The sequence below is a fragment of the Eutrigla gurnardus genome (assembly GCF_963514095.1).
Source record: "Eutrigla gurnardus genome assembly, chromosome: 4".
Lineage (NCBI taxonomy): Eukaryota > Metazoa > Chordata > Actinopteri > Perciformes > Triglidae > Eutrigla > Eutrigla gurnardus.
In genome coordinates this window covers 14,052,881-14,197,059 of record NC_139918.1, presented here as the reverse complement: position 1 = coordinate 14,197,059, position 144,179 = coordinate 14,052,881, and the positions used below count along the sequence as shown (strand labels likewise).

At 41.7% G+C, this 144,179-nt stretch overlaps 1 protein-coding gene across 2 annotated transcripts; it reads left to right on the top strand.

Annotated features, from left to right (window-relative positions):
• Window positions 1–41,635: 41,635 nt before the first annotated feature.
• Window positions 41,636–141,868, top strand: LOC311012214 (contactin-associated protein-like 4). Of its 2 annotated transcripts, XM_084007580.1 has the most exons (24): window positions 41,636–41,898; window positions 64,481–64,591; window positions 75,569–75,762; window positions 78,783–78,930; window positions 82,125–82,331; window positions 89,267–89,439; window positions 89,522–89,650; window positions 91,208–91,475; window positions 91,654–91,797; window positions 93,414–93,585; window positions 104,417–104,523; window positions 106,542–106,661; window positions 107,502–107,702; window positions 111,500–111,662; window positions 112,776–112,903; window positions 113,436–113,606; window positions 116,274–116,492; window positions 123,933–124,172; window positions 127,460–127,684; window positions 129,267–129,400; window positions 131,405–131,492; window positions 136,282–136,500; window positions 138,121–138,192; window positions 139,462–141,868. In XM_084007580.1, the coding sequence occupies exons 1-24, from the start codon at window positions 41,787–41,789 to the stop codon at window positions 139,656–139,658; spliced, it is 3,942 nt and encodes a 1,313-aa protein (XP_083863706.1). In that variant the 5' UTR covers window positions 41,636–41,786; the 3' UTR covers window positions 139,659–141,868. The 2 variants fall into 2 exon arrangements, with proteins under 2 accessions (XP_083863706.1, XP_083863707.1); XM_084007581.1 differs by lacking the exon at window positions 138,121–138,192.
• The last annotated feature ends 2,311 nt before the right edge of the window (window positions 141,869–144,179 follow it).

Sequence of the window (144,179 nt, the reverse complement as noted above, 5' to 3'; positions counted from 1 at the left end):
CTCCACAATATTAACTGACGTTAAAACAGTCAACTAACTTTAGCTATTTATTGATTAGCAATTAGCGAATCATGTAACGTTATCCTAATGCTAAAAAGCCAGGTGTCTATCTGTAACAGATAAATAATTCCATGTAACGTTACCTCTGTCTTTTTCTCGTTTCTCCTCCTCTTCTTTTCTTTTTTTTCTTCCCTGGGCACCGGACAGTTTTGGCCGTTTTGACATCTTGTGTTGATTTTTTGATGTGGTGATGACGTCCAAAAATAATCATGATAGGCTACGGGAAGGGAGAGGGCGCACTGTGCATGGGAGGGCTGGAGGGGGGGGGGGGGGGGGGGTTTGTAATGTTGTTACAAATATTATTTCTATTAAATAGGCTTTGCTTTGCATTTTAATTAACGTGGGATTATTTCTTGTACCAACTTTTTTTTTTTTTTTTTTTTACCATTTGTGGCACCCCCCGATGGACGGCGCCCTTAGCATTTGCCTATACGGCCTATGCCACGGGCCGGCCCTGTCCACCACGACAATGGGTTGCCGTCGGTGGGTAGTGGGGTCTCACTCTCGTACAACAGCATATCTTGCTGTAGCATAGCTCCAATTGCCAAAGTACTATCTGCACCTTCTGGCTCACGGATGGCAACAAAAAGGGAGGCCGCACCGATCAATGCTTCAAAAGTCATTTATTAACCTCAAAGTGTGTCAATAACAATTTAAGTTATGAAGTGTGTAAGTAGCACTATCAGTCATGTTAGCAGTGTGTGGATGAATGAAAATAATGGTGTAAGCATGTTGAATAGTGCAGCAAACCAAACAAAGGAAGCAGGCTGATGGTGGTGCAGTAGGCCTGGTTGAGAGAGACTTAACTCCCAGCTGGGCAGGCCTTTTATGCTTTCTTGAAGTATCCTCCTACAGAAGGGCGGGTACGGCACAAGCAACCCTCCCTCTACCGGTCGTCACAACAAACATTCCCAAAGAGGTCCCCCATAGCACTGAGAGTGGTTTTCTCCTGGGGAGGTGGTGTCCCCGTTGCCATGGCTGCGCCCTCCTCAGCTTCCTCCTCCATAAGCACTGTCAGTTCTGCTTTTACCTTTCCATGTACCTCCTGCTGTTGGTCTCATTCCAAATGAATCAACCTATGGAAACACGGGTCAAGGTAGCTAGCAGGATTAAGCAGCATGAATGAGCTTTTCTCATGACTATCACTTCTCAAAGTTGGTCGATATTTTGGTTTTCATTTCACTGATTGCTGCCGGGCCAGTGGATGGCTGGAGATGTGACAAACGCACATACTTCAGGAGGAGAATGGCTGATGCTGTTGGGAATCGGTAGGTTGATAATTTATGTGTATTAGTGATCCTTACAATCCAACTTTAGGCTATAATGCCAATATCACCAGGTTATTCTAATTTCTATGACTCACCTGCTCCATAAGGGTCCACTTGCTGGCATAGTTCTTCTCCAAGATGACCGCTGCTACCGGAGCTTGTTGGTGGCTGCCTGACACACCATGAGCTTAGCAGGTTTCACTCAAAGCAGCTTCTGCTTAGATTCCAAGAGGTAGGTGTCGGTAGTTGATTTATTGAAATGCAGTGCTGTGGCCTTTAGTCCGCTGACTGGAGTTTTGATAGCTCACACTGCCAGCCCTTTCCTCACATCCAGGTTAATCGCGTGCACAATGCACAGGACATTGACGGCCTGCAGGTGCCTCTCTATGGTGTTAATATAATTAGCCGCGTTGATGAAGAGCACTGACTGACAACTCACGTTGTTCTCTCCGAGTATGTTGCCAATGCGTTTTCGGCGGTGTGGCTTTTCTGAGCTTCGGTCGTTTTGAGAATATCTTTCAGTTCCCATTCCTCATCTATAAAATATTGCTACATAACATTAAAACAAAATCTAACATTGGTAGGAATTGTAACAGTCAGGTAGCTTTTTAGACACAGATTCTCAGCAAAACCAGTTTATTCACTTTGTTTCCCTCCGTGTGGTCTCGTGGGAAGTATGTTGTTTGAAGACATGCACCGCACAGCTTCCAGTCGTATGTAATGAATGTTCAGCCTCAGATAAGCAAAAAACAAGACTTTTTGTGTTGAATCTTGTCGCGGCATTCAGAGTACAGCCGTGGAATGGCCGTGTTGGAAATATATTTGTGGTTGGGTATCTCGTACTGTGGATCAACTATTTTGAGCATTCTTTTAAAACCCTCATTTTCCACGTTTTTTTATGGGAATCATATCCTTGGCCAAGTAAAATATCACTGCATCAGTTACCTCTTTGTAGTGCTTACTTGTCCTGTCATACGGAGTGCCTTTCTCAAATGCATTTGTTAGAGTTGTTTGATTTGGCCTTGTAGCCTCTGGCTGCGTGGTTGTAGCTGCTCACGTGGCATCCCCTCACTGTTTGACTGTCAACATACTGTTTCGGGTGCTTTCTTTTGAGGTGGATTTTTTTTTGCAGATAACTGTTAACTGATAACTGCGCCGTGTTGGTTTTGGAAAATCCAAACCAGTTCCATATTATAGACGTTAAATTATTTTTCCTCCTCCGTGTTGTCAAACATGCCGTTAAGTTGCCAAATAAAAAGGGGGAGGGGATTAAATCCAAGGCACTACCTACTGTTTGCTATTATTGGTTTATCATAGAATTTCAACTGATTGCATGTACACTGTAGCACGATACTAACGATATCTCTGCAAAGGCAGATTGCAGACATTTTATCGTCATATCGCAAACCCCTAGTAGCAACCTGTCAATCACAAGGTAGACCCGCTCTAAAGCATTCCCTGCTTTATCGTCTATTTGACATAATTTACTCAATGAATGTTATGCTGTATTAAAGAAAACATGAAACTATTATTTCACACCATAGACTCATGTTTACAATGTTTACTGAGGTAATAAAGTCACAAGTAGTATAATTTTCTCATAGATGTCGCTCCAATCTAACTCATATTCACATATGTAACCCTTACACCAAATGTAAAAAAAAAAAAAAAAAAAAAGACCTGGGCAATTTAGCCCTGACTTTGTCTAAACTTAAGAGCACTCTTTGGTTTAACGTTCTCAATATCCTGGTGTAAATCCAAAAACAACTCCAGCCGCTTCAGTATCAGTGACTCCCGACCTGATCCCGTCCGCAGCATCGCAAGCAGCAAGAGCCACACTGGCGTCGAAACACCTGCCAACCCGCTGAAGCTCCTCCCAACCAGCGTCTCCTCCTACGTCCGAGCAGGCGTGTCCAGGCAACTCCTGTCTCTGCTCTGGTGCCGACCGCTAAGCTAACTCAGGCTAGCTAGCTTGTTGAACTGGTTTGGCTTTCTGGTCATATAAACAGTTGTAGGCCGTCAAACGTTCCACTCGTACACACTCGCACACACAAATGATTGATCATGTCTATAATGCTTGGATTGAATTGAATGAATGAAAGAGCCAATGTTTGTCAGAATAAAGTAATGTAACGGCACCTTTAGGTCAAACAGTGTAACAAAGCAATGGATGCATAAGACCGTACATATTCAGCCTCCTCTTCAACCCTTTATGTATTCATCCATTTTTAATGCAGTGTGCTTTAATCATTAGTTTATTAGAAAGTCCTGCTCTCTAAATGGCTTCCTTTTTGTGTGCTCAGGCATACTGTGTAGGGCAGAGCTGTTTGACATTAAGCCACTCGGAGCGAGGATTATAATTAGTCCTCGGGACTGTTGGAGAAGTCTCAGTAAAGCAGAAGCAAGGCTTCACTTCAATGTCTAAGCATGAATACTTTGATTCATCTCAGTCTTTGTTATTATGATATGTAGGCATAGGTATAACTAATGACATCAATAACACTGACTTACCTATAGCTATAGTGTATGAATTATTAATGAAATATGGCATCCTGGAGGAGCTTGACCTTCTGTGAACCTGATTGGGCTGCAGGTTATGTGGTAACAAGGACACTAGCAGAACCAAGAACTAGAGAAAGACCAGTCAGGAAGGAGCTGTAGCCACCGCATCAAAACCAGTCCCTTTTTGGTCGTTGTCTTGCTTTTGCCTCTCCATTGCACCTGTTTTATTTCCACCAAAGCAGGCAAAATTGATCAACAATCACTTCTGCTTCCTAAATGGAAAAAATGGTCTCCCTGAAGTTTAGCAGACCTGGTGTTATACTGTGATGATTAAGTGTTCCCTTCATTTTTGTGGAGCAGTGTATTATGACACACTTATAACTGCTGCAGACACACCTGCCTCTCACTACCTATAACCTAATAATGACTGTCATGTGGAAAACTCAGCAACAACTAATGAGACATCTATGTGATTAACTATTCAATAATAAACAGCCACTTTACACATGAAGGGAAAACAAACTTGTTGTGAATGTCTGGCTCTCTAAGGACTCTTTATCTGGTGCAGCTGAATGCTGATGGAAAACAAAACAAAAAAAAATCCTCACAAGCGTCAGCCGGCTTTATTTCAAATTCTCCCAAACACAAGTCCAAGGTCATTTCATCACAGCAACAACAACAGGAGGCCTTTCTGTCCAGTGGGAATTGGACTTCGGTGCCTGCAGCTTGTTGGTGTAGATGGCCGTCCTTGGCTAAACTCTGAAAAAAGAATATGTTTTTCAACTCAAGACAGACACTTGATATTAATAGTGCTCTGGTGTCGCTTTGATAACCAAGAAACATTCTGAACAAAAAAGTCAATGCATTTTAGGAACTTCAGTTGTAGTCCAAAGCAGTTAATCCTTTATAAGCTACAATAAATGAAACATAGTCTGTGGCACCGGAGGACAGAGAGACAAGTGTAACAACATGCCATAGGCTGGTGCCATTTACTGCAGGGCGAAATCATTTACCATTTAAGTAATAATTGTACATTTTTATGTAAGTGTATAACACCTGGAAACTGTAATCAAGAGTAAATTGCTCCATGTCATATTTTGTGATCAGAAAATTTTGAAACCCCAGTAATCTGGCACTCCCAACTACTGGAGACTTGCAGACTTGTGTTCATCGAAGTGCTGCTAATTACAGCTGATCCTTTAATCTAAATTGGGTCAAGCCCAAAATTGTAGTTACATGTGGATTTGTTTTGGGACAGGGAATCTATTGGGATTTTCACAGCATTATAGGCTTTCAAAGCAATTAACCTGTGCTGTCTGTTACGTTACAAACAACCGACATTGATATTCATTCTCTGGAGAAGTCGGTGAGAATTGGGCATCTTCTCTCTCTTTGTTTTTGACTTCTTTATCAGCATTAATTGTGCTCATGTTAGTCTAAGTACATCTAATGTCAACATGTTATTTTATGCCTGTAAAATGAGTGGTAGCCATCTGATCCACCTGTGGCCATCATTGAGACTGAAATCAACGTCTCTCCATTACATGATTTATAACCATCAATTTAATTGTTAACAGACCATTGTATCCTGCCCTAAAGGTCATATTGATAACATTTTTGTGTAAACGAATAATTAAAAAAAAATACATCCACAGAGCTTTTAGAGTGGTGCAGAATCAAAAGTATCACGTCTTGTGAAAAAAAAAATTTGATTGGGAATTACTCATTTAAAAAAAAATTGTCGGCCCATAATTAATGTTTTGTTTACCTCTGTGTAGATTTGTGACGTGTGGCTGGGGGTTTTAGCAAGGCTCGTGAGTAGAATAACAACTTTGGTATCACGTGGTATCTCAGCGTAGTCAGGGGTCAAGAGTCTTTGCATAGAAAAAAACTAACGGAAAAATGTCTGAGTTTGACGGTAAGGGGGTGGCATTTCGGTACTCGCTAAGTGACAAAAGGAGGAGCAAGACAAGAGTGAACATTGCTTTAGCGTTTGATCGTCAGAGTCAGCTGAAGGAGTTTCAACGACTGTAAAGCCACACTGAGGTGGCTACTATTCTTCTTCACCAGTAAGATATCGTTAAAGCTAGCTTTTGGCTAACACGAACACTGGCAACCCATTGGAGCGCATGCGCTTCGAGCAACAGCTGTGTTGTGACGTGAATGCAATGTAAGGGGGGGAGTGCGAGTGCGTCATCTAGTGGCTAGATGTTATCATTGTTGTCAATAGCACCTTTAATAGAAAACAGTGAAAAAAACAAGGGTGACACATAGTAGGGTTTTATAAAAAAAAATTATAATTGATACTTAAAATGAATATCGGATTTGATACTAACTTGCAAAATGATCAATACTTTTGCCGTCAACAGTGCCATCTCCGCCTCCTCCAGTTAACGGACAGCTTCACCCAGCAGCACTACAGCTGACAGCTCTACAGCTCCAACCCACATTAGCAGCTGAACACATGCATGCTAGTTAACGTTAACGACACTGAGCAGACTGAACACAGCTAGCGCTACTGCTGGAGGGCCTTCGCTACCAGTTTTAATAGAACATTACATAGCAAAAGTGACGTTTGGATGTATTTAGCATACGAGGCGAACGACCAGGGAAAGGCTATGGATGTCAACAAGCCGATATGCTAACAATGCGAAAGTGGTGGTGACAAAATCGAGTAGCACAACAGACGTGGTTAATCATTAAAAAGACCGACACCCTGGTCTTTATGGGGAACCTCAAGAGTCAGTAAAGCTCCCATTTCAACAACATTGACAAATTAAACTGTTAAGACTGTTATTATTAAGCTAGCAGCTATTGCTAATAATAAAACAGTAACAGTAACGTTAATGGCAGCTTTACAATAAGAGACGTTCATTTAACAGGATAATACAATAACGTGTGTCTGAAAAGTCGACAGAAACAGTGGCAGCCTGCTCTACCAACTCTATTTGATCTGATATGGTGTCAAGTCACCAGAGACATGGAGACTGTAGCTGAATACATAAGCATGGACCAGATTCACACTGTCCCTGGCTTCCTACAACTTCACCAACTGAATCCAAGGTTCTTTCCTTCACTAAATAATTTAATGTAAAGAAAACCCTGAGCTATACAACACAATAAACAAACAATCAGAGAATTACAAAATATTTGTAATATTTAAACCCTAAAGTTATTTATTACTGTTTCCTATTGTGTTCACTTTGTCAGACAAGTGTTGTTATTAGGGGTGTGACGAGATCTCGTACCACGAGATTTGTGAGCTATAGCTGAGGTTTTACAGACAGCTGTTACTGACTGGGGCTGTATCCGAAACCGCATACTATACTGCTAGTACGTACTGATTTGGCCAAAATGTAGTATGCAGTATGCAGTATGCAAACAAAAGCAAAATCTGCAGTATGCGAAAAGTTCCCGGATGTCGTACTGATTCGGAGAATATTTCCAGTATGCATCCGACCAGTCTACTCTGCCTACTGTTTCCCACAATGCAATGCGCTGGAGCCTGGATAAATCGAGTAATGACGGAGCAAGAGAGCGTTTCCAGGGGAATACAAAGCGGAGCTGGGACGAAAAAAAAAAAACCGCCGAGCAGTACGGCGTTTATATTTGTTATATTTGTTTGCATAAGTACAGTGCATAGGCTACTTGATTATTGTGACGAAAGCTATATAGGTACAATAGAAATCCAGGCTGTTGTACATATGAAATGAAAAAAAGTACTCTGTTAATTCAAACTTTTTTTTATTAATATTTGGTGATTTCTGTACATGCAGAGCTCCCGAGACAGCGCTATATACTGTATACTGTCCACTACAAACAGCGGTTAAGATAACTGGCTTGCTGTCTCCCCTGGGACGACGACGCATGTTGGCCGGCGGAACACCTCTGGAGACGGGCAGCTGCCTCTGAGACGACCCGCTCCTTCCGGAGCTTCACTTCTCCGAAAACATCGAGGCAAATTACTAAACAGCTGTCATTTGGGTAAACTAACCGCACATTGGGGATCTAAACGGTTACTTTCTCGCATGAAAAAATATAAAAATGTAATAAAGTGACATAATAACAGCGCTACAGCGGGAAATAAAACAGCTTTGCGCCTGTTTTACAACTACTGCTGCCGGTCGCCACGAAATGCATTCTGGGAACCTTGCATACTGCATACTGCGGTGTGAACGGCGTCTGTCTGCTGAAGTAGCATACTGAATCCCACATTCAGTACGCAGTATACAGTACTAACGCAGTATGTAGTAGGCAGTACGGTAGTATGCGGTTTCAAATACAGAGCTTAAAAAACCCAACCACGGCATCGCTTATTGTTACCGACAATGCGCGTAATATGGACGTGGCCGTGCGCGACGCGGGATTGAAGTCGCACATCTGTTTTGCGCACACTATAAATCTTGCAACCCAAGCTGGCTTCGGTGTTCCCCGTGTCGCTCGTTTACTCGGGCGGGTGAGACGTGTGACTGCTTTTTTTCATCGTAGTTCAGCGGCTACCGCGGTGAAAATGTCCAAGCAGAAACGGCTACAATTACATCACACAAGTTAATGACGGGCACGTTGGATATGCTGGCTCGTTACCTTGAGTAGCAAGCTGCCATAGCAGCATCACCAGCCCAGAGATAAGACAAAACTCCCGAAGCATTGATACACTTGACAGCTGCGATGTCAGAGATGCTGAAGATGCTGTAGTTGCAGCATGTTGTTCATGACATACTTGGTCAGGCTCCGTTTGCACTATTTGAACTCTGTATTGACAAAGTAGAACTTTGATTTGGTTTTGCACATATTTACACTTTAATTTAATTTATTTTATTTTAACTTTTATAAATTTTAGTTTTAGTTTAAATTTGTGAAAGAAGAAGTTTATTAAAAGATCATGCTTACATGATGCATGTAAAGAGTTATAATAAAATATTTCAAAATGCATGTGCAACTCTGTTAAATTAAAGTCTGTCGGTCCAGTCATATATTTTGTCATTGTAGTTGCAAATGTCATTGCAAATCTTTAGCAATCAACGTCCCGCTGCACTTGTTCTGTTCTTGTTTGTTCTTGTTCTGCACCGGTAGAATCGGCTTGTTGGAAGGCATCAACCAGAGACGACTGTTTTTTAACTGACGGGCTTGGGCTTCCAACAAGAGAACCGTGGTTACTAATGTATAGTGCCGAATCATCCCACACTGGTGTACTCAAATGATGAAGATGAAGAGTGGTCCAGTGATCGTAGTCCAGCTCCTTGGAGTAAGTAGGTATATCATTCGCTGGGGCTCGCCACTCCCTCGTCAAGGAGAACTCAATCCAGAGTCTACGCATTTTCCACGGAATCTCAAAAACCTAGCCAAGATGCTGCCAAAGGTAGTTAACTCTGGCACATGGGTCCCTAATAACTTCTTTCACATCATGTGTATGTCTGCTCAAAGTTAACTCCGTGTTGATAAGAGTTTAACGACTACTACTTTTATGATTTAACTTGTTTTTTCAACATACTCTGCGTACTCTGAACACTTGTATCGCCGCTCTGACTCAAACACAGACAAACTTGCACCTAAAGGGGATGTGACTTGCATCCCTTCTTCCTATCGGAAGTTGGCATCGTCTGATTAACTAATACAAATTTGTTTAGACAAAATCCCTCTGATTGACAGCTTCAGCGAAAGGGGAAATAATGACAAATTGTGATATTTAAAGGAATAATACCAGAAATTAAATAATATATCAGGGCCCAATTATCTACTGGGTTACACTTGCTTTAATCTGGCAATGCTTGCATCCTTTTACTTGTTCATAGATTTTCTTCTATGTATATCATCTGCTCTGGTAGTGGATTTGCACATTTGTCACAAGGACAGAAGCTGCCAAAATGAAGATTTTTTTTATTTCCCCAAATGTATGTGGGGTATTGCGTGTGGGGAAAATAAAAAGGGGTGTGTTCTTACATGTGTGTTTCTATGCCTGCTGGGTGTTTGGTGATGTCTTCCTGAGTAGGACTGCTTTCTGTCATCATGAAGTTCAGCCTTGTGCAGTTTCACCACTGTGAGCATCTTTATTGTTCTGATTCCACCTCAGTTTTTATCTGTCCTATTACTTCCTGATCTAAGGTTATAGATGGGTGATTCAAGTCCGTTCCATAGTTGTTTATAGCTTCACTAGAAAACCACAATGATCCTACATTGCTTAGTTGTCGATTCTGCTCTGTTTCCATGGTAACCATGTAAGGTCATGTGCCAGGACCTTTTCTTCTTCCTTTCTGCGGTGCTGTTCTGTGGCTGGTTGTCATGTTCCTGCTGTGGATACCTTCACTGGGACCAATGCAAAATTACAATGATTGCAGTTTTGTGTTCTTGCATTCAAGAACCTAAAGCAGGTCCAGTTGACAAAGATTTCAAGGATTAACATCACCTGGATAACTGAGAACTTTCACAGACATCTGAGTTATTCCATACAGAGGTTACAGTTGATAACAGCTGAGTTGAAGTGTTGCCCTTTGGTTCCACCTCAGGTCAACAACATTGGCTCTGTCAGCACTGTTACCATTGTTTGCACTGTTTGTGCTGTTAGCACCGAGTCAAGGATCAAGGATTGTTATCATTATGCAACTTGGGCATGCACAACAATATGCAGTTGTAGCACATTTAGTGCACAAGATAAACATGATATAAACAGAACAATCGTGCTTTACTGTAGTGCAATTTTCAAATTTGCATCAGCAGCAATGTCAACAGCAGCAACAAAATAATTTTCTGGGCAGATAACATGGCCACTATCTTGACATATACTACTCCCAAAAAGTTAGGGATATTTGGCTTTCGGGTGAAATTTATGGAAAATGTAAAGAGTTCACGCTACAGTGATATTATATCATGAAAGTAAGGCATTTAAGTAGTAGCATGCAATGGTGATTTCCTCATTTCAAACAATTTATTGAAACAAAAGTCAGCAGGAGTAGTGGTTACACCACATTAAAAAATATCAATGTCTCAATTTGTCATGTGACCAAAGGATGTCCACTTCTCTGCCTTTCTGGGACTCTTCCTGTCTCTCTGTGTCTCCGTAGCAACCTGCTGATGGCACTGTGACACTCTAAGCTCAGTGGCCACTTCCCTCTGACAACATCCTGTTTAAAGCCTCACAATGGTGAGGTACTGTTGATCACTTGTTAGGCATCGTCTTGGTCTCATAATGTCAAAATGTGAACAGCATGATGAAGAGGACTGTTTAAATACCAATTCTAATTGAACCAGGACATTGATTGGTCAATTCAAGGATCAAGCACCTGTTGTGATTGTTGCTGTTCAGCTCCTTGTTAGAGAACAGCAAGTTGTGCAAAAAGTACTGAAACATTGAACAGTTGGACATGTGCATTCAAAAGTTTAGAGAAGGTCAAATTTAGTTCACAGGTAAAGGTTATAGTGCATTTTAGGTTCATCCTGAAATTTCACCTGAAAGGTGAATACCACTAACGTTTTGTGAGTAGTGTATGTACCATGTTGGATGAGTATGCACCAAGCATCGCTGATGTACACAGAGTCCACATTCTCTCGACCCAGCACGGAGTCCTGCTTTCTGTCCTGCGGTTTGCCTGGAAAATGTTATTTTCTCCAAAATAAATGCTTTCCATACAAAGGTTATGTCCCTGAAAAAGGAAAAAACATAATTTTACAACTAAACAACATGTGTAATACTTTTTGTACAGACTCTAATGACTAGTTAGTATGGAAGTATTTTCCCCATCGATGACTGCGATCGACAAAAGAACAGCTAGTAAGACTCCTAGTGGCAGTTGACTGAGGGGGGTTTGTTCCCTACTGGGAATCTTTTCCAAAATGAATACACAGACTGAAGAGAAATTTGATGGATGAAAGCGTCCTCTGAACAGTGTTTTGTTGGGGCTGGGAAAAACAAAACTTCTTTATTCTCCTTTGGCAGCATTGTTGTACTCAATTTACCCCCTAAGGAGATTTAAAACATGAAAAAAAATAATTAAGGCATGCAGAAAAGTGAGAGGAGGGTAAGCAGAGAATGGTGAAATTAAGGAAATGAGAGCAGAAGACAAAAGGGCAGATGCTGGAGGGGAGGAGTGCACTGCAGGAGGTGAGGAGCAGAGCAGAAGAAGCATGTTGACTCCAGCCGTCTCATTATAAAGGTCATTAGCGGTTCCTCTCCTCTGGCGGCTGATTAATAACATCATTTAGATCAAAAGGCCATTTAAACTCAAGACCTCTGAATTATAGTCTAGAGAAAATAAGGTCATCACAGAGAGGCAGAGAAGATATACGGCAGCTCTCCTAGTGGAATGAACACAACTTTGTGCTCTTGAATGAAACACGTCTAATACCAGTCAGTCTGCAGCTACATTATTTAAAATTTGGTAGGTGTTGAATCAATTGAAGCCTTTGTTAAACAAAAAATCGGACTCAAAGGCCTTTATATGGACTTTCCACCTCTTTTAAGCCTACACCACCTTTACCCCTGCCCTCAGAAAATACTCTCTGACTAAAGTTTAAACTAAAGTTTAAACTGGAAAACTGGATTTGTTCCACTGAACTTAGAATGTTACTTTTCCTTTTGAAGTTTGGCATACAGATCGTTTCATTAACAATCTGATGCTATCCAGGTAACGCCACACAGAACTACTGGTGCTCTGAATTGAATCGGCAACTGCAGAGAGCCTGCAGAGACGGGAGCTCTCCTCCTCCCCATTTACAATATCACCAGCCAGCGTGCTGCTGGCGTCCTGCTGCGCTGATCTGAGACAGAGATGAAGGCAGAACAGGAGAGTGAAATATGGAAAGAGTGAGGAAAAAAAGGGCTGACTTAGACAGAAGAGAGACAGAAATACAGTGTGTTACGGCAACCGGAGTGAAACGATTCTTCTTTTATTAACACTGACGTTTCAGCTCTGCTTTTACTCCTCCTCTGAGACTTGCACCAGTCCCTGTGCTCCGTTTAACGCCTCGACAGTTATGAAATCATTAATTAAACCTGCATCAAATCTACTCCCACAGAGCTGTGTGTGTGTGTGTGTGTGTGTGTGGTCGGGGGTCTGTAGGCAGCTACCCTCCTGCTTTTCAAATGCAAATATGGAGAAGAGAAGTTATCATGTTGTTCTGCAGCGTTAACTTCTCCACAGGGGAAATGTTGCTACTAAATTAAACAGAACCAGGATCCCTCATCGGCATGAGAGCAAAAACAAAAACAATGATTGATTAAAATTACCTGCCGGGAATGAAGTTCATTATCTTGTATTATTGTGCTAAACTGTGGAGGACAGTTTGAAGATTTTATTTTCACAATTGCATTGTCATGGATATGAGTGAGAGCTCGTCTTGACTTCAGGGAGGCAGGTTGTCATCAATAGTAGAAGTCAGCTTGTGCTTGTGAACCTTTTCTGTGGCCTGTTTTTGATGAGTTGGCTATCAGCACAAGTTGTTGATTGTATTGTAAGGGAGAAAACAGGTAGCAATGGTTTGGATTAAAAACATAATCTATAATACAAATGCAACACAAATGCATGCATTTTCTTCTTGTTTTGAGGTTTTCTTCTAAAGAAAATGTACTCTACATGTTCCTGCTGGTCACTGATCCCGGTCAGAAATCCTAAGAAGGATGCAGTAGGGACCAGAGCATTGTTGTAGCATCAAAGGAGTATACTTACAAGCAAAATTGGTTCACATAGTGACAGATGGGTACGGTCTAGGGTTGCTAGCTGTGAGCTGTCTGCTCTGCTGCATTTCCTGGGCCCGCTCTCACTCACTGCCAGGTTGGCGACGGCCAGAGCCAGCCACTTTGACTTTCACGACGCCTCTTCAGAAACGTACGTTTTCTCACCTCCTACCCTAAACTGGTTGGGTCTTGGAAAAAATCATCAAGGTTATAATGCAGAGAAAGTCACCTGTAGTTAGAAACGTGAGGGCTTGACTGAAGCAGAGCTGCTGTACTTTTCAAGAGAGAACTTCTGTTCAGAAATCAGAGAGTCATGCAACGTGAGCAAACTGTGGTTTAATATGAGAGGGAGTCAAGTGATAACAACTTGATATGGCAGAGAGAAGGCTAAAGCGTGCGTACATATCTACCTGCCAGGAGATGATGATTGAAGAGAAAATCTCCCCAATCAAAGACTCTTGCAATAGAATCTCAAGGAGATACTCGAAGCATCTTCATAGTGAATCTGACAAACGGCAGATTTTTGTTCCTAAACTGTAATCAAAGCTCGCTTTGGAAACCGACACAGAGGCTCCTCTGTCTCTGAAAACTGATTCTGAATGTTAAACTTTCTCAAAAACACAGCAGCAACTCTTCAATAAGGGAGGAAATAATTGACAACCAGGAACAGATTCATGTCTCCTGTTTCAGTTAAATCAATGAATTGCAACATGAAGAAAGTTTACGAAAAAGGAATAGATTAAGCAGCAAGCTGTGACAAAATGTGCGTCTTTAATCTGTTAGTGCCTTCTTATCACTATGGACACATTTTATTGTCTGTCATCATCCAATTAACTATTTTCCCCGATTCAATTTTATTTTTTTCCCAAATTTCATCTTTTCCAATTAAATGTTTCTAAAATATGTGTTTTACAAATCTAAGAGCATTTTTTCCCATCAGATGTTGTCTAATCATGTGGTAGATGAATACAAATTCAAAAAATCAATAAGAACATACGACAAATGTACTGAAGAATCATTCTAGTAGTTCTAATTCCCTGTCATTCAGAGACCATGCAAATGAGCATCAATATGTATGTGTATGTGCAATCACACGTCCAAACGCCGTCTTTTCTACGTCGTTGTACGTCCAATGTCCGTCCCCTGAAGGTGCAGAACGTGACGCCAGATGACGTCTTTTTCCCGACGTCTACCAAACTTCCAACATTGATGGGATTGAAGGGCTAATTGTGGTCCAAAAGTCGTTATGGATGCCTTTTCTACATCAAATGTAAACTAATTTTAGACATTGTTTTTATATTGCTTCATGGCTATGTGCACTACTGTAATACCAAGCTACTGATTATGTTCATAACAGCAGCAATTAGGCTCTCTGGGCTCTCTAGCCCGTGGAAATGCAAACAGGTTCTCAGAAGGTTCGCTAGTTGAACCAAATACAAATCTTACCAAACTTGGTTAAAAGACAATTAAATAGATGAAAATGTTACAGACTACAACGTCAATCATGTTGATGGCAACAGTGTTGATATTTGTCATGAATAAAAATACATTCATAATGTCAGTGTCACCTGCACCTGTTTAAGATGTCCACATGATGTCCAAAAAAGTTACCTATCATGACGTCCAAATGTTGCTTATTGACGTTCAAGTGGGGTCATGATTAGACGTCCGAATAGCGGACCTAGTTTGCACGTTGTGTAGATGGACAGAATTGGTCTTGGACTGACGGACGCAATAAAGACATGATCTGCACGTCCAGCTGACGTCCTATGTTTAGTGGGATAGGGCCATAGCTGCAGTAAGTCTGGGGCCAAGTTACAATAAACCAACAAAGATACAGATACAACAAGTAAGAAATACAACATTACATTACATTAATGACTTTCACCGTAAAACCCTAAAGCAGGTGCTTTGGAAAATATAAACACAAAAATAAATCTAGAAACAAGCAAATAAATAAATGACCCTATAAAAAATGATGAAATGCGTTCCCTCTAAATATATTTTAAAAACATAAAATAAAATAATCTAGGCACAGAAGACTATGAGATTTAGTTGAAAGATGAGAAATCAACTCCCATGCTCAAATATTGATTACAATTAATTTGAGGTTATTGTCCTTCCCACTGAGTCAGTCTGGTGTCCAGTCTGGTGTCCAGACTGGCTCAGATCTCTTTCTTTCTGTTCTTTCAAACCAACACAATGATTGCCTTGCCCGTGGGCTGATCGGCCGCTCATCGGAGGATTAAATTACTTAGATTTGACCTTGATAAATGTGAGAGATAGCGACGACATGTCTTTGTGCAACGTTCCCTGAGGTGCTCCATTCACCATCTGAACACAGAGCCCCAGTGTCCCGCCTGCACACTCTTTTAGCTCCACACCTGGGAGGCTGATGTGTCAGACAAAAACAGCCTTTATTCCCCTCCTTCAGTCTCCTCTCTTTCTCTGTGGCTCTCTCATTCTGCCCGTGCTGGAATCCGTTACATGAAAGTCGGCTGGATATTCTGAATATCTCTTTGTTCCCTCTCACTGTCTGTTTCCTCCTCCTACCTTGCTCACTGTCTTCGATCACATCTTTTTTTGCCTCTTTGCTTGCTCCCTCTGTGGAAATCCATTACTGTACCTGTCAGCAGAATGTCTCTGTCATGGCTGCGAGGTCAGTTATATCGTGATGGAAACTGTAGCAGGAGGAGTTTTTCACTGCCAGGCATCTACAGTACCAAAAATATCCATCATTCACACATGTAGACCAGAAAAAACAACGTATCATGTTGTCTTCTGTCTAAGGTACCTGTATGAGCCATTTCTGTGTCTGGGGGTGTGTGTGTCTGTATGGGGCCAGTAGGCGTGCTCAGTGCACCAGGAAGGGGGGTTACATAGGTGGGTACTAGTGTTTCCGGGTTCAGGTGTGTTGCTAGTCGGAAGAGCAAACAGTTTTCGACCGCTCTGCTCCGCCACGCTACAGCAGGCGAGTCTGTTTGGGTGAATGGTGCATTATGGACTTTGTTAACACTGGTAACGATGTTGCGCATCGTTATGGTGAGAAGAAATAAAGAAGCATTGCAAAGTAACCAATCAGGAAGTCGTCTGTCTCCTTCAGTGGCCGGCAAGCACGTCGGTCTAAGTAAACCCGTTCTAGCAGCCCCTCAGTGGCTTTAAGCTTTAGGTTTAGCCTCTACAGTACCAATATATGTGCACTTACTTATAATGATTGTTTTCATTTTCATTTTAGAGAATGAAATAAAGTGATTTTGGGTTGTATTACGCTGATTGGTGGAGTTCTTGTAATGGAAAAATCTGGTTTATTAAGAACGAAAAAAATTGACGTGTTCTGACGTGTTCTTAAACCGCAGAAATATTCTTTGTTCTTCCAATCGGACTCCCACTATAGTGACAGAATGCAGGAAGTGTGTGAATCCACTTCCTGTATTCTCTCCCTCTTGCTCTCTTTACCTGCCTTCCTCTCTAGGTGTGGAGCAGCTGAAGCTAATTAGATGGGCAGGTATAAGAGGGGCCCTGAGAGAATTTTGCTTTGTAGAGAGCCTGCACAGCACTGGGGTTTGGGTAGTTTGGGTTGGAGATTACCGGTAGTCTATATCTGTTTTTTTTTCAGTTTTGTAATTTTCTATTTTGATAGTTTAGGGGTGGAGAGCTTGAGTTGGTATCTACTCCATCTTTTCTGTTCGGCTGCAATCTCCAAATCCTTTAGTTTCTCTGATTTGTACTTTGAGTATGTTTCTGTATACCTTGTTTTTCAGGACAAAAGAGTCTGGCACCCATATGGTTCGGTCTCCACTTGAGCTTTTTTTATTGTTTAGGTGTAAAATTTCTCAAAATAGCAGTGAAACCAATTAAAGTTCTATGAACACGTCAACACTACAACACATTCAGTTTCAGCGCCAAAACAGCCTCCCCAATTAACACACTTTCCTTTACTGACTTCAAAAGTTATTGTCTTTCTTTTGTCACAATTTGGACAAGAATATTTTAGGAAGGTCAAGGCAAAAAAAGGATGTTTGCAAGGCTTTGACTTGGGGAAATTCAGTAAACAGGATGTGATGACAACCTACCGGGACCCGACCTCTGATATCAGGAAATTCCTATGAGGTTAGGCATTAAAAACACAACACACACACAAATCATTAAACCCTTATTAGCTGCGCCGCTAAAAGCTGTACACATCAATAGCAGGTCTGGGCTTCATGCCATACAGCCTCTGTAATGCTGCGACACACTGGCTGATTTACAGCAGGAATTCACCTTTCAGAAGAACCAAACCACCAGCCTGAAGATGTGAGGAGGCAAAGCGGCCAAAAATGAGATAATTGTTGTGCGTTAGCGAGGGCTCAGAGAGGACATTGATCGGAGTCGAGGCGTTGCTAATTCTTTCAGGTACGAAGTAGTTTTGGTTCGCTGTGATCTCAGGATTTTTATGATGTGCTTCATTCGTATTCCAGACGAGGAGCTCAGACTGTGTCAAATGGGTGATAATTACACCGAGCTGAAAGGGTCGCACTTATAGAGCCAATGTGATGAGACTGGGCCCAGTCCAGCACTGCTGATGGGGATAATGGTTGAACCAACAGCCCCCAATCCTCTGCTCTCTGTCATTACAGTCTTTAATTGGCTGGTTTCAAATGAAGCTGTGAGCTTATCACCTCTTTGACTCTATGAAGTTCATCAGATGTAATGTGGAGGATCATTGTTTTATTGACCCTCCCCCCAACACTGATTGTCAATCTCAAGCGGATTGATGTGTTTGTCTGCTTGAGATCTGCTAACATTAGCATACTTAGCTTATGACCTATACATGTACAGCAACATCACTTCCACGGTCAAGGGATAGCAGATCATTAGCTGGCTACATATAGCAACATATTTTGAGGGGTAGCTTAAATTTCTTGGTCTCGTCTGGTCAGTAGTTTAGTGGTTAATGTTGGCTACTATAAGCAAAGTTGAGGAGTTTAGTTTTTTTTGTGTAGGATTGTTTCTTGTTGCAGGCCTGGCAACTTCACAAACTGCAAACAACCTTGTTTCAAACTACTTGTGGGTATATTTTTATATTTTGTTACCTTACCATAATTATGAATTTAGAGCTTTACAAACTTTAGAAGTTGTTAATTCACTCTCTTCACAACTCAACTTGGCACCATGCATATTTCCACGCTTAAGAGGCCCTGGGTTTATAAGAGGTCAGAGTTTATTTCAAAATCACGTATATGAGTTTTTAATGAGTGTAAACAGCATTCATTTAATCACAGTTAAGATTCCCAACTGCTGAATGTCAACATAAGAGTGTCAGTTTTCATTTAAATATGTATTCATTATATACAAAAGCTTGTGATCTAGTGTGAGAGTTTTTTCTCTCTTCCCTTTGTCAGGTCAGGTCCCTAATTAATTCTACCATGAATAAAAGGGGATATTAATCATCTAATTAGTCTTGGCAGAACATAAATGATGGTAACTATGAATAAATGACCTGCTGAATCACGGTTGCTTTTTAACACCTTTTTGAGGAGAATTAAAAGGTATTTGCAGGTCGCAGCATTAGCGACAGAAAGAGGGATAGCATCGAGGGACGACATAAAAGAAGATCAGTTACTCTCGTTTATGCTCTCCTCAGTTTGCCATATTACCACATTATTTGCCTCCCTTGCCCTAAAGGAGAAATAATCCATTAACCCTTTGAACCTGCCGTCACTGAAGCAAAAACTCCCCTCTGATTCAGTAGAGTCATTAGCGTCTCCATTAATTCTCCACACTCAGCGTTTCGGCTCCGAGACAACTATTCAAACAGCCCGTGGACTAAACAAGCATGTCTTCGGTCACTGAGTAGAAGCTCTACAGTGGAGAAATCACTTCTTCCTAATATTCAGCGGGGAGAGAAAGTCACAATTCAAATCAATCTGTGCAGTTCAAATATTACCAGACTGAACCAGCAGATGATTGGCGACATTTTGATGGCGTGATTGCTTGACCTTTCGTGCTGATACGAAATGAGCTGGTTAACTGACTCTGTGTCAGTCTGAGCGTTAGTGCGTCCATGTCAGTGCATACCGAACAGTACAAATGAAAATGGAGGTGTTGATGTTTGAAGAGCACCATGTTCCACGGCCTTGAGCACCGTAATGATGGCAGTAGAGGCCGTAGAGGGTGTCACCATGCCCTAACAGCAAGCTTAGTGTAATGTCACGGAACACGTAGGCCCACCAATCAGCTGTGCGCTTGATCACACAGGCATGTCGTTTTGTGTAAAAAAACATTTTTTTACAAAAAAAAGTACCTGTAAAAAAATGCCTACTGATTGTTTTAATGTAACAGGCATCATTTCTATTTAATTTAATATAACTTGAATTTGTTGTTCTTGAAGTGACTGAGAATTGAATACAAACATTTTTATATGTGCAAGTTTAGCATGAATAAATGCTACAATTTGCCTTTTGTGTCGTTACGTTACTGCAAACAATTGATATAGTTTTTTCAAATATAAGTTTTTGTCATGGATGCATAGATATAGATAGAATAGTATAGTATCTATAGTATATATATATTGTTTTTGTCATGGAAGCAGACTGCTGCATGGAAATGTCCTCACCTCAAGGCTTTGTTGGTGGATGCAATCACTCGTAGCTTCCCTCCCTCTGCCCATCTGTCTCTCTTGTGGTCAGTAATAGATGTTTAAATGGGAGGAGAAATAGTTTGCTCAGATCGGCCCCCGCTGCTGTCAGCAGGAGATCGTGGAGAGGTAACAAGTATCAGCTGTGATGGGAAGGAGTCCTGCAGGAAAAAATGACCAATGTGGACAAGAAGAAAGAGAGAGCGCTGATGAGAGACAGACAGATGAAGAGACAGACAGAAAGAGGACGGCATAGCTATGCTAAGAGGAAAAGAGGCAGAGGAGGAAGTTACATATTGGAAGGAGAACCTTAATTCATGTAGCGCTGCCTCAGGCTACCCTCTCCATTTAGATTAAGAGTTTGTGATGTGCAGGAAATTATATTATTACCAAGCGGTGGTGTGAAGCAAGTTATTAGACATGAATTATTGTCCAAATGTATATTTGGGCGATATCCTTTTTATAGTTTGGGCCCTGAAACCAGCAGCACTCCAGTATTTTATCAAAATGAATCCAACAAACCTGCAATACAAAACCCTCAGAGCGGTCAGATTTCAGTGCTCTCTGATCCCACTTTTACTTTTAAAAGGGCACTTTTCATATTTGGCATGTCTGTTTTCTAACAGTGAAGAGCTTTGTCAGGTCTGAGAAAATGATTCAAGAGTGTACAAATTGTTAACAGGCCTGAGGTACATTGGTTACATTATGGCGAGTGTTGGTTCCAGTCATTTTGAGTCTGACCCACACGAGGGAATCCGACACCGCGCTTGTGTTGCAAGGTGTTGCATCATTAGCCGTGTTACCATCACATATTTGTATGCGCATTTTGAAATATTGCATTAGACAAGCTATATTGCTATGTCAAAATTTGATCAAACTTCCTTAATAGCGCGGTGGTTTCTACATTTGTCGAAAAAAAGAGTTGAAGCTCTATCTGGATTATGGAACTGTGTTTGCCGAATAACTTCTGACATGGCATGACATTAAACTTGCATGACGGATCGGTGGTGTAGTGGTTAGCACTGAGGTTCAGAGGGGTTAGGGTCTGAAAGCCTGTCTCTGTGTGTCAGCCCCGTGATAGGCTGGCAACATGTCTAGATGGACCCTGCCTTCGCCAAAATGCCAGGATCGGCTCGAGCCCCCCCTTTCCACAACCCTGAATAGGATAAGTGGCTATGGATGATGGATGGGTCTCAGATATTCCCATTTAAGACTTTCTCTCATAGATGGGTCAATTGCAATGACGTATAAATGTTAGATGACCAACGTGACATCTTCAGTTTCTGGCATTAGAGTGCATTCAAATTTCTGTTTACGATCTCTAAAAAACAAACTTAATCACAGATTAGTTCAGCGTAACATCAATTAAAGTACATATCAGTTAATTTATGACTTATATGTACTTATATAAGTTAATTTGCATTAAAATCAGTTTCAGTTTGTAAATGTGTGTAAATATAACTTACAACTGTTGTTTCTGGGCTCTCTTCCTCAATGATCGGTGTGAAGTTTGATTGATAAATGAATCCGCTGAGACAGGCTGGGTGGAATTGATAGAGCAACCTTTATTGAAACAGAATTCTCAAGCCTGCATCAGACCAGGTTGGCCAACACCTAGTTTCTCCAAATTCGGGCAAAGTTCCAAATGAACTTATGCCTGCTCTACCTGGAAAACCTACTGAGCATTCGAATAGGAAATCCACACGAAAACCACCCTCACTTTCTGCATGCGCGTGCCTTTTTGAAGTCCTTTCGCCTGGACCTACCTACTTCTCCTTATTGGTCATCTTGGATGGATTTAGAGTCCATCCATCCAACAAGGGATCGAGGAGCCTCCAGACCATCCTAATAGGCTGGGATAGTTTACCTTCTATACGTTATCTAAATCTTCTGCTGTCACCCTTGGGACCTACAAGCCTAAAGCTAGGAAGACCATCTATCTGTACTATATGGAAATGTATACATTAAGTAAGCTCTGACCCTCTTGCCATTGGGGCAGAACTGGTTCAGCACCTAATAGGGCCTAAACATCCTGTAGCCAGCTTTAACGCACACACAGGGCTGATTTATGACTAAGGCAGCCTGCAGATAGTTTAACCTAAACAATTCACATGCCTTACAACTTCATGCAGAGAAACAATCATTCCTTGGTAAATCATATCTCAGAATGTGTAAATGAACAGATACCTCACAACAAATTATAAATATGAGACTTATCAGCTGATCACTGGTCATGATCGATTGGCGGCCAATCAAAAATCCAAAATTCAGGCGAGTGGAGGATTAAAACTCGACTGTGACTGCAGACTTGTAACATCAGACCTGGTTTTCAGGTGTCTGGCTGAGATTTTCTACCTGAACCTTAGAAAGTTGACTTGTTTGTCTCGTCCAAAACCAAATCCATCACTGTTGTCAATGTTGTTCAATAATCCATAGATGTTCAATCAGTCCTAATAGCAGGTTTAAGCTGCTGACCTTCTCACACCACTGAGGCGATTTCTGTCTTTTAGCAGCGTTTTGTTCCAGATGAGAGCAGCTGTCAGTCACAGCTGACGGGTCAGAGATGCTCAGAGGTCGTTAGGACTCTGAAGCCTCCCATTGTGAAGCTCAGGGTCTAATATCACGCCTCACATCACTCCGCTGGGATCCCCAGCTGGATACGAACCCCAAACATCATTCTAACAGTCGGATTGGTTTTCATATAGGCAAGCTGTGAAGTCAGTGTGGAGTCAGAAACCAACAAAATAAAAATAAATGTGTTGATGCTGGGTGGACCTTGGCGTGTGCCAGTTTGTTACAAATGATGGAAAGAAATGCACTTGATTCTGAAAGCATGTAAGCGATAAACAAACTAGGATGTGCAAAGGTTTTGGGCATTGTGAGAAGAGTCAGACAGGAGGTGCTTTTCCTGCCTTGCTGTGGTAGTTCAATCTCTGCCTCCCTCTGGCTTCTTTCCTTTGGCCTGCCATCCACTTTTTCCGCTCCTAGTGACACTTTCAGTGGAGAGTTTCATTTACATAGTTCATCCTATCAATGTCTTATTTACAGAGTTTCTTACAAATTAGTCCAGGCAGTAAAACCTTAGTGTCGATGACGATGGACTCCTGAGTTTGAAGTTAGAATTTTAACAATGCAAACAAAAACGTCCAACCAAAACCGGGAACGAGGAAACTCCTGCAGCATTTGTTGCAGATAAATCTCCAAAGCAGCGCCGCTGTCGTGTTAAACAGCTCAGATGGCAGCTTCAGGATCTCATCTGCCTTTTCATCTCTCTAGATGTCAGACTCGTTCTTCTTGCTCAAACTCTTCTGAATCTCCTTTGCGGGATCTCCTCAAAGTGTCTTTCGACAGGCTTTTAGTAACGGCGCCGAGGTTTTAGATGGCATTTGGCAACATGTTGCATTTCAGAGAGAAGAGCAACATCAGTCGGCACATAAAGAATGTGACCCTCGGGTTCTGCAGTGTAGGATCATAAGAGAACTTCTGTACCTCCAGGTGGTACAGTGTGTTTGTGACACAGGAGATGTTTGTGAGTGAGGTTTGCAATTTACAGATGCTGCAACATTTGAAATATTACTTTGCCTTCCTAGTTTGGCTTGTAATTTACAGCTGCAGCTAGTAAGTACAGTGACAATATAAACTGTGTCAGCCTGTATGCTACATAGCATTGATTTCACTGTCTGGATCTTCACGCCTTGACCCAGTGGACTTTTCCAGATGTTAGCATTTGCATTTTAATTACAGTAATATCGTAATAGATAGAAACAGTGGCTAAAATCATGAAAATATGCCCACATTATAGAAAACAGGTTTAACCCTTGAATGCTCAAATGTCTTATTAAAATGAATCTGGTTGTGAAGGCTCACACTGTGGCTGCTCCTAAAGGGGTTAGTGCAGATGCTGCATTACCACCAGTTACTGTCTATCAAACCTGGAGAGTATTCATTGAAAGGGGAGCAATGACACTGAAGGCTTTCCTCGATGGAAAAGATGTTTTCGATCTTCTCCCATCTGGCATCAGCAAGAATTTGAGCGACAGATGTTTCATCCAATCAGCCGCCAAGTATTTATTTCAAAGTGCCCTTTTCCAAGCAGCTTCCAGTGATGCTTCTCAGATGGTTCTGTGTAACAAACCATCTGGCAGGTCAGGTTACAGAGGAGCTGCCAACCGGCAAATACAACACCAAATTCCCCTGAAAAGTTAGAGGTACATTTGCATACAAACATATACAAACATATACAATTCATGGCACTGTTTATGATCTATAATTAGAAGAGGCATACGATGCATTTGTATTGCACCTAAACCCCCTTTTTATTTGACTTAATTGACCTCAATTACATTTTTACAAGTGACTTTGACTATATTGTTCACCTATCATTAGCGTTTCAGCTGTTTTTTCAGTTTAGGAGTCTGAAAACCTGATTTACACCACTTGTTTTATACATCTCCAAAACTTATGAAAAGTAGAACTTATACACACCTCTACATTGATCATGTAGTTTCACAATTTTGATCTACTGCTCTTTGTTCTTTATTGCTAGCTTTATTATAAACTGGGAAGTTTTTAGTTTTTGACTGATGGTCACACAAGCAAAATGATAATTTCATTTTTATCTTTTGGAAATTTTGATGGCAATTTTTGGCTGTTTTTTGATAAACTAACTGAAGAAAGTAATCAGTATTTTAATCAATTATGACAATATTATTACTGCACTGCATTGGGATGTGTGTGTGTGTGCATGACAAACTGCATCCTTGGTGTTAACATTTCCCCTGCTTCTCTGTCTGAACCTGGACATTCTTTTGTTTCATCATGTTGTTCACTGATCTGTGGTCAGTCCTCTCCTGTACTATCCTCAGAATCACTTCTGGTGTCAAGGTTTGCGGCAGGTGAAGAACCGAAACACAGATGAAGAAGTAGTGATGCTCAATGATTCAATAGGAGAAAAAAAGGCCTACAGTACAGGCAGCAGACGGCTGATGGTCTACAGTTCTGAGTGACAACACCACAGCAGCTACAGCGCATTCACCCAGGAATGCCTGCTTGCACGCGGCTCCCAACATGGAGATGTTTGAGCCGGCGGCTAGCAGCTAGCCGTGCTAACCTAAAAGGGAACTGGAGGGTGAGTGCTAGCTCCTGCGACAGCGCATAACGGTGATTAGCTAGCCACACACACATTGTCCATTCACATGATGGGCATTGAATTAAGTACTCCATTGGTTTCAGTATCATATTTGTATTGACCTAGTCCTTCAGATACGTCAGGTCAATGAAATAATGTCACTCAATCTGTCGCTCAGTGAGTCTGTCAGGTGCTCAGCTTTAGGTTTCCCACTAACAGACTTACTGTAATCCAGCTTTTGGCAGAAATGCTCCCTGACAACAAAAACCCAACCGAAAGATATGTAATTCCTGTACAAGCTTCAGGCTTTATCCTGAAGATCAATCTTCATGTGTGCCTTCTTGAAATACCTTGTACCCCGCCTCGTCACCAACTGGGCTGAGGGTAATAATAATTACAGCAGTACATTTCACTCTGCTTCTATTAACCTCAGTCCGCTCCCCGTCACATTTAACAGCAGGTAAACTCTCCTGTTATGTCCCACTGTCCTCAGTGAAATGACTGCAGCATCTGGTTCTGTTGAAAATATCTACAGGCAATGCCGCTTCACTGACTCCATCTCAGCCTTTATATCTGTCTGAATGTGTCACAGTAAACAAGATGGTTGTTTGATCCTTTATTCACTTGAAAAGACAGAGATAATCTGCAGAAACAACATGATAGTTTTCACAGCTTGTTCTCGGATCCATAGAGGTCAATTATCACGGGCAGAAAACAATGTTCGTACTAAAACTAAATGAGTGAGACTTTCTGTTTGTGGCAGTTAAAACTCAATTCAGGATCTTATTTTTGTTCATACCAGGAGAAATAAACGGAAAATCACATAGCGAGTTCAACTTTTGGATCAACGCAACATTTCCTCCATTTACAGGACACCCTGTCACCACATCTCACTCCCTGATCGGAGATACAGCCATTGCATATCCCTCGTGAACGTGGACGGCTTAAGGAACTCTAATGTCTCTTATCTTAAAAGAATTGTTTGCAGTTCTGAGGCTGTTTGGGTGTCAAGGAGATAAACCAAACACAGCTTCATAGGTTCAGATAATTCACACTGGTTTCAAGTATGTTTTTGCTCCTGTCTGACACTGTGTGAATAAATCTCATCTGAGTAAAGTGTATTCAAACAGTTCGGCCCAAGACTTTCTGAATAAATTGAAAAACCATTTAGGAGAAAGAGAAAAATCCCTTGTAAAGTTAGATCTTTCGCTAGTAGCTACTGTTGTTTCTATTATGACCGTGGGTGGTTACTTAAAGAGGTAGGGGGTAGACCATCACCTGCGATGATAACAGTTAAATTATTGTTTTCCTTTCTTTTTATGTTTCCGAGTAACACAAGACCCAACCTGGTTAGGGGTTGATTGTTTTTCCCCCTAAACTGAACCCTCACCCTTCAAATCAAAGGGATTATCACAATAGTGTCACCTTTCCATATTCATGTACACGCTGCATTTTCGTATGTTGCAGTTAAAGATGAACTGAAAGTATGATCCAGACATGCTGACTTATTGTCAGTGCCATGTGAAGAGTCCTAGAACCAGAGTTGGTGGTCCTCCATGGCGGTCTTGGTTAATCAGGCCTGACATATGTTCTTCCTCCGTGCCATAAAGCTCTATTGTTGTCCCAAAACTATTCAAAACACATTAGTGAGCCAGATTCTGGCACTGGTTCATGTGTTCATTCATTATTACCACACACACACACACACACACACACACACACACACACACACACACACACACACACACACACACACTGGAGTTCAGCTATTAAAGATATTGCTGAGCCTTATTTAAAAGTTTGAACGTGGGTAATAAACAATAAAAACAGGCTACAAACTTTCCCTTAAGACAGTTTGTCTGTGGACTGCAGAGTTGTTGAGGAGCTTTCTCACGAATTTGAGAATATACCAGGGACTATATGCTGCCAAAATGCTTCTGGTAAAGCACAGACACATTTCCCTGGAAACCATGTCTTATTAAGTTACTCCTAGGGCTTTAGAGATTTTGGTCAGGTCAAACTTGACATCAAGCTCCACATCCATTGTCTTTTCTACATTTCCCATCTCCTGCCCAGTTCCTTCCAGTACATCCCTCGAGTCACCAGTAGCCTCATCCTAGAACAGTTCATCAAATATCCCCTTCAGTTAGGCCTCCGGCTGTATCCACACTGAATAGCCCCATCTGGATAACCTGTTTTTGATCTTTCTAGTGTTTCTCTTGTGTTCAGCTCCAGACTTTTTAAATGTAATATCATTTAACAAGGTGGTCCTCGCGTTTTTGATTTTTCTAGATGGTCTTGGAGTGACAGTGACAACCGAGATATGGCTGTTGTACTGGTTACAGAGAAGGTTCAGGTTAACTAACAGTCACGGATCCGAGGGTGCTGCTGGTGGTTCCCAGGCTCATCCTCCACTGCAGGCTGCCCCTGCAGTCATCCAGCTGGTTTGATAAAACAGTTTTGTCACTCTGCTCCCTCATTATCCAGCTGCTCTGCTCCCCTCAGTTTGTCTCTTTCTCCTCTTTATTTCAAGTATTTCAGAATAGCTGGTGTCAACTGATGAGATTTTGGAAGGAAATGAAACTGCATTTAAATGAATGCCTCCAGAATAATTCATCTTCCCCTGACTGTGCTGGCTGACCAGCCATCCGACTATCTGGCTTATTTTCTGTCTTCCTGCCTGTCTGCACACCAAGTTAGCCAGCCAATGTTCTGGGAGCCATTTGGACACATTTAATCTTCTGTTTGACCTCAGTACCAATACTGAGGACAAAACTGCAAATTGGCAACAGTGACCTAAATGAGCAAACCAATGTACATTCAATAACATCCCATTACAACAAAAAAATCTGCCCTAAATAGATCCATATTGTACTCCTGTGCATAAGTTATTTATGAACTTCGTGACTCATTTACTGACCAACATTGAGCTGATGATTTGGGCTCAGACAAATACCCTCTCATCAACAATTTAAAAGGTTCTAAATACGAGGTTGGGCTATTTCTGTTGCCTGCCAACGGCTGTCAACATGGCCACGGGAGCCGTGGCTCCCAGCTTACAGTGCTAACGGTGCAAACAGTGCAAACAATGGCAAAAGTAATGATGGGACAGTGTTTACCGGAGGGTGTCCACAACGCTTCTAGTGACGGTTTTATCAGCTGTAACCCACATGAGAGTAGACAGAGCCGTGGCTTTGAACTAACCAATGGGACACACAGAAATGCACTAAAAGCATGCACGGCTGGCCCCACTGTGTCAACGAAGCAGGGAAAAGCTCATAACACACACAGAGGGAGAAAAACTGAATTCTCTGCTCAGGTACATTACTCCACTATATCTTTACAAATTGTTGTTTGCTTATATATTCATGCTCTGAATATCAAATTTACCACATTTTAATGAAGGAGCGGAGTAGGAATGCTATTTTCAGCTTTAATGAAAGTCATTGTACTCTATTCCTTTGCAGACTGTCCTCCTCGAGAAAACGACCACATAGGTCGTGTGTCAAGCACCGAATTACGACCATATGTTACGTTTCAAAATAGCGCGCCCTCTAGCGGTCAAGTAAATATCGACACTCCGGTGTCTCAGACGATCGCCCCCCCCACACGTCGACCTAAACCTACCCCGATTCCACGACATCTTCCCCCCCACCCCCCCATCCCCCCCCCCGCGCGCCCCCGCGCGCCCCCCGCGCTACCCCCCCCCCCCGCGCGCCCCCCGTCAATCACCCCCCCCCCCCCGCGCGCCCCCGCGCTACCCCCCCCCCCCCTAAACCTACCCCCCCCCCCCCCCCCCCCCCGCGCGCCCCCCGCGCTACCCCCCCCGCGCGTGCATCATCGGCAGAGACCGCCTCCACACGTCGACCTAACCCTAACCTTAACCACTACTATCGTTGCGGAAGAATCTCCGCAATACGCTCCCAGAGGTCGTATTCGAGTGCATGGACCAACGACAACTGTGGTCGTATGAGTTGGAGGACTTGTTGTTCCTTTGATAAGGCATTATAATGCTGGATCCATTTACACTCTTTCTATCTACAGCACTTTGATTGACAAGGTTATTAATTTCCTCTCGGCGCCTTTCAAAAGTTAAATGTGATACTCAGGTCAGAGCGTTAAGCTTGCTGGCCTTCCATTCGATGAACGCCTGCTTAGAGCAGCTACGTATAAAGTAGTAAATGGTTTATTTTCATATTATCTTACTGTAGCAAATGGTAGTTATGTGTGTCACTGTCTGAGTCCAGTACAGTAGATATATCACTGCCTGTTAATACAGACTTTTTGTTGTGGCAAAATCAAACAATTTGTGTTTCTATTATTCTCACTTTTCATTTGTGCCTTCAAATAATACAAATGCACTTGATACAGAGGAAACAAGAGTTTGCCAATAATACATTATTTCCTTTGAATCTTTTATTTTGATGTCTATTGTTCGGTAGAGTCGGTAAAGCAGAGCTGCTGCTTGTTGGTGTGTGTGTGTTAATTCCTGGCAGAGAGTGAACCGACCAGACTCTGCTGCCAGTCTGATGAGCTTTGTACCAAAACAACAAAACCTGCGTTGCCCTGAAAGGGAAACCAATAGGATTATTGAAGCTGCTGTCTGTAGTTGTCCAACACCAGTGTTCCAAGGATAAAAGAGAGGAAAAGTTCTACTCGGCTCACTTTTAATTCCATTTGGATCTGCATTCTTATCTGGCCTGGTTTCATAAATCCAGGATTATAAAACACCTTCACGCTCTTTTAAACCGTTATTGAATCAGACCCCTAAACATATTTATAGCATCAGGAAGGAGGAGCACCAAGGTGAGGGAAGGTCAGATGAGACAACTCCGTCCCACACAGAGTTTTGGTTCACCTCCATCCAGAAAGCTGAGCCTCAGCAGAAGGGGCTCAGTGCCTTGCTAAAAGGCTCAAACAGCAATTTGCCTTTTTTTCTTATCTAAATCTTTCTCCTGTTACAGTCAATACAATAACAGGCAAGTGTAAGTCACATGCAGCATCGAGCTGTATGTTTTTAGATTAATTTATGTAAATTAATCTTGTGTTTAGCTGTCTACCCACGTATCCAATAGAAAAGCATTTATGTCATGAAAGGACAGATAAATACACCTTTATCATGTCTGTGTCAGACCAGAGGAGACAGTCGGCAAGTAAACATTGATTATGTGAGAGTCTGACACTGGGTACAGACACACCAGGGACATTCTTACAATACCGACCTCCAAATATACCGATTTTACTTTACCAGGGGACGGCAGTGTGACTGCAGACAGACATGAACCTGTCGGCTTAACAAAACCTAATTTCTCTCCTCTGTAAGATCAGATGCAGAGCAGCTCACCTCCTCGTCCACCCAGCAGAGTCAGGAAATGCCTCTCTGAGGAAACATGCTGCTGTCTTAATCATCTGAATAGCAGCTTGCAGGCATTTCACACCATCTGTCAGGTAAGGATTAAACAACACAGAACTGTCCGTACTTGAGGCTCTCTATTTCTAACAATTCTTCCTTTTTACACAAAACCTGCAAGAAAAAATAAAGAATCTAGCTCACAGCAGGCTTTTTGTGCACTTTTCAGATTTTTTTTTCTTCCAGTCATTAATTCTTAGAGAAGTTCATTAAAACCTAGACGGCCAAGGTAATTATATAAGTCGTTAAAGTGAATGGCTGGTAGGTGTTTTTCGTCGATCCCTGATTAATATTACATATTCTTAGATATCTTTTTTCCAATAGACAGATTAATCAGCGATTGTCAGAGGATTGATGTCAGAAGGACATAAAGATAATTTGATTCATTCATTTTCAACATATAATGAAATGTTTTTGTGTCTCGGATGATTTCGCAGTCTATTAGTATAAGTCTGATTACATGGTGTGGACGATTCCAATTAGCTGTACATGAATCCAGCAGATTCATTCATTTTATTTTTGCCACAAGTGAACACACCTGTGACACATTATGTGGACTGATCGTATCTTAAACCCTTGTGGGTTCCGACTCCAGCTCGGTGGTTTTCAGGTAGTTTAGTGAAACCAACGCCTTAAAGGGGATATGTCAAGCCCACTTTCTGGTGCATACTTTTATTTTGTGTTCTTATTAGAACATGTTTACATGCTTTAATGTTCAAAACACACATTAACCTACTCCTACTGTCCGTCTGAATACACCCGTATTCATCCTCTGTCTCTTTATGCCCCCATTTTGAAAAAGCCCACTCTGCTCTGATTGGCTGGCAGGAAAACTATGGATGACCTTTTCAGGTCGTGTGTAAACATACCCAGATGGGGGGTATATTTATGCATATTTATACATATGAAGTCACATAAACCATCATATATATGTGCCAGATTTGGCCACACTAATTTTCATCTGCAGTCACTGGCAGGTTGATTGCCTTAAAAACATACAAGAGCACAGAAGCAGATGTTCCTTAGGTCTGTGCTCTGGTTTATGAGTGTTTAAATATTCTATGGAACCTGCATGAACTTACTATAGGAGGGGAGCCAAATGTGTAGTTTGTGGAATAGTAGCCACAGATACCAACATATATATGTGCACAAACACGGGGAGCTTTAATGTCCAGTGCTTTCTTTCAATGTGGCTACAAGTGCATTTTAACATTCTTGGCTGTCTAGAAGTCAAAAGAGAGAGCAGATAAAATACAACAAAGTTCAATAGCGGAGACTTTTCTCGTTGTCAAAGCTGACAACCTTCTAACTGTGTATTCATCACAGTGAGATGAATAGATACTGTGCGGCAGCTCACTTTTTAACTCTCATATCTCATGAAAGGAATTGTTGTTATTAAAGGATATGTTGCAATTTTTCAAGCAAAACTTCTGTTGTGACTCCAGAGGTTTACTTGGTTGAATACAGAAGCTATCTTTTATTTTCTTCAGTTGCTTTTAAGAACGTGTTTTACATTTTTAAAAGAGTTCACCAACGATTTGGCATTGCACTTCTACAATATTGTTAAAGACTGAAGCAGGGGAACCAGATCTTTTTTTCAAAACCTGGGTAATTTAGGCCACATTACCCACAGTGCAACTCTACCCACTGACAGTTTGTTTGGACATGCAGGTGTGAACCTCAAACAGATGAGGAGGTCTGGTCAGCTCAGTTCTCTCCCATTCTTTCTAACCAAATTTAAATGTCTCTGCAGGCCTTTATTACTGACAGCAGTAATGGAAAGCTAAATTAAAGAGTCACAAAACTGGAAACGGGCAGAATGTCATTTTTTATTAAATGTGTTGGCAGCCAACAGCGTGACTCTGATCACTGAATCCCAGCAGGAAATGTTCTGCGCTGCTCTGCCAAAATATAATGTGTTACATGAATAAATTAATCAACTCTACTTAAAACTGAAAATAGTGAAGATACATGGAAAAAACAGCAAAGGTGGTATCAAAATGTAAATATGTTCAAATATGTCTTATGTTTAATATGGAGAGAAACCGGCTTCAATTGATCTCAGTCTGTGAAAACGGGATAGACTTCACGTTAATTAAAAATGTTAGTGGTATTTATCTATAATTCACATTTTTTTGTTACATTAAGTCTTCCTGATGGGTCCAGTGATGTTTTTCAAATCAGCTTTAAGTATCAAAGACAATAATGCTTTACATTGCATGGCTTGTGAGAGAACCTCTCCTCTACCTTGATGTGTTACTGATGAGACTGCAGGGCAAAGCCATTACCTCTGAAGGCCATAAACGTGTGTGTGTGTGTGTGTGTGTGTGTGTGTGTGTGTGTTATGGATGCATGTATGTATTGATTATACCATATATACAAAATATGGCTGCATTGATAGAAACCTCTGAAGCATACTCAAATTTGATAAACCAATAACATGTTTGTGTGTGTGTGTGTGTGTGTGTGTGTGTGTGAGAGAGAGAGAGAGAGAGAGAGAGAGAGAGAGAGAGAGAGAGAGAGAGAGAGAGAGAGAGAGAGAGAGAGAGAGAGAGAGAGAGAGAGAGAGGTAGAGAGAGAGAGAGAAAGATATTGCCATCTTTGGCTTAATATCAGGTTGTTTCATTTGAAAAAAAAGACTGATATAATGTAACAGAAGTATTTGGTGACTCTTCAATATATTACTGATTGGATTAAGATGACTCAGCATGCATATATAGCTGATTTACTTTGAGGTCTTTCTAGAAAGCAAAGTAAAAATTCAATTCACGCTGCAAAACGTATTCCTCTTTGGCTAAAATGTGACTTTAATTAACAGTGGACAGAAGGTCAACCCTCTTATTTCAAGTCGTCGTAGCCTCAATGCATGCATCAGTGTCCATTACACAGAAGAGTCGACATCTCTCTGAAACGGGTTGATTTCTCTGTCTCTTTTCTGGCTCCGAGCAGCTTGATCTCTGCTCTGCTCTCAAAGAAACTCTGAGTGCCTTTTCTGTTTCAGCCAACTGGCCGGCCGCTCGGCCAGCAGGCCTCCAACAGCCTGCAGCTGCTGCTGTGAATATAAAGCAGAGTCGGATCGCATCGATCTCCATCCCGCTCCGTCTGGTTTTCAACAAACAGTAAATACGAGCACGGACTCGGGGAACGATTCGCATCATGTCGGAGACACTTTGAGCCTGCGATGCTTCAGTTCACTCCATTATCTGCTAATAACTTGTCTACTGACGTCTCACTGTGGCTTTGACCTGCTACAATACATACTGATGGACGATCGCACCACAGAGACATTTAGAGCCCGGTCTCATCTGAAATTGGAACAATTTTCCAGGTGAGCTAACCACTAACAAGCCTGCAAGATCAGTACATGCTAGCTTTAGTCAGCGGTAACAGCTCTCACAGCTGTGGTCCTTTCAGTTTACTCTCCTCTTGTGTTGATTTTACATAATTTCATTCAATGAATCCATTCATAGGGGGGGAAGCATGCTAACTCTCAGGAAGAACGTTAGCTTAGTTGCTAAGAGGACTGTCTGTGAACCATTCTCCTTTGGTGCAGCGTTTATACTAAGATGTAATAGCTTCCTTCATTTGGACTCCGGTTCTGTTTCCTCAAAGGTTGCTTCCTGTGTTCTGGTTCAAAGTTCACCAAATCTAACCAATTGTGGCATTTCCATTAAAAAAAATTTTGTTTTGCAAATGAAACGTACACTACAATCTCCTTCCTTGCTGTTTACACGCTCAATACAGTTTTTATCATTTAGAAACAAACATGACAGATTAGAGTATTGGCAACAGGATTAGAGACCACATTGAGAAGCTTTCATTTCTTATCAATAGACATCCAGAGAATCACGTGTAATTACAAACCTGAGTCAATGTTGTAATTGTGTATGAAAAATATGTTGCTCAGATTTGCTGTGTGAAAAGTGACTACAAACAAAATGGAGATGCTCTAAAGTAGAGATTACAGATGCAACCAGGATGAATTTATCCACACTCATAGTATCACTGACTTAGATCAGTTTATTCCCATTCAAACCTCTCTCTGCCTCCCTCCCTCCCCCTCAGCTCATTCTCATGCTGCTCTTCTTTCGGTTTTTCAAACGTCCATTCAGTGTCTGTCTGGCCGTTTCGGAAGTTGCCATGGCAAAAGGAGAAACCCTCCATTGTTTGATGTGGTACAGAAGCGACGCGCTGCCTCTCCACAGGGATCACAGTTTCCAGATATAATGACAGCTTTGACCGGCTAAGTTGGCGTTTTAATGGTGACGGACCCTTTGGGAGTCGATGGCTGAACGAGTGCTCAATCAAACAAAGGCTTGTTTTTATGGAAGTATATTGAGGGCAAAAAAGTTGAGTGTGCACACAAATAACATTACAATCCCCTGAATGCAGATTGTCACCTGGAAGTGCAGGGTCATATTGTTCTTTCCTCTACTCACACCCACTTATTTACCCAGAAAAAGTCACAACACATCACCACAAACCACAGGTCGTCACTTTTACATTTCTGTTTGTTAATTTAACAAATATAACGGAATGTGTTATTTAGTGAGTTTGAAGTCAACTCAGTGAATGCAAGTTTCAGGGATTGGACCCGCATGCAGATGAAGCAGGCAGACAGGATCAGCTCACTTTAACTGGCACATACAGATGGGCAGGTAAAGTTGCAGAGTGACAGAAGAGACCAAAAGGAAAACAATTGGCAAGAAAGCAGCTAGTGATGCACTGATTAAACCCTTTTTGGGTTATTGCCAATACAGAGTAATGATGAGTTCTGAATAATACCATTAAAGTGCCTAAATTACTTTGAAAACACCTTTTATTTTCAATCAAAAAAACAATGCATGGAGTGCTACTTGGGTGAAGAAAAAGGTGTCCCTCTGGTGCTCCTCAGTTTGGGGATCCAAGTAGAACTTTGAAGAAAAAAATATCTGAGGCACTCAAGAAGGTAAATGATAAAAAGCCTTTATTGGTACATGGCTAATCTAATAAAAACATGCCAACGCGTTTCAGCCTAAAAGGCCTTCATCTTTTATCTTCATTGAATGTCCCTGACTAACAAATTAAATCCCCAAATGATGCTGTTGCTGACATTTAAACATTCAAGGTTGTGTTTTTTAGATAGCTTAGTTTGCAATAGGGATGCTAATAATTAACCGTCCTACCGGCAATTATTTTGACCAATTAATGCTAGCAGTGAAATATTAAAAATAAAAAGCTGAACAAAACCCAGAGGACCAGCTTTTCAGCTAGTCCACCTTAAGTGAGTCTTGGCTGTAATTGTTGCTGACCCCTTTCACATTAATCAACAGGAACTTAAACTGTACACACACTGCACTGCTGCGTTCACAGCGCCAACGTGATGTCGGGCTTGCAATACGCTGGCAGAAACCCTGACACAGTGTAGCAGACACAACTGACGACCTTGCAGCAAATCTTTTGGATGTGGGGGAACTTGCTGGGAACGTGGCTGCAAATGCCCCCAACGGTGAACACAGTGGTATTGGGTGTAGTGGCATTGGAGTAATTTTCAAGTATGAGCACATGATCGGTCTCTAAAAGCAGCATACCCCGAGCAACTTTGATGGTCTGGCAACAGATTAATGGAACCTGGCCGGTAAATGAACTGAGAGGCTGATGAGGGGATGTGAGGCAGGTGGGGAAAGGCCAGGCTGCTCCAGAGCAGACGAGGGAAGTGGGAACAGGTGTAGATGAGTCCTTCAGTGATGGGGAAAGGAGGGGGCAAGTCCGAGGGCAACTGGTGGATGGATGTAAAATGACAATGAGGGGGGCCTGGGGGACGTGGCTGGAGAGGAAGGGCAGAGAGACAAACTGTGAGGAGTTTGAACTTATGACTGCTTACTGAGCTACCACATTCTGGCTCCAGCTTCACATCGAAGAGCGACTTTTTATGCATCCGCTAATCTGATGAGGCAGATGTTGTCGTCTGACAGCCAGTTGTTTCGCATTCCCTAGGGATTGGCTGAGCCCTTTCACTTCTTACCATGAGGAATATTACCCCACATGCTCTCACTGGTGGAAAAGGACACGCTTTTGGTTTGGCTTCCTCCTGCTGCCAAAATCTGATGGTGTTGCACCATCCAACAACATCCAGCTTTGACTGGCTTATGTGGGAGATAACATCTCCTTCCAACTAACGCCAGTCTGCACTGGTGAAGGAAGGAGGCTGGGAGCAACTTCCCAGTGTACCGATGAAAGACTGCTTGGCCACAATCTACTCCCCCTCTCAGCTAAATGCTATATTAACACTCTTCCTTCAGCTTGTGGAATGAAAAGTTATGGTCACATTTTTGTAAAAGCACAGTGGGTTTCATTCAAGTGTTTTCACACCTGAATGTGTGAAACAAGGGTTGTGTTTTTGTTACGATCATTTGCAGTATTCCAAATGTATAACAGGTAACAGAATAAATATAATCATATACAGACTGAATGGTGAGTTCACATAATTGCACATAGGAAATATGAAAACGTGGTACACATTGATATTGATATTGCACACAAATTAGTTTTTGTCAGTTTTTGGTACAGTGTGTGCAGTCTAATTACCATATACACATCCACCAAGCTGTCCCCCAAAGGAGCCCAACAACTCTTAGAACATAACCGGAAACGAACCGAACCATGGTTCAGTTTAATCCAGACCGAGATCGCCTCTTTTCTTAGGACCAAGGTTCGGCTGTTTGGTCCAGGGCAGGTGTCACACCTGTCATTTTCATTCAGATCAAATTCCAAAGTCAGAAATTCAGACCAAGTGAAAGAGCCCCGGGAGAAGCACATTTCTCTATTTACTGAAACAAATTGCTTTCCCCACTGTGGCCCAGTTTCACTCATGGACTGCCAAGAATGTGGACCGAACCTTTATGACGCAGCAACAACTAATATTCTCTCAACAAAACCAAAATCCAAAAATCCTTGTAGTGCCACGGTCCTCTTTCTACGGACGAAATGTTGTTTTAAAAACTACAAAACGCTGAAACCGAGATGTCGGCTGGTTGAAAGCATCAGACATCTATCCATTGCTCCATTTCATGCTTTTGGATTTTGGGCATTTCCATTTTCCATTTCGGCTTATCTTTAACTTTCCCGCTGTGTGTATGTATGTGTGTGTGTGTGTGTGTTTTTTGGGACTGCCAGGAAATATTATTACATTTCAAACCTCTCCTGCAACCAGAAGCCTGCTGGTTCCTCTCGGTGTGTTTTTACCTATATCATGTTCACATAGTTTTTCAGCCTCTCACCCGTCTGATTTGAACATTAAGCAGCCAGCTGGTTTCTCTGTGTGCGGTGTGTCTGCAGGCCACCGAGGTGTGTGATGCTCATGTTGAGTGTATGCGTTAGTGCACGGTGTGATCCCTTGTTCCTCACAGAGCCTGGCTTCATTGTTATCTGATTCCCCTGCTGTGTTTGCTCTCAACAGGTTTTTTTATCATCTGATTCCCCTGCTGGCTATACTCAGTAGGTTTTCATTATCAGATTCCCCCGCTGACTCTCTCTGCACGTCTTCCCCTCTTCCTCTCTGTTTTCAGGCCTTTTTTTCTGACCATCCAATGAATGCAACCAAAAGCTTCTCCCTCATAAATGCATTCATTACTGTTTGGTGCTGGACCTGATCTGTTGAACACGATGCCATATCCTCGTCCCCAGGCGCTTCTGTGTTACACAAATCCTTCTGAAACTCCTGCTGCGTATTGATTCCTCGTTGCTTTTGAGCCACCTGTTGTAATTATAACCGCATTCATTCTTGACTTCTAAGGCCAGGAGCCAACTTTCAATTCAAATCGCATACATGCACATATTGACAGATTTTCTGTGGAAAAAAAGAGGCAACACAAAATGTGTTTAGTATCATGAAGCCATGGCAGAAGATTATCTGGTAGTTATTTCAAAATAGGCTCATTAGATTCCTTGCCATCCTATGAGCCATGAGAGACTGCATTCTCTCCGTACTCAAACCTCAAACTTTTAGCTTTATTCTGAGCTATTTGGAACTTAGACAGCTCTTTTTGGTTGCATCTGAACAGACTGCTGAGCAGCAATCAAGGAGAGATAAAACTAGTTCCTTTGTAACTAGCAGTCTAGAGACGGAGGTATAAGGCTTGTCCATGTCGCGCTTTTCCCCCACAGTGACAGCATCTTTTTTAGTGCGTATGCAGCCGCCTAGCAACAGAAAAAGAGCCAGAAAACTCGGTTTGTATTTACAAAATACAATTTAGTTGCTTAGTTGACAGTAATTCTCAGTTAAATTAATGCTCATATGAATCAACACATCTAAGCTTTTTGTTGGAAAATATCCCAACTTTTCAGAAGATGTGGGGTTTGCATATTATGTGTGTTTTGTTTCTTGTTGGGAAGCACTTTTGTTTATTGACATTGTTAATAAAGGTGCTAAAATCCATCAATCCATTATCAATCACCGCTGTTCAGGGTCACGGGGGCACTAACATCCATCCTGTATGCTGCATAGGCAACCTGACACAGTGCACTTGATGAGTAATACATCATTTGTAGATAAGAATAAAGACCAGGAGGTATTTTGAGCAATACTCCATGCTTCAACAATGAAATAGGACCAATTAAGGGTATAAGAAAAAAAAAATCGGATACCCTAAATTAGTCTGTGCTTTAGTTTATTTGGTATAACAGTTAAATACTACATTCAATTACTTTATGATGATAATTACCTGCTTTTATTCTGAATGTCGGATGCATACTGCAGAAGTCTTGACTTTAAATTGTCTCCGAAATCATGCACTCAATTAAGCAATCATTGCGTGTTTTTAATCCGAGAACATGGATTGCCACACCATAATCATTGTCTTTAACGTGGTCCCCTGGGGTAAATTGCTGTTTAGTTGTCTTCGTTATTCATTTTATTTTGAATGAAGTGATGAGTAATCAGTAATTTATTGTTGTAAATCGCTGGAAACAAAAATCAAGAATGCTGGCAGCGGTGTGGATGTCTGGAACAAGGAAACTGTGCCAAAAATAAGCCGACAGCCCTCATTGTGTCAGTTCCTAAAAGCATTGCATCATTCATAGTCACTGAAATGCTTGCGATACAGTATGTTCAGGTCCAGGTATCAAGTTAAAAGCACTTTTTCACATTCTCCGAATGGATAACAGAGAAAACTTTAAAATGTTTGGATAGTTCATTGATGGTTTATTGAGATTCAACTAGAAGAACTAAAGATAATATCTTCTTGTCTTCCTCACTGGTTTCCTCCACACGTTTTTGCTTCCATATTGGCAACTGATGTTCCTCCGAAATGTATCTGGATGAGAAAGGCAGACGGAATGAGAGAAATATTAGTATACGAGAGTAAAATAAAATAAGAGGTAGCACATGAATAGCAGCATCGCTTATTTTCTCCAAAATCCGGTGTTTGTATGTGATTTGTCCTGTGAAGCAGACTCAAATGAGCTGAAGGGATTGTAAAGCTTTCTAATTCTATTGATCATCACTGAATGATAGTTACACGGATGACGTTCAAAAATGCACAACAACCATTTCTATCGACTCCTCTGGCTCCAAAGTGGGCCATTAAACTAGCTTAATAGCAGCACAGGTAATTATTGTCATTGTCTACTTACACCCCGGGTTACCAGGACGTTCTCCCATCATGTCCAGTAACTCGATTTCTTTCACCCTGATGCACAGCTCACATATTTCTTCTGCCTCGCTCCATGAGGCTGGACCTGGATCCACAGCTGTCGCACTGAAGACTTCCAGAGGTCGGTAATCAGGCGGCGCCAAGCAGCCCGGCGGCGTTACAACTGCTTTTTCTTCAACCTGCTGCATGGTCGAGCTGTTTTGACCAGCGGCGTATTTGTAGTCCAAAGAGTCCTTAGCGGAACTGATGGTCTGAGAGTTAAGCTGCGGTGGTTTCAGGTCAAAAGGAGCCCAGATATTCTTGTTTTCCGATGTATTGTCATGGATAGATGGGAAATAACTGATAGCAGCCATGTTGCTCACTGAGTGCATCATTTTTGTTTATTGTCAAAGTGGAGGGCATCATTAAGAGTTCTAGAACCAGCAAGAAGCCATGGCATGAATCTGCATAAAGAGTCTGCATGTTAATAAGGAATTATAATATCCATGGTGTTTGATGTTTTGGCAAAAGATGAAGAACCTTAGCACATCCCCTAGTCAATAGTTTGCACACCCCTGTACAAAATGACACAGCTGTCCAGATGTAAGATGATTTCTTACTGGATAGTGATATTCGGTTGCACTTTATCCCGACAAATGTACTTATTGTCAGCTTTGGATGTAAATGTAATGTATTTTATTATCTTCTATTTGTTTCAGTTTGATCATTCTGCACAAAAACACCAAGACAAATGTCTTGAATGTGCAAACCTGGGCAATTAAACTGTTTTTGATTCCTGAAACTTGATACATGCTGTTTGACACCAATGTTCCGCTTTCACAAAACATTATATGTATATAAATTCCCGATTTATTCAAAACTGTATGAATACCCCATGTATGCAGACATACATTTACAAAAGATAAATCGTTTATGACTAAGGTGGTTTGTGGAAGTTCTGTAATGACTTGATGCTACAGCGACTTCCTGTTTTCAGGCTAGTTTGGTCCTGATTGGACAGCGCTAAAGACGTTTCAACCGATTTTCTCATCCCTAAAGTCACTAGCCTGCGATTTAGTCGGCCTAAACCACTACCTAACGTTAGGTAGTAGTTAGTTATTAACAACTATATTCAAACTTGGCAATGGAATGGAAGTAAATACAAAGTAAGGCTTTAGTCATAACTACACGGTGCGAATGTGTGCTAGCTAATAGTGTAACATTAGCAGTCTGTCTGGTTGGATGTCAGCTATGTGGCGCAATACGTGGTGACCAACAGCTGCTTGTTTGTCAGCAGCAGTCGGAGGACCGGAGGACCCAGAAAGCTCCTTTATTAACCACGGGGACTGAAGGGGAAGAGGAGGGGGCGCGCTGAAGTTGGAGCTCTGACCACATAGTAAAACCACCTCTCTCTCTCTCACACACTCACACTCTCACTCTCTCTAGCCGGGTTTGAGGAGATCTCTCTGGGAGCTGGAGGGAGGTTGGCCGTCTCTCTCCTCCAGCAGCCGCCGGGCTTCTATGCAGCTTCCCGCCGCCTTCATCATCATGGATTTTGGGACTAAAAGAGTCGCCGGGATTATCGCTCAGGTCGCCCTGCTTCTCTCCAGCGCGTATGGGACAACCGGAGAAGGTAAGCGGGCTGTGCGCTTCTTCACTTTCCCCGGAGGAGACGGAGCGAGTCCGGGCAGCGCAGACCCAGAGGGCGGCTTTAAACGGGCGGTTCATCGCCCTGTCACAACAATATGAAACCTCTGATTTCTGATTTCAGCCGTTGCTCCTATATAGGTACTCTATAAAGCTGGAAAAAGTGCAAAGATGTGGGATGCAGGGTTGCGCACAGCAAGCGCTCCGTTGTTTAAAACATGAGAGTTGTGGCGTTTTTACGTGAATAACTGTTTAATTTTTGAGCGTTTTAAAACGCTCAAAAATTAAACAAATTTGAGGTCGGGATCAGTTTTAACAATTCATTCTCGCTGTAACGTTTACGCAGAACGCGCCTTCTGCTTATCTCCAACTTTTATTCAACGTCCTTATAGCTTGTTGGATTGATTTGACTCTTATTCCCGCACGTGTTTACCGAGTCTCCTGCTGGCTGCGACCGTAACTCCTGAAAAGCTGTCAGAGAGGCTCTAACCAAAGCAGGTGTTTGCTCCACGCAGCTGCACGTTTGGCAGTAAAAGGTCTGTGTCTGTTTGCAGAGAGGAACACTGTCGCCGCTATAAAAAGCCAGTTCAGCCAGTGTGCATCAAACTGGGTTATCTGTTTTCTTTCTGGTTAATTTGGTGCTCAGAGCTGCATGATGAGCATCCTGGGACCGAGCCACGTCTGTGCACGACGTGCGTGTGTGCGCGCGTGTGCGTGCGCGCATGTGAGAAATAGGATGCATGCGGATTGTGGAGGTGGGTTTGGGACTGAGGGTTGCTGGTTTGATTCCGTAATGGAGGAAGATCTGTTTTCTTCCCTTAAGTAGCATTGAGTCATGATTTACATCAACATCAGGCAGTTTGCAGGTCTAAGGCTGTGTCAGTGTGTGATTATGAAGTGGGGCGTTGCTATTATTCCTCCCTGCCTAAGAAATGAGAAGAAAGAGGGAAAAGGCGGGAATCCAGAGCAGAAATGGGATGAATGTAGGAGACAGAGGGCAGTGATGTTTCCCTCTATGTAATCAAGATAAATGGCAGAAAAAAGTCCATCCCTCCACCCTTTTGTGCCCCTTCTCTTCAACACAGTGATCTCTTTTCCGTCTCCTTTTTCTCATTTTTATATTAACCTTGTTTGCCTGTTTCTTTCCTTTGCTGTCAACGATAATGTGACTTGTGCAGAACGCTATTATCGTCTTCCTCTTCACGACCCCGCTTCTCATCTGCTTCTGCGTCTTTCTTTTTCCTTCTCTCGTCTCTCCTCACGCCCACCATGTGTTGCCGTTTCACCTCTTAAACCCCGCCGTACAGTCGCTGTGCAGTCGAACTAAAACCTGCATACCGTATAGTTTTCAATTCTTGTGGTGGAGAATGTGTCACGTTGAATTCGGAAGAACCAAAGGAATGTCAGTATTCCACCCAGGATATTATACCCAAATAATTATGCAAAAGAAGTGTTTTGGGTCCGATCTTTCTTCTGCAGTTTAATGTACCCACAGCTGACTGTAAGCTAGTGAGACATTGAGAGAGGCAGATTGCAGCATCCTCTACAGTTGGACAGATGAAGGAAGGAAAGAGGAGATAGAGTACTGTATATGAACACAACATGTTGGGTTGGAGTATTGGTCATCATCTGTTGTTCCCAGGTTCTTTTTGCTGCATGAAAGAAGCATCTACAGTCTCATCAAAGTATCTGTTTCTCTATATCTTCCCTCTGGCTGTTTCTCCTCTGCTGTTTCTGAATCAGATGTGCTGCAAACTTTCAGCCCTCTCTCCGGGCTCGTTTCTCTCTGTTGTTTTCCGTCAGCTCCCGACACTTTTCTCTCCCTTTTCTTTTCATAGCTAGCTATACCTATCTTTCTCTTTCTTCTCTTCCACCTGGATGTCTGCCCTCCTGCTGCTGTGTCGCTCTTACCTTCCTCCTCCTTCCTTTCTAGTCACTGTACCTATATATATATTTTTTCTCCCTGTTTCATGTCCATATCCCGTAATCTTTCTCTGCGTGTATTCTCTCCCCTGCTGCTCACTTCAGTGTTACACTGTACTTTCATCTGAAGGTGTTTGCATTTGGTTTCAGCTGATGGGGTTTGGGAATATTTGGTGACACCGGTACAACTTTAAGCTGCCAGTATTTAACATCTTTCCATCTTTTGTGTCTGTAGATCAAACCAAGGTAAGAAATGTCTTGTTACTTAGGGACAGTTTATATAAAGGTGTTACATTTGAAATTTAGAGCAGTGGTCGACCAATATGGGTTTTTCAATGGCCGATTCCGACATTTAGAGAGCAGGGCGGCCGATGGCCGATCTATAATGCCGATATGTTTTACTTTGCATTGCGTTGTGTTGTGCATGTGATAAATAGAGAACCTTGTTTGTTTTTTTGCATGTGATAAAATACAACAATTTAATTAATAACAACAACAACACAGAATTGCTATAGGGGGCGGGACCCACTGGTGCTACAGACCTATTACAGATCAGTGGTGGGACCTCACTTCAGACTCGAGGTGTAAGCAGAGCTGGACCGGTCCTTTTTAGAATAAAAATGTCCGCTAGCTGCTCCACTGGCTCCGCTCGCCTCTGCAGGCTGCCGGCGCCGCTCCGCGGGACGTGCACTCCGCTGGGGTAGGACCTCACTTCAGGCTAACTTCAGTTGGGCCGGCGGCGAGTAGAGCGGATTCTCCATTTACTACAAGACGACTCGCAGCACCGGAAGTTCACGGGCTCCGCAAGGCTGCCTACAGATGTGTCTGCAGACATTTTTTGTTTATCGGCCTGGTGAGCGCTATGACATTGGCCGATGCCAATCATCTCAAAATGCCATTAATCAGCCTGGTTAAAAGGGCAACCGATTGATAGGCCAACTAATTAATTGGTCGACCACTAATTAGTATAGCAGCAAACAACTATTTGCTGTGTAAAGATGTCGGCCTGAGCAGAGAACAAAGTCGCTCTCCCTCTGTGTGAATGTGGTAATATGAGTTTCTCTGTGCTTTGTTTATGAAGCTGGCGGATCCTGTAGGTTAGTTCATATGTCTCCCACTGTGTGTGCCCCACCATCTAGCTAATGGCTGCTGCTTTGCGCGAGGCTCATATAGCGGTTACAGTGATAACATCCTCCTGAGCCATGGGTCGTTATGAAACCCGCTGTGTGGAGGCAATCCCCCAATCAAAGATATGCTCTGAATTTGGAATTCAGCATCTTTAAAGGCCTTTTGCCCCCCCTGGAGGTGTTTGAACTTACCCTGTCTCATTACACCTTGGCCCGGTTTGCAGGTGGGTGGCGCTTCATGAGCTCACCTGCATTTCTGTACCAGCAAGAATAATAGAGATGTAATTATCCAAGCCCAGCATGTTCAACAAAAATAACAGGAGACTCTGGATGACAAACACTGTAAATGCCCACAGTGTCCTGAGAAGTGGTCTGATCTGCCAATTTCACTTTGGTATTATTGACTATTTGAGCAAATAGTAAATATGTATTTGATAGATAATGAATCTTTAATAAAAAAAAGGAAACAGAATCATGGATCTGACCAGAAAAGGGAAGAACTTTCAGTATTTTTTGGTCGAGGGCTGCATGTCTCCTTTCCTGATGTGCTAATAAATCTGCACATAAGGGAGCTGATGTGTGCGGTCTCCTCTTCTTGCTTTTCCTGTCTACAATTTTTGAGGCCAGCACCTTTTATACTGGATGTGCGCGACCGTTGTCTACTCCTTTCGAGACATTTGCATGTTGTTTGTTTAATACTTTTATACTTACACAACAACTGATTTTGTCACTGCATTTTACAATCTTACCATTCCTCCGGAGAGTAAGTAATCAGCAAGTAATTAGCTTACCCGATGCATAGGTTCTCATGATGCTTTGTTAGGATGTGAGGAGTAAGTCCAGTCCATTATTTGTCCGTGGCGTCTATAACGAAGCGTTTTAGGTTCTGATGCTCAGATGGAAACTCTTTTAATTTAGTTGAAAAATGAAACAGATTAACATTTGGTAAGGTTTAGGCATAAACATGACTTCAACATACTTAGTTTAGGTTGGGGACCTTCGCGTCTTGGATACAATAATTTAACACATATGTACACAGGTTAAGATTTGCCCTAAGTATCAGTTTTAGATTGATTCAGTTCTTGTTGCAATCAGTTTTCTCTGCTGTATCTCTTCTTATGTATTCTCTATAGTTTTGGATGTCTTGTTTTTTGCCTTTAGCATTCTCTCTCACTCTCTCCTTCTCCCTGTCTATCTCTTAATCTCGCCCAGCATGACCCAGCAGCACACTCATCATGCTCAGTCCATAAACCACAGCAGCATATTAAGTTAGGATTGCAGAGGTGGAGGGTTCCCGGCCGCGGGTCTCAGACTCCATGTCTCCCTTCGCCGCTGCCGACAGCTCACCGCTCATTATGGAGCTGGTACTAAACGAAAACAAAGTGGAAATACATATTTTAACAGCCAGATGGTGCCCTGATGACTTGTTAGCCGGATCAGCGAATGAGTGAGTCACTGATGAGATTTGTGGAAGTCTATGTGTAAAAGAAGCGACCCCGCAGGGCCATAAAGTCACTCTGTGTTTAATCGCCTTCCAATATCACAGCATGAAAGAGTCTCTGTGTGTTCAGCAGCTCAGAGACCGGCAGCCAAATGACTAACATGTAACCAAAAATGTGTCTTTGAGCTGCCAGATTCACTGTTTTACTCATGTGTGCTGCAGGTTAGTTTAAGTGTTCAAGGAAAAAGGTGAGTGGATCGTTCCACGTCTTTGCTCTGAGGAAAATACAGAATGACTCCTCAAAAGGTTTGAAATGGCTATCTGCAACTGTGTCTTGTGGTTTTAGTTGTTTTGTGTTGGTTTATCATTAATATTTCACAGACTGCATAGTAAGTGGCTAACATAAACGATGTAACGTTAAATAATAACGTGGTTGTGCAGCTACATGTCAGGTTGGCCATTAATCATATTGGTTTGATCCCCAGCGTCTCTTGTCCAAACGTGACCTTGAACCTTAACATGCTCCCAATGAAATTAATGATATATTTCTCTCAGGTTGAGAATTCATTGTAAAACTTAATTTACAATTGTTGGAGAGCTCAAACAATGTCCTTCTGTGGATTTGTCCTGTTCAGTTTTGTCTGTGGCACCAGAGGCTTCACACTTGTCAGTCTGCTGAAGTGATGCAGGTTCAGGGTTCGCCAAGTTTACTTTAAGACCTTTTCAAAAGCACTAAGAATGCAATTTAACACCTGTTTCAGATCAGGCAGGTATAGAAGTATGATGGAAAACCAGTAGGCAGGATATGGACTAGAATGCTTTATTATTAGTTCACTTTTTCAGTACTTCCCAGCAGCTTATTATAATAATTCCTGATGTAATTCATTAAATGAATGCAACCTGGACCTGGCTAAGCAGTAGAAAGGGATAGATGGATTAAGCAATTCGATTGAAGTAAAGACAATGAAATTTAGTTAATTTTATAATGAGGTAATGAGCTTCTTGTTTTTTAAAGATAGTGACAGACACAGACCACCATCACAACAATCGCACCTTTAGCTTATTGGTGTATAATGACTAACATCCCACAATCAGATGCTCTGACGTTTTATAACAAACATTTATGCCGACAGCCAGCAAGAGAAAGTAACTTTGAAAAGTACATTTAGAGTGTTTCATACCTTCTGAGGCCTTCTAAAATCAATTTGAAGACTTTTCTGCAGATACCCCAGCGTACATGCTGCCAACAGTTTAGAGATAAATAAATGTTTGTTTAATACAGCTACTCTTAATGTATATTTAAAATATTTTAATGGAGACAGTGGAAGATTTCATATTGTATATTTCAAATAAATGAATGAAAATGAGTGAAAAACAGCGGAAGTGTTTAATGGACCTTCCCTGATAACAATAATAGCATTAGAGGTTTCTTTCATTGCTTCTTTCTGTAGTGTTTATTGCTCCTCTGTTCCAGCTCTAATTGCGCCCTCTGAAAGTTTTGTTGTCTCATAACTTATTTTGTTCTGATTTATTCCACAGTTCCTCCAAGCACTGCAGTACTTTGTATTTATGTCTGTATTAATTACCAGATTTAATTAGCAGCGTTGGTGATTTTCCTCAGATGCCTTCAGAATCCGCCTAATTCTTTGATTACTTTGCTTTCGTCGCTTTGGATTTTATCTGCTTCTGAATACGATGCTATGTTCCAAACACGCTGGCCTTGAGCCTGATGTGAGAAGACAATAATACTGTGATTGTAAGCATTGTCAAGAGGCAGAACGCTTTTATTCTTGATCTTTTCATTTTCATGTTGATCAGGAAAGAACCTGAAATAGACCAAATGTCATACTATCAGTTGTAATGCTCTATATGACCCGGAAAAGTAAACAAGACCATCAACCAGAAGATTGGCTATTTCCATATAGTTGTTCTGTAATGTAATTGTAATGCTTTTCATCGGTGCCACTGGGTCGGATCCCCAGAAACTCATTCAGCTCAGACTCCAGCAGGAGCAACTAGCCCACCACAGACTGACCCAGATCTGGCTTTCCTGCCGCCTTTGACCTGCTCCCGTCTGGAGGTGGAGAAGCACCAATTGCCGACTTCCACTAGGACTAGACTCCCTTTAGAAAACCTCTCATTTAACTGCAGCAGGGTCTGACTGTCTACTCCGCACAGTCCTGGTTCTGCCTCCCTTTCCTCCAGTAGGCCCAGCCACACAACCTGGGCCTCCAGCAGCGTGGTGTGTTTGCTCTCAGTGGGGATCGGTGGAGCAGCAGGCAAAGTGAAGGCGAAGCTGGGTCTGTCTGTGTTGGGCTGGTCACCGACGGGGGTTCCACTGGAGGGAGAGTTACAAGAGTTTCTGGAGAACCTGCCTGACATATAACGTTTCTTCTGATTCCGTGGAGAATCCGACCTGATGATGGGCATTTAGAATAACTCTATAGAAATGGCCAGTCTTCTCGCTGAAGGGTCTTGTTTACATTTTATGTCATGTAGAGACAAAAATATAGACCTGAGACTGTTTCCTAACAAGTTCTAAGATCCATGTTGTAACTCTCAACCGGTGCCGAGAGGAAGTGTGGGAAGACCAACAAGGTAAAAAAAAACCAAGGTATAACGCTCAAATCAGTCCTCTCAAAGAATGCATAATTTGTGTGTGTGTGTGTGTGTGTGTGTGTGTGTGTGTGTGTGTCTATGTGTCTGTGTTTGTGTGTGTTAACTATATGTTGCAAACCTCACTGCAGTTTAAAGTCATTAACACAAATTGTCCAATAGCCTTTAAATTAAATTCCGAAGATTAAAAAAAAAGTAATCCAACAGCAAAGTTCAAGAAGTACATCTCTAAGTCTAAAGTCACTTACACTTAACTACACATTTCCCAGAATGCCTCTCAAGATCTTTTCAGCATATTGTTCTCTGGTGTGCAGTATGTGTAAGTAGATGGAGTGATTGTGATGAAGTAATGAGCTTCCAGTAGAGGAAAGGTAAGATCGTAGCGAGTGAAAGAATAATGTCACAATGTGCTGTTAGTTGTTCATATTATAATAAGGCTTTATAAAGTCGCTCCTATTGGTGTAAAGTGGGTCTCCTACATCTGCTCTGATGAATGTCTGTGTGTGGATGTTGAACATTGAAGCAAAATTAAGAATCTTGAAAGCTAGCAGCTAACAGTGCTGACAAAGCTCATATTAGAGTTAACAAGTGGGGCCCGCTCACATGCGCTAACATGCACTTTCTATATATTCAGAGCATTAATATAGCAGCAAACAACTAGCTGCGTAAACAAAGCACAAAGAAGATCGGATTACAACACACACAGAGGGAGAGTGACTTAATTCTCTGCTCAGGTAGAGATTACTCTTCTGTATCTTTACATACTGTAGCTAATGTTTGTTTGTTTCTACATTAATGCTCTCTGAATATCTTATGGAGAGCGTTTAACTATAAGTGTTGATGTTTTTGCCTACTGAATCATCTTTCTCTAAATCCCCTACACATTTGGCCATATACTGCCATTGTATTTTGCAATGTTTTGAGGTTTTTGTTGACACATTTGATAAGTTATTACGAGTAGATATGTAATCTGTAACCTTACGTTTTTGTATGCATAGACATGGAGCAACATAGTAACTTATTCTAAGTTGTGTTTCTGTCCACCTGATCAATCTTAGTCCAATATGACTCTTTTATATCTCCGTATTTGGTCTCCACCATCTTCTGAGGAAAACATCTGGATTCGGATCTGCTAAATGCTAAACATAGCGGAGAGATACTGCAAAATCAAGTCTTAATTCTCTGTGGATCGTCGGCACAAACTATTTTCACATTACGCATGAGGTTATTTGTACTATTGTTAATGTAAAATGATTACTTAATGCAGCTTTGAGTCCTGTTCTATTTCTCACTTCAGTCCTGCATGTTATGCACCAAACTAGATCCTGGAGGAAACAGAATGAAACACCCAGGAAACAGTCGATTCAGTTCATTGATTTTCACAGCGATGCCTGTTTTTTCCACAGCCGTTATCATGCTCTAAATTTTTATTAGAATTTAACAACGAGGTTACGTTTACCCATGTAAGCTTTGTGAGCACCCTAGGGAGGATTTCATGAAACAGAAGTAGAAACTTAAGTCGTTATTGACAGAGGAGGATTCAGGTTGATCGATAAAGAGAAGATTTGTGTGCTCCCCTTGAAAATGAAGGCGAAAGAGCAGACGAGAGGAAATAAAACGTTAATGTTCCATGTGGGGGAAATGGGTCAGTACAGCTGGGAAAAGCAAAACAACACACTAAAAATCTAAAAATGTCACAAATCCCCCAAATATTTCACTCTGAAGTAAGACATTAGTTGTCAGAGAACGGGAAGGACTGTGGATTGTTTGCAGCTTGCCTGCCTGACTAGATAAGTGCAAGGTCAATTATAATTATTCAGCTGAATTGAGGCTGAATCAATTCTTAACAGATTAACAATCACCTCTTCCAAGCAGACAGAGGGAAGATAAATAGACATTTTACAACATTTGAGAATGTAAATTACAGTTAAGGGTTTGGATTGAGAGGACAGATGAATGAAAAGTATTGGCATCAGAAGCTGCAGAGGGACAAATTAAAACCTTATCGCCTTTGTGGGGGGAAAAAAAAATTGTACCCAGAGGAGAATCTGCCATTTAAAAGCCATAACCAAAAACAAACGCAACACCCTGAAACCAATAAGTCGTCCTTCAGCCATTTATTTCCAAAGAGCCCACCTATAGAGCATCATTCACTTAATAATCGTCCATGCTGACTTTTCTCTCCACACTTCATTTGTTTCCAGAGCCTGGGGCAAGGTCTGGCTGAAGTTGTTTATCAGAATGAAATGAAGGAGCTAAACTACGTCCTGAGAGGTTTGATATTTGTGTTTCTTCACTCACAATAATTCAGCATCTGAGCAGCAAGGCCTGAATCCCGTCTGTAAGAGGAGCTGCTTTTCTTCCCTATTGAATAGCGAAGCTGTATATATTCCGTTTATCTGCTGCAATGCGCATATCAGGTGTGACAAATCAAATCTAAACAGCCAAATGTGAAGCCTTTCCCCTAAACAACTTAAGAGAGAGAAAGATGCTGCATTAAAGGGTCGGCATTTGGTCGCTACATCGTTACAGACCCTACAGAACCCTACAGAAACGCTGAACAAAACACACAATTTTGCGTTATAAGTTTTGTATTATATGCTTAATCTTCCTTTTCGGTGTCTTAAACTGAATATAGAAATGGGTTTCTGTAAGCTCAGCTCAGCTAACTTTACATAATTTCTGTAATACGTATTGTCCTTGGTAGATTCTCTGTAGAAGACCTCCAAACTGTCTTCCTCTCCTAGCTCGGCTCTTGGACAGCAAACAGTGTTGTTTTGGTGCAACGAGTAGTTTCACATGATGACAGGTGATAGTCAGGTACCTGTCTGCTGCTCTGGACGTCCAGCTGCAAGGCTGACGACTTCAGTGGAGTTGCAACGCCATGTTTCAAACGTGAATACATATAAGGATAACCACATTTTCAACAACGCTGGAGAAATTGACGGTAACTTGACTGAAACTTTCTTCTCCAGTGAGGTTTGATAGCGTTTTTGGGTGATGTCTGGTGAAATGGTTTCTGAGCTTTGTGGTATTTTCCACAACATATGACCTCTAGTTTGCACATCCTGTAAATGGCTTTGTGTTTGTCCAGCTCTGCTCTGACCTCGAACCTTTTAAATCCCAAACCAGATGTCTGCTCCAGGCCTGCAGGTGCTGTCAGTGGAGCAGCTTCTGTCATGTTTTAGTTCCCCGTCGCTCGCCGGCAGATCTCCTTGTGCGGTCATGCCAGAGTAACACAGAGGATACAGTAATTGGTATAAAAAGATTGATCCAAGGAGTTTATGAATCAATATCGGATCTTTTAAATGAAGATTGATATGAATCCAGAAATTGTTTGGTTTAAACCCCGCCCTATAGATTTATGTGGTAGCGTTTCACCAGCCACGATAACAACTGAAGTTGATTAAATTTAAAGGAACAAAAATACGGTTTGAAGAGGCTGTTGTCTGATTTACATGCTCTCTTGTTTTCCAGTATCAGTACTATTTTATTTACTTATGACCAAAGACAAAAGATAAAATAAACAGTTATACACACAGTGGAGAAATTTACAAACATCACTTGGTTTAATTTTGGTGTTTATTATATTCACGTAGAAACAAGATACATTTGGCATGTTTGGCTCAATCAAATAATATCCTTTAATATACATGCCTGTAATAGAAATCAATTACAGTTTAAAGAGCAATTAAATTTGAGTCAGAAAAAATGATTTCCCCAGTCATCATCTTTAACTATACTTTCTTTTTTATTCTCTCAGCCGCCTTGAGGTGTTTATCTCTCCGCTTAGCTGATTTCGAGCCACTGGAGTGAGTGCTATAATCATAGCCTAATGATAAGATAATCTCAAGAACACTAAATGACTTTTAATCCTAGCCTAATGACAGATAATACCGCTACGCTCCTGCATATCTTCGCCCTCTTCCCAGGTTGTTTGAATGCTTGACTCACAGCTTCCCCGTGAGTCTCGTCTGAAAGTCAAATTTAAAAAGCAGTTTGTCAGTCGGAGCCAGGTGACATGCATTCATATGCAGGCAGCGCATGCCCCGCTGCACTGTGATTAAACTTGATGAGGGCTGACATGATGGACAGGTAATCACATTTTCTCTCCCTTGAACTTGGTGATCAGTGCCTCGGCTAATTAGGCTTTAAGATCTGCATGGTTTGGTTATTTACATGCTCGGTGTTGAAGGACGGTTTGATTATTCAGCTGCTGCAGACTGAGGAGGGATTTAATACAAGTTACAGTAAATTATTGAGATGCCGGAGGCTGAATGGGAAATTCATGGGTGTTATTACTCACCCATTGAAGACTTTTCGTTGCCTTTAGAAAGAGTTGGTTATTTAAACTGTGGAGGCTCAAGGGAAATATTAGGTGTGCTTGATGAAATCCCTCAAGCTCATGAATTATCCCTCGTGTGTTCCAGGATTAATCCGGTAAAGAAAACGCCGAGGATGGAGAGTGTGAACCACAGCTTATTTCAGGTGTGGGCTTGTCTCGTGGGAATAAATTGCTTTTCAGTGAACTGCTCGTTTGCACAGAGAAGAACAAAGCCATTGCGATCTGGTGTTTAGTGAACTTCCCGGCAAACCTCCCGGTCCTTCATGATTCATGGGAGGCTTGCGTCAGCGAGAGCCATGAGGAAGAAGAGAAGTAGCTGACGATAAATGCCCTTCATATTTCTTCTTAAGTGTCATTTATGAAAATGTGTGCAGGCAAAATGGAGCCATCAACGGGACCTGATGAAGTCAAGGTTACAGAACGGATGTGGAGCCACCTGTCATGAATCTGGATTTATTAACCCAGGAACAGGTAGCTAAGCAAGGAGCCGACAGACGACTGCAGTCCATCCATTTGATATTGGGACCTGCTGGACTGTATTTGTTGAAGGCCGTACCCAGAAGGAGTCTGTCTCCCCAAAAAATGAAGCCATTTATCAAATAGAGCTGGCGTCACTGAAGATGGCTTGCCTCAAATATCAGCTTTCATCTGCTGAGGTCATGATACTCCGTCACCCCGAGACAGAAGACTCAAACAACAAATGGATTTTACACTTCCAACTCTATTTGCACCAGCAGATGCATTAGTTACGACTGTCGTAATTGGATATTTTACTGGGGACATTAAACTTACCAACTGTAACTGCATTAGTTACCAAGGTCACTGTGCTCCTTCAGCCTCTGGTGCAGGAGGGATTAGCCTTTCATGAGACGGACTGTCCATACCATGGACTGGAAGGTCTTTGCTGCAGTTGGTGCAAACACAGCATATTATTCCAAAGGATCAATGAGGAGCTAGAAGTTCACATCTGGGTGGTGCTAGAGAAAAGCTTTGCTGTGAAATTATTAATGTCAGGATGTATCCTCTGAGGATATAGATATCATGCACATCTGTGCACAAAGTTGAACATCTACCTCATTAAAAAAACAATAATTAATTAATGCATATACTATCAATACTCTATCTTTAGTTTGCTCAACCATTTCAAAACCCAATAACAAGGTTATTCACGTGAAGCTAATTAAAAGCTACAAATAATAAAATAATTATGGTTATATGATAAAAAAAAGTTTACCAGTGAGATTAAAACAAGCGATTGAAAAGCCGTCACTGACGTCTTTATACGGTTTCCATTTGGAGGCATCTGCACTGCACATGTGATAGTTGGTCCACATGTCAGACTGTCTCTCCTGGAAGACAACATTGGGTGTGATTGCAGAAAATGACAGAAATAGTTGTATGAAGAATGAAAAGCTTCCGAACTTCAAAGCCTTGGCTCTTTCTCTCCCCGACACACCTGACCAATCACTGCATGAAGGAGGTGTCATATTGCTCCGGAAAGCAATCTTCGCCTCCACATTTCCTCTGGATTAAGTCAGTCATATTGAGTTAGTTGTCCCCGCTACACACTGCTGATGCAGATCACAGTGTAGCGCCCTCTCTGTTATGTATTTATGTGAAGCCGGTTGGCACAGCGCTGCAGACTGCTGCTCTGCGGCGACTGCTGATGAGAAGATGCAGCGCCGGTCAGTTTGTATTAGAGGGGAGGACAGCGCTGAGTCAGTGGCCATTAAAGAAGGAAGCTGGCTGAATTTGAACATGACGAGACAGAGTTTAATCTGAGCTAAGGTGAAAACAAGGAGGACGAGCAATATAAAGTATGAGGGGATAAAGTTTAGGGGTCAGAGTCTGGTAGTAGTATTCCCTCTGTGTTTCTCACAACCGCAGTGACATTTTCTATCGCCTCTCCCATTTTATCCCTCAGTAGCTCTGCTGTGTGGGTGTGTATGGGTCACCGTCTACTTTCTGGATGCACCACCTCACATCTCACAAGTCGCGTACACGGAGAGAGAGGGAGGGGAAGAACACGAGGAGAGGTACATGGAAGAAGATAGAGTAGAAAGAACACAAGAGGAAGAGGAGGGATGAGGAAGAGCAGCTAATGGTTTCCCTGTCTGTTTCCCTGCTGTGACATTCTCAACTGCTTCCCCGCTGGCTTTTAAAGGAGTGTGTGTGTACACGTTGGGCCCAGAGAGTCCTGCCTTTCTGCATGACTGCACTGGTATAAATATGAATGAACGTTTAAGGAACAGCTTCACACTATGGGTTGGATCTGTCAGGTTTATCAAAGCCTACTACCTTTAAACAATTACCATGGAACCGTATAAAGAAACCTGGAATACATCTGTTCACTTGAGTTTAAACCTGCACTAGTCATTGTCTATTTATTTATTAGCAATGGATCAAATGATGACGTGTAATGTGAAAGAGGTGACCACGGTGAACTCTTCTTCTTCTGCAGAAAAGTACACATTTTTAACGAACATTCATTCATTCATTCAGTATGGTAAAACTATTTTTCACTTTAAACCCTAAGGTTGCACACAGCCCACATTATTTCTCCATTAGTTAACTTGCCAACTAACTCGCCACACATTTCACACATTTTATACATTGATGTATTTATTTGCCAGTTAAATTGATTTTTGTCTTCAAAGAATAATCTATTCATGAACAAAGGGCCTCGTCATCAGATGGTTAATGCATTCATGAATTGATACTTTCCTTTCTATGAGAATGGGTTGATTCAAAGTTTGTTTGTTTTTATCTTGTTACATGATAAGTACAGCCATGAGCAAATAACTCTAACTGTAGTTCCCCATTATTCACGTTTTTACCCATAGGATGTTTTCATCTTGAATATTCACTGACTTTTGCAGCCATGGTCTCCACCCATCAACCCACAGAATCTTGATTCTCTTCTGGACTCCCAGAGCAGTCAGCAGTCAGTCAGTATAACAATGATAGGCCTGTTTAATTGTTATTTTCATTTCTAGGAACAAGAGACAGATTCGCAAGAGACATCTTCTAAAACATCTTAGAACGCACCAGAATGCGGGAAATTGCATCTTAATTCCAAAATTTTCGGGGGGAGGACCCCAGGCCCCCTGCCTAAACTGGACCCCCCCCACATATCAAATGCTGCTGACGCTCCTGGTCACACCACCTCAGCAGTCCCATGTGAGGGTTTTCCGCCTGTCCTTGCACATCCGACATTTTTCGCAGTATATGCTGTAGATATAGGTTTTTGATACACCACCCCCTACAATTTTGGAGAATATTGGTTTACAGATTAGAATAAAAAAAACAAACAATTAGTTTAGGAGGTAGAGCAGATGGCTGGCAACCGCAAGATTGCCGGTTCGATCCCCGGCTCCTCCTAGCTGAGTGCCTGGTGTCCCTGAGCAAGACACCTCACCCCAATTGCTCCTGACGAGCTGGCTGTCGCCCTGAGTGGTTGACTCCGCCGTCGGTGTGTGAATGTGTGAATGAATGGGTGAATGTCAGTCATTCCTGTAAAGCGCTTTGGACAAAAGCGCTATATAAATGAGGCCATTTAAAGGACATAAACACCTTTTGTGGGGGCACCGGATAGCTCAGTTGGTAGAGAACCTTGACAGTCTGTCAAGGCCGTTTACCCCCAGTTACACTGTGAAGGTTTATAGTTCAGTGTGAAAGTGCTGCATCAACCCTTGTTTCCCCCAACTTCCAGAAAGGACAGAAACTCATCTTCTTGGTACGTAGAAGAATACCCAGTCGTCTTTCTGTTCCCAGCCTGAGGAGAAGCTGAGCTCGGAGTGTTTGATAGGCAGGAGAAGATGGAGAACATCAAATTATCTGCATAGAAGTACTTTAAAGAGCACTTATCTTCTAATGTCTCCTGAGGGAGGACGGCAAGTTAAACCTAAAGATGCTGTGACTGCGGCTGATGTTGTAGTTTAGTGAAAGTGTAAAGAGGCTGCACACACACACACACACACACACGCACACACACACAGACACACACACACGCTCCATAGACGCCTTTGGTCACGACATCCAATTTCTCTCCTTTGGAGCTGATATAAAATGTGTGTTATTGCAGTGCCAGTGCAGTGAGGTCTCCATAGACCAGCTGTTCTAGTGAAGGTGTAAAAGGGTTGTCTGGGGTGTGATCTTCATCGCTCGGCGGTTCCAGTGGCTGCAGCTGGCCTCAAGTTTCTGGGAACACGTTGTTTCCCCTCACCTTATAAGATTCCTGCCTCTTCTTGCCCACAACCGTGGTTTTAAGATTAGTGATGTGTCTCCAAAGTCTTTAAATAAATGAGCTAAAGAATCGAGTATTGCCTTGTGTTGATAAAATTTGGCCAGCCACTGCAGTTTAGACTAAGTAGATACAATGTAGATATAAGGCCGGGTGTTGCTGCTGAGTATCTGTTCTTTGGTTTGCTGAGTGTAAGATTTAAAGGTACATTAGAGCTACAATGGTTTTCTTCGTAACCCACTGCAGGGCCTAATGATGGGTCAAAACATCATTTATCACAAGCTTCCATTCCGGCTGTACTTTTTCCACAGTATTGGAGTTGAAGGTTATCATATCGTGTGCTTTCGCTTCTCTACGGTACTGAAAACATGACGAGGTGAAACCTATATATGGCTGGACTGGGTGTGGTCAATGTGCTTAATTGCAGATCATCACCCTAACCTTGTCAGGGACTGGGGTAGGAGCACGTGAGGTATATCGTCTCGTGTACCAGAACACACTCACAGGGCCCTACTCTGAAGTCTGAAACGCGAAGCAAGTTCACTTCCTATCTTACCGCTGTGCGTATCTGCGGAAAAGCAGTGAAATGCTTGCGTTGGTGTTGAAAGTGCAATGCTCTGGGTGCAAGATAGGACCCACAGTGTTGTGAACAGGTAACTCAAATAGCAGACAATACTGTATCTAGGCCTCATGCCACAATATGACATTATATTGATGTAGTGCTTAACTGTACTTTTGATTGTCCTTTATAAATTCATAAATTACCATTATGTTGCCCCGACACACATTTGCAGAAACATAGTTTGTAGTAGTCGCACCTCTGCTGGTGCAAGGCATAGTTTTCAATTTTACAAAACCCCAGTGTCCAATTCGGTTTTTCATTTTTTGAACTAAATGAGATTTGCCGAGGTGCTCGGATGATGTGAATATCCCTGTGTCATGTAATTTTTTGAATGACAGAACAAAATTGCATTTTGTGCCAAACGCTTTTTTCTCCCTCCTCTGGAGACTTGTTGCTCTACTGCTCTCTATTAAGAGACATTTACAGGCAAATATATTCAAAGTATTTACTTAGTGCAGCCTGTGATTTAGTAGATATTTTATTATACCTATGTCCTCCTGGAGCCATTAGTGAGAGTGATGTAGCCTGCAGCCGTCCCTCTGAATCTGCATAATTCTGCCACTGTAAAACACAACTTCAGCAGTGTTTGTATTGCACCCTGATTAAAGTCTTCTTCCTCAGCAGCTTGTTTCAACTCTCTTGCCTGCATTTATGTGAGCTGAATCTAGCAGTTTAAAGATGAAGAGCTTTTAAATGTTGCCGTTCTGTTGCTCGTCGCTGGTTTTGATCACATAATTTGGTTGATGTCTGTATCCCCCGCAGCCATCCACATCGCTACCCGCCGTTAAAAACCCTCAGTGAGGAGGAGGTTTGTCCCATTCTTTCCCGGGCAGTGGTACACTGGCACAGAGTGGTGTATGCATGAGGATGCTCTTTGGATAAATATGCATGGACTGCATTTTTGCAGAATGTGCTTTATGTAATGAGCTTATTATTTTATATTTTGTGAGATGGCTATTGGTTGAAGGCCAAGAATCGACATTATGTAGGAGTGTGTTTGATGGCTGGACGAGGAACTGGAAATGAGGAACGAATATTCCTGTTGTTGGCAGCGAGGAGTGGAAAGTGCTCAGCTTCTCAGTCTGGAAGCTGTCAGACTCAGCGACTGGCAGGGAAATTATTCAAAGCATTGTAGGATGAATAGAAAACACAACTCCTTTATTTCCAGGTTTATGATAATGCGTGGTATATCCTGACACTGAGTGTGATCGTTTCTGCTTCTTATTCAGTGAGATTTCATGTAGGATGGGCAGTAATGTGGTGTTTCCATTTGAATGAGATGTAAGGGTGGAGAAACATCTAAAAAGTAGACCAACACGTCCTCCCACTTGTTCTTATGCCGTAAACAGCTGAACAGGCTGCTTCTCAGTGTATTCTAAAGAGATCAGTATGATCTTCTTTCTCTTCTGCCGCCCCTCGTGGTCCGAGTCTAGTTCATTATGCTATAGAAAGTACTTGGTTGAGGTAAAAGAAAGATTTCCTTCTTGAGAGAAAACAGGACAAAAACCATCATCTGCAGGCTTAAAATCACACCAGTTGTGTATCCGATCCTCTGATGTAAAACCTTTTGCAATAGTATAAAACAATCTCAATATACCCTCACTTCTGTGACAGTATTATTCATATGAACAGGACAAAATACATTGTTTTCTTTATTCATAGTTGAGAAGAGTTTTCCACCACAATTTGAAGATGACTTTTCAGTGGGGAACCTCTATCACATCTGGCACATCTGTTTCATTAAATATCACTATCAACCATAAAGTTTTATATATTATGTGTTATCCGTATTGCCACTATTGTGTTTATAATTCCCTAGAAATGATAGCACATCGGCACTCGAGCAGCACGTCTGAACCGACCAAAGACGCCGTATCTCTCCACGCCATGAGAGTGAGAAAAGCTTCAGTGCTATCACGTTGAAGGAAAAAGAAAATAATGCAAAGTATCTCTCTAGTTCTGTTTTTAATGCTCCCTTTGTTTGCACGAGCAGGCTTGAACCCTTCGGGTCTCACTGGAGGTAGAAGTTGTGTGGATTAATAAAATGAGCATTGATGTTTTCTGCTTGAGGATGATTGTTAGGTCTCTGAAGCAAAAACAACCGTCGCTGGAGCCTCGTTACCCTGCTTTCTGCTACATGCCCTGAATGGCTGAACAAGGCGGCTCGGCTCACACCGAGAAGCACTGAACTCTGGGTTTGTGGGGCTTACAGAGTTCTGAAGTGCAGGACCTGCCGTTTGTTGAGGTGATGGATGGAGCTCATCCGTATTCAGGGTCTCCATCTCCCTCAGGGACTCTGTGGGCACTTTGTTATTCAGAAAAAAAGTAAAGAAGTGGACAATACAGGTGAATGAGCTGTGGCCTCCCTCTCTGCCATGCCAGAGCTGACTGAAGGCCTCCAACCTCCAGAGATTTTTAAAGAAGAAATTTGTTTTGAGGCTTCTAACTTTGAACGGCTGTCAAACTCACCATTTGTCAATTCAGCAAAATTATAAACTTGTGTATGAATCAATTGGCCAGAGGTTGAGTGATGGGTGTCCAGGAGGATATTTGATTGAAAGGAAAAGATATTTCCCATCACTCAAATGTCAACATAATAATAATACTTCTTTTTTGTTGTTGTTTTTTCACCGAGGCTGAAACTTTTCATACATTTTTTCAATTCAGGAGCAATAACACACGAGTCATCCCCAATAAGCTTTTCTTAAGTTGAAAAAAGAGGCATATTATAAATGTTGCTCATCAACTTGCTTGGCAGTGCTTTTTAAAATGATTATTACATCGTCAGTTGTGGGGAATTGTGTTTAGTGCTGCTGTTAATCTGGATGCCTAAAATGTAAATGCCAGGTGGAGAACTGTTTCCTCTAAGTCACCATGGCTTTGACATTGAGGCTGACAGAAAAAGAAAGGTGTGTTTGTTTTCCAGTTTGCGGTGCGGATGAAGATGCGGAGGTTTAATATTCAGGGAGTCTCTCTGTCCAACACAGCCAGGGTCAGTGTTGAGGTTCAGTGGCTGCAGAGTCCAGCAGGTATTCAACATTTAGCTCCGTTTCCCTGTGAGCCGTCTGTGTTTGTGCTCCACTGGTCACAATGTCAGGGACGTCGGCTCTTAAATGCCAAAGCTCAGCTGAGTGAAAGCGTCCCGGCGTTTTTAAACTGCTCCTCTCTCTCTGTCTCTCTCTCTCTCTCTCTCTCTCTCTCTCTCTCTCTCTCTCTCTCTCTCTCTCTCTCTCTCTCTCTCTCTCTGTCTCTGTCTCTCTCTCTCTCTGTCAGGTGAGTGTTTCCTCAGCGAGGCTCTCAACACACATTATCTCCTGAGAGATTACAGCGCTCGCCATTGGAGAGCCGTCACACTCATTTCACCTCTTCAGACGACTGTAATTCACCTGCTTTTCACGCTGAGGCCCCCCCCCCCCCAACATAACCACCACCACCCACAGTAACAAGTGTCTGTCAGGTCAAAGCCTGCAGGAATAAAGACTATCAGGAGAAGCAGAGGACAAAAGAGCTGGAGGCATTCTGATGACAGTTTTAGCTGGCCTGCATTTAAAACCGTGGAATTACGTGGAAAATATCTATGCGACTCAATACCACTGTTTTACTAATGATAGAAAAATTATAGAATGACTATAAATAGCCACTGTGAAGCTTGGTCGGTGTTATATGACTGTAGATCATAAAAGAGAATTTACTCAGAGCTACAGTGTCACTGAGGCAAAGATGGAGGCTTCCTGATGTCTTCAAGCAGCTGGACTGTAAAACTCTTCATAAACTAATGTAAAACTTTTCATGTTAGATTTCTTCTTCTGATTTTCTTGTCTCCTTGAGAGCAACGGAAAGATAGCTAACTTGTTAATATGTTTTTAGCTCTGCCTTTATTCTCTATCAAATAATGTATTAATATAAACATTTTCACTGAAAATAGTTGTCTGGAAACGGGGCTGATGACAGTGGTGGGAATAAAAATAACGGCTCTCACTGGTAACTGGTGAGCTAGCTTGCTATCATGGACCAAAAAAAAGATTAGGCATTAATCGCATCAGGGGAGGAGAGGAAACCTTTTGGGAAAGTGTTCTTCTCAATTATCTCAAGTACCCCTCTCGACAGATTCACAAAATGAATCGTCAATATATACTTCAATACATTCAGGAAATGTAACACATCATCACATGGTTAGAGTAGCCTTTCTATTTCAGTGTTTATGTTCTTCATTGTCATACTGACCTGACAACAGTCCTGCTGCCATTTTGGCAGTAATTGTGAATTTCAGACAGTGTCTAGACTATTCTAATTTAGGATTTCTAACTTGGGAAATCTATAAATTAGACCGGTTCTTTAAGATAAGAAATCTTAAACTTCATCCCAAACTGAGATAAGATAGGATGACAGATTTACGTTTCTTTAATTAGACCCCTGGTCTCTGCAGGGAACCTACTCTTCTCTAATGAGCGAGTGCACTCCTTTTGTTCTTGACTTCCTTGAACACCATTTTACCAAAGTATCACAGCTCAGAACTAATGCTGTTGTGACAACCGTCTGACTCAAACATGGGCCGACAAATGGAGTGTTGTTCCTCTTTTAAAGAGTGAAATCATCAAGCGGTGGTGGATATGGAGAGGCAGATGAAGACCTTGTGCTGTTGTTGAGGTGAAGTGCTGGACACTACTGTTGAGATATCAAAGCTAGAGCCTCGTTGTGGGCGGGGATCAGACCGGAGCGTGAATCATAGTAATCGGCTCTTATCTCAGCGGCGGAGAACAACATCCATTAAGAGGCTTTAGTCGAAGGCAGCGTTAGTTTGGAGCAGTTCAGAGCTTGAGGGTAAAGCTGTGAATATGTATGATGTTCATGAAGCTCTGTATATATTTCTTATAAAACAACCACTTATTTCTAGTGTGTCTTCTACTGTTTTGTATAACGTTTCTCCGTGTTTGTGTGGCGGTTGTAACAAATGAAAGAAAAAGCTGCACTAATCATTTTAAACCCAAATTAATGTATAGGCCCTTGATGTATGCCCAATTAACATTCATTGTTGCATCATGTTTCATGTAAGATGTTTTTATCCATAAACAATTCAAGTGTGAAACGTGAGGCTTTGTCCTGTCAACACTCATTGGTCTTCATCAGGATCATCCTTTAATGAGTCCTTCAGCCACATTATTACACTGTTCATTCATTTCATATGGTGCCATTACAGCTGAAAGACCCATTTCCACCCATTAGACCTGCTTCTCATTGGCTGGACTCCACTCTGCCACTCATGTGTTAATATCCACAGACCGGAACGGTGACGAAGCCGCTTGATTTTCATTTAAAAGCATGTGCTTCTTTGTGTATTACATTATCGTATGAAGTCCTTTTGAAGTTGAAAGCAATGCTGTGTTTCTTTGGTGCTGATGATTTCCATCTCTCAGCATCAGTGAACTCCCGTCCTGTTTTTAACAATTCAAATGTTTTTCACTCAGAGATGGAGAACAGTAATAATAAGCTCCAGCTGCGTGTGATATTGTGATGTCCTCAGCGGGTCTTTTACTGCTGACCTCTGCTCTCCGCTGTGTTTTTCGCTCCGGCAAAGAGTTTCTTTCCCTCCACCTTTATGGTTTGGACCCATGATAATGTCTGGTGCTAAGGAAGGAGATGTTACCGTATCAACCTGCTGTTATGAACCTCTGAGCGACTGCAGCATAATGTCAAACACCTGATTTCACTCAGCTGACATTAAACTTGCAGCTCAGTGATTAAACTCAAATTTTCCTCATCCACTAAATGTGATGCTCCTGCCTCGTTGTTTCTGGTTTTCTGCATTTTTGAACGCTGAATCACTCAGGATGCGCGTCGTCGTACTCCAGCATCAACCATCTCAACTATCCTGATTAAAGTTCGCTGCTGTGAAATGTGGGCTATTGTGGAAAAGCTTTTGTTAAAGGCGGCTTGTTTGAAGGTCAACCTTTAAAGGTTGTTAAAGGCTACACTTTAAAACACTTAAACTGAGTGCTAATTGACTCTTTGGAACGCTCAGAACAGAGATGAATAGTGTGAATGTGATTTGACTAATAACGCATGCTTTAGTTTCGTCTCCTACAGCCACGCGCTACTCACTTTAAGTCTAACGTGATGATCTTTGGCCCCGTGAGTCACTGTTGTTTTGGGTCGTTTAAGCACAAACAATGTGCTTAGATTAAGCACAGTAAATTACATATGGGAAGACATGACTAACCATGCGTTTCTTCCGCTTTGTGATTGGTTGACAGAGGTGTGTGACAGCGCGCTCGTGTCCAATCTGCCGCCTTCGTCCTTCAGAAGCTCGTCCCAGCTGTCCAGCAGTCACGCGCCGGGCTTCGCCAAACTCAACAGGAGAGACGGTAAGTTATTATTTTATTATTATTTTTGGTGAATTAGGGAATAAAGTTCTCGTTCAATCCAGTGAAATGTCAGGTTGGGTCTAACGGAGACGATAGAGAGGAAGTAGCGAGCTCACTGACGAGTGCTCAGCTGAGAAAAGAAGTGTTTCAGCTGAGGACACAAAACATGACAAACAGGAACGGTTTTACCAGATTCACAAAAGCAGAGGATCAACATTTTGTCTGAGAGACCAAAAGCAAGAACAAGCAGCTGCTTTGCCCCATCTTTATTCTCTGTTGATGTGGTTTCTATTGAAGGATAAATTTAACTGTTTGTTCGCGCCGACACAGAACCTCAGCTGAGTCCTGGATGCTGATGTGAGGTTTTGACAAAGCGAAGATGGTGGTTTGTTGTGGAGTTTTCTGCAGGGAATTAGCTTCACTGCTGTATCCTGACATCAAAGCCCAGAATCAGCAGGGAGGGGGAGACGGATTTAATCTGGATCTGAATGATTTCCGACATCTTGGAAACTAAAGGAAGCAGAGCCTGCTGAACACAACGCGGTCCTCAGTGTGTTTGATGGTCGAAACTGCTGCAAAATGCTGCTTTGATTTTTGGTTATAGTGACAAGGCTCTATACTGTGGTACTAGTACATATCTGGATCAGCTTCAAACTGCAACTGAAGAGTCTGATTCACCTGAATCATGCTAAATGTCATATCGTATATAATTATACAAGATATCAGTTAGGGTTGTTCGATTTTGCCCGAAAAATAAAATCCAGATTTTCTTTTCTCAAAATCCGATTTTCGATTACGATTACGATTATTTTGTGAAATGACAAAAGGCAAAGAAATTATTTCAAATATGCTGTTTTTTATTGAACATTTTGCAAATAATTTCTCCATTGGGATATGAGTGCAAACTTTGCTCTTATTAAACAAAAAATCCCTCAAGGGATTAATATAAAGAACAATTAATGAACTTTTTCCATCCGGCTTTGCTCCATGTTATCTTCTTATAGACCTCTTGTAAACAAAAAAAACAAAAAACAATTCCTTTGGGATTAAGAGAAAAACCTCACTTTCACATCTATCTTAAGGTGTGTCCATTAAACAAAAATGAATGAATAAAGTGCAGAACTTTAACTTTACTAAAAAATTGATTTAATGATTTTACGTTTTTAACATCGTCCTAACTAAATAATTGCGATTACGATTTAAAATCGATTAATTGAACAGGCCTGATATCAGTGCAACGTTCCAACATTGCAATTGGGAAGAAGCGAATGTTGCACTGATTGCACTTTAGGTAAGCGTTTCCCAAACTTTCCCAAATGACAAACCATTATGAACCAGTTCACAACAGGCCTTATCTATACTGAGTCAAATTTGTACGTAACTATGGAAGAAATTTGATGACCTCAATAAAAATATGTTGCGACCCCAACTGTGTTTCCAAAAGCATTGCATGACGATTAACCACTGCAAAATGGCTGAACAAACAACTAGTGACATTCAGCTGTTTTCCTAATCCAACACTGGCATGTAGACGATAAGGAAAGCTGCATGTGTCACATTTCCTCCTCGGCAACATTCACAGTGCAGGAGAGCAACTCCAGCTGTTCGCCGAGGAAATCAATGAATAATGAACATCTCCAACTCATTTCCATCTCATGCTGCTGCTGCTAACACTCTGCTGCTTCTGCTTGTTCTCTGAGGAGCAGCCTGGATCTCAATTCAATTACCCACTAAGTGAACTGAGATTATCAGTTTTGGAAAACTACCTGCACAGTCAGTCAGCATAATTCAGAGTCATCTAGGTAATTAGGGAATATATCATGTTTGAAGAGGGATGTACCAATAAATCATGGAACCGCATCCCACCTACATTTATGTAGCATATGTATCTTGAATATTATGTAAATGTAATAAATTGGCTTCCAAACAAGACGTGGGTCCTGTAGCAGGGTTTTGTGAATGTTGGACCGTCTGTGTACGTCTATGTTAAATGATTTAAACAAGAACAACCATGCTAGCAGCTCTACCAGGCTGTACTTAGGCATAGCGGAACTTTGGGTGAAATGCTGCGTCAGCAAACATTAGACACCTGCTAAAAGCTGCTTTTCAGCAGGTGGCATTTTTATAATGTTCATCATTTAGCATTTGCTCATTTAGAAAAAAAAGCACAGCTAAGCCAAAGTATTGGAGAAGGGATGCGCTGATTTTGCCAAAAACATGTAAGAGTTTGAATTTGGTTCACATTGCATTATTATGCAGCAGCGGCCAAAAACATGTTTTAATATGAGACTGATCAACTGGAAAACCCAGACGGTTTTGATAACCTGCTAATCGATCAGTGCATCTCCATATTGGACACATTTTGACCTGATGATGGTGTTATATGACGAGTTAAAGGGTCAGCTTATAAAAATACTTTTTTTTTTAAACATTGCAGCTCTGCCAAAGGGAAACAACCACCTCAGGTAACCTGTTTTCACACAGACACTTTATAAAACCCAGTAGCCATCTCTCTGCACTCAGACCAGAGCACCTGACATTGACCTGGTGAAGCTGATCACAGCGGAGGCCTGATGGCTCTGCGTCTGACACCAGAAGTGGATAAAAAGCTCTGATAGTCTATTGATTGGAGACGAATGGCCTTTTACCAGGAACCCGAGGAGGAATGGACTATTCCCCTTCTCACCTTGTATCTTTTTTCTCCCTCCTTTGCCTCCCACCCTCCTTTGTTCCCACCCTCCCACCCTTTTCTCATGTTTCATTTCTTTTTTCCATCCCTCTTGCTTTTCTCCACATCTTCTCTTGTTTAATCTGAATTGTGCCTGTCCATCTATGTGCCGTACAGTCTGTGTTCTGCCGTAATCATTAGTTTCACTCCGCCTGCCGTCACATTTCCATTTTCATCGGGACAAACTCATTTAGCCAGCTCTGTCTTCCTGCCAAAATGTTAATAGCAGTCTTCATATTTGAACCTTTTCTTTCTTCAGCAGGACGCTGACAGTTAGCGTGACACCACTGCAATTATGCCGGAATGGACTGGAAAATGATTATTGTGCCACAGTAATCTCTTTCCCAAAGAATGAGATTTGAAGGTGGAATTAAACTTTAATTGGAGCCTGTGAATTTGGACTTGACTGTGTAACAACGACCACATAAATTGGTGCTGACCTCCATATTTTGTTGTCCTCCGTGGCTTCTTAAGACATTCCTTTAGTTTAAACTCTGCCACAGTAACACTTATATCTCTCCACTTTTTATGACAGCAATGTTTCTTTAGTTGTTCTCTTCTGGTAGCACAACGAATACAATAAAACACCCAAATTCACTCTCCTGAACATCAATCTTGTGACAGAAAAACAGCCTTGGTTTCCGTACATCACTAAAGTACTCGGTCAATGTCCTTGAGCTTTCGATTGTATCCCGCCGTCCTCATCAGATTAAATTTGTCACAGATTTGTACATGTTTAAAAGTTTACATGTAGGTTTAAAAGATGAGATTGAAAGTTGATTCTCGACCTTAGAAAACGTCTCGTTAAGACGAGCTGGTGGACATAATGGACCTTGTGACAGCTGAAGAGACAGATACTTCCATCAGGTGTGGGTTGAGACCAAAACTTGACTTAAAAGGTTTTATCATATCAAGTTGATAATATGTCAATGTTGTGTTTACAGGTTGTTTATTCTGGACAACATCTACTAATAATAGTACAACATTCTGTCTTGGATCCAACTAGATTTTAAATTGAAATATTAGATTATCCCACTAACGTTGAAGTGATAACTCTGCCTTTAACCAATACATTAAAACACACACATGTCAATGTCATATTGAATCTGATGAGCAAAAAAAAAAAAAGTTTTCTCTAAATGGACGGAATATTAGTGTGTGCAATCTATTTTGGGACTTGCCTCTTGTCTGTTCTACATCGGTTAAATATATAAAGACATCAAAAAACGTTATCTTGAAACAAGTTTCAAATCGATGATGCAAATTGTACTTGACTGTATGAAAGATCAAGGATAAGAAAACAAATCAAATCATCCTAAAATAAGATTTAAAAGTGCCCTTTTGCAATGTGGCATTTAAAAAATGTAAATCTCTCCTGCTTCACCTGCAGAGAACCTGCAGTGTTTTTCCAGCCTGCTGCTGCTGCTGCTGCTGCTGCTGCTGCTGCTGCTGCTGCTGCTGCTGCTGTCAGTTCAGCATTGAGCCCATTAGCTTCCTGTTGGACTCTCTGTCAGACTGACATGTTATCAGGCTGCTGAAATTACCTTCCAGACTTTGTATTCTCATGCAAATGGACAGCGCTTATTCTGGACCTGGCACTTACAACGGTCTGCCTGTATCATGCCTTTCCAGCTGCCTTTGCATCGCTGTAAGCCGCCTGTCTCTCTGTCCTACTTCCTGTCTGCCTCTTCATTTCTATTCTGAATCACTGTCCCTCTACCTGTCTCTCTCTTTCTGGTGAAATATCAGTTTACGTTGATGATAAAGCAGTCATTTGTTAAGTTACAGTGGAGTGTGGCCATGCTCAGTCATGCTGTCTGGGCTCGCTGTACTTGGCTGACTGCACCTCATATTATGTTGCAATTAACCCAGACGACTACATCCACATGCGGCCGGCTAATTGTGAAAACATATTGTCCTATTTGTTTTGTCCACCCGTCCTCACTAAGCCTCACTAAGCCTCATTAGTCATAAAAATGCTCTCCAAAACGCATTGCTGTGCAGACAGTGACATTACGATATTATAATTCTTATTAGAACGTAGACTCTCAGTCAAAATGTTGCCAGCATACTGTAGCACCACCCAATATACACCCGATGAGACGTCTCAGCAGCCCCAGTATTTTAAAAATACTTATGTAGGTGTACAGAGGCATCAAGTTAACATATAATGGCTTTTAGTGCAGAGCCTTTAAGATTTAATGGCTTTAGTGCAGACGTAGTCTCATAATTCTTTCTCTGGCATCTTTGCTGTCATGGTTGTTGCAGATCAATGTGCCGTATCTGAAGGAGACTCTTTTTAGGAGTGAGATGCTGGTGAAGTGGACGCATGACCCACTGCACTGTTGTGTCTTTGTTTCAGCTTAGTTTAAGTTATTTTAGCTTCTGATGTAACAATTATTTAAAGGTGAACGCTACTGGCCGTTTTACCAGACAGTTGTGGTAAAAATGAGCTGAATCGGAAGGCTCTTGATTAACCAGTCCATCTGCGTTCCGACCCTCAGCTAAAGTCATGAGCACTGGGTAGTGACTACAAGAAGGAGATCGGAGGTTGGCCGGGCTCAGACTTTGGAGGGAACTTGGAGTAGAGCCTCTGCTCCTTCACGTTCAAAGGGGCCAGTTTAGGTGGTTCACGCTTCAGATCCAGGATGCCTCCAGGACGCCTCCCTTTAGAGCTGTTCCAGGCACGTCCAACTGGGGGGAGGCCCCAGGGTTGACCCAGAATACACGGGAGGGACTATATATGTAGCCTGGAGGAGCTGGAAAGCCCTGCTGGGGAGAGGGACGTCTGAATGCCGTTCTTATCCCCAGATAAGCGGAGGGAAATAGATGGATGAGCTCCTTTCTCTCAAAGCCAAAAACATCTCAAACTTGTGTGATGTCCTGAAATCTGGAGCTGCTCCATAGACAATGATATAGATTGGTTTAGTTTGTACACTCAGAACTTTCCCCTGGATGCTCTCACACTTATGCTCAATGTCATCGCACATTTGAGTTAGTACTCTAGTTTTGGGATTTGGAAGAGAATGTTTTAAACCATGAAATAAAATTCATGACTTTGGAAAATGGGCTTAGTCTCCCTTTAACAGTGTTTTTGTATTTGTTTGGATGTAGTTTAAGCTATATCTCAGACTTCTTGATCGTTTTCATTGACGAGTTGGAGTATTTGTGAGAAAAATCTGCCTAATTATTCCTCCAGAATGACTGATGCAGTACTGATAAGCATGTAAGTAGATACAGGAACTCTTTATGACACAAAGTCGAACAAGACATCAAACGTCGTACATAAAGTGGCATGTGTCTCTGTTGATGTGGTTTTACATTTCCACTGGGACCGTCTCACAATTCCCAGAGCCTCTGTTTGGCCGTCACACTCCTGACCTCCATTATTCTGTGCTTTTGTCGATGGGTGGTTAGATCTGGCTCCTTGACAGACACCGAGGCAGAGAAACCATGGCGATCTCTTTGATTTAACGTGACAGCTGTGGCACAAAGACCATCAGCCATCAGTTCACCTCAATTACATTAGTTTCAGTTATACTGTCAGGGTGGACACAGTAAATCTTTGTAACGCCACTCTGTCTCGGAGCTGTTTCCCTCCGATTCCTTCTTTTCCTTCTCCAGTCGGATCTTCATGTGTAAAGGTCAGAGTGTCTGCTTTGTTCTGTTCTCCTGTCACTGGACACGTCTGTTAGTCAAGCACTTATAAGCTTTGGCCTTTAGCTTTTAGCTATAAAGATCAGACTCCAGCCACCAGACCTACACTGATCTTTTTACTGCTGAGCTTTGCCTGCCTACCACCACACATTGTTGTTATATAACCATGTGAAACTATCTATCAGGTCAACGCATGGGTGAAGATTACAGGCCGAACTTAATGTCATCCCAAAGTGGCAATTTCAAGAAACAATTTAAGAAAAACTGTGTGTGAGAAGAGTTGATGTTGTGTGCAGCGCCAGACTCATCAAAAGTGACTGAGTGGATCATCCAAAGGCTTCAATGTTGAGAGCATAAATCTGCTTTTATATCAACCTTTTGGTATCTGTACATTTCAATGTCAGATTGACCATAATTTCATATTTTTGTGATGAGTGATGAGCAAAAACATGAAGATTCAACCTCTGGGGAACAAGAACACCAACACATATATACATATATATGTAGTGGAAATCTGTACAGTCATTTTCAAGATGCTTTTTCATAAAACAAAGCGTTGGTCTAAGTGGAATTTCCACCTAATGTCACTAGTTGAAAGGTCAGCAAGTCATTAAAGTCATCTTAAATTATTCTCATTGTGAATATTAACAGCTTGTAGCAAGTTGTTTTGTAGATAAACAAAGAGTCGGATGGACTGCAAGGCAAATTCAAACCTGTTTATATGTGGATGTAGCATCTGAATTGATTTTGTATTTAATATTTACTACTATTGATTGTTGGTTGCAAGTTGCTCTATTCGCCCTCTGGGACATTAAAGCTTTGCACCGCTGTTTTTAGAACAATCTACTATTGAAGAGACAAACAGACAATGGCCACACAGCTAGCAATACAGGGGAGACTAAATCAGCACTTCTGCTGGGTAATAACTTCAAAATTCAAGTTGATACCTATATTTAGCACTGACTGCATGTCAGCAGCATGGTTATACACCAATCTGGCTGACATGGTGCATTCGGAATAAAAACATTGCTGGGTTTATGTTTTTTTCACACATTCTGCAATGTTGGCTGTGGTTTTCTCCTTCCTGATCTCAGAGGTTTTTCTCGGGCACGTCCTGCCAGATCTCAAGAAGACATGATTGCAAACTGTGATCGACTGTGTTTCAGCTTCAGTCTGGTCACCTAATCTGAAGAAGTGATCATATGCTAAGATATAATGTGTTTGATCCTGCTTTAGGGTGCAAAATAAGCTTCTTGTTTTTGAGGATTCTCCTACAAATATGGATAGTAGAGGTAGCTTTCCTTCAGAACCATTATATCTAAATCCAAGTTAACACATACAAGCGTTGCCACGCATCCTGGAAACCTGGAAAGCAATTTCCCAATTATTGAAAATACAAAATAACAAATCAAATGTCCTGGTAAATGTGTTGCAACATTCTTCTATTTCCCATTTAACTACTAGTCTATCTATCAGAGCTCCCCAGATTCCATCACATTGCCAACTGAAAGGGCTGAGTAATGTCTAGGATGATATTAACGTTAAACGTTAAATTAGTTTCTGGATGAGAGTATGTTGTTTAAAGCAACACTTAAGAACTTTTCCTCTTTGGTCCCCCTACAGGTTGGAAGCGGAATTGTCCATTACTGCCGTCGTAAATAATTTAGCCTACCATCGCACGCACGTTATTTGTTTGTATGCAGAACCGGCTCTGGAAACGATGAACGATTGGAACGATGTCCAGTGACAAGGTAGAGTAGCTAACGTCTTAGCTAAGATTAGCTTACATGAGCCATAGCGATAGTTACATATATATTAGCACAATAGCTAACGCCTTAGCTAACATGAGCCAATAAAATAATCGACAATGTATTATACACAGATGCACACTGTTGGAAAAAAAATGATTACCGGTATTATTTACAAGTCCAGCAGCAACAAAGCCGAGTCACCATCCGTCTTGCATTTTGTAGCCTCCTTCAGCTCTCGCCAACGAGTGTGAGCCGGTCCGATATTCACTCTCGTTCGAGCTCTTTCTTCTTCTGTCATGCTCCCGTTTTCTTTTCTTCGCCTCATCGGACATTATACTCCTCCTTTTCTTTGCAGGCTCTGCCATGACGCCAATTTAAAAACTACCTAGCTGCAAGGTATCTTCCACGCACCTGCCAGGTGTTCTCCCACTGATCTCTACGCAGAGCCTCCACCTACCGGCTTTTGTAACGCTTGCCGTAAAGCAGGTCAAATTCGTAGTCTCATTAGAACTACAAAACCGCTACCCGACCAGGCAAAGTTACATAGTGCGGTTACAGCCAATAGAGGGCCGCAGAGCGAATGCTGAAGTGCCGTTCATCAGTTTTGAGGTGATGAACCACTGAAACTATTTTGTAAACATTATTTTAAGGCACTAAATACTCTTTAGTGTTGCTTTAAGTTGTTTAAACACTGTAAAGTCATGTCACATGGTAGCACATATAGGTTAGATGACATTTCAACTAAAACTCTGAATAATCTAAGTTAAATTATCCTTCAAATGTAAATATTAGCCACTGCTTGCTGGTAACTGTGGATGGTTTTATTATTCTATGAACAAAGGGACATTGTAGAGTATGGCTCGATCCCTGTTTGGTGTAGCAGCTCGATCACCACTGAAAATGTTAAATCCTAGAAAGTGATCTCTGGAAATGAGTGGAAATGTTTGTAAGTAACAGCTTGGACACAGTATTTGCTTGATGCTTTTGGGAGGAAGCGGACTCTCTCTTAAAGTCAAGTGGCATTTAAGCAGCTTTCAGTGTGTTTATGCTTCGTTAGGCTTCCTGACATGCGTGCATTCCAACCCGTTCTCACTGCCAAGCGTCGTATAATGCTGCTTGGTCAGTGCTTGGCGTCTGACACTGATGCTCATTTAGCATGCGAGTGTTTGTGTGTGACGCATCCACCCGAGGCAATATGGGCAGAGCAACTGACGTAGCATGAAGACTGTTAACAGGAATGGTTAGTGTCGAGTCATGTGAGTCGTTCATCAACCACGCTCTTTTCCTAAACCTAACCAAGCAGTTTTGTTGCCTAAACCTATCTTGCTGTGAAGCATTGGTTTATTGTGTAAAGACACTCTCCAAGTCACAAGCGTGTTTTGACACGCTGTGACTGACACTTGCAAAAGTGACGCTGGAGGGGTGTGAAGAGCGAAGCCTTGCAGCTCTGACCAAGCTGCATTATTTGACGCATTGAGTGAGAACGTGTTGTGTATTCATGTGTGTGTGTGTGTGTGTGTGTGTGTGTGTGCGCTCAGTGGGACGCTGGTCAGCAGCCTCCTTCACAATCTGCCCATATGGTGTTTAAGCTGTGAGTCGTCGTTTTGGCCTGGCAGAGTATTTTCCAATGTGCGCACACACACGCGCGCACACACACACACACACACACACACACACACTTCTGCACAGTATTTGAAGTGTCTTTATTGTGCAGCAGCCCATTCGATCAAACCACAGTTTATCTGTACAAGCAGGCTTGTGTCAACGCCATGCCCAAATTTACACTTGCAATGTGTGCAGTGTGTGTGTGTGTGTGTGTGTGTGTGTGTGGTTTCACACAAATGCACGCACACACAATCTCACAGCATAACACATTCTGCATTGTATGCATCAGTAAGCAGCCTTAATGCGATGTTAGTATATTACATCTAGAAGGGGTTATGAAATAGTGCACATTTCTTCCACTCTAATTGGTCACCTTTTTTGTGGGAAAACATCTCAACCTGCTGAACCAGAGCACAACCGCTAACAACACAGTCTGTTTATTGATGACAATTGAGGGAGGATACGAATTGTAAAACAGGGGTGCCGTAAAACTGATTAGTTCTTTGCACCACTTTATTGTTTATGATATCAGCTTCTATTTCTGTTCTGCTTTAGTTGTCATGAGCCAACAGCAGGCCAACTCAGTGACCTGCTAACTAAGTGGGTCTCAAAGTGTTCCATTATTGAAGCCAAGCCTGATGTTGCCTAACATCCACACAAACAGCTTGTTCATTAAACTCAGGCATTTGACTGTTAGGAGGTATCAGCTGATACACAGAGCCAAGCCATCCGTTAAGACAAAGGATGCAGAATTAGCATTATTATTGCGAGATGACTTTTGGATGAATATGTTCATTCATATTTATTTGGGGCACAGATGAGTTTACATTTCTGCAGCTCTGAAGCTTTGACAAGTGACACATCAAATGCTGATTTTATGTTTTCATTTCACAAATGAAAATGCTAGATTGTTTCTTAGATGGATATGAAAAGAAACACATTTGTGATGCCCCTGTGGAAAAACATTGCGAAAGATGAGTGATTTAAATCCATCTGAAAAGTTAGGAGTTGTATCCCATTATATCTTCAATATAGATTTAAATGTTTTTGCTGTGGCTCAATCAATTTTCTTCATCCGCCTCTCGAAACGGGAAATGTGTGATTTTGGTTCAGGATGAAAGGTCAAGCGATGCAATTCCCTTTTCAGCATCTACCAAAGCTTATTTCATCTCCTCCCAGTGAAATGGAAATGTAATCACGCACTTACATGCTGGTTGTCTCCTGCTCTCCCTGCAGGAGCTGGAGGCTGGTCTCCCCTCACCTCAGACAGGTATCAGTGGCTGGAGGTGGACCTGGGCGAGCGGACCAAGATCACAGCCGTCGCTACTCAGGGCCGCTACGGCAGCTCCGATTGGCTGTCGTCGTACCTGCTGATGTTCAGCGACACGGGCCACAACTGGAAACAGTACAGGCAGGAGGACAGTATCGGGGTGAGTCCGTGTGAACATACATAACTAATTTCCATCCCTTCAATCAAACACCTTCATTGTCTGGCTACGTTTTTATTCTTTGACCTTGTATTGACTCTATTCCCCCTCAGGGATCAATAAACATCATCATATGTCGTTTTGTGTAATTCATATAAGTGAAGAAGTGCGGAGCGCAGCTATGTGGCTCCATCTACCCAGAAAAGATAAACTGAGTCATCATGAGTTTATCTCTTCATTTATAATGGATGAACCGATGCTGAAGCTCTGCTGACTCTGCACACCTGTTGACAAAACACTTTAGCTGCTGCTCACAAACCGAGAGGCAGTCGAGTGGCAAGACTTTGTTTTATTCATTGATTTTGGTCTGCTACTCAGTGTCATCTTTCTCCCTGTGTTTTAGATAACAGCTTATCCTTCTCTACGTGTCGAGTGGTGCCATTACTTTTGGTGGGAAGCTTTACTCGTAGTCATTTCATGATTATTGTAAAGTGATGTAAAGACTAGATTCATAAATATACTCTGTATATAATGTATTAATTATAGAACTGTCAACATATTTAATGCATGTGTTAAAGGGGCTGTATGCCACATCGGGAGTATTTCTATATGACTCAACAGCTCTTGACATGGTGATAGCTGAGCCGGCTGTTAACAGTGCTAACAGTGCAAATCACAGCACTACAGTGCTGATACAGCTAACCTCCTGAGGGGGAACTGCAGGGTGGAGGAACGCGAGGCCATCGCCGGTCTGGACGGTGTTATCTAACTAGTCTGCTCACCTGCAGGCCTGACACTTGGAGAACACCTGTTGACATTTTCACTATTACAGGCGGACACAGTAAGATTTGTAAACCTGCCTGTTTCCCCCCAGTGAAAAGCTTTCAGTTTGAGCTCTGTGCTTTATCTCACATTATCAATCTGGACTTACACCTCCTCCTTATAGACCCATTTGAATGTTCGTAAACAATGATGACATGCACGCAGTTTGGCATGAAGTATAGGGAGTGCAACAGCTTGTCAAGTTTGTAACGGCATTAACCACGAAAGAATGGTCACACACATACATGTATTTGGTGAAGTGTAATATAAATCACTACATAATCCGTGGCCATGTAAGGAAACGTGAAATACCACGACACAGACTCAGAGATCTGACTGTGCATCAACACGTTTAACAGCTTGCAGTCAGTGTGTTTCGGTTTAACGGGTGACCGTGTTGACTTGTGACATGAACGGAACAGCCACTCGTTACAGACAAAACAAACAGATATATTAATGCTGTCTATAGAGTCTATAGACTTAACTATCCAGTGTTTTCTAATGGTGTTTCTACATCAGTTGGTAATCTTTTTTCACCACTGATCACGAGGAGCAACATGGCAGAAACCTGGCACAACGCGAGCCATGGAAGTGGAAAAAGCTCAGCTGGTCTCTAGAGCTGATGAATGAAGAGCCGGTCAGATGGACAGCAGAGGCAGTGAGGCGTCACCTCCTGGTAGACACACAGCTCTTCTTCAGGGTGTTTTCATCGTACAAGTTGTTGGTGATGCTACTGTGGTGATGCTACATGGTCCGTGATGCAGCCACAGGAATACTAAGTGGTTTTATCGTGTTTGTGTAGAAAACACAGTGATGCATCCTGTCAACGCACTGAGCCAGTTGAGTTTCTTACCTGCATGCTCCCAGTGAGCCACATACCAAAGCAAATGGTGCAACAAATATGGAAAATGTATAATATTCCCCTGCTATTTGCATGGACACTCATCCCGGATGAAGCCACATGTGTTACAGTGGTGCAGAGAGGAGCTTTTGATTAGAAGTAAAGCCGAGGCAATTTCCTCACATGGAGGAAATCCTGCTAATCTCTGCGCTGAGGATCGTCTCCGAGAGAGCAGAGAACGACTCCTCGCAGCTTAAAAACATGTTGATCTGACACTCTACATAAACTGAGCACAATCCCAGTCACATTTCAAAGTGCTTCATTTCAACTTCTGTGTATTAGCCGGTCGAGCTTACGGAGTCTGTAAGAGGAGAAAGTTAATGGCAGAGCTCTTGGATCAACTTCGACTGGAGTTCTGCTTTTAGCTCAGAGGCCTGAAGATCAGTGGAGGAAATATCCTGTTTTCGTTTTTCCTCTTCTTTTCTTCCCCCACAGAAGCCTGTGGGTGCTTGAGAATATAGCAATCCATCTTTTCTGTATAGTCTCTCTTCTCTTTATTACTTTGTTTCCTCCTGGCTGGAGGGCTTGGGATGAGGACACAAGTGGTGATCTTTTTCACTTTTCCTCGTTCTTCTCAAATTTCCTCTCTCCCTTCTTTTTCCTCTTCTAATATACTGGCACTGCTGTTTGTCTCCCTCTTATTGGTACGATGTGATTTTTCTTCCCCTTTCATTTGCCTCTGATACCATCGTCTTCATTCTTGTCCTCTTTGTGTCTTTCTTCCTTTCTCCCATTCACAGTTAATCTCCCTCATCATGTCTGCCTCACTTTCTCTGCTCAAAGGCAGCTGTTGAAGTATTTGCGTCGTCTTTCTAACTTCCTCGGTGTTATGTATCGAGTTAAATAGGCTGCTGGTTGGTAATGTAACAGCTTACACACAGAAAATGTTTTAATGAAGCATTCATGGAAGGCCTTTTCTGCAAGTAAAAGACAAAATAAAGGAGAAAAGTTACCAATGCCACACAAAAAAGGATCGTCATGGTAACATTTCTAGTCATAATTATGAGTGAAAAAATCTAAATGGTGAGTTAAAAATAAAAGATTGTGAGATAAAAATGATCAAAAGTATGAGATGTCAAAGTAAGATTAAAGCTTGTGTATTATGAGATAAAATAGAGAAATAAAATGTCATTGAATAGATTGCAAACAAAGCCTTTGTTAAAGCTCATAATTCTACATCTCGCTAAATGGGATATGAATCAAACAAAGCAGCGGTTGGTTTGACATTGTATTGTATTTATTTTAAACAGGTAGCAATTATGTAAATCTGGAAGTCCTCATTGTGTCTGTGTGTTTTCAGTCTTTTCCAGGTAATAGTAATGCAGACAGTGTGGTCCAGTACAAACTGCAGCAGCCGGCGATCGCTCGTTTCCTCCGCCTCATTCCCCTGGACTGGAACCCCAGCGGGAGGATCGGACTCCGGCTGGAGACCTACGGATGTCCTTACAGTAAGGCACCGCCTTTATTTACTCTCTAGAGACGTCGCCTAGCTGGAGAACCTCTGGACGCTGGTGGCACTGGTTTCATTTAAATGACCTGCTGGGTTTGTTTACTTGTTTACTAGTTTTGTTTGCCTGGAGAAGTTAACAACAACAAATGTCCACAACCGAGTAGTCAGTGAGGATCAACATCCCGCCGATCAATATGTAACACATGTAATTGGGTTCAAAAGAACCGCTCAGCACACATTCACTGATTCTTCTTTGTGTCTTCACCCGCAGATACAAAGAACAACAAATGCTTCCCGGCAACCTTTTCTTGAAAGTATTTCCATATTTCACATCTACGTTACACTCTCACAAACTGTTTTTTTCTTGTTAATTGTCAGAACACACAACCTTTTGGCAGTATCAGCTCCTGGCGTCAACACTATGAACTCAACACACATCCCACAAGAACATTTGTTCTGACTTTTTCCCATTCTGTGCTGAAATTACACTCCAGTTTTTCTAATCCGTAATGGCCTCCAAGGAAAAAATAAAGTCCTGGTTTTCTTATTTGAGCCAATAAAGACTCATAAATTGATTCTGTTTGAACAACACATATTCATGTTGCTGCTGTTGTTTCTTATAAGAGTTTGGGCTGAGCATGATCTTAAATATATGTTATCTGCACTGAATATGACTCCTCTTCATCTTCTTCCCTTTCCCTCCTGAAGAAGCAGGTGTTGGTAATATGTTGTCCTCTCAGCATTAATTCCCTGCTGTGCCTTTGCCCTCATTTCAGTCCTCACGCTGTTTGTTCACTATATTGTCCCTCATAAAAACCCACCGCACTCATGAATATCAAAAACAACTCTGCACATTTACATACATGCTCAAATACACTTATCAAACAGTAAATATTAATTTGCAAACATGATTTCCATATGGGATGCCTGTATCTCGTATTCTACCCACAGAAGTCACCATCTGTGTTTTTTCTGGTTCCTCCTCTCCTCTGATAGGCCGTAGTCAGATGCGAAGCTTTGAAAATAAAAGAAACATGTTTGTTTTGAAAACCATTGATTTGTGTGAAACAGGAAATAAATCAAAGGGGAGACATGTTTATATTATATGTGTTTCCCAGAGAATTAGATTCTATTTGTGGCGGTAGCTGACGGGAAGGAAATGGGGGGTGAATATCTGTGTGTGCGCACAGAAGGAGGCATGCTTTCTTAATTAATTATTAAATAATATTGTATTGTATATAAAATGTGCATTGGAATCCATCCAATAATAGTCAAGAAATGTCATTTTTAAACCACAATAACAAACGTCATGGCGGCGCGAGAGGAAAAGTCAGGCACTAAAGTCAATTGGCTTCATCCTCTGGGGACCATGAATGTCTGTTTGCATTGTTTACTGTACATTTTGTACACAGGTAGCAATAACACAATTATTGAAGAAAGTAAAGTAAAAGCTAGATTTCATAAATGATTAGCCTACAGCTTGATATTTTGGAAGGATAATGAAGCATATTACTTCATCCACTCAATACCGGCATGTTATATGAGTTTGCCCTGAATGCTCTAAATACTTGATACGTTTAGAGGTCCAGAAGCAGGCGTTCACTGAGGCAACACAACACTCCTGACACTAATTCATCATATTAGCTCACCGAGCGGAAAGATGATTTATGATAAAAACCATTCTGTGTCCCTTAAAACTGTGTCCCCTCTGGAAGAAGAAGGATTATGATAAATATTTAAAAGATGGGTTTTGATAAATAGCCCGTAGCGGTTTGGAAATAATCTCAAGTTATATAAGGACACAGCAGATATAATATTGTAATATGTTTATCAGCCGGAGTGACGGTTGGTGGAGGAGACTTGTGGTTTTTCCTGGTGGTAAACTAATGTAGCATGCACTGCAGAATCCTCCTTGGAAAAACAAATGCAATATACTGAACGAGGCTGAAATATAGCTGTTGGCAGCAAACAGTTTACCACAGTGTGAAAAATGTATTGTGGGTATTAGTCTGTTATTGAGGCAACACAACAAAATGTTTCATGTGTCGTGGAAGATCAGGTTTCCTTAACAGCCACAAGTGTTCAGGCTTAATCAATCAAATCCATCAAAACTGATCAAACTTAACATTGTTAACATCGCCACAGACATCATGTGTGCCCTCAATCAAAAAGCAAATAGTTAAAACCAAGTAGTATCAGTGACAAGAGTCCTAAGGTTCATGGAGGAAAATAGATGCCAAAGCACAAACTTTTGTCCTGATTTTGACAGATTTGTATTAACAAAGCTAAAGATTAAAACACAGTATGAGTAGTAAAGGTCAAGAAGACTATTTTGTTATAGTGCCACCTCACTGGACACGACCTGCTCAGCATTAGCACAAGGTTGGACGTACGTTGATCAGGTGGACAAAACAGGACTCCAAATGAATGGTATGAATGTTCAATCCACATCTGATAGATGTGTAACTGTTTGCCAACAGGTTCACCACATCAACTTCAAACACTGATGGCACTGACGAGGTTAATATGGTACCGTATCAAGCTATTCTTGCAATACATCACTTAATACTGAGTTGCTTGTTAGTACATAGAGTAGTACAGTGCACTTTTTGTTTCCAGCTTCTCACACTTGGGGTGGCTCGGTGCTGTGAAGCTTCATCTTGCTGCTCTGTAATCAGCAGGAAATACACCGGACAATCCAATAAGAGCATTAATGCAAGCAAAGTGGTTGTGTGCGAGTCCTGGAGTTAGGGAGTCAATGATTTGCCTAGTTTGTTAAAAAAAAACGATCAGTCGGAGAAATTAGTTGTAGAGCTGCAAAAGGAAATTGATGCTGAACTCAGCTGCTGCTCTTCTTTTCCTTTTTTTTTAAACAATTCAGTATTTTTCAGTCCATTTTTCCAGCCTACACACTCAACACAGTCTGTTAATCTCAGCCTGAATCCCCAGCCGGCAAGCCAGACCCTAATGGGAAATTTACTGATGAAATGTGATGCACAGAATATTGAGTCAGTCGTCAAACTTTGCTGCAACCACAATGACGATCAGCCGTGTTGACGACTGAGGTTGTGGACTTGAAGACTATGTAAAAATAGCACACAGATTGTTACCTGGTTACGTTGTTGCTTTTGGTTCAGGTTTGGATATTTCACTGTTATCTGATGACTCATCTGTCTCTGTTTTGTCTTCCAGCCTCAGATGTTGTGAGTTTGGACGGCAGCAGCAGCAGTCTGGTGTACAGGCTGAGCCCCGGGCCGAGGCGAATGTCCAGAGAGGTCGTCTCCCTGAAGTTTAAAACCCTGAGGAATTCTGGGACGCTGCTGCAGGCAGAGGGGGAGGGAGGACTCGGCCTCAGCCTGGAGTTAGAGAGAGGGAAGCTACTGCTCCTGTTCAGACAAGGTATAACACATGATATACTGATATCCACTGACAGATACTGATAGACTCTGGCATCCTGTCATACATACTGATACAGTGCAGTGGAGTAGAACACAAACATACCGGTATGTGACAACCCAAACGCTCTCTCCCAAATGTTTTATTCAGGTGTAAACACTTTACAAACTAAAATAATGACACGCTGTGGCAGGCTCCCCAAAAATACCAAATATACGAGAAGAGGAAAAATATTTGTAAATGACAAAATTGAACAGCATTTGAAAAATATAATCAGTGCTTTGGTGACTTTAAACACATTCGTCTATGATGTTTCATACCAGTCATTTGAAGTGATTTGAAGACAGATCCGGTGTATTGGCTAAGCTAAAGGTAGCTTTCACTTGTTGTCAGCAACGGCAAACATCCGGGTCAAGCTACGTGTTTACTTCCTCTATGACCTACCGCTAGCTTAGCCAAACCACCCGATCAACAAACACCCAGAAGATGACAATTTGGCCCATGTAAAATTAACCAACAATAAACATTAACAGCCATCACCCTGAGGACCTTAGCAAACTGTTGTCACACGTTGGGATGGATTAATTAGAAAGATAAAAGCGTCATTCTTGGGAAGTTAGCTAGCATAAATGCCCGTTGTTAGCATCGGCGTCTGTGGTTGTGTTGAGGTTGCTTGAAAAAAAACGAAACACTATTTTTCCGACTTTTTTCTCGTAAATTGGCACTTTTTAAACTCATAAATCTGCGACTTTTTTCTCGTAAATGTGCCACTTTTTAAATTTGTAAATCTGCGACTTTTTTCTCGTAAATTTGCCACTTTAATCTCATAAATCTTAAATAAATCTTTTTTTTTCATACTTGCCCCTAATACGCCATCATACGATTAAGAGTTAAATGTCTCCAATTTTATTTCATTTGGTATGCCGTGAGAAAATGACGCAGCCCTGGAGTGGCCACAGAAAGAATAGAAATATATAGTCAAGCCACAATTTACTAATTTGTGTGCACAAGATAGAATTACTTCCCTCAGTTTAATTACATAGTTCCCATGTTTTGATGAATTTGTACAGCAAAGTTAAGTGAACAAACAGAGAGCCTCCCTACTGCAGTCTCCGCTGCCAAGCCACATTTACACACGGCAGATCCGCTGCTTAAATTTGCACAACCAGCATCAGCGCACATGCACATCAAACGTTTCCTTTTGATTTATTATTCTACACAGTTTCTTCTGCCCATCAAAAATGGTCAATCTCTTAAAATGTCTCACTCAGCTTATTACTCCGTCATGACCGTCCTCCTCTGCCATTCTTTCACCTGCAAGTCATCTTTTTTGTGATAGAGACTACACATCATAGCAGTGATATGTGATTATTGTATCATTGCTGAGCTACATGCTTTTATTATTACTATCCACTACTTACACACACTACTTCTTTATGAGTTCCAGTAAAAAAAAAAAGAAAAAACCTTCGGCATCTGCAAAATATTTGTAGGACAATATTAAAACCTGAGACAACTTTAGATTGGCTGTGGTTGGGTGAGATGGACGACACGCACGATGCTGCCACCTGATTGGTTTAAAGCTTGGCCCACGCTCTGCTGCTGCCGCTGTCTTATTGCAGCCATGATGAATGGTACCCGTTCACTGTAGCATGTGTTAGGGCCGGACTCTGCAAGAGTTGATGCATGACTTATTGTCTGTACAGAGGGAGGTGTGTGTGTGTGTGTAGAAACACTGCGTTAAACGAGAGGCTACCATGCTGAATCATCACCTCTCATCAAGATCCCCATCTGGCTGCTGAAAGACGTTCTCCATCCATCCCTCCAGCTTTTTGCCCTCTCTCCGTTTGACATTTCACAAATGTTTCACCCCACACCCTCCTCGCTCTCTTTCCTTCTGTCCACCTCTCTGATGTATGCTTTCCACAATCGCCCTTCGTCCAAGCATCCTTCATCTTCCTCCATCCATTCCTCTCTCTCTCTCTCTCTCACATCATTTCTACCTTTCCTCCATCCGCCTCCCACCACCCTCTGCTCCTTCTCCTTCTCCTCCGTCTCAGAATGTAAACTTGTGAGACGCTGCTGGCACACCCTTAAAGGAAATGTTAAGATATTGAAATCTAAAGGATCGCCTTATTTAAAGATTCAGACATCTCAGGAGCGTCTGCATCTCCCTCACAAGTGGATCACCTTGAAAAAACGCCTCCTGAAGCAGACAGACGGTGTCACCTTTAAGAAAAACACTGAACTCATGTGTGATTTAAGTGAAGAGTGTTCCCCCTTAAACCGATTCTGTGTCATCTTCTAGAAGAGCAGTTCCACCTTTCAGACTTTGTCATGTTAAAGAAAACATCTGTGTCATTGTAAAGCAGCTCGATCAGTGTGAGGATATCAGAGCGGTCCACTGAAGTGACAGAAGACAGATTGAGGCAACAAAGAGCTTCTCTTCTTTCTTTGTTCTTTCTTGTATTGCTCCCTCTTTCTGCATTTGTTACATGCCTCTTTGCTCTTTCTTCCTCTTTTCTGTCGTAATAACTGTTGTTTATCTTTGGTTTGTTGCTGCAGATTGCTTTATCTTATTTTTCCATTTTCTCTCTGACACATCAACACACCCTTTGATATTGTTTCATCTTTTTTTGTTTTTCTCGTCCTTTATTGTTTTGTATTTCTGTCTTTTGAATATGCCAAAACAAATATTTGCCCTTTCTTTTCCTGTGCCTTCTTCAGTTCAGTGTCCTTCGCCTTTTCTGTCTCCTATAGTCCTCTTCCATTCTTTTTTGCTTTCTGCACAACTTTTTTGTAGGTCACAGCGTGTGTAATTTAGGTAATCTACTGTGTGCATCGACCGTGAGCTCGTACATGATCCGCTCTGCTCTGTTAACACCAACTCAGCTCCAGGTCTGAACCCCCCAAGAAGAGGCAGTTGGCTTCATGAGGCAACACTGAGTAACATAGACGGCAACTCTGTCTTCGATAACAGGCTACAAAATGCTACGTTAGAAACTTGATGCTTAATAAATCAGTCTGAACTTCAGCATTGTACATGTCGGTAAACCACTTCTACATTGAATCTCAGCATTTCACAAATTAACATCAGTCTCCTGGGTTAAAGTCCTGTGTTTGACGCAGCTATCCCCCCGTTCTTCTATTTACACAGACTTGCAGACTCAGAAACAGATTTGTGATACGTCAAAAACAATAATCCGGGAGAAAATCCTTTCTCTCAAAACATAATTGACAATCTATTATGCAGTGCATATTATGGTAATGTAATTTTTAGCAGACCAGGCTGCCTTTCACTCCCTGATTGGGGAATAATATTGTTGCATTTCATATTTTGTTCAGCTTTTTAAATTGTTATTTTGGTCAATGTTTTCTCATATTTTTTTTATTTGTACACCGTACATTATTATTTATTCCAAACATGATATTACACTTTGCACTGGAGTTTAAGCCAAATGTCAATAATGTAGTGAGGCTTTAAGGCTGGATTATGCTTCCGCGTCGACACAACGCAAGGGAGCTTGCGGACCCCTTACGTCCTTGCGGACCCCCCTTACGTCAACGCAAGGGCCTGACGTGTGCCTCCCAAAAATCCTAGACGCGCGTCGAGGCGACACAACAGCAACGCAACACCAACGCAGCGGCATTGGCTGTGATTGGTCCGCTAACTACATCCGCTGGAGACCGCTATCCGGTTTCCACTCATAAACACCGCCATTTAAACTTTTAAAAGGCTACTTTTATTGTTTGCACCTCGTTTTATTGTTTGCACCTTCTCGCTTTTGCACAAAGAAATAAAACACCAAGTTCTGAAAAATTGTGGACGTTTAAAGCCGGAAAGTAAACAAATACGCTATAACGAAGCTTACGATGATATACGCCAAGAGTCTCGGTCGGTCGGTCAGTCTTTACAAAAACCATAGCGCCCTTTCCCGGTGTGGCTTTGAATTGCATTTCGACACGTAAACCCAACGCAGAACCATCATGGTCTCCAAGCAACTGCGTGGCCGTTGCGTTGCCGTTGCGTTATCACTACGCGGAAGCATAATCAGGCCTTAAGGCTTTGTATCGATGCTTGCATCACTATCTCACTGACATTTAAAGATTGATTTCGAGGAAAAGTCAGCGGGTAGATTTGGTGATGATATCAGAAGGAAACATATTCGTGCACCACATATATCATATCACCTCCCACAATTAAACAAACAATTAAACAACAAATAAGACAAAGACAAGACGAAGCAACAAATAGTTGAAATGAGGGAGGGGGCATGGGGCTAGTGGTAGGCAGAGGAGAAGAGATGGGTCTTGAGGAATATGGTGAGGGATTTAGAATCACGGATGGGTTGGAGAAGGAGGATCCAAATAGTAAATGGACCTGCATTTTTATAGTGTGTTTCAAATATTTCAGTCTTACTCACACTGAGCCTCTAATCTAACTCACACTGATGGCATAGCCGGTCATTATCTTGCCCAAAGAATGGAGGAGCCAGGAATTGAACCAATGTTCTTAGGATTGGTGGACGACTCGCTCTACCTCTGAGCTTCAGCCATCCCAAATGTATGTCTGCAACAGCTAGCTTGATTAGTTCTTCACATCCAGAGAGTGTAGACAGGCTCTTCATTATCACAATACTTCTCATGGACCCTGATTTAACCAGCAAGTTACAAAAAAAGCTAATTGTCAGATGTAGACTGGCATTGTGAGTTAAGTCATGTATTTCAGCAGTATCATCAAGTGGTGCAACTGAAAAATATATCATTTTAATAAGGCAGGCAGCAATGGCATCTAATTAGAGAAGAGAAATAACAGAAATGTGAAGCAAAGTAGTTATTATAATATTTTACAGTAAAAAATGATCATTATATTGTTTTGAAAGTGGGTCATTATAACAACATATCAATTGATGCCAGCCATTCCTTCAAATATGAATTGATTTGAAGATTATAAAAGTTAATAGAAAGCCAAAAATGATTTCTGAAGCATTAAGTTATTGTTGTATTGTGCTCCGAAGCAGTAAAAAACTGGCCTTTTCAAATTATAAACTGTATACACATTATCATATATATATAAGAATATATTTCTGATTCCCAAAAACATGTTGAATCCGAAACATGCAAGTGACCAGTTACTTGGAGAAAGCCTGCATGAGTCCACTAAGATGGGGCAGCCCGATAAACCTGTCACATTTCTTTTTTCTTTTGCTATTGGATGCAGATTTTAACGATCCAACACACTTAAACATTAACATAACAGTATCTACTGGAACAAAGGTGATCTGAAAACCCACTGCCAAAAAAAGAGAGAAAATAGAAACAGTAATGTAGAAGGATATGCAGACGGGATGGGGTTGTACATTAATATCAGTCAATTGATATTCAATTTGTTTGCCCTCTGATCTCTCACTCTTGCTTTCTCTTTCCAGTCATTCACGGTAATCAAATCCTCCATCCAGTGAACCCCGTGTATCATAAGATCCTCCTCCTCTTCTTCAACTGCTACTACATAATAATTCCTCAATTAATCAGTGTAATGTAGAGCATCTGATTTGTTTCTGTCGCTCTCCACCGGTCCAGACTGTAACTCATCACAATGAATGTTGACAGGACAGACGTCCCCTGATGTCTCTGTCCCAACTTTATCTCTCTGGATGAGGTTGTTTTTGTCATCCAAGCTGCAGACGAAGAAACCCTCTCAACACCCACTCAAAATGCCATGTCCATCATCATCATCATCATCATCATCACCATCATCATCATCATCAAACTGTCTTTGTTTCCCTCTTTGAAGCTGTTCCCTCCCTAAAACAATCTAATGCATTTTTAATAGCTGACTGTGCTCCGCTCCTTCTCCCAAGAGAAACGCAAACTTTCTCTTCCAGTACTTTAGGGGGACAAATCCACTTATTTGGACCTGCTGGTGCTCATCTATCATTTATGATGTCTCGCTATGTTATTTTTTAGGCATTATCACATATTTGGTTCCGGGTCTCGGTGCATGTATGCAGAGATCCTGTAGTCCCTAATGAGATGAGAGAGGGTGACCTGGGTGTGACCCCCGCTGTGGGATACTGTGGAAAGTGAAATATTTAGACACAATACAGAGGCTGGTGCATCGTAGCTGTCATGAGGCTTGCGTTGTCTTGACACCGGGTCAGATTGTTAGAGAGAAGCAGACTCCCAGGTCAGATAATGAGACGACAACAAACAACAGACTGTCAGCTCAGCTAACTCGAGATAGAAAAGGAGAAAAACAATACAGCTAAAAAGAAAATACATTATCTGCTACTATACTTAATAGGAGCAAACCGTCTTTGCTTATTAAATAACCAGAATAACGGACTTAATTACACTGAAAGAAACACACACTCGCAAGTCTGATAACTTGACAGAAAACCAATCAAGTTCCATTTTATCTTGTCTTTTTTAATGATTGCGGCTCTTTTCTTCGTTTCTTAATGTCGAGTTCTGTTTTGAAAATCAAACAGTAGCGATGTGTTGATTAAAAGACTACTTTCTGTGTGTGATTATTCTTCAACAATGGTTTCTTTGTGTCGGCCTTCTTTATCCTCTCTCGCCTCCCCTTGCTTTTTGCCATCCATTTCCATCTGTACTTTCCCTTCACTCCTCTCTCCTTCCTCCCCCTCATCTGCCTTCTTTTGCCTTGTTTTGATCTTTACTCCTTCACTTCCTCTTACCTCTTATCACCCGACTTTCTCCTGATTACTTACTCCTTGTTTTCCCTCCTTCTGACTGTCATCTCCACTATTTCCCCCCGTTGCTTTCCTATTTCTCACTCACGTACTGTCTTTACCTCCTCAACCTCCTTTCTTCGTCTTGCCCTCCTCCTTCTCCCTTGCTCTTTCCTCTGGCTGCTCCTCCTTTTATTCCTCATCTTACCTCCTATCTGCCCTTCTCCTCCTCATCTCTCCCAGGTACATCTTCCTCTGAACCCCGGCGTCTCGCTTCCCTCGGCAGCCTGTTAGATGATCAACATTGGCACCATTTAGCAGTGGAGCGACGCGGCTCTCACCTCAACCTCACTGTGGACAAACACACTGAGAGGATTCAAATACCGGCAGAGTTCCACCACTGGGATACCGAGCAGGTGGGCGGGGGGACAAAGACACATAAACCTCCTATATGCATATCCATTTTAACACCAAATGTTCATTTTTGTCCTCTTATAGCTGAGTGTTGGGACAGTCCAGAGCCTCGTCTCAAAGAAAGACTTCCATGGCTGCCTGGAAAACCTGCTGTACAACGGCCTCAACCTGATAGAATTAGCGAAACACAATGACCACCAAGTTACTGTAACGGTGAGTCCATTTTACCGTGAACACCCGGTTACTTGAACTTTCCTTTTTGGTCAAAACTTGTCGTCACTTTGCCAATGCGTGACTTTTGTTTTTTTTTACTTTGTTTACATGCTTGTTGGGAGTGAATAAGTCAATCAACACAGCACATGTTCAGATGTGTAACAGTGTCTATCAGTTCAAAGACGAGCAATTAGCTCAAAATGGCAGATCCACCAGCAACACAAGCCTCCAAATCTTTTGTGGCACCACATAGAGTTGTTTTTTTGTTTCATTCTTCCATAGTGATGATGACAGACCACGTAGATCATTTGGGGGAAAGCAAAGAGCTTTCATGTTCAGCTCCTCAAATTCTCTGGGCTCTGAGTTTTCATTTCTGAGAGAAAATGCAGCATCAATAGCTGGAGCTGAGGCACCTAAAATAAAAAAAACTGCAGGCTAAATTTGGCCAACCAGGAGCTGATAGAAGATTCTCCTTGGTGTTGTGACCTACTCATTACAAGAGCCGCTAACAAACAACATGAGGATGAAGTCCACTGAGTCTTCTCTCATGCTAACCAATGCATAATATATGAGGTTGTGTGTGTCTACATGCAGGTGTGGTCATGCCGCTGCTGCTAATGAGCTGCTGGCTGTTTAGTGAGGCTGATGAGTGATTAAGTAGGACAGTGAGTGGTGAGAGGATGGAAGTGTAGGCGATAGACTTTCAGTAACGCTTCTTTGTCTTATTCAAGTGAAGACCTTTAGTATTTCTACAATGACAATAAGTGGACCGACCTCAGTGGAGAGCAACTCTGAACCATATCTGAACATATAACATGTCTCTCATTACAATTAAGGACCAGAGAGCAAAGAAGCTCAGATAAGAAGAAAGAAAAGGCTCCGATATTCACGTGCATGTCTGATGATCTAATAGAGGCTATCAGTTATAGTCCTTTTTATTATAGAGACCACTTTTGGCCATTCTTAGGTATGATAACATAATGACGTAAAGCCTTAAATGATGTATGTGTGTGTAAGTGTGTGTGGGGGATTTTGTGTGTATATGCGTGTTGGGGATGGGATTTTATTGCTCACTTTTTACTTCATATTTTGCAGTGGTGCTGCATCCTCCACCACGTACGTCCATATATCACTTTAACAGCACTACAAAGGGCTTTTAGATGTCATCTGTGTTTCCGGAGCATTATAAAGATAGCAGGCTGATATTCCCAGCAGAGAGCTGGGACTGTAATATATAACAGCTGCAGCCTTTGCAATGGACCTGGTGTCATTACCACTACTCAAAACAATGGGCCGCAATGGAGAAGTCTATATAGCACTGTTCACATACATACCCACCTCCCGCCACACCTCTTGGGTGACATTGGTATTTTTCAGTTTGCACTCATTGCTTTTATTCTCAAGGAGACTTGCTGATGAGATCATTGTGACATGAGGTCGCATCGTCACGCCCTCTGCAGCTGATTAATATTCATGTTTTGTGTGTTTTATCTCTCCAGTAATCATTTTCTTTCTGTCCCGCCTCCTCTCTCTCCACTCTGCATGTTTCTCTCTCAGGGCAATGTGACCTTTTCTTGTGCTGAGTCGGTTTCTGTCGCCGTGACGTTTCCCGGCCCCCAGAGCTTCCTGCAGTTGCCGGGGGCTACAGCATCCTCGTCCGGGGGCCTGTCTATTGGGTTCCAGTTCAGGACGTGGAACAAGGCGGGGCTTCTGCTCACCTTTGACTTGCCTCTGGAAGGGGGCGTGGTCTGGCTGTACCTGAGCGAGGCCAGACTCCGGCTGCAGATCCATAAAGCTGGCAGGGCGCTGCTGGAGCTCAGTGCAGGTCAGTCTGTTACCGATCCCTTAAATGCAGAGTAGAGCCTCTATAGCTAAACACCCTACCTAAACTATTGTAACCCCTCACCCCAAATAGATGAAGTTGAACATTCATTTTACAGTTTTGATAAACTTTTGAAACTAATTTTAACTAAAACTTTTGATAATAATGATCCTTTCTCCAGGTTCTGCTCTGAATGACGGCCAGTGGCATTCAGTGGCGCTGAGCTGCAGACGAGGTCGTCTGACCGTCGCTGTAGATAAAGAAGAAGGAGGCGTTGCTCATGCCAGCCACTCCGTTACCGTGGGAAGTCAGCTGTTCTTTGGCGGTAAGAGTGAAACAAATAATCTCAAAGTGGCTTATCAAACTGTAGAAGGTGCCAATCACTGAGCTGCTGCCGTACAGCATCTTTGACATCGTTCTACTGGATATGCATCGACGATATTTGAATTAATATTCATTGGATATTCAAACAGTGGAAAATCTGGGTAGAGCTTAAATTAGTATTCAACATTCGTTCAACAACAAGTTGCAGTAAGGTGTTTATGTTGTATTTTAAATTAGAATTAAAAAAATCTCATGTATGTTTTATTTTTGTTTAATTCTTTTGATTACTTTTTGAGTACACCTCGTTAAAAAGCTACTATCTTTTCTGAATACACCCAAAAGGGCAAACTCTAGTTGCAATAAATACAGTAACAATCTAAATTTACTGGTTTTATGAGTTGGTCATATATGAAAGATTATGTCCTATATATTGTACGCTACAGCTGGTGTCTCTGAGCCAAATTGAGCTTGTGGCTGTTTTGTAATGCAACTTTTAAGACTGCTTCATCTTCCCTCCCTCTTTTCTCCTCTCATTCCTCTCTGCACTCTGTGCATCTGTTATGCTTCCTTTCTTTCTTCTTTTCCCTTCCGGTTTTCTTTCCTCTCTTACTTCTCCAATCTTTTTTTCCCTTCCTCATTCTCCAGTGGCTTTCTTGCTGCTTCCTTTTCTTAAATCTCATCTCTTTTGTCTTCTCGTTGCTCAGTCCTTTTACAGTCCGGGGATGTTGTTGAATTGCCTTAGGCTTATTATCATCCTACTGACTCTGTTTCCACATTAAATGGGTTATGAAGAAAAAAATAAGTATATTTATTTGATCAACGCCCAACCTCTATTTGCATTATTCCACCACTTAAAAATACACAAATCACAGCTCATTTCTCTGAACACATTCACTCTTTAGTAAATTGCAATATGTTTTAAACTCTATAATGGTACACAGTGTACATCCTAATTTAGTCTTTTAGCCATTTACTACCCACTGTAATTATCACAGTGAGCTGGATTCCACTTTAGTTCTGATGTATCATCCATCCGTGTAAATATTATCCATAACATTGGAGCTCTGCTTAAAGCCCATCACTGTTTTTTCATCACTGAAGTTGTGTCAAAAAAAAAAAAAAAAAAAAATGGAGCCGAGAGAGGTGGGCAATATTCTGAGAAAAAATTACAATGCTAACAACTGGCATTTATGCTATCTAAAATCCCATGAATGTTGCATTTATTCTTCTAATTAATCCATCCCAACGTGTGACAACGCTTTGCTAAGGTCCTTAGGGTGATGGCTGTTGATGGTTATTGTTGGTTAATTTTATATGGGCCACATTCATTTTATGGGTGTTTATTGATCGGGTGGTTGAGCTAAGATGCTAGCGGTAGCTTTTACTTGTTGTCATAGCAACAGCAAAACTCCGGGTCAAGCTACGTGAATTTGCTCGTTTTAAAGTAGCAAATTAGCTCCTTTATGAAAACTAGCAAATTTGCGACTTTTTTTTCTCAGAATGTTGCCCACCTCTCTTGGCTCCATTTTTTTTTTTTTTTGGCCCTAATACGGTGTCATAGGATTCTCCTCCTTGCTGTCTATTGGCTCTAACTGCTTTCTTTGCCTTCCTCTCCAGGTTGTCCTGCTGAAGAGGACGGTCAGGAATGTAAAAATCCCTTTAACATCTTTCAAGGCTGCTTGCGTCTCCTCAGTGTGGAGAACCAGCCAGTGGACCTGATTATGGTGCAGCGAAGGCTGCTGGGAAATTACAGCCAACTGCAGATCGACATGTGTGGCATTATTGACAGGTCAGAGCCACCAAACCCCAATGCATTTCACCCTCTCTGTCTGAGACACCAATGCAGAAACGCCTACCATTGTATTTCCGAGATAAGATGCCATTCACAATTTCAGCCATGAAATGCACCAGGTATTTTCACCGATCACCCGGTATCAGCTTTTTTTTATCCTTCAGGGAATATGGTTGTGCACCTGGGAGTGTTCAAACTTTTGGCACAGATTTACAGACTGAAGAGGACACAGCAGATTGAAGCTGTGTCTCTTGATTACTAACTATCATATCAGCCTGATATGTTGCTGTATTAGAGTCCCTTGGGTCCCTTGACATTTATGTCGATGAGATTTAGACATCAAAGCAAACCAAATAATTGTTTTTTACCAGGAGTGGGGTTCGAACCCACGTGGGCATTCACCCATTGGATCTTAAGTCCAACGCCTTAACCACTCGGCCATCCTGGTCTGTGTACACCTAATTTAATGGCACTGTATCAGATTTACTTTTGAAACCCAAACAACTGCCATATTCAAGTTTTTTGTGTCTCTGAGATCTCTAATCTTTGTGTTTTTGTTGGGGGGGGGGGGTTGCCAGGGCTGTCTCCAGTGCCTCTGGTATGGATAGTATGGAGTATTTCCTAGGTAGTTCTTGTCTAACCCCTTTCTGTAGCTCTGATTGCTGGCTAAATTCAGTCCATGTGGCATTAGTCTTGACCTCCAACCTCCTTCTCCATGGGGGCTACTGCTCCTTATGCTGTCCATCTTGGCATCTCAAGGATCACTGCTGCTGTACTGTGTATCAGCTTGTACTCAATTATGGTATCAGTAGGGATAGTATGTAGTACTGCATTTACATGTTCTAGCAGACTTTCATAGGGTACTTTGTCTCTTAGCCGTGGCAATTGACCACAGGCGTTCCAGGTATCAGCTTACTTATGATCTTCAGGTCAACTGTCCCAATCTCGGAGTGTGTGGGGGGGTGACATTCCCTCTCTGACCTGTCGTCCTTGCCGTAACCTCTGTATACACCCCCTTCAGTGGGGTTGCTCGTAGAGTAGCATTCAAACAGTTCCACATTCTCTTCCCTCGTCCATGTATGTTGTGTTCCACAAGCTCATTTCTCATCAGATTGCTTTGGTTCCTCAGCATCCGAAGTAGACTTTGTTGAGCTGGTACAACTCCACTTTTTTTGGACCAAAAGCATGTACTTACATTTGGGTACTTGCCGGGACTGAGTGCCAATATGAGTACTTAATAATACCATTGCAGTTTTAACAATGACTTTGACAATGACTTTTTATTTTCATCAGACTTTTTCATCAGAACCATGATGCTGCCGCAGACAGTTTGACATGCAACTTTATTTTTATCCGATAGAGACAGAGCATAGTTTGCAGTAGTTCTTTAACTGTGCTATCAGTTAAACAGTTTATAGAAATATTTAAAATTAAAAAAAAAACTGGCTTGAAAATAGCTGGTTCAGTGAATGCCTAGTTCAGATTACACAACTTTAGAGTCTCATGGTAGCAGATCCTTTCCAGATAACATGCTTAATATCTGGAAGTTCTAGGGGCAATACAGCCAATGAGAGTTGAGGGGAACTGTAACAATAGGATTGCTACTGTATGTGTTGAGTTTGATCAGAGTTGACGGCCAGATTGCTGTACTCATTTACCAGGAGATGGGTTCTGACCCTCGTGGGCATGTGCCCATTGGATTTTAACAACTCATCCTGGTTGTGTTTTGTAACTTAACAGTGGGTAGCTCAATTCCGAGATCAATAGTTGGAGCCGTGCCCTGTCTCTATTTAGTGATCCAACTATATAAGTCACAACTGTTGCAGACGTGAAATGTGATCTTTTCTTTTCTTTGACTTTTTGGTAGACAATTTATTTGTGAGGGGAAGTGGCGTGTCGTGAGTGTTGGCTATCGGAAAATAAGAACCAGCACACAAAGAATTGACAGCGTGCTCACACTCACATTATTTCCATTAAGGAATGTAGAATTATTGTTCAGTGGAGACCTGAGGTGTGAAATAATCACAGACTGCCCTGTTTGTCTCATTTCCACTGACAAATCACAATTTCTCAAAAAGAAACATTTAAATAATAAGTGTTCTTCCCGCTTCTGCATCTACCTTTTTGTCATGATTTATCAGCTTTGATCAAGCCTTTACAGAACAAGAGACAAATGGACAAAATTGAAAATTGAGTTACAGGCATGCCTTCCGTACGTTTCTCTTACCACAGAGCTGTGTGTGTGTCAGACTTAATAGCAGTGCAACCCCATGCAATGAGTACAACATAGACGCAGCCATGCATTTAATAGACTTGACCCATCAGTCTTGTCGCAGGGCTGAAACTGAATCGAACCATCAGATCTCATTTAGGTTTGTTCTGATCCGTGTTCACATTGCAGGCAGCAGGATCACAAAGTCACAGAAGTACATCCATTTCAGAGCAACTACAACCTCTGAAACTTGACTAGAAGATGACAGAATTGGTCTGTTCAAACACAACCCAGGCCTACATTTTCCTGACAAGTGGCCTCTCATGCAAATATTGACTCTGGAAGTCAATATTCGCCCACATACAGATAGGCTAAGTTGTGGGTAGACTGTATACTGCTGTCAAAAGCTGTAGAGGGGGAGGAAGGGTTGGAGGTGCATCAGTGTGTCACTTGATCACACTTTCTGTCCTGTCTCCTAACAGTCACTGTGAGTTTGAAGTGATTGAAGAGGCCACAGCAGTGTGAAGCTGTCTCCCGATTACTAACTATTGCTCTATAAGTCCCTTGAGTGTTGACATTTACGTTGATGAGATTTAGACAAAGTGAAGCAAAGAAGTGTTTGTTACCAGGAGTGGGGTTCGAACCCACGTGGGCATTCACCCATTGGATCTTAAGTCCAACGCCTTAACCACTCGGCCATCCTGGTCGGTGTTCTCACACCACATGTGATTTAACAACGGACATATTCAGGTTTCCCGTGTCTCTGCTCTTTGTTCAGCTTTGACCGAGTGGAAGTGTTTGCTCAGCCAATAGAGACACTGATTCTAGCACACTATTCTTGCGTGTTTTATCACCTATCTATATCTAGTACACTATCACACATACATTTACTGTGATCATTCTGATCAATGTTTTACATTACATATGTGATCCTTCTTCACATCTTACGCAGACTTTGTTAAGTCCGTTGTTCAAGTCATTTTGGCAAAGACTGAACCAAGTGTGAAAGTCAGAGAGGGATCCCCTGTTACGACTGCAAGATTGAGTTTGATTACCGTACAACACTCATTACAGCGCTGGAAGGCTGCCACACTGACTAAATGCATAAGATAAAAGAACCATGCTGTGTGGTAATGTGAATTTAAGTCTGCAAGGCTCCAGCATACTCTTAGATTGAAGAAGTGTACAGATAAATTGAGGTAAGAATCACACTGTAGCTGGCTGCTTTGTCAGCACTTTTATCTAAATAAAAGGGGAGGCTGCAGATTCTGCACGGTCATCTGTTTTTTTCTCTTCAATATTCCTGCCTGGACAAACACAAACTCAAACACCATCACTTATGTTTTCATTAATAAACACACTCTCTAAACATGTATTTAAGGATATAGAGAATGATAAAACACAAGATTGACATACCGCCAAGCTTTGCAAACACCAATGACGTGGAATTATGTGTGTGTGTGTGTGTGTCTCTGTGTGTGTCTCTGTGTGTGTGTGTGTATGTGTGTGTATGTGTGTGTGTGTGTGTGTGTGTGTGTGTGTATGTGTGTGTGTGTGTGTGTGTGTGTGTGTGTGTGTGTGTGTGTGTGTGTGTGTTTGTGTGTGTCCAACCTCCTGGAGGTGCCAGCTGGTCTTACAAATGGGGGAAAGCAACCAGTGTGGCTCAAAGAACACTGTTACTCATCGTCTCCTGTCGTCCTCTGTCTGTCTGGATGAGGTCACAGGATGTCTTCATGTATCTCACCAGAGACGCAGCAGATCACAGCTGTGAGCTGAGCTCTGTTATTTAGAAAAATAGACTTTTGGCTTCTTGTGCACGCATTTCGAGGTATCTGTCACTTGGATTTCTAGCGCCACACCCAAGCAATGGACAAGAATGGGATTGGTTTGTCTGGTTTGTATTTCTATTAAATATTTCTCTATTAAGTATTTCTATTAAACATACATTTCTCAATCATCCAAACTAATAGACTAATGAACGAATAGAACAGTGAAAAAAGTCCTGTAAAATACAAGATATGCCAGAGCTGCCAGTTTGTTTATTGGCAACCATTATGAGAAATGGCCTTTGGCCTTTGGAAATAGCAACGTGTGCAGCCTGAAATGCATTTTTAATATCAGTTGCATTAGTGATATTTTAATATTGCTGTTAAGGTCAGAACTGGAACTAGACAACGCTACAGGCAACTGTTTTGGAGATTAGGTTGTTTGAAAAACGAACCCGTCAACATCGCAAATGAATGTGCAAATTGATCCGGCTGACAAAGAACTAATGAACCTGAATGAAAAACAAAAGGGACTTTGGAGGCAAAGTTTCACCGAGTCTTGGAGTTGCATGGAAAATTATACCGTTGATTTTGTTTAAATAAAACACAAACTATATCGAATTTTGCTCAGTTGCTGTAATAAAGCTTTCATTTGTTTATGTCACATTTTCATGATTCATTATTTCAAAGGTGACAAAAATGGTGGATGCCTGGCAGTACTCCAGCTACAAGTCTTGTTGAAACTGTTTTAGATTTTAGATGATTTAACGTCATTGTCCTTTTGGAGGCTGTAGTTGTGGTGCTGTTGGGCTGTATTGGGTTATACTGAGGTTTAAGTTATATGGAGAGAACCCTTATGGATCAAATTGAATAGGATAAATGTGAGTTGACAATAATAGGATGTCTTTTCAAAAGCCAAAACAATAGTGTAATGGTCCAAAAAACTTTATTGAGTGATTGTGTAAATGAGTCCCTGCTGAGTCCGCACGTCAGTTTCTTGCTAGTTCATTTTCTTTTGCACACAACATCCTTTTTGGTTGTGTTTATTAGGTGTCTTTGAAGAGAGCTCAGACACTCTTCTTTGTTAGAGTGGGTATTTTCCTAAAGGACATTCAAACCTACAATATGCTTTGGATGCTATTAGAATGTTCATTCACTGCTGACTGCAAATGTGCCAACATTTCTACTGCTGCCTGCTACAAACCATTACTCGAGCCCTGGCTGGTACACGTACCTAGACATAGAGTCGCGTTTATGCCAATCTGACAGGTCAATGTAAAATCTGCAAGCATGTTGGAATATAAAAAGTGATGCCTGTATTTTGTGAATGCTATCCACTTCCTGAAGTTCTTCGGTAGCTTCTTAACCTCCAAAATCCAGTGTACTGTAAACCATCTAAATGCATCCCTTTCCTCCTCCCAAGCAGGACTCGCATCATGATGGTTACAGCTGTTTGATCTGTATCTATAAATAACACACAGCGCTTCAGTGAAGTCTGGATTCATACAGCTTCTTTAAACAGTATGGCAGCACGTTAGAAGTGTAGCTTGGTTCGATCGGCTGCTGAGAAGAAGGGAAAGAATATTTTCTGTGCAGCAGATAACTTCCTTTTTACATAAAATGGAAAGAAATATCTGAAGCGAGAAAGTAATGGAATTAATCTTTTGATCTCCCTGGGGAGGGGTTAAAGATGTTTCCAATAAGTAATCTGCAGAAGACATCTTTTCATTCGAAGTAGAAATGTATTTTCCTTTTGTTCAACAACCTCACAAAACTTTACAATTACATAAAGTGATATTAAAAATGAAAGACGTTCTTTTTGACGATCTGTTCCTAAATAACCTTGAAGAGCTTCGTCTAAAAGCTTTTTCCCTCTGTGAAATGGAAAACTGCTTTTCATAAGGGGCTCATTGCATTTTATGAAGTAGTTTTCTCTTTGAAAGGTAGTGGGAGTTTGAAAGCACGGTCCCCCCAATCATCACTTTGTTTATAACATGAAGCATCATGGGCTGAAAAAGATCACTAACCCCGAAGTCAAAGGATTTTTCAGGGCTTTTAAATGCTCACTAATGCTTTCATTAGAATCACAATCAGGCAAACGTTATGCAACAGTTGACAGATATTTGAGTTACCTTGAAAGATCGCACCACTGGTTTCACATTAGTCTGCTCGAACATTGTTGGACAATTAAGAAAAAAAAATACAATACATTCAATACAGCAGAATGACACATTTTCAAATCGTCAAAACCTGGTGCTTACATTACCCTCAATGCAACTTGATCACAAGTCAAGATATGTATGGGTTTCCAGATTGCATTTCGGCCGATACGTTCCAAGGGCCCTAGTTTTGTGGCGCAGCACAGGGCGGCGCAGGGTGGCGGAGCCGGCGCAATGCAAGTTTCGACCCGCGCAGCCTTGCGCACCGTCAGTTTGGCAGTTTGGTGGATCGCCTGCGCCAAGATGGGTGTGGCAGCGCAGCAGAGGGAGGCGTCACAGATTCAGCTTGGCGTAGCGGAAGTTTCGTTGCAAAAAGCCTCGCCGAGACTCCGCTGAAAGGTCGCCAGCTCCAACCTGAGGGGTATTCCACCAAACTCGCTAATTAAAGCGGCGCTTACCTGGTTAAGCCTGGTTAGAACTAACGCCAACTTCCACTTGCGGCTAAACCCGTTCCATTAACGCATTTCAGCCGCGCCTTGTTGAGGCTAATTCAAGCCAGGCTAACGTTGTCGTGTGTTACGCCGTTCACGGGATATGAAGCCAGACCAGAACCGTGAATGTCGAATCATCGAGAAATTGGCAGAAAAGACCAGCGCAAAAAATATTGATGGAACTGTATGAGGAGTACAAACCCATCATAACCAATAAAGGGAATACTGTAGTGATAAATAAAAATTGCGAGGCTGCTTGGGCAAGAATTGCCGAACGATTAAATACGGAAGTACCGTTACGAGTAACATGTTCTAATATAACTCTGACTACAATTTCTCAAACGTGACGATAGCGTAGAGGTAACGTGCCGGCTTTGCATGCTGCCGGCCACGGTTCAATTCCCGACTATGGAAGTTTGAGAAACTTCTTTCTTTGTCCGGAACTCTCTCTCTCTCTCTCTCTCTCTCTTTTTAGATAGGCCTAGTAAATGCATCTACATTGACCAACTCATTTATCTCAACAATTCAATGAACACATTCAATGAACCCATTAATGAACTCACCTGAAAGGAATTTATGTGGCTGAAAATTGCATGCAGCAATGCCTTTGTCATTGGGATCTATAACATGCTATTAATAATAACATCTTCATGCCTATCATGTTTTTGCAAGTTATATTTGGGTTCTGGGGAAATTGTATGACAAATTCTCTGATCTAAAGACAATTATACAGGCAAAAAAACAAAAAAAAACACACATGAGATGTCTTCGCCGGGATGTGAACCTGCAATGCCCACATCCGGGGGCAGGAGCATCACCACTCACCCAACTGGGGGCTTTAGATAATGATATGGCCAGTTGGTCTTAAACAAAATAAACGATTTATTCATATTTTTTTAAATTGCAAGAGTGTATTCTTAGACGCTTGATGAAAATATAGTCTGTTTGTACTTGATATATGTAATTTTGGTCATTTTTGGTCTTTCACGTGACGAAATCACGAGGACTAGGCTTGGCGGAACCTTCTGCTGGTACAGTTGTTTCCGACAGACGGACTTCTCTGAAACCCCCGCTAAAGTAAGCCTGATGGTTAGCCTGCCCCGGAGCAGGCTAGTTTGGTCGGATAAATTCCCATGGTTACTTAGCGGAGAGTGCCTCAAGTCACGTTGATGGAACGCAACTCTCGCTAAAGGTAGCGGGGCTTATCGAAATTAGCCCGGCTTTGCACTTAGCGAGTTTGATGGAATACCCCTCTGGTCTACTTTCGGCGCAAGGCGCAAGGCGTAAATAAAGTCCATTCATTCAAGGCGAATCACAGCTGACGGAGTGGAAGTTTGGCTGACGGCGCGCAGTGCGCACACGTCACCGAGACCTCACAGGCAGGTTTCCACAGTTCCAGGCACATTTAAATGCAATAAATAATCACAACAAACACTATTTAATGCAACTAATTGAATCAACACGTGAATGTATATCTATATAGATTGTCCCGTCACATCTGACGTCAGATCAAAGGCGGATGGCACGCGTAATGGAAACTCAGCCTCTCGGACCAAAACATCTCCCTCTCTCTCTCCTGTTTTTTATAATATGGGCATTGTTATTATTATGATACGCACGCACAGCGGCGGCGCTACTTCTGTCATCGGGTTGTCATGTGACGGAACTTGCACTGAACCTCCCCTAACGCATTAAAGGAGAGGAGAGGAGCTCATTTGATTGGTGAAGATCTGAATCGGCTGTATTAATCCCAGTCCACGCCTCGTCTCCTCCTCGTCTCCCACTCACGCCTTCTTCTCCTCCCTCTTTCCCACTTGCGCCGGTGGGCGAGACGGGAGGTGTGCCTGCGCGAGCCTGCGCGGTGCACGAAACTTGCAAAGTCCAGGCGGACACACCCCGTCGGCGCGGCGCAGGTGCGCTGAAAGCTGACTGCGCCTGGTCTACGAAACTAGGGCCCCAGGTCTCTGTTAACTTAAATCAGGCACAGACGTGGTCAATACGACTCGGACTATAAACAGAAACCAGGACGCTTCTGACACCAAAATCGTATCCTATAGATTTTGCATTCATGTGCAGACATCTGTTTATAGAGATTACACCCCAACTAATGGCGCCAGCATCGAAATGCTCTGGAAATCGATTGCTACGGTCTATTCCTTTTCTCTATTAACTTTTAGCTTTTTGATATTCTAGTATCCAGACGATTCTGTGAACCATGCAAATTCTATCATCAAACTTATTTCTGCACGAATACCCTTCCTGATATTTTTTATAGCACCTTCTGATTAAAGAAAAAGTATTACTCTCAGCTCACTGTGGATGTTTTATAACTCAACACAAATCATTGTTGCCAGGCGGAAATTTTATGATTGGACTTTATGACAAAATCAGGGAGTGTGGCTTTTCATTTGGATACTGGAGGACCATGTGTGCAAATGCAGTAAGCGTGTCCTGTTGAAGAGGCCTTTTTACTCACTATAAAAAGTCTCTGTACTTCACAAAAGTGAATTAACTCAAATATAAATGATCATTTCATATAGAATGTTTACTCCTCCTAATATTTAATGATAAAAGTTTTGGCTTGAACTGCCTTCTTTGTTGTTTGGACGTAGATCCAATTTAAGTTGCCATAGGGTCATTCCGTGTCATTTCATCAAATGCCTCCCACCTGACCATCTTAGAATGTCCTGAAAAAATTTGAGTACAAAGACACACTTGTTAATAGGACAAATCCAAAATATTAGGTCTCTACTGTCAACAGTTTTCTCATGAAACATCATTGAATGAAGGGTAGTTTAGACGGTTTTTGGCATCATACTCTGAAAAGCCATTTTTAAACGGCATTATCTGGAAAACTATCTCACCTGTGGCCTTCAAAATTTTTACAGTGTATATCTGTTACTAATAGCTTCCGGACATGAAATATCAGGAGTGTAGCTCAATGATAACCTAGTATGGTAGGTACTTAAAATTAGGCTTGTTGAAATAAAGTAGTACATTTGAAGAGTGGCTGAGCCCCCATTTTTACAGATAAAATACTTCTATCACTTCTGCCTCTCAGAGACAAACTGTTATTCAATATCAAACTTTGGAGACTTTTGTACTGTAATGTAAAATCTTATGCTCAAATTAAGATTATAATTTGATTTAGTTGTGTAATTTATATACTTAAAGTATGACAAAATGTACAGTCTTCAATATTATGCTATATTTGTTCATAAGACATTAAAAGCTGCTTTCAGCATGTTCAACTCACATTCAAGGACTTATTGCCTCTGTAACTACAACTGTGCTACATTTTAATGTTTTCGTGAGGCTAAATTTATCAGTAGCATTTAGTCACATGTAAGTCTTTGGTAAATGGTAAAAAACACATTTGAATTGCCCTGCTGTGATGTTTACTTGTAGGATAATAAGACATGCAGTACCAAAAACGGCCACAAAACCCCACCAATATCAGGATTTTAAAAAATCACTGCGACAAATTGAGGCAAAACACCCTCCCAATTTTTAAATATGATTTTAACAAGAATATGATCTTTAAAAAAAAGTAAGTTTGAACCTGATACGTGTTGTCAGTTTTTTGGAATATGACCCTGAAGTTGGGCAAAGATGTGTTTACTTCCATTTTTTAGCCTTAATATCTGTGAAACTAATAATCTAAGAGAAACCATATTTTGTAGAATGTTTAAGCTAACACCAGAGATAGAGGCAGAAGTGATAGAAGTCTTTTATCTGCAAAAATGGGAGCTCAGCCACTCTTCAAATGTACTACTTTATTTCAAAAAGCCTAATTTTAAGTACCTACCATACTAGGCTATCATTGAGCTACATCCCTGATATTAAATGTCTGGAGGCTATTAGTAACAGATATACTCTGTAAAAATTTTGAAGGCCACAGGTGAGATAGTTTTCCAGATATTGCTGTTTAAAAATGGCTTTTCAGAGCATGATGCCAAAAACCGTCTAAACTACCCTTCATTCAATGATGTTTCATGAGAAAACTATTGACAGTAGAGACCTAATATGTTGGATTTGTCCTATTAACAAGTGTGTCTTTGTACTTGAATTTTTTCAGGACATTCTGAGATGGTCAGGTGGGAAGATTTTCAGAAATTTGATGAAATGACACGGAATGACCCCATAACAAATAATAAATTGACCCTAATAAATTCAAATTGTGCTTCGTGTCTCTGTCAGGTGTTCTCCCAGTTGTTGTGAACATGGCGGCCGCTGCAGTCAGTCCTGGACCATCTTCCACTGTAACTGCTCTGACAGCGGCTACAGCGGAGCGACCTGCCACAGCTGTAAGTAGAAACATCAGCACACGATCACCAAACTGAATGAAGAAAGACAGACAGACAGATAGACAGAGAGAGAGGTGAGACAGGTCTGCATAATTTAAACTAACCATCAAGGCAAACAGAGGAAGACATTAAATGAGGTGCAACTTCCTGTGGTACAAACCCATTCAAACTTATAAACACATTAAACAAAGATAATGAAATTCAAATGTATTTGTTTGGCACACTTGAAACAGCGAGCGTTTCATACATTATGCAGTAAAAACAAAAGAGAATCACAGAAAACATATAACACAGGCACTGGCCAACCAAACTTATAATAGCTTTGGCTGCCTTTTGTTTGACTGCAGGAGGGAGAAATTATTGTTGATGATATTAACGAGGCAACCCCGTAAAAAGACGTTTGACAGGACAAAATTAGCAATAAGGTATGATCAGACAGGTGTGAAACAAGCCATCTTATGTGTACTTGTTTGGAAGAGATTATGATGGAAAACTAAGATTTTTTTTTTAATCCAAACTGTCACAAAGTTTACAGACTGTCTGTTTGTAATTTGACCTGTTGTACATACTGTTATTTTGCAGGCACTGTTTTCCTGTGCAATGAGGGATTACTGCCAACAGTTCATGTGTAGTCGCTTTGAATTTCATCTAAAAAATGAATTAGTTTAGCTTTATTTATTCAATTACTTTGGTGAGAGCCATATTAGCATAATGATGACCAAAACTACCAGTAAGATAATAAAACCTAATTTCTCATAAACTGGAATCGGCCTTGAAAGATACAAATTCCAAATCCAGAGCATATCTATTATGGAGGGATTTCATCCACATGGCTCTGGAAACGGCAACATCTGAGCCGGGGGCTAGAAGCTAAGAGTGCTAACAGTGCAAACAACTGTGCAAACAGTGGTAAGCTAGGGGTGACCGGTGAGTGGGCGTTACACTTCCATGACAACGCTGTGGATCAGGGTGGCGTTAGCGGTAGAAACCGTCATGTGAGCGCAGTGCAGAGTGGCAGCAATTAGCTGGCCAGAGGAACACAACAGAGCCACTTGCATGCCCTAACATACGCACAGAGGAGCTCAGATAACAACACACACAGAGGGAGAGCTGCTTCATTCTCAAGTAGACATTACTTTACCATATCTTTACATAGCTAATAGTTGCAGCTATATTAATGCTCTGAATATCTTATTAAGCACCTTAAGACCATTTCCTGCAAGCTTTAGTTGATATCTGCACATCCTTTCTTCCCAATGGTTATAGAATTATAAAACCTGTTTGTATGTGAGAGATATGATGACGGTTAATGTGACTGTAGCCGTGACTAAACTGCCAAATACTGACTAAAAAAATTGATCCGCAGCAGAGAGGTGAGCTTTGGTCAGGTTTACCAGTTCTGTGCCGATTCCCTTGAGTCAAATCCTTGAAACCAAACGAGGAGATCTTCTCACACGGTTCACCTCTGGTCTCATTTTTATTGCTGATGTTTTCTGTGGATAACTTTTTCCAACCACACTGAGGGAATGACATGAATAAAAGGCCTTTGGCTGTGGAGAAGAAGAAGAGAGATAAACAGGTGAGCTGAGTGTGGGAACCTTGAGATATGGATTTGACTTAAAGGGCTTGATCCTTTGATTGCAGAGGAAGAACTGGTGTGTGTGTGTGTGTGAGAGAGAGAGAGAGAGAGAGAGAGAGAGGAGGCTGGAAGACTTATGAAGACAGAGAAGAAGAGGCAGGGCTGATAAAGGTCTAAAGTTGTATTTATTGAGTCTCTGTACTCCCATCAGTCATCACTGTCCTCTCCAGTTGAATTAATCTTTACTTTACGGGACGCTGCTGCAGAAATAAAACTTAAGATGATTGTCTCCACTCTGGTTATGAGACCATGATTTAGTGGTGGCAACACCCATAATCCTCCACAGTATGAAGTCTGCGTCGCCTCACAGCTGTGTGCGTCTGCCAGCCGATGCGTTGATGTGATTCATGTTGAGCTGATCTCATTGTTTTCCTCCCAGCTGTGTACGAACAGTCCTGTGAGGCGTACAAACACAACGGCAACACTTCTGGACATTTTTATATCGACGTGGACGGCAGCGGACCAATCAAACCACAGCTGGTCTACTGCAACATGACAGGTGAGGCACGCGCCCCCCTCTTCCTCCTATCATCACTCAACGCTTTTTATGGGTATCATTTACATAGCTGTAAGTGATGATGCTGCTGTCATCACGCTCTGATGCAGTTTATCTTACATCCCCTCTTTTTCTTCTGTGTCATGTCGTTTGTTTAATCATATAAATGGGAATGATGAAGTCTCACTGCTTTACATAATTTATGTAGGTGTATAAATCTTAATCGTGGTGGTATTCTTTTTTCTTCTCTTTGTATCACTCACTGATTCTCTCTTAAATTCAACTCCAAATATGTTAAATTTATATCATCTTTATTTTTACAGGTCAGATTAGCAGACACTGAGAAATAAAATAAAAAGGGCAGGCAATGTCATTAATGTGACACAATAAAGAAGATGGTGTTAGACTTAATTAAAGCAGTCAACAGACAGTTAAATTAAAATTACTGAAATGTGTTGAATTTTAGGTCACCTTGTAGATTATTCATCAGAACTGATGCTCAAACAGTAGAAGCCGTTTTTACCACATCGGGTGTGAAGCATCAGCCAACCAGGACTTTGTACTGCCAGGAGTCAGACAGAAAACGATGATTCCACTTTCATGCCTGTTCTCTAAATAGAAAGCTATAACCAGGAGGCAATTAGCTTAGCATAAGGTCTGGCTCTTAAAAATAGATAGAAATTAAGTTAAAAAAATACAGCTACCAGCAACTCTAAAGCTCAATATTTATCAAATTTAATTCAAACACACACACACACACACACACACACACACACACACACACACACACACACACATTAGTGAGTAATCAGCAACAACACATCTGTATGTCTCCCCCACCAGAGGAGGACACATGGATGGTGATCCAGCACAACAACTCAGAGCTGACCAGAGTGCGACCGTCTCCAGGTGTAAACCAGCATTCAGTTCACTTTGACTACTCGACTGAAGAGGAGCAGCTATCTGCGGTCATCAGCCAATCAGAGCACTGCGAACAGGAGCTGTCGTATCGCTGCAGGAAGTCCCGCCTCCTCAACACTCCAGGTAGAGCCTTGACAGGAAAGGGTTGCTCAATGTGTTTTCTATATAATGTACAATAGTCTGCTACGGGGGCAACACCTGCCCAGCCAGGTTTTCAGACTAGTCACTTAGAAGGAATAGTTTGACATTTTGGGAAACATGTTTGCTTTCTGGGCTGCACGGTGGTGTAGTGGGTAGCACTCTCGCCTCCCAGCAAGAGGGTCCTGGGTTTGATTCCCGGGTCGGCCCGGGTTCCTTCTGTGTGGAGTTTGCATGTTCTCCCCGTGTAAGCGTGGTTTCTCTCCGGGTTCTCCGGCTTCCTCCCACAGTCCAAAGACATGCAGGATGGGGATAGGTTAATTGATGACTCTAAATGTCCCGTAGGTGTGAATGTGAGTGTGAATGGTTGTTTGTCTCTACATGTTGGCCCTGTGATAGACTGGCGTCCTGTCCAGGGTGTACCCTGCCTTCGCCCAATGACAGCTGGGATCGGCTCCAGCCCCCCCGTGACCCTGAATACAGGATAAGCGGTAGACAATGGATGGATGTTTACTTTCTGGCGTGAGCTAGATGAGAAGATTGATAAGCCTCTCATGTCTGAACCAACCCTAGTAACACAGAACGTAAATATAACATTAGCCTTTGGTTATCTTAGTTAGAACCAACCAAGAACTAACGCTTAGAGAATGTTCCCTGAGGGTTAGGCAGAAACCTAACTTAACGTAACCTTCCCCTAACGTTTCGGGATCCACAGAACCACAACGTTCTCCTGTGGTTGCACTGTTACCTCCACACAACGTCCTGTTTGGTTGTTTTGTTGTTGATCTGAGAACGATGACAATTAGTCTCGAAGCTTCCGGTTGGGAAACTGAAGGAAGCAACTATAGCCTGATTCTGTCTATAGGTTACAGAATTTACTCACCAGAACCTCTAAAGGTCAATAATGATTAACACCATATATCTTGTTTGGTAGATCTGCAAATAAAACAGAATGTAAAAATTATTAATCAATTATTTGTTTTTTTAGGGGGGTTATGTGCCAGACTATTTTTGGCTTGGACCTCCTCTGTTTGCATGGCAACTACTGAGAAGCAAGAATAGTCTGGGACATAACCCCCCCTGTTTCTACACAGCATATTATTTATATTATTTAGTTTATGTATGTTTCAACAACTTTAATAAACTGGAGCCAGAATTAGATTTTATTTCATTCTCTGTTTGCGATTATACTTAGAAACTATCTCACTTTTTAACTTAAAAGTCTTAAAGTCTTTTAATCTCATCCCAGGGAGACCCCGCCAGCGTTTTGTTTTCTCCTTTCCCTCAACATCCCTCAAGTGCACATTTAAATGAGAAAAGACTGTAAACAAGAATGTGTTCTTAATTTTCTTGTTGGGCTAAATCAAAGTTAATGAAAGCTTGGTTCAGCAGACTCAACAGGGACTCTTCCTCGACCAGAAATAAATCATTACGCTCTTTGCTGCAAACTTAACGTGGTTTCAGGGATTTTCTTCACTTTCTCTAATGATTCAGATAAATCGATTATTCAGGATTTGTTTAAAACCTCCTCCTATTGAGAAACGGGTATCGAGTTGGATCAGTGTTTTCTTTGTTTACTCATGTGTTTTCTTGTGCTCGAATTGACTCCGAGGTGGTGAGGATTAGAGGAAGAGGCAGAAACACTTTGATCGCCGAGTTCCAATGAATTTGCCTTGGTAGCAGTTTGTGCAGCAGCTTACACGTTCAAGCCAAGGCCACACTGAAATGACTAGAGGATGAATCTTACTGATTTGGTTGGTCCTCTTTTGTTTTTTAAACCATGTGGTTGACATTTGTGAATTTGAGAGAAATGTTCCCCCAACTTGCATTTCTCAGCATTGTGAGCTGTCTGTTAAGGCTGGGTGGCCCTCTCTCTGTGTAAGACATGATAGACACTTGGTTTTATTTCACTTATGAAGCCCTTGCTGTTTTTTACCCCATTATACCTGTCAAACATCAGCATGTTAGCATCGTGAGTCATTGTGTGCATGTTAGCATGCTGACATTACGTAGTATTTAGCTCATAGCACCACTGTGCTGTAGACATTCGGTGTTGTTAATAATGACAAATAGTGCTGAAACATCCATCCATCCATCCATCCATTTTCTACCGCTTATCCTGTATTTTAGGGTCGCGGGGGGGCTGGAGCCGATCCCAGCTGTCATTGGGCGAAGGCAGGGTACACCCTGGACAGGACGCCAGTCTATCGCAGGGCCGACATGTAGAGACAAACAACCATTCACGCTCACATTCACACCTACGGGCAATTTAGAGTCATCAATTAACCTATCCCCATCCTGCATGTCTTTGGACTGTGGGAGGAAGCCGGAGAACCCGGAGAGAACCCACGCTTACACGGGGAGAACATGCAAACTCCACACAGAAGGAACCCGGGCCGACCCGGGGATCGAACCCAGGACCCTCTTGCTGTGAGGCGAGAGTGCTACCCACTACACCACCGTGCAGCCCAGTGCTGAAACAATTTTGATGAATTAATAATGAATTCGGAAAAAAATCCAACCACAAACTGCATAACCGGGTTAACGTTTTAAGCCATCTAATCTAAAAGCAACCTTCTGAATGTCAGCTATCCAGTGGACGTCCACGAGACCTTTTTTCTCTCTCATGTGGATCTATGCAGACTACATAGAGACATTTAAGGCAGCTTTTGGGGGGACGGGTAAGGAAATGACAGATGAAAGTAGTGAAAATGGTCAGAAAAGCACAATGGTTAGAGAGATAGCAGTTCCATTATAACCCCCTGCTGCTTTCTGGGAAATATAAAGAAGTGCTGAATCAACAGAGACCTTTTCTCTCCACCTACGCACTCTCCCAATGTGAAATACATTTTTCACCGTATACTATCATCTCCCTCCATCCAAAAACAATATATTCAGCGTTCGGGGCAGGAGTTGGCAAACACCCCCAGCTTCAAACACTGGATTCATCTTGGGAGACTGAGAGATGGGTCCTCTCTCCATACGGCGCTCAGCTATATCCTCACAACCCCGTTCACCTCAGGACACGATCCAGCTCACAGTATTTCCATAGAGAGTGCATCTGTGTAACTTTTGTGTCCTGCAAGCATCTTTTCTTTGATTATGGATGGGGGCAAGAAGCTGCACTTCTGTGCAGGTTTGTGAATAATCGTCTCAGAAAGTTTTGAACAGTAAAACAAAACAAAAAAAGCTGCGTTCCTTAGACAGATATATGTTGCTATAGAGTGCTTTTTGTTGTTTTCCTTTTCGTTGTTTTGTTGTTTTCCTTTTATAACTTCATTCCCTTTAAATCAAGCTAGCCAGTGTGTGCTAATTAAGTTGCTTTTATTCCCAGAGCAGAACAGAAACACTCAATGAAATGACTTCAAAGGCACAATAATTGATGAAGCCTTTCTGCAAGCTTCATTTTTTAGGTTGAAATGTTTTGATAAAAAAAAAAAAAGTTATAAGGAAATCAGAAATGCTTTTCTTGCTGAACACCACTTTATTCCATTTTGTCAAGAGTAATAGCTGCCAATGAAGCAAAAACACATCAATCAGGACGCGACAAAAGAATAAAATTTGATAATGGTCGAGTCATTATCAAGTCATGTTCCGCCTGCAGATCATAATTCTCTCCGAAGTACGTCGCAGTACGGAAACAAGATACTCTTGAAATGGTGAAACATTTCAGCTCGACAATTGAACAACTGAGTGTGTGTGTGTGTGTGTGTGTGTGTGTGTGTGTGTGTGTGTGTGTGTGTGTGTGTGTGTGTGTGTGTGTGTGTGTGTGTGTGTTTCAGAGGGCTCTCCGTTCAGCTGGTGGCTCGGTGGTCCCGGTCCCGGCCGTGTGCAGACTTATTGGGGCGGAGCTCAGCCAGGCAGCCAACAGTGTGTCTGCGGCCTGCAGGGCGACTGTGTGGACCCACAACACTACTGCAACTGTGACGCCGACCGCACAGAGTGGTACTGAACTTACTCAATATATACATGGCTATTATGATTATTATACTTTGTTTTATGATGTGAAGCACTTTGAGTCTGCCTTGTGTATGAAATGTGCTATACAAATAAAGTGGCCTTGCCTTGCCTTGCCTATTATTACTGTATAAGCAAAGATATGTGCTTTCCTTTATGTCTGTCTATTCACTAACAGAACATCCTGCAGAATAGAGCAGAGGCGTAGCGGAGCAGCTATTAACACGATTGGCTCCCTCCTTCTCTCTACCTCTCGTTCAAAAACAGTTCTGTTCTTTTTACAGCCCATTCATCAGATCCTCAGAGTGCTGTGAAGACATGCCGCTCGCTTTTTAGGGAAAAATTCTCACCTGACAACAAGATTGACATGTAGATTATCAGAGGAGCATAGAGCTTGAAGATGGGTGTAGATGTATAGAGCTGCTCACTCAGCTGTCTGTCCGGAGTGCTCTTTTGGAAAATAGCTCTCAGAAATTGGCAAAGATGGAGTGTGGAGTGTCAGGATGGCTGCGATACGATCTGGCTCGCCATTAAAACGTCTACCAGGAAAATAGTCTAAGACACTACAGGTCGCGTATTAAAGCGTTGTAATTCAGCAGTTTGCTTCCATGTTTCTGCAGGCAAAATACGCATAATTAGAAGCATTTAAGTCAAAGTTCTTTTTTCTTAGATTAATCATACTTATTCATCTCCTTGCCTTCCCTCTTTTTCTGCTACTGTTTTAATGGTTACTTCTCTTCTTCTTCTACTTCTAATTCTTCTTCTTCCTCTATTACTACTAACACTACCTCTCTTCCCACTCCATCCTCCTCCCCTCCTCTTCTTCACTATTAATTGCTTCCCCTCTGTCTCATTTCTTCATCTCTTGCTTGTTCTGCACTCCTTTCCTCTTTGCTTCTTCATCTCTTCTCCGCCTCCTCCTTATTGGCCTTCATGTTCATTCTTTCTTCTCTTCATCCTTCTTCTTCATCATCTCTTTACACTTCTCCCACTTCCTTGTCATTCTCTTTCTTCTCTAAATCCTTATCCCCACCTTTTTACCCTCCTATTCTTTCTTCATCTCTACCCACCTCTTCCTCCACCCTCCTCATCCTCCTCCAGGGTTGAAGACTCAGGCCTGCTCACCCATGAGGAGAGCCTCCCTGTCCGGTCTCTGCTGCTGGGTGACGTCCAGAGGCCAGGGTCAGAGGCCGCCTACAGAGTGGGGCCGCTCCGTTGTTATGGAGACAGTAAGTCTGGTTACATATGATGGAGAGATGGATTCCTTCTATTCTGGAAAACACTGCTTGTTTAAAATAACAAGCTTAAATTAACATTCAACCTATCAGCCAGTGTCTTTTAATCAAGCAGTAAATAATCACTTGTTATTTGTGAGACACTAATTATTCTCAGGCCTATTGTTGATAGTAAAATACAGGATTAGGTGTTTAATGTGCTAAATGATCTCTCCTAGGTACAACATCTAGAAGCTAATTATCATAAGTTGTTGCTAGTACAAATTTCCTTTTAAGTTTTCACACTCTGATACTCGCTTCTCATTAAATGCATTACAAGGTAAAACAAAGCATGTTTTTCCAATTAGTCTTAATAACAGCCGTTCTTTATCTACCCAAGCAGATAGATAAATCAATGTTTGACATGATTAATCAAACAAGACCACGTAACAGAAATCACACCAAGTGTAACACATTATCTGAACGTGTGGCCTCACTTGTTTCCTGTTTAAAGATCTTGACAGTGAGTTTTCATCGTGTTTCTCAGAGAACTTCTGGAACGCCGCCTTTTTCGACAAGGAGACGTCGTACCTCCACTTTCCCACCTTCCACGGAGAGCTGAGTGCAGATATCTCCTTCCTGTTTAAAACCACGGCCTCCTCTGGTGTGTTTCTGGAAAACCTGGGCATCAAAGACTTCATCCGGATCGAGCTGAGCTGTGAGTAGGTTGCTGGAGGGTGGAGATTTAATCCGGATTAGAGTGATGTGTCAGTGAAACCTCGAAGTCAAAGTCTAATCTGGATCTGTGTAAAACCCTGAGGTTACAGACTTAAACTGTATTAAATTATCCCGGAGGAAATATTGTGTATTTTATGTTACACTCAGCTTGACCTTCCTGTCCTGACTTTAACTTGAGCTCAGGTGGGAAACCTTTTCACAAATATTTGGTATCTGGTTGCAGGGATTTGCACTCATTCAGCCAGGCATGCTGTGCCCCACAGTCATTGTTCCACTTCATCCCCAAGGTGTAGGAGTCGGAGCTCCCACACTAAAATACTCGGCCTGAAACACACTCATACACAATGTCTAGAATATCATAGTATATTAAAGCAGCAAAGCCCCTGAAAACATGGTTTTACAGTAAATCTTAAAAAAAATCTAATTTCATGATTAAATAGAGAATTAAAGATATGCTAATCTTTATTATTCATGAAGCGTTAACACTCAAAAATGTATCTGCTCCATCAGGACTGTGTAGTGTGATTAGATTTGACAGCAATATGTCATCACAAATGCTGATTAATTCTGATGCATTACATGCATTATATATACAGTATATATATATATATATATATATATATATATATATATATATATAGAGAGAGAGAGAGAGAGAGAGAGAGAGAGAGAGAGAGAGAGAGAGAGAGCTTAGCATTAAGGCTGATAGCTGAGGGAAAAAAACGGCCAATTCTTTCCAAATTGAAAAACAAAACTCAAGACTATGCATATGTAGCATAACATAACATAGAAGTGGTATCTTGTGTCTTTCACCTGAACAGAGAAAGGCATATAAAACTGACACGTTTGGTTTTGGGGAAGTGCTGCAAAATCAGACCAAATTTGCATTTTGTACCGACAAGAGAAGTTTATTCAGTTTTTCTTAAAGGATGTTTTCATTTGCTTTAAACGAGAGGACCAACTCTTCTTTGCTTTACTTTATCTTCCTTTTCATAGCTTAGACAGTATTTATACGTTTTTGGGTTGTCGGTTTGTCCGGTAAACTTCAAATTTGGTCAATAGGATAATGTCTAATAGAATAAAAATGATGACATTTTGGATGGACATGGATGTACACTGCAACATGATGGGTTGGCGGAGGCACACGAGTGTGAGGCTGTAATTCTAGTGTGTTTCAGCTCTCTGTTTTCTGCTTAGCTTTCAAGCTATTGCCCAAAGTGCATATCATTGAGAATATCACAGCAATAACCAGGAGGGCATTTTTTACGATGTGGGTACCACAAAATAATGGTAGGTAGGTATTACACCTTTACAGCCCTCATTGGTGTGTTGTCATTTAAAATGTGTCAGAAATACCCACAAGGGTGTTCTTTACGCTTTTGGTTATGCAGCCAGCTATGAGATCCGTGTTTATGGGCAGACATGGTGTCTAGTGTTTACTAAATCCTGTATAGATGCCTTGAATCAGTTCTAAGAGTCAGAGTTGCCTTTTGAAACTCAATCAGACCGGTTCACCCGTTTAGTTGGGTTCAGTTTGCGGTTTTCGCATTGTGCTGCATTTTGCATTTTCTTAGAAATGGGATTTGAAGGGACACACACAGAATCTAATACAGGGACACTGCTGCACCATCAGCCTCTCTCCTCTGGGGAAATCATTGTCAGCGCGGGTGTTCCAGCTCTGGATACTGCTGTTCTGTTGTCGGCTTCCTCGGGAAGAATTTCTCAATGAAGTTACCGTATGATGCTGGGATATTGTTAGATCCTGTTCTCTGCTCTCGGAGTAATACAGCTCCCCCTTCCAAAACACAAAGGATTAGATGACTCTCCACAATCGACTCCTTTTTTTGGAAGCAACATGACAGTTTCGTGATCCGAGCAGACCAGACGGCGCAAGAGAGCAGCAACAAAAGCGAGCTGAATGGAAACTTTTGTGTCCGAAGTAAGAAAAGCTCATTTCGAAATCCCATTGATTTTTGTAGCATAGCTATTAACTAAAAATATAGCCTTGGAGTAGAGAATTTCTCAGAACTATGTTGGCTGACTTTCCTGAGAGGTTTAGATAAGGATGCTCGAGGGTTGAAAAATCCTCGAATGAAGTGGTTTAATCAATATTCCTATTTTTTAGATGCCTTTTATGACCCGCATTTCCTGTAAGCCGTAGACGTCTGAGAGCAAGACGCCACGGCTCCACAACAGAAGGGAGTTACCTCAGTCATGTCTGTAATAACAGCAGGAGAGTTTTTAGACAGCAAAGATTGTAAAAATGGTTGAGAAGAGAGCATCGGTGACTTTATGGCTGTGGACGAAGTTGACACAAAGGTTTAAATGTTGAAATAGGGAAGATGGGAACAGTTGTAGTTTAGTTTTCTTAAGAGTAAATGCCTTATAATAGAAGGTTATAAAGGCTGATTTAGGCAGTTTTTAATAAAGTGATTTCACCTTTCAACACCTACAAATGTAGGACAAATGTAAGTTTGTATTCGGTTTAATTCCTGTGATATGCTCTTATAATTCTCATCAAATTTCCTTCAGGATGATGATTAAGTTAAAGTACTGTCTCACTCTCTCTTTTATGTGTTTCCCCCTTTGTCGCCTCTGACTCCCCCTTCCTGTCTCATCTGTCTCCTTCTCTCCTCCCCTCCGTCAGCCTCCACCCAGGTGGTTTTCTCCTTCGATGTTGGTAACGGGCCACTGGAGGTTCGCGTGGAGTCAAGCATCCCTCTCAATGACAACCGGTGGCACCGAGTCCGAGCCGAGAGGAACGTCAAGGAGGCGTCGCTCCGATTGGATGAACTTCCTGTCGCCACACAGGAGGCTCCAGCTGACGGACACTTCCACCTGCAGCTCAACAGCCAGCTGTTCATAGGTGAGTATGTGTGAACAGGTTCCTCATTAGCACTACTGGTGGCTTTGACGTCTCTTTCTTTTTATTTGTGTTGTTAGCATAAGTCCCTTTCTCAGTATATCTCCTCCACACACCGGCACATATATGATGTACAGTATACAGTACAGTACAGTATATCTTCTTTGTTCTCCAGTTCTTCAATTCATTACGTGTTTTTGTGTATCCAGTTGACAGATGTTCCTCTTTCCTGCTGTTGTTTGGCATAAGTCTTCATTATTTCTGCATTTGTGATTGATGCACCAACAATTCAGGCTTTCTTTGTATAACAATGAAGTCATATTATGTTGAATACTGAGCAGGATGTGTAGGCTTTAATAGGGCACTGACTGTCAGTTTTTATTAGGTTTTGCAGGAACGTAGTATGCGCATGGTAATTTCCAGTAAACATACAGACAATTATTTTGAGTTTGTTACTTTAGCTGGTGCTGCTTACAGAGAAGAAAAGGTCCAACTCCTCTGCTTTGAAGCCCTGTTTCACAGACTCAAAGCTAACTAAATGCTGTTAAATATGGAAGGTGAAGATGCCAATCTGACTCATCCTCCACAGCTAAGTAACATGTGGGAGTCAGTAACAAGTAGTACAGTATATGTAGTTTAGTTTAAAACATTCACTCTTCTTTGGCTCATCTCTAATTGGCTAAATCCTGTTGTTATATCAGCAGAATTGGATGTAAAAGGCGCTGAGTCTGCACATCTATTCAATAGGGCTTCTGCTATGTCGTCATTCAGAGTCCTACACTTTGCACAGAAATCCAAAAACAGTATAATTACCAGGACTGAGCTCCTCCTATTTGCTCTAAAATGAAAAGAAATATTCTTTATCAAAGTGCTAAACTGCTATTGGCTAAATGCCATCAGCTGCTCAGCAGTATTGGATATGAAAGTGCTGAGTCGATGGTTTCGGACCACGAGCAAAAATTGTGTTTAATAAATAAAGAATGCATCAGGTAATATACAGTATAGTGTAGTTTGTGATGTGATTTCCTGCAGTGAGGGTCCTTAAATAATCTAATAATTGAAGCTTAACCTGTAGGTGATTCCTCAGGACGTCATGTCATTAACCATCTCCAACACAAGCTTCATCGATACTGCAGCTCAGTTTATCTCAACTCCATTGGTGCAACACCACAATTTGAATTCTCCGTGTGACCTCTCACCAGAATTCAGAGGAAAATAATGAAAATCCATTTATTATCAGGTGTTATCCTTCTGCAAATATTATGTATGTCACTTCATATATCAGCAAACACCCACTGCAGGGAGGGAAACAAACCAACAAACAGTGATGAGATTGGATGAAGGCAGCAACAGCAGGGAAATCGAGGTGAATATTGATTGGCTGAATAATCTGCTCTGAGGTCACCATCGGCCTGACCTCGTATATGTTTACCTCTGAATTATCAGTACAGTACAAGGGAGTAAGTCTCACAGATTTGTATGTTGGGATGGAAATGTGCAGGTATTTATGCACAGATTGGTTTGGTAATGGATGGATGGAGCAGCATCAACGTGTAGCTGTTTGCCTGTAGCTGCTAATGTGTCCTTTGCCTGTAGACACTATGTTCTGTTATAGTATCAACCCGGAAAGTTTGACATTTTTGTGTGATAGGATATGAACATTATGATAACTTCATAAGTCATTTATTTGCAAAGTAGGCCTCTCATTAATATTTACATAAAACAGATCCTTGACTTAAAATCAGTAATCTACGACGGCGTATTAGGGCCACTGTCGAAAAAAAAAGAAAACAAAAACGGCGCCGAGAGAGGTAGGCAATATTCTGAGATGAAAAATCGCAAATTTGCGAGTTTAAAGCGGCCCATTTGCTAGTTTTAAGGTGGCAAATTTGCAACTTTAAAACTAGAAAATTTGCTAGTTTATTAAGATGCTAACAACCAGCATTTATGCTAGCTAACTTTCCATGAAATCGCTTTTATCTTTCTAAATAATCCATCCCAACGTGTGACAACGCTTTGCTAAGGTCCTTAGGGTGATGGCTGTTGATGGTTATTGTTGGTTAATTTTATATGGGCCAAATTGTCATCTTATGGGTGTTTGTTGATTGGGTGGTTTGGCTAAGCTAGTGGTAGGTTACGATGCTCACAACCGGCATTTATGCTAGCCAACGTCCCAGGAATGTCACTTTTATCTTTCTAATTAATACATCACAACGTGCCAAACAATGCCAAATTGTCATCTTAATGTGTGTTTATTGATCCGGTGTATCGCTAAGCTAGCGGTAGCTTTCACTTGTTGTCATAGCAACGGCAAACATGCGGATCAAGCTACTTCCTCTATGACCTACCGCTAGCTTAGCCAAACCACTCGATCAACAAACATATTGATATCCCCTTCAGCCACAGCTGTACTTTGTGTTTTGTAAACTAAAAGGGCCAACATACTGAACACTACCCTGAAAAATGTAATGGTGAGCATGTTAGCATGCTGAGGTTAGCATTTCTCTAAAAGCAGCACAGCTGTAGACTCGTGACTTGCTTTCATTAGTCTCTCCCTGACCAGCTAACGTTCATGTCTTTCAAATTCAGTTCCCCCAGTTGGTAACAGGCTCCCGTTGTTTCCAAAACCAAGATAAGATCCCGTCTCTCAGTGACAGTTGGCTCTGCAGGATTACTCTGCACATAGACAACATTTTACTGCAGTTTATTCATAAGCACACAATCCCTCCGTGCAGACGTGCAGTTTTGTAAGGCTAAGCATTGACTTATTTGGATTCACAAGCCTCAGAATTGGTTTGCTTAAATTCATGAACCATCCTACGTGCATTGTATTTATGAGACTTGATTTGTGGAGCAAACTGTTCTATTGTTTGACTTATACGCTGCAGTGTTGGTTTGTATAAATTCATAAGCCATATCGCAATGTACACACTGTATTTATGAGCCATAATCCTGCCTTGCTTTATAAGGCACTCAGTCACATTGCTTTGATTAATAAACCGTGTTATTGCCTCGCATGGATTTATAATCCACACCCATTGTTCAATTTCCAATTCCTTTATTGCTGTTTGTATTGTAGGTGCTAAAATCCCACCACCAGCAATTTTGTGGGAGCTCAGCAGTGAATGCAGAAATCACTTCCTTTGTGAAGGTTTTCGTAAGCAATTATTTTTGCCTTGTTTGGGTAGTTAAGCCTTTGTATATTTGTGTTTCCCAACAATGTGCTCGACACAGAGTTTACTCCTCTCTGCCGCTGTGTGCAGACGAGGCACCCTCCTGTACCAGGATTTTTGAGGAATCCTTTGATCTTTGCTTCACAGATCCCTCGAAATGCAGCAGTATTGAAGTCAGATCCCGAAGTACGTGATGTGAGCTGTATCCTGACAAATGAATGTTGGCTGGTCATCTGTGTTGACGGGTGATCTTTTGTTATTCTCCTTTGCAGTGGCACAACAGGCAGTTTAGTAACTAAGTTTACTTACAAACCTGCTGTATCAGGTCATTTTTGCCAATTAGGTAGAATAAGTAGTTCTATGTGATATACAAGAGATTCCATGTGATACCTTTCAGGTCACATGGAATGGCTCTATGTCCAAACCCTGCTCTCTGGACACGGGTGTCCCTCAAGGCTCAGTATTAGGACCGCTTCTGTTCTCACTATACACCAGCTCACTAGGTTCTGTTATCACATCGCATGGATTCTCCTACCATTGCTACGCTGATGACACCCAGCTGTTCCTCTCTTTTCCCCCGTCCTCTGACGCTCACATTGCAACTCGCATCTCGGACTGTCTGGCTGACATCTCTGTCTGGACAACTGCACATCACCTCAAGCTTAACCTGAATAAAACCGAACTCCTCTTCATCCCAGGGAAAGACTGCCCTCGCATGGACCTGTCGGTCACTGTTGAGGGCATCACAGTATTTCCTTCCTCAACTGCGAGGAACCTGGGTGTAATCCTCGATGACCAACTATCCTGCACCCCCAACATCACTGCTGTGGCCCGATCCTGCAGATTTGCCCTCTACAATATCCGCAGGATTCGGACCTTCCTCACAAAGGATGCAGAGGAGCGGCACCTGCCTACCTTCAAACACTGGTCAAACCTCATGCCCCGAAGCGAGCACTTCGCTCCTCTACTTGTTCAGTAGAGACTCACCTGTTCAGGTGAACCCCCCCCCCGCAAAAAAAAAAAAAAAAAAAAACCTTACCTATAGCACTCAGATCGTAGCACTGTTGCTCTTGAAGTACTACTTTACTCAGATGAGGACCTAACACTTGTTCTATTTTTAGCTCTTACTGCATCGGCAATGATACGTCGTGGTTTCTTTGTTTCCTTCTTTTGACAAATGTACTTATTGTAAGTCGCTTTGGACAAAAGCGTCTGCTAAATGACCTAAATGTAAATGTAAGAGAGGTTTGGTTGGATTTCTACTTCAAAAATCCTTCACATCAGAGTAGAACAGACATTATATGTAAAAGGTGTGTTATGATATTTATGCTTCCTGATCCACAAACGTGTTCCTTTCCTGTGTGCAGCATCCACACATACTGTACGCACACTGATAGAGATCACTGTCGGATCTCTATCTCACACGCTTCACATCTCAGATCATTTCACATCAGTACCGTTTTATCTGCAGTATTTCATGATTTCATGCCGAGACTTTTAATTCAATTCTCTGAGCTGCAGCAGCGTGGTTGTACCTCACACAGCTCCCGGAGGTTTGGATTCAGTCTTTATGATTTGCTTTCCATTTATGATGTTGAGGCCTACTCATGCATCACCTTTCACCATTAGCTTGATACTAATTGTTTTTGTGTGTTCCCGTATGCTTTAGTACACACCGTGCAGAATTCCTGTTGAGACACTAGAGGCTCTGCTGTTTGATAGGAGGTCTTGAGGGTCTTGCTGATTACTTTGGTCAGAGGTGGAGTTTATCCGAGTTGGGATTCTTTCATGTTATCTTTTGATCTTTACGTAGTTGCGCTCTTTTAAGTGTTTCCTGTGAGGCGAAATCTCCATTTGCTGTGCATAGAGTGTAATCCGTGTTGGAGTTGAAGAACAGCGGGATATGTGGTTAAAATTCTCACCTCTCTAATAGCCTCCTTGTTCGGAGAGTTTGCTCTCCTATAACCTTTCCTTTCCTCTGTGTTGTTGCTTTGATTAAAGGTGGTGGTCCTCAGAGATCTGTCCCTGGTCCCTGCTGGTTGTTGGAGTCACAGCTTTTACACTTAGGCCGTGTTCATACTGCACCTTTCCATTGACGGACCTCATTGACTTTGCATGGGCTTGCGTCACGTTATGCCGAAATGAATTGTGGGTCCGCTACACATCGCTTACGTCGCTCACGTGGAAAAAAAAAGTTGAGAAAAGTTCAACTTTTCAGGTGCCGACAGTTCCCCCAGCCAATTAGATTGTGTCATGCAAATATGTGCGAATAAATTACTCTGTGTTTTGCACACGTAAAAAGCAGATGTAAACAAAACATCACAGGCCGATTCTTTACAATCAGTCCCTGTGTTTATATACAGGGACTGAATTACTAAAACATGTTCTGTCTCATTTTGCACGATAATAATAAAGAAGCCGGAAGTAGCCTGAATAAGCCGGCTAGCGGGAAGCGATTTAAATGGCTGCTGGCTGCGTCCGCAAAGGCATCTCCCCCATGCACCAGACACGCCTTCCCTCGATCGGCAACGGTTAACCGAAGGTGTAGTGTGAGCACAGCCTCACTGCCATGTTAACCTTCCTAGCATTATGAAATGTTTCCTGTGTTATTGCTGTGGATGTCTTCCAGATTGAATCATTAGGATAAAATATGTAGATATCTAATATCTACAAATACATTTTCTTTGTAGAACAGAAGGAGAGAAGTGAGCCCTCAACAACATTAAAGTAAATTATCTTCCATTGGGGGCTCATGTCGTGCTGAAGCTAGAATCTCCACAAAAGTTTTGTTCTATTTCACATCTGTCTTCTTTTCAAAGGTAGCATCCTGTAATATTTAGAGCCATCTGTTAACAACTGGATTGAAAACATCTAGTTGGCAACTTAAAAATCTTAAACTTAAAGCTGCTAGTCATTAAACACAAACCTACAGTATTGTTAATTATCCATGAGACTCATGTGTTTTTACTTTGAAGTAAAAGAAAATACCAGGGGGTGGCTTAATGTGGTAAATGTGGTAATGTGGTAATTTAATTAGTATCTTTAAACTTTGCAAAGAAGGTGTTCACATGACATGTCAGTCCCACAGGTAAACTTAATGTTTCCTTTAAGTTACCTAAATGAAGGCAAAGCTGACACCTGCAAGGGATGTTGAAGGTCTTCATAGACATCAGTGGCCTTGTGTTTAAAGTAGTTATGCTATCGTGGTTCAAAGTGTGGTGACTTGTGGGTAACTGTGGGTATATGTTATTATGCAGAAAACTAGGTGTAATAACAATGAAAAGGGCATTTACGTAAGAAGTCCAAGCATAACCAAGTAAGGTTCCATTCTGACACCCCATATGAATGAATGCTCAAAGATTCATTTCCAAGGAGGAAATTTAAAGTTTCCTAAATCTTAAAAACAAAATGTTTAACAATGATTTTCAGTGGACTTAGTGAGGGTGAAAAAATGACTCTTCATTGTGTGGTGTTAGAGGAAATGTTGAGGCAAGTTTCATATCCTGTGTTGCTTCGCTGGTTCAATAATTCATACGAGTCAAATCAGGGAGGCCTGGAGGAGAGTCTAGTGGAGCTCAGTGATTTATTGGTGTGAACTGCTGCTGCTGCTGCTGCTGAACAATAGGACGCTTTCAGTTTCAAACTCTGAGAGCAAAGAGCTGCCAAGTTTGTGTTCTGAACACAATAAGAGTTCCAATCTGTGATCTTTGCAGAAATGGGAGGTTGTCATGTTTGAAGTATGCGAACGGCCATGTTACATCTCAGGGAGACATTGTTGATCGATGAGTTTGATCTTTTGCAGCTGAAGCGTTGAACATTAATGTGGGCACGCTGCATGTCGTGTTGGTACAAAGGCAATCAGCCACTTGTGCAGTGAGCGGCCAGCGAGGCATTAGGCAGAGGGACAGCTGATGAAACTTACGTCCCTGATTGAGTTTTCTATGTAAAGCTTCTCGCTTCATTGTTGTTTCATCTTTGTGTCATTTCATAAGAGTCTTGACAGCTTGGAGCTTCTGGAGGAGCAAAGGCAACATGTGGATCTGCTGGAGATGACAGGAGGAGGAGAAATGAAGCACGAGAGAGAAATAAAAAATGTAGACTTGTCAACATAGAGAAATGGAAGAAGGGCTGGGACAAGGAGTGTACTGTTTACTGTGTAAACGGTGATCTTTGGCAATAATATTTGTCTGGGTGATCTGCCTTTTGTTCATTAAATGTCTAAAATGTAAATGTGATGCTTATGTCATGCCCTGTGTTTATATGTTCTCAGGAGGCACAGCGTCCAGGCAGAAGGGCTTCCAGGGATGTATTCGCTCCCTGCAGCTGAACGGCGTCACCCTGGACCTGGAGGAGAGGGCAAAGATCACACCCGGGGTTCAACCCGGCTGCCCGGGTCACTGCAGCAGCTACGGGTCACTGTGCAAGAACCAGGGCCGCTGTGTGGAGAGAGCCAACGGCTTCCACTGTGACTGCAGCCTGTCGGCATACACTGGAGTCTTCTGCCATACAGGTAAACGCATAAGTGCAGTTATTCCTGAGTCAGTGACTGGGTGGCCGAGGCACGCACCAACCGAGGTGAAACTCTCATGATTGTATTCCGACTTTGGAAATTTGTCTGCGACAGTAAAATCTCTTCAGACGTCAGAAAAGTAGCTTATTAAGGGTAAAACCCTGCTGATTCAGCACCATGGACAGGGCCGGCAGTCACTGAACTAACAATGAAAACTGTTGAGACTGTGAGAATGTGCCAAGGCTAGTTGAGACTGTGTGAAGGAGAGCAGGTAAACCAGATGGAAGCTGGAGGACGGGGAAGATCTCCATTTGGCAAATATTGACATTTATTTACAATTTAATTCTAATGTGCTGGAGATATACAGAAAAAGAAAAGTATTTAATAAGGAGATACCATAAATAAATTGCACCCATTATGTGTAAAAAGTTAAGGAATTAGATATAATGTAATTGAAATAATAATTATTTTAAAAAATAAATACATTTGAAAAAATGGATCTACCCTTTATCTGGCTATTGTTCACGTTGGATCTTCTGTCAGAATATTTAACAATCATTGTTCCCTGGTGATTCGTTCCGTACATCGTCATGCTGCTTGTGAATGAATCCCCAAAGAAGAACAAGCGGTTCACGTTTCTTCAGAGATGAATTGTTTGTCAGAGCGGAGGTCATGTGTTCGGAGCAGCAGAATGGTGTAACTTGTAATTTATGGGACATCATTTCCGTCAACCGTACAGATGTTCCCCATCAACCGGGGGTAAGAAGGTGTGAGACATTAGGTGGCAAGGCTGACTGATAGCACGCCATCAATGTTTCTAACTGCAGGAAGAGTGTGTACTTTTGGAGATATGAGCCCTCAGAGCAAAGAGGCTTTTTTTCTCTGCTGTCGGACAAATGGGCTTTCTGTCCATTGGGAGATTTTTCAGACTGTTGGAGCTTCAGCATAATAGGCCATAACACTAAAACAAGTTAAGTTAAAAGAGACTAAAACAGTCTGTAGAGCTGCAGGGTTTGTGGTCCCTGGTGGTTGGTGAGTAGCTAAATTTTGTTTTTATATTAAATATATCATTCAATATATTTCAAAAATTTCAGTTTGCAAGGTTACAGAGGTATGGCAGGAACGACTGCGGAGGCGGTTTGAGTACTTTGCAGATGTTTGTCTGTTTGAGGCCAAAATAAATTCAGAGATCTAAGATGGGTGTGGTCCGAGCAAGAGCAACGGAAGTAGAGGGGGATTTACCTCCACCGGCCTGATTTGACCTTGGGCTGGTGAAGAATCACAGAATCATTAGTCTCTAGTGTTGTAAATGTGGATGAATTCCAGTTCTTATAAGCTTTCAGAACATCGGACATTCTCAAACCAGTTCAGCAACGAACCCACCTCTCCACTATCAATTCCTACTACGCTCACAAGTTTCATATTGTTGACAAAGTTGTCGTCTTACTTCCATGTCGATCTTGCCTGTGGGAGACCTGTCGAACTCCTTAACAACATGCAGCACAGTGTCACTCCATGCCTCCGTTCCCTCCTTCTGCTCTCTGTTTACTGTAGTCTGTTCATAATACATCTCAGTAGGTCCCAATGTCTTGTGTCAGCTTGTAGTCCCTTTCCAAGACGAGTCCCGGTGGGAACTTGTTTGAGCTGAGTCATGAACTTCTGTCTCAGTAAAGATGACTCTGTTTGAGCACGGAGGCAGTAAAGTAGTACCAATAAAACTGAGCAATGACAGCCTCCACCATGTGTGGGCATTTCTCTGCTGTTGTCTAAAGGTTAAGGATCCACATTATCTCGGAGAACGTGCTTTTACTGCGCTGAACACTCATCAAGAACCACTCAGCCACCATGTGACATCAGAGGCTATTGCAAACAGTGTTGGTTTGTTGCATCGGAGTGTATAAATCATTTCTGTATTAATGTGTCATCATATTGACATTTGCCTTCCATGTTTTCAAACCTTAAGGGAGTTTTCTATTTCTACTTGACACTCCTCCCACCAAATATTGATATCTACTTATGTTCCTATGAGTCAGAGTGGCCGTTTGTTTTTCATATCTTTGTCTATATGTGTGGTTGGCTGAGGCTCGGTGGGTAGAGCGGGCTGTCCTTTAATCACACATTCGGTGGTTCGATCCCCAGCTTATGTCTGCGTGTTGAGTTGTTTTTGAGTGCTCGTAAAGTGCTTAGGATTGGTTGAATGCAGAAGTTCCTGATCATTAAGGAAAGTTTAAAATAAAGGTTCTTAACTTTAAAAGTGTATTTCTGTTTCCTGTTGGAAAATTAAAGGGGTGTCTCGACAGTTCTAAAGACTATTTTCTTTTCAACGCTCTGCAGATATTTTGAGAACATCTTCAAGTCTCTTGCCAACTAATCAGACATGCAGAGTTGCTCTGACGCCTCCCTTGGAAGTTAATTAAAGTCTGGAAACTCTGTACAGACAGTCTAATTATATGTATTGTTCTGTGCCCTTGAAACTGATCAGTTGTTTACTGATAATAAAAAGTCCTTATTGATATACAGAAAAATGTATTTGAGCAGAATTTAGTTCATGTGGGATTTAAAACTTTAAACGAGGGTGTCACTGGACGATGCTGAATTAATATATCATGATTTTGATGATAAAATAACAAAGAGTGATACAAAATCAAAATCATTCTGCTTTGCTGTGTCTTGAAATGTTTATCAGACAAAGCAATCATTTTTAAGTCAGCTTTTTGTGTTCTGCTTACTACTGATGGGTTTTGTCATTATTTAAAAAATGCGATGACATGAATTGAAAAAAGATTGTTAGATAGTAATTGGCAAGATAGCAGACCGGTGACTGTGTCCAGGGACTACTGATGAAATGTAGCCTTTTACCCAACATGTTTTATTGGTTACCAGTTGTAATGAATATACAGTGTGTCTGTCAAATAAACCATTTAGCCCCGGTGAAGGGTGGAACGTCCATATCCACTGTGCTGCAAGTCAGCATGGGTGTTGTTTATTGACATACACATCTCGACAACAATAATGTATGACGTTGAAAATAGTGATTTGATCATGAGAACATGATGGGCATCGCAGTGTCTCAGTGGTCTAAGGGATGAGGAACCTACACTGGGGATTGTGGGTTGGAGTGCCATCTGGGGTGAATGACTCAATACATTTCCCCTCTGGTTATTCAATAAAGATTATCATATTATAAGTTTGATTGTCACAACACCAAGCTGTATATCAGCATTCAGTTACACAGCGGAACGTCCACGTTCATCAGCAACAAATCCGATATATTCGTCTTCCTCCAGAGGTATCGGCCGGCTTCACGTCTGCGACATCCGTCAGCTACACCTTCAAGGAGCCGTACGAGTTGAGCAGGAACAGCAGCGCCCTGCCGTCCTCCATCTACTCTGACATGACGCTGAGAGGAGAGAAGGTCTCCCTGAGCTTCAGGACCAACCAGAGTCCGGCTCTGCTGCTCTACGTCAGCTCCTACTACAGAGAGTACCTGGCACTGCTCATCAACAAGCACGGTGAGGAGGCTTTTATTTTGGAGGAGGCAGATGTCAAGCTTTAGGTGGAGTGTCTTGTTTTGATTCGTCTTCCTTTTCGAATAGCCTGCTCCCCTGGTTTTTGTTGTCCTTTGTGAGTTTCATCGATTATTCTAACATCGTTCAAACCTTGAGGATAAGATGTTTGTATTGAAGCTTCCTCTTCCCTTTGTTGATGTGTTTCTTGCTCCTTCTCCTATCTTCAACACAATGTTCCTAAAATACCATCTCACCTCTAATTTCTCTCCTTTTCTTCACCTAATTTTCTCCTTTTTTGTTCTCTTGTTTTTATCCACACTCTTTAAACCGCGGTTCAAAAGAGTTTCCTTTCCACCTCTCCTTCTTCCTCCCTCAACCGTTTTCAATTACTTTCTCTGTTGGCATCTCCTCCCAGCCTCTCATCTTACCTGTCCTCCCCTCTCACTCATGTCATCTTCTCCTGATATCGACCTCTCCTCCTTTCCTTCTTCCTCCTGCTCTCTTCCTCCTCATCATCCTTTGCTCTGCAGCTTTAGCAGATCAGGATCTGTCCGATCTTTCTTCTCTCTGGATTCACCCTGTCAGCCTCTACTGCCTTTTAATCTGTCCAGCTGGACTGGCTATTATATTTTGTCTTGAGCTGAAGAAAAAGTGTCTGCTGGTCTTATGACTGAGACCTGATGAGTGATGCTGAGTGAATAAAAGTGTGGAGGGCTGCTAATGAGTGGCAGGTCACCGTGCTCCTGAATAAAACTAATCTGAAAACTCACTGATGTTTTATAAACTTTGGTGTGAAAATAATGGTGTTGTCAGTTTGGCTTTTAAGAGTTGTAGGAGGCACTTTAAATTTAAAATTCCATTTTCAGCATCCACTAGTCTAATAAAATTGGCACTTTGCTGCCAGACTAGCTGTAAATGGATTTTTCCTGGTGTTAATGACTCAGAGGAAGCTGATGGACAGAAGGGCATTAAGACTCCATGCTGACCGTGTAGTCGTCAGGTAAATGCACTTAAACTGAAGTGTCCAATTAAATTCCTGAGAGCTTTCTTTTGTTTGCCCTGAGATGGCTCCTTTTTTACAATAACACCTCCTCAGCCCTCAACACAACCTCTCTACTTCAGGCACAAATAAATGTGTTGTCAAAGCAGCAGTAGGTAGAGGTCTCCTAACTAATTATTTCTTCACACTTCCACTTGAGACATTGCTATATGATTTATTATCTTTACACTAATATGACACACTTTAACTTCTAATCCCTGTCTTTTGTTAAATCTGCACTTAATGGTCTGAATTTTAGGAGACAATTCAATTTTATTTGTTTTTGTATGGAGTCTTTATCCTAATTAATTAAGAATTAATCTTAATAAACAGAGAACTGCCTCTTTAATACATATGTATGCACACTGTATCTTTGAAGTATTAAATGGGTGTTTACCCTGTTAGATTACAGGAAATGACTTGGAAAAAACACAAATTACTTCTTGCATTGCACGTTTGAAGTGATGGTGATATTTTAAAGGTAAATCTCCTACTCTGAAATCTAAAACCTAACTCCATTGTTTGATGTATGTTGTGTGCGTGAAGATGAGCTGGAGGTGAGATACAAGCTGGACAGCAGCAGAGACGCTGAAGTGTTGAGGAGCCGAGTGAAGAGCCTGGCTGACGGACAACTACACTCCGTTACCATCAGGAGACTGAGGGACTCTGTTTCTGTGCAGGTAAAACCACCTCATCCATTCATCATTCATCCCTGTAGCTAACACGGCACACATCCAGCAGACAGAGCCACACCAGAATCCCTCTGGTGTCTTGTTTTTAGCCATCTGACAAATGTCAAGTACTTACTCTGCTTTTTGATTGTGTTCAACGTGTTCGACGTTCTTCACCAGCTGCACACGATCTTTGTCGGTCTGCGGTTTGGTGCTCAGCTGGTAGCTCGGTTATTCAGCCGGCTACAGCGTTAAGCCCAAGTTATGCTTCCGCGTTGACACAACGCAAGGGGACGGACCCCTTACGTCCTTGCGGACCCCCCTTACGTCCACCGCAAGGTCCTGACGTGCACCTCCCAAAAATCCTAGACGTGCGTCAAGGCGACGCAACACCAACGCAGCTGTGATTGGTCTCCTAACTACATCCGCTGGAGACCGCTTTTCCGTTTTCCACTCATAAACACCGCCATTTAAACTTTTAATACTTTTATTGTTTGCACCTTGTTTTATTGTTTGCACCTTGTCGCTTTTGCACAAAGAAATAAAACACCAAGTTCTGAAAAATTGTGGATGTTTAAAGCCGGAAGGTAAACAAATAGGCTATAACGAGGCTAACGACGATATACGTCACACGAGTCTCGGTCGGTCAGTCTTTACAAAAAAACATAGCGCCCTCTACCTGGCATTGAATTGCATTTCGACACGTAAACCCCACACAGAACCATCACGGTCTCATGACTACGTCCAAGCAACTGCGTGGCCATTGTGTGATCACTACGCGGAAGCATGACCGAGGCTTTATATGTGGAGTTTGGTGAGAGCCATGAGACTCAACCATGTGTTTGATAAATGGTTTACAACACACTGTTTTGCAGATATGAGGACATTTGTATGTCTTTACCGTATTTGTCAGCATTCACAAGGCATCTTTTATTTGATTACAACTGCATTTTACTATATTGTCATTAATGTGTTTACACACTAACTTCTTCACTAACTAATGGGTGCTCACAGAAGTTATAGTTGGCTGGAAAATACACTAATAAACCCTTGTAGACCATTTAACATTCTAAATTTCCCAGTTTACTTCCTGTTGCAGTGTATGTTAATGACATCTTCTAACAGGCACTAAACATGGACCCAATCTGTTGCCTAGCAATGGAATTCTATTGAAACGGTCTCTATTTGCTTCCAGCTACATTATATGGAGTATAAAATGTTTATATACTGCTTATAAAAGCTAAATAGAAGGGCCTGTTTGGGCTTCGCATTCATTCTGTGTGTGTGTTGTAAAAGCGCAGCTGCTGATGTCCTGCGTAACCTTTTTCAATGTTTGCCAAATGAGGCGCCCATCTCAAGGGCGACTACAATAAAACACGTACAGATGCACACACAGGCAGTTCTTCTCCGTGTGTGTGCTATGGTGCAGTATTGTGATATTCATCTATATGATAAAGCCCCCGTCAGCACTGTATTGTCCTAAATGTGGCTACGGCAGAGCAGCAGGGACAAATTACACATTTAAAGAGCTCCAGATGAAATATGAAGCGTTGTAATCATATCTGGATCTACTGAACGTCTTATCTTGTTAACAGCAGCCTCCATGATATATGAGGTTCACTTCATCTAACCAGGAGCCTGAATGTCTGTATAATTATCAACACCCTGAGGTGAAATACAAGGTGACCTCGTCTGTGGGTGCACTGGCCTCCTGATTCATGGTGTTGTGGAGCTCCATTGAAATATGAGGTGCATCTCATGTTATCAGCCTCCATCATACTGAATCATTATACATTAAGCACTCGAAAGGCCTCTGGTAGTCACCTCAACAACTATTAAATACTGATTTACATAGACTTTGGTGCGTTTTAGTGCTCAAAACATAAACCCTTCCCCTCCTGACCTTTCTGTTTCTTCTTCCTGCTGCAGGCCAAATGTTCATCAAGATGTCAAGAGAGTCACCAAAGTTACACATTTAAAATGCAAATCTTAAAAACTATTCTCCTCTTTCAGATCAACCAAAACGCCAGAGAAGACTTCAACCTGACATCTGACGGAGAATTCAACGGCATCAAGTCGCTGGTGTTGGGCAGAGTGCACGGTGAGTGATGAGGCAGTAAAAAGCAGAGACGACACCTTTTCAATTAGAAAGCACTTGAAATTACACTCATTTGAATAACAGCTTTAAATGAATAGTTTGAGTGTTTTGAAGTGCGGTTGAGTGAGGTACTCAGTCAGTGTATCACCTACAGATGGGGGTTGATGCCCTGGGTTTGGGTACCATCATGGGAGCCCAGCAGTGAGCTGCTGGGGACAGGGGCCGCAGCAAAACATTTTATCCACCTAAAAAAAGGGCCCACCTCCAAAAAAATATATTTCAAAAATGTTCTCCGCTTTATTTAGCCGTCACACAGCCCTTTCCGATGGTGAACTGAACTGAAAGCAAAAGATCGGTGCTTTGTTCAAAGCCACAAGACTCCACTGACAAAAAAGTTCTGTTCTCTGTTGGAAAACTAATGATTTGTTTAGTCTGTACTCTTTACTCTGTAACTTTTAGTCCATTTAGTGCATCAGCCATTTAAAAAATATATATTTTTGTTACTCAACAATATATGACCAAATAAATCCACTTATTTATCAGTGTTCATATGTCGCAACTGGTGAAAATTTGCAAAATCAAAAAAACACAAATAATAATGCAAACCCAGTTAAAAATGCTTGTTTGCTCCCCAAACTTGTGTGAAGTTTACTCCCATGATATTGGTTTCAAGTTGGCTGTCAAAACAAATCTAGAAGAGCTTGATTCAAAATTAATTGGTTATCAATATCACAGGATCTTTCACTTCTTGTCATAAGCAGGAGAGCCTCGGCATGGATTGGATTTGTGTGGGGTGGAGTTAAACCGACAGTATGGTTCCCTGTAAATCACCTGCACCGATTTAAAGCCTGTAAAAGAAGCTTCAATCTTTGGGAGGGTTAAACCACATCCTCACTGAGCTCAGTGTAGTCCTGGACAGGGACCAGTAACAGAGTCGGGTCAGACAGTAATTGGCTCCGTCATGACTTATTCATGTTCTCTTTGAGCGGCTCCATCAGAGACGGACTGATACATAAGCTGTTCATAACACGAGGGAATGAGAGGCCGCAGGCTGCCGTCACAGCTCTCTGATTAGACAGAGACAAAAAAACACACTGTCAATTTAAAAGCAAACACACTGGCGATTAGATGTAGCTTTCATCGCAGTCATGCATCAAGTGATAGCAAACAATGACCACAAGAAAAATAATCCGACAAGTATTTACAAAGTGTAGTAAAGCACTGGCCCTTTTTATTTAAAAAAACTTTATTTACTCATTTGTTTATGTCATAGAAGATGTTAGGAGATGTTTATTGTATTGCACATAATATGCATGCATTGATATGGGTTTTGGGGATATTCTTTATTTCTCATTTCTACTCTTGTCAGAGCTTCGGGTGATGCCTGTTTCAGCTGTTGTCATAGCAACGGCAAACATCCGGTGTTATACTTTATAACGTCGCAAATTTGGTGGTTTTAAAGTAGCAAATTTGCAACTTTTTTCTCTGAATATTTTTTTATCCTAATACGCCGTCATAGAAACATGCAAATTGGGTATAAAAAAAAATCCATATTTTGATTTGCAGCTTCATTTGACCAATTTCTGAATTTAAACACCCATACATCTATTGTGAAATAACTGAAAACAACTAAATGTAAAAGAATACATATCAAACATGCACTGCATATATCTTATAGTTACAAATACAAATTGGCAGTTTGGATGTAAAGCTCCAGTATGTCGTAACTCAGCTCAGTGTGTTTTAACCCCGTCACGTCAGCATGTGACGGGGTTAAAACACACTCTGTCAAACCAGCCTGGCCAGAGAGTCAGATCAGGATCACAAAAGCAGCAGGAAAGTGGGTTTTCTGTCATTTCCTACAACCCCGTCATCCGTCAGGCTAACTAATGGACCCGGAAGGAATACAGGGAGACAGGGAGCGGAGAGAGGTGATGGAGTGGAGAGTGTATCTGCTGAGAGGAGCTTACAGGCTGCAGGAATGTTTCCTGCTGCACTCATCAACAGGCAGATGTGTCCTGGTTAAAAAAACACAGTCACCTCTCAGTCATCTGAACAGACAGTGATGTGGCTGGTTACAGCGGTAATGTCGGCTTTCACAGCTGCTGTTTACGCTGCTGTGGAGAAGTGGAGGTGAAGGATGGAGAGATTTAAGTCGGTCTTATGTACAGACCTTCTCAAGAAGTGATGGAGGCGACTGTAAGCTGAATCGTTGACAGCCTGTTTGCTGCATTGTGTGTTTGTGTGTGTGTGTGTGTGTGTGTGTTTGTGTGTGTGTGTGTGTGTGCGTGTGTGTGTGTGTGTGTGTGTGTGTGTGTGTGTGTGTGTGTGTGTGTGTGTGTCAATGATCATTTCAGCGCATGTGGTGATTTATATCTGCAGAGTACAGCCTCTAACGAAAGGTGCAATCACTAGTATAGATGATTAAAGTTTCACTTCATATGGCATAAAACCCCGTCGCAAAAAATAGTTTCACATTCACCAATAAAAATGTTTTTAAAATCAGATTCTGCCCTTAAAGTGGCTGCACAGTGGTGTAGTGGGTAGCACTGTCGCCTCACAGCGAGAGGGTCTCGGGTTGGATTCCTGGTTCGGGTTCCTTCTGTGTGGAGTTTGCATGTTCTCCCCGTGTTAGTGTGGGTTCTCTCCGGGTTCTCCGGCTTCCTCCCACAGTCCAAAGACATGCAGGATGGGGATAGGTTCATTGGTGACTCTAAATTGCCCGTAGGTGTGAATGTGAGAGTGAATGGTTGTCTGTCTCTACATGTCAGCCCTGCGATAGACTGGTGTCCTGTCCAGGGAGTACCCTGCCTTCGCCCAATGAAATGTTCTTTGTTTCAGGATGAATCTTGAAATGAGCGTCAGCATTCAAAGAATAAAGAAGGCCGCTGCACTTGTATTAAAGGAGTAGTTCAACATTTTCAAACATACCGGAGTGGATTGATATATCTCGTGATTCCTTTTGTGTTTGTTCGCTAAATATTAAGTTATGATCAGGTCCCATAAAACAACAATGTGTAGCTTTTACACTGTTTTTGTGCGGATTGACGAAATAGGACATGTTAGTTAGGGAGTTTTTGTAGAGGAACTTTGCAGTCTTTAATTTATACTAAGCTAAACCAGTAACATCAATCTTTTCATCGACCTCTAAGCAACGCGAAAATTATTTTAAGGATTCTAGAAAATTAAGGAATTTTTATTGCGAAAAATTAAGAACCATTTTTGGTTCAAGAAACAATTCCTTCTTCCGGTTTTGTATTATCTCTTGAAACACATGGCAAAAAAAGGCATTCATAAAAGGTCATGTTTTCCCATTTTAGGATGATTTTATTATTTTTTTTTAAAATATATAATCTTAGGGCCGCTGTAGTAAAAAGAAAAAAAACTGAGCCAAGAGAGGCGGGCAATATTCCGAGAAAAAAAGTCGCAAATTTGCTATTTTAAAACTAGCAAATTTGCTACTTAATTATGATGCTAACAACTGGCATTTATGCTAGCTAACTTCCCATGAACGTCAAATTTATTTTTCTAATTAAAGGGACTTAGGGCAGGATCAAGAAATAAGACTCAACAGTGACACGACGGCCGTTAGGGTAACTGCAGCCATCTGCCAAGCCGGCGCGGTAGCGCGCACGAACTCTTCAGTGCAGCTGATGCTGTGACACGGTTATTTATTTACTCGCTGTTCACGTGACTGTTTACTACAAGCCCTCCGCACATGCCTCCGCGGAACTACGTTGGTAGCATACATCTGCGAACCGCATCATGTCAAGCGACGAAGTAAGTAAACAAGTGTTTATTTTAGTGTAACTTTAGGATGACGAATTGCCGCTGATAAAACCTTCGTTTTCTTCTTGGTATTACTTTTTAGTGGACTTTGTGTGGTGGTGGGTCGTTTTCCGGCCGAAGCAGAGTCCATTACTACACATACAGTACTTGAGTCCACCGCGCTTGTCTTCTTCTGGTCTCCAAGCCGTCGAGTACGCGCATTCAGCGTCATTTGACGTCACGTCCGCCGGACTGCGCGGGAAATTCGGACCACGAATTGCAGTACATCATGCAGCACACAGCCTGTTCAAGGCAATGGGGAGATATGTGTGTGGTCTCATTCTTTTTGGTTTTAAACGCTTCATCACCCATTAGCATTAAAAGACTTAAAGTGAATGTTTATTTTTTCACAAATCCTGCCCTAAGTCCCTTTAATACATAGTTTGAAAGGGGCAAATTTGCTAGTTTTAAAGTGGCAAATTAGCCACTTTTTTATACAATAAAGAATCATGCCCCGCTCTCTCACCTCTGTTTTCTTTTTTTTTTATATTCACGTGTATATATAGCCTATATCAACAAGTTCCTTGGATCTGCTAACACCAGATGTTTGCCGTTGCTATTACAAGAAGTGAAAGCTACTGCTAGCATTTGGCATCCAACTGCCCGATCAATAAACACCCATAAGATGACAATTTTGCCCATATAAAATTAACCAACAATAAACATCAACAGCCATCACCCTAAAGACCTTAGGGCATTAAGTAGAAAAATAAATGCGACATTCATGGGATTTTAGCTACATAAATCCTGGTTGTTAGCATCATAATAATGTAACAAATTTGAGACTTTAACTAGCTTTATAAAGTAGCAAATTAGCGATTTTATTCCCCAGAATATTGCCCACCTCTCTTGACTCCTTTTTTTTGTTGTTTTGTTTTCCTACAGTGGCCCAAAAACACCATTGTAATCTTGTCCATCGACCTCATGTTATCATTTTAAGTCTGTCACTCTTCTCTCTCTCTAGAGTCCGATGATTTGGATCCAGATCTGTCCAGGTTGGCGTCTCTCGGTTTTACCGGTTGTCTCTCGGTGGTCCACTTAAACTCAATCAGCCCTCTGAAAGCGGCTCTGCTCCACCCGGACTCCAGCCCCGTCATCATCTCGGGACCCTTAGTCCAGTCCAACTGTGGCTCCTCGGCATCAGCCAATCCCTACGCAGCAGAGAACACACACCACTTGACAGGTAGGAGGGGGAGTTAGGGTTGGAGCTGGGGTTTTGTTTTCCTTAGATTTGCTTTGGGTTTCAATGCTTGAAAGGAAATTAATATGTATCCTTCTACTAGTGCATTGAGGAAAGTGGTCAAGTATTCTTAGGATTTACTGTAAAATTTGTTTTACTGTCAACGTTCAGTTTTCTTCCAATCTTCCACCACAGTCCACAACCAGTCTGTCTTGAGTTTTCTTATATATTCCTTTTTTAAGTGCCTCCTGTGCCAGACCTGTTCTTACCCTTCAGACCATAAACAAGGCTTGGTTACCAACCCACGAGTAACAGGTTGACTTTGTGTCAGTTTGGTTACACAGCAGCATGATCATTGATTTGGAGTTGTGTTTGTGTCCACCTGATAAATGTAAGTCCTATATTCACTCTCTTTTGGCTCTGGTTTTGACCTTTCTAACTCCACATAGCTGGCTGTTAGTTAGCTCTAACTTTGTGGAGTTTCTTACTGAAAACAGCTGCCTGCTGTGGTCAAAAAACGATGCTTTGAGAGCGATGAGAGTGAACCAAAACGGTAAAATTGCAGGCCATTATTAGTCCCAACCAGTCACATAGATGCTTTCTCAGAAAACCTTGGTTTATCTTATGTTTAAGCAACAAAACAACTTGGTTAGTTTCAGTAAAAGGTCACAGTTTATGTTAAATTCAGTACAATTGTTGGAACGTAATGAGCCTACGTTACATACTTACATAACCATACTTGCGTGACTTAATACTTGCACTTTAATGTCACCTGACTTCTGTCTAATGTCACGTGGTTTTACATTGACATCACTTGAAATCCAGTGGGTCTCATCCAGATGCTAAAAGTTGCCTGGTACGGTATCAGATGCCGAGGGCCATGACAAAACCGTCCCAACAGCTAAACAATAAGATGAAACTCATTCAGGGTTTTGGGGCTCAACAGTGAATTTTTTCCCCCAAGGATAATCTGGACTATGCTTCCCTCCATAATGAATGCAAGACCGGAAAGAGTCCCTCGAGATACCTGTTGTTCCCAGCAAAATGGAAGTTGAAGCAATTTGTTTTTCTCTTTGTCCTAAATTATTGCTGACCATTTATATTGTAATAAAGGTTTAATAATAATTTGGCTAAAGACAAAAATCAAAAAATCAAATGAAATGCTGTAGCTCTGAAGATGATGCTGGCGTGCAAAGAAACCTGTGAGCGTGCTGTTTCCCCCCCTTTGTTTCTGTGTGTATCTATTCTTGGTAGGAGCTGCTGCTTCAAACTGTGTAATGGGCTCATTAAGTATATACACCTTGTTGAGGAGAATCATGACAATGTGCTTGATGAGATAATTAATTTGGACCACAGTGGGGAGTTTCCAGTGTCTTTCCTCTGCTCTCGTTTTTATCCAGCTTCACGTTGCTTTAATAGAGTGCTTTGGAGAACTGCTGCTGTATTCCCTGTCTGCTCTGAATGATGATACTCTGTCGTTGTCTCCGAATGTCTCTTCTATTCTGACTCCTTTATTCTGTGCTCTTATTTTCTTTCCATACTGCTCTCTCCACATCTTCTTTACATTTCCTCTTCCATTTCCCTTCCTCTCATTTCTTCCACCTTTCTCTTTCTCTGCTGTAGACCAGTCTGGTTCAGTAGGTTCAGGTGAACCTTTAGTCAATGCCATCAGGACTGACTCGGCTCTGATTGGAGGTACTGAAACCTGCTTCACCTTATTTTATTGTTTGTATTAGACTTCTATTCACTACCAGAGTCAGAGATTATAATTTCATTGTTGAGTGACATTCTTCTGAAAGCCAGCAACGGTAAGGTGATGGGCAAAAAAATTGGATCAAAAGTAAAACACTTTTTTGCTTAATTTGCGATTAATTGGTTCCTACAAGCGTGTAGATAGAAAAAAAGTGAGAGTCAAAAGTCATTGAAAAGTGTCCATTAAAATCTCTGTGAAAGGATAGCTGAACTAATTAAACTTCCGCCGAAATGACTTACTGATGGAGAAACGCTCATGCTGTTATCTTCATATGCAAACCAAAGTAATATAGTGCGAAATTGATTTCAGCTTTATTTTTGGAAGTGCTATTAAGTGAAAGTTTCAGTGGATAATGAAAAATGCTGAACAGAAGAGTCCAGCAGAGTCTGAGCATGTGACATTCTGTTTCACTTGAAGTTTAGATGAGTAGAACAAACCAGGCTGCAGGGCAAAAGAGCTCAGAACCAGGGAAGGCAGAGATGGGCAGAAAATATCACAGTAGTTTCACAAAGTTCTGTGACCGTAGTCGACTTATAGATTTACTTCCACAGAGTCAGCGTGACAGTCAGCAAGCTACCAGGCTTTCTAGGATTCAGAGAAATGAACACATCGTCAAAGCTGCGTTACAATATGGACTCTGCTCAGTTGGTTGTCAGCAGCTGTGAAAGAAGTATTCAAATAATGCACATAAGAGTAGAAATACCACAATGTAAAAACACTCCAGTACAAGTAAAAGTCCTTCAGTCACTTAAAGGAACAGTGTGTAGCATTTTTGGAATCTGTTAGCAAAAATGTAATAAAACATTTATGTTTTCATTAGTGTAAAATCACCTGAAACTAAGAATAATTTTAGTTATCTTCGGTTAGCTTCGAATGAGCGCTTAATATCTACACAAGTCCTCTTCATGGAGGCCGCCATGTTGCACCACCATGTTTCTACAGTAGCCCAGAATGGACAAACAAAAAACTGGGTCGAGAGGGGGCATTTCGTATTTTTATGTTACCTGAAGGCCACCGTAGATCCTCCGACACGCTTGGAAAGGGAGGGGTGAGCAGTATTCAGTTGTTGCGTTTAGCCTTTTTCCTACCACTGTGCTAAGCTAAGCTAGCACGGCGCTACCAGTTTTCTCATCTAACTCCGGGTTAGAAATCAGACAAATGTATTTCCCAAATGTCCAAGTATGTCAGAGTGAATGTGCTCTACCTCGCAGGTGTCATAGCAGTGGTGATCTTCGTGATTGTGACCGGCCTGGCGATAACCGCCAGATTCCTGTACCGGAGAAAAGAGACGTATCGAAACCAGGAAGTGAAGGTAGTCAAACGGGAGGACAGCCAAGATTTCCCTTTCAACAACCAGACTGAGCCCCAGAACGCCTCCACTGAAAACCCAAAGGAGTATTTCATTTAAGTGAAAACACCAGACAGGGGAGTCCCACCACGCCTCAGGACATTACACTGCACTCAGAGCCACTCTTAGCTGGAGGCTGTGGCTCCACAGAATAGAGAAAACAAAACAAAAAAGGAACAATGAACAGAGTTTTGTCTAACTGTATATATTGTATACTGACACAAACAGGCAACAGTGCTGGACTCATACAGTGTTGATATCCTTGTAAATATTTAAAAATGTGAATGTGGAAGTGATGTCGACAGCAAACTAATGCCACTCTGTCATACTGAAAAGTTGCAAATACTCTTTTGTGAAACAGTTTTTTGTGTGTTTTTTTTATGATTTAGAGTATTCAAACACAACTATGTCAGTGAATCAGGATGCCTGGCGTCTTGACTGGAGTCCATTTGCTGAAGCACGTTTCTATGCGGATGATGAATGGATGTTTGTTTGTTTGGGGGGAATTATTTGTCCCATAATTATCTTAAGAGGCTGTAGTCTCAAAGCTATGTTTAAAGGAAACCTGTCCAAGCATCGTCAGAGTCCTCGCAGCCTGCAAACATTCACATAACAGGACATTTTCTCCCAGCAACATCGAGCTACCACAGAATTTTGGTGTTAACAAGTAGCATCTTCAAAGTCAAGATATTCACATTCATCTCCATGAGCACATAATGCTTGAGAAATGGTACACTGCAGTCAAGACTTGGAGACTTTATCTACATTTTGGGTTCATTTTCCACCTCATTTTTTTTACTCCTTTCTCTTCTGCTTACTTTATTTCTCTTCTCTCGTATTCTTTCCATCGTGACCTGACAGAATAACATAAGTAGGGAACAGAAATACATCCATAGTTTGCAAGCTCTTCATAGAAAGGCTTGTACAGGTTGTTCACTCTTTTCTGAAAGTTTTCTCCTCCCTGCTGTAACACAGCCTGCTGGGAGTTTCCTCTCCCGCCTCTCCAACTGTCTCTGAAGTGTAAAGCTTTTAACACTGACAGCGGCGCACGCTAGCCAGCACAGTGGCTGCCTGTCACCTAGTGCACCGCGGACAGCTAATGTGTTGCAGAAATACTTATCTGCCTCGGTCTGACAGGTGGATTGTGACTAGATGGAAAGCAGAGTGGGAATGATATTAACAGCTGAAAATTAAGAGACCCCCCCCTCATGTGTTAATTCAACTCGTGTGTAAAGAGTGAAAGCAGAAAGAGGATCGACAGCAGCTGTTTCTCCATCTCCCACTACCGTCTCTCAAAGCACAGATGGGATTTTAATGACAGAAAGTTGCAAAAACTTCAAAGTGCATTATTCATCTCTTTGTTTGTGTTTTCTTTTGTTCCCCAAATCACAACAGCTGAACCGCACATTGTTGTCTCACCCACATCCTTCATTGTGCATTCTGTTGGTGAAGCAGCAGCAGCAGCGACCGTCCTCCATCCGGCGGCACACGGCTGCTGAGAGGAGCTCAACATGTAACCTTGACAGCCAGACAATCATGCAGACTGAGCGCGCTGGGCGGACACTGCAAACCAAAATATTAATCCAGATCCAGAGACAGGAATTGAATTTTTCAAAAGGCACCCACTGAGAACGCTGTAAAACATTAGCAGCAAGGCACTAACACATACAGTGAAGTGTGCAAGCTAGCGAGGAAACATGCTTCACCTCAAAGCTTCAGTGGAGCGTCACCGTGGAAAACAAGTTTTTTTGGTTTTGTCATGTTCAAGCCACGAAACAAGAATAGTTTCACATTGGCTCCTGTATTCTGAACATTTTGGGTTAATCTCACATTTAAAAGAAAAAGGTCTGGTCACATCAGAAAGTAAGACATCAAAATTAATCCACTTCATGAAACATTTGAGTCTTGGGACAACTAGCTATTTGGTCAATTAGTAGAACTGGAAAAGCTAATGGCTAACACGCTAGCCAGCCAGGAACCACAATAGTTCTCTCATCCTTTTTCTAATTTCTATGTACTGGGAATCCAAATTACAAATGATTTAATTTGTTTCTAATAGGGGAAACTGTCACTTAGGAAGCTATATTTATCTTGTACCATTAACTCCTCCCTCACAACTGTCTGCAAACTATTCACCTGCGACAGAGGAGGTGAAATAAAAGTGGATGGTGGAGAAGGAATGAGCTACAACAACTCTCCTTTCCCTCCGAGCCACGACTGGTTGGTGGTGTAAATCTTCCTAAAACGATTTACTTTTCCTGTGTGAGTGAATCTGCCGGCCATTTGAACAGGATGAAGAGTCATTTTGCAATGTATTTTTTGCTGTTCTAAATGCTGATGGGACCAGGCCTAAAGGCTGGTTATATTGTGCAATTTCCTTATTGTTATCAAACCCAAACGAAAAGACTGAATCAAAATATTGAATTGTCTATGTTGTCTTGATATATGTAGTTTATTCCACTGTGCCATTGAAACTATTTAAAAACACTGCCACACCATTGCACTGGGTAATACTTTCTGTTATTAGCATGAACATGCTGGAGGTTTTTTTTGAGCCAGTCACACACACACCAACTAAATACGCTCTAGAGCACAAAATGTGAATAAATCCGCTGCTGGAAATGCCCAATAAATGCACCGTTTACTCCTGTTTGAAATATGTTTTGAACAGTTGTTCTGGGGCAACATTGAGCCATTTTATAAAAGAGAAACTATATCTGTGACCTTTGTTTGTATCTAATATTTACATGTTTATTTGGAACCAGTGGGGTTTGGGGACGAGGACACGGACGGGTTGGGGAAGTCAGATACCGATTAACGTATTGTTGACTTTGGTCTTTTCATGAGATTTGTTGACAGCAAGAAAAGAAAAACAATACCAACAGCCGTAAGCTTGAGTGTCGATGTACATCCTCTCTGACAATACACTGGTTGAAGTTTGTTCAGTGTAATTGTAATGTTGGTGAATAACAGTGATGTTGTAAGTGAAATGCCATAGAAATGACATTTTATCCACCTTCTGGTTTATCCACAAAATCCTGTTTGATGAAAATAAAAAGCAATGCTTTTTTGCCGCTGTAGCTGAAAAGTTTTTTCTGCATTATCATCACCAGAGCAACAAATATGAACAGGATTCACTCTAATTGCTTTTGTGAACCAATTTGTTCTTTCGTGTAAATGTCTGATGGACAGAAAGCTGACGTGTCTTCACAACAATATCAAAAGGAAAGTCACATTTATTGTAGTGGGATTGTTTTTCAAAAAATGTAAACCACTGAGATCTTTTGTTTCTTTGTTAAATGAAACTGACACAGAGCAGAGACTTTCCCCTCAACAACCGAGACAATTTACATACATTTACATGTTTTACATTTGCTCCTTTTCATGTCTAAGCGTGGGAGGATGCTCATCCGTTAGCACCGCTGACGTGTCTCATGGCTGTTAACTCTGCCGACCACAGATGAGGTAAATATGTAAAGCTGCGAAGCATCCAACAGCGGAGGATATCAAAGTGATTCTCTGTGAAGAGCCACTTAGCCTCTCTGCCCGTTTAAACACTCAAGACGCCTGATTTCATTCCTCAGATCAGTGATCCCTGTTTGATTCATCTAAATCTCCTTTTAGTGGCCGTGATCAGAGGAAAGATGTGACTGACATCTTCAGCATCAGAGATGTTGATTGAAGTGAAGAAAACTTCCAACTAATCTACTGCCAGCTAGAATTTAAATGTGACGACAGATTCGGTCTCATCTGTTGCCAGTGAAGTGTACAATTAATGTGGTTGATTAGGAGGATAACTATCTCTGGGACACAGCTCCATTTCAAGAAGGCTTCAATATATCATTCTACGTTCACGTTCAAAAGACCTTTGATGCGCTGAAGCAACGCATTTCTTCTGCCGTGGTATTCCTGCAGCTCGTGGAATTATATGCAGCTCACTTTTCCCTTTTTATTGATTCACACCGAGAGCTGCAGAGCTGCCTCTGAGTTTTAAATGAGGTGCTAATGTGTACAATGTGTCAAATTGTACCTCTTTAAACTACATTTAAGTGTGATCACACAGGGGCCAATTTGGATTTCTTTTGCCAATATGAATGCTTATTTCATAAATCTGTCTTCTAGTTGAGTCATCGCTAACGTTCATCAACTTAGTTCAGCATGCTAACATTTGCTTATAAGCATTAAATGTTCAAACAATCCAATACTTCAAGTATCAAGTATTGGACATTAATTATACATTTCATCTAATGATGGATATCAGAGGATCACTTACGTAATCAGGATTCGTCTTCTGAGAAACATGAATGTTAAAATGTCCTGGCAATCCATGTTATAGCATTCGAGTTTTAAAAAATGACCTCAAAATTAAAGTTGCTCATACTTTAGATTCTCACAACACATCTTGATTAGTTTGGACTGCAAAGTGAAGACAAGGGAAATATCACTTCATGATGTTCATGAACCCCAACTGAAACAAAGATCATGAAGGACCGAGCTCCCTGATTGTTGTCATTAAGGCTCAGATAATATTCTTGTTTATCACTCATGGATGCAAAACGTTGCCAGCCGGTTTCACCGTGG

What these genes read in the sequence shown, in the direction of transcription:
- LOC311012214 (XM_084007580.1), top strand. Translation starts at nt 41,787, where the DNA reads ATGCAGCTTCCCGCCGCCTTCATCATCATGGATTTTGGGACTAAAAGA. An exon ending in CAACAGCCAGCTGTTCATAG is followed by an intron (nt 116,493 to 123,932) that starts GTGAGTATGTGT and finishes ATATGTTCTCAG; the next exon opens with GAGGCACAGCGTCCAGGCAG. An exon ending in GGTGTTGGGCAGAGTGCACG is followed by an intron (nt 131,493 to 136,281) that starts GTGAGTGATGAG and finishes CTCTCTCTCTAG; the next exon opens with AGTCCGATGATTTGGATCCA.